Source organism: Varanus komodoensis, unplaced genomic scaffold, assembly GCF_004798865.1.
Source record: "Varanus komodoensis strain SLA01 unplaced genomic scaffold, ASM479886v1 scaffold56, whole genome shotgun sequence".
Lineage (NCBI taxonomy): Eukaryota > Metazoa > Chordata > Lepidosauria > Squamata > Varanidae > Varanus > Varanus komodoensis.
In genome coordinates, this window is record NW_025336169.1 from 3,358,579 (window position 1) to 3,500,991 (window position 142,413).

The 142,413-nt window shown below is 45.7% G+C and overlaps 2 protein-coding genes across 4 annotated transcripts; one reads left to right on the plus strand and one right to left on the minus strand.

The window, feature by feature from the left end:
* Positions 1–1,184: 1,184 nt before the first annotated feature.
* Positions 1,185–107,969, plus strand: CIT (citron rho-interacting serine/threonine kinase). 2 transcript variants are annotated; one of them, XM_044448860.1, is made up of 47 exons: positions 1,185–1,280; positions 2,119–2,260; positions 4,335–4,507; positions 6,085–6,186; positions 8,141–8,283; positions 9,949–10,042; positions 13,616–13,819; positions 15,476–15,629; positions 23,292–23,472; positions 38,947–39,049; positions 39,880–40,023; positions 40,867–40,986; positions 41,266–41,436; positions 42,157–42,210; positions 45,434–45,487; positions 47,724–47,864; positions 48,403–48,528; positions 55,578–55,673; positions 58,291–58,407; positions 61,302–61,411; positions 62,971–63,145; positions 65,002–65,199; positions 69,039–69,092; positions 77,137–77,334; positions 81,618–81,811; positions 83,351–83,486; positions 84,388–84,492; positions 87,499–87,639; positions 87,754–87,861; positions 89,339–89,501; positions 89,747–89,911; positions 93,524–93,661; positions 95,489–95,669; positions 95,869–95,960; positions 96,279–96,383; positions 97,410–97,579; positions 97,901–97,981; positions 98,173–98,308; positions 98,814–98,953; positions 100,752–100,844; positions 101,760–101,868; positions 103,049–103,177; positions 104,126–104,206; positions 105,385–105,463; positions 105,573–105,752; positions 107,240–107,543; positions 107,946–107,969. In XM_044448860.1, exons 1-47 carry the CDS (start codon positions 1,185–1,187, stop codon positions 107,967–107,969), a joined length of 6,204 nt encoding a protein of 2,067 aa, XP_044304795.1. The 2 variants fall into 2 exon arrangements, with proteins under 2 accessions (XP_044304795.1, XP_044304797.1); XM_044448862.1 differs by lacking the exon at positions 48,403–48,528.
* Positions 107,970–112,109: 4,140 nt separating this feature from the next.
* PRKAB1 (protein kinase AMP-activated non-catalytic subunit beta 1) lies at positions 112,110–122,987 on the minus strand. 2 transcript variants are annotated; one of them, XM_044448864.1, is made up of 8 exons: positions 122,913–122,987; positions 120,853–121,021; positions 119,593–119,759; positions 116,421–116,514; positions 115,632–115,746; positions 114,020–114,153; positions 113,473–113,541; positions 112,110–113,385 (listed from the first exon to the last, which is right to left on the minus strand). In XM_044448864.1, exons 2-8 carry the CDS (start codon positions 121,009–121,011, stop codon positions 113,308–113,310), a joined length of 816 nt encoding a protein of 271 aa, XP_044304799.1. In that variant the 5' UTR covers positions 121,012–121,021; positions 122,913–122,987; the 3' UTR covers positions 112,110–113,307. The 2 variants fall into 2 exon arrangements, with proteins under 2 accessions (XP_044304799.1, XP_044304800.1); XM_044448865.1 differs by having other exon boundaries at positions 120,853–121,024; positions 122,913–122,976.
* Positions 122,988–142,413: the final 19,426 nt, after the last annotated feature.

Consider the following 142,413-nt stretch of genomic DNA (forward strand, 5'->3'; position numbering starts at 1 on the left):
TGGAGAGCAATTGAACGGCAGTGGTGAGGATAACTGGAGAAGGCTATCTGAGCATGTGCAGAGTATCTCTTTCCCTTGCAACTGCAAGCTAATACTGTGTTCTGGGGTCTCACTTTTCTGTGCAATCACAGTTCAAAAATGCCATCAGGCTTTCTGGGCAGTGCTGAGGCTTCAGGGATACTACATGTGTCAGCTGTACTGTGGACTGCATGAGGAGAATCCCAGTGAAGGGGATTTACCTCACAAATGTATTTTTAAAAATATAGTAACACCTCTCCCATGATGGTGGTTTCAGGGCAGGGAGACTCTCCCTGATCTTGAGCTGGGGTGTGGGGGAGGTGGTTGGTGATGAGACATTTAGCTGCTTTCCAGGGCTCAGTGTGTAGCCTGGGCGATTCCAGGGAGAGAAATATTAAGGCCAGCCAAAACTGTGAAACCTGCAGCGCATTATTATTTCCTCCCTGTGGATTACTTCATAATGTGTATTGGCAGAGAGGAAGAGGTTCAGTTGGCTAATGGAGTTTCCTTGCTGCAGTGGGGTTTGGGCCAGTAGGTAGGTTGAATATTGTGGCTTGGTTTTCAAGACTCATGGAATTACTCACTTGGCATGTATGAGCAAGCTCCTGCACACATTTGAGCTCTTACTAATTTAATTGAGAAAGGGGGTGTAGTTCAGTGGTAAAAGACACGCTTTACATGCAGAACATCCCAAGTCAGTCATGTTCTCATATGACTGGGAAAACTTGCAGGGATCCCTGAAGAGCTGCTGGTGGTTAGTGTAAAAGATGCTGGGAGAGATGGCTTAATGGTCTGTATTTTGTAGAAGACTATTCCCTAGATTCCTGTGTCACTGCTTTGAATATTAAAAGGCCAAACAAATTCTATGCCTCTTCTGGAGCCGAGTGCTTTATGGCAGCCCTTTCCAAGAGAAACAGACTGGTAAAAAAATAATCTTCATAGCAACTTTCTTGGAATCTCTTGTCATATAAGTCATCATATTGCTTGAAAAAATATATACTTTGGTGTATACAGGTGTGCTTGTTTTTAAAAATGCAGTTGCATTTCAGAGAATTGTAGGCTTCAGAGACAAGACCAATGCTCCCATAACCTGTTCTTGGTATTAATTATTCCAGCAGTTCTTTAAACCACCCCTGGAGGTGCCTTTTGCTGATGAAGTTTTGAAGATGCTGAAGTTTAAGTACGGAGTGCAGAGCCCTGCCAAGTTAGGTGTGATGGAGTCTATTGCCAGCCGTGCCTCTCGACTTAACCTACTTTTTCAGGTGAAGTTTTTCAAATAACAGATTGTATAAAATACTAGTTTTGCAGTGTTATTTTCAGTTGACAAATAGGGCACTTGTTGCACTGAATGAATAGCATTTCTTTGGTTGAATATTTGTGGCTATCTGTACCTCCCTTACAACAAGGAAAGGGTCAGCAATTAGTGCCCCCTTGGATTATCAGGCCCACTGATTCATGTCATCAGCTGCTGGTCCACCCCTGCTGCCAATTTCAGAGGCAAAAGTGAGCTGTAAAGGGACAATTGCAGTGGCAATGGAGCTTGCAGGTCATCATTTTGAAGGGTGGGGGTATGGGACTTCGGCCCCCACTGCTCTTTTCCAAAATCATTTGATTGATTTTAAAGGATTGCTGTAGAGGCCCCAGTCTCAGCTAATGAAATGGCTGCAGTTCAAGGTGGCCGTGGAAGTATTTCTTTGAGGATTCCCTCTAAACCTTTGGTCCTTCAGATGTTGTTGGACTTCAGCTCCCCCAGCCAAGAAGAGGATCAGGGATCATGGGAGTTGTACTACATCTTCAGAGCTGCAAGTGTCTCGCCCCCTGCCCCCAGCTTCTTTGAACGGTTCTATGCATGCACAGTGGCCTGTTGTAAAGCAGAGCTGGGCAGAGGTAGATCTCTAGATGTTTTCAACTCTCAGTTCCCAGAATCCTCCGCCAGTATGGTCAATGCTCAAGAATGATGGAAACTGATGGCCAAAACATCTCAATCTACTTTCTGCCCACCCCTGCCGTAAACATGCTTCTAAAATATTGATGGCTAAGCATTGGATACACACGTTTTGCTTCAGTTCTTATCTCACTGGTGCTTGCCTTTGTTACCAGGGGAAACTACCCTCTGTGGCACAACAGCAGATGTCTCTGCTTTCCAGGGAAGGAATCTTGGACTCCCTAATGGTGCTTTTTGAAGAATGCAGCAACCCCGCTTTAATGAAAATCAAGCAAGTGGGCAGCTTTATGAAAAAGTGTATGTGTCATTGGTGTTCTTTTCGATTTTACAAATGCAAGAGCAGACTTATTCTATAAGGGTCTTATTCAGGCGTTACCTTGCAGCTGAGAAAAACCATGTAGTAACTGAAGGGGGTGGGTCTTGGGCTTGCATGCATATTATCCTTTGGTGGTGGTGTAAAACCCCTAGGGTCATGGGCCCCGGAACCTTTCGAGTGCTGCACCCCTGCCTTCTGCTGCCGCCATCTTTGCTACTGCTGTAATGGCAACTGAAAAGTAGACATTTCGCTTAGAAATGAGGCATGCAAGGAAAGTGCACCTTTCAGAAGTAGAACTGCACTCCTGGCAAGCTTCTGGAAACATCCAAACAAGATACATGCTGCCCTCACTGCTTCATTTTGTCACTGCTGCAACACATGGGGGACATTCTGGCCTGCAAAAAAGCCACAGGAGGCTTATGTTTGTCCATCCCCCCCCAGGGCAGAAGATGATAATATATGGAAGGTAGAAATGGGAACAAAAAACGGGCAAACTTATTTTTCTGTGCACAGAACACATTGTCTTCCTCCTTCCTCTGCCACACGGGCAATAAATGATGGAGAAAGGATACATGCATGAGTGTTGCCCCGTTCTTACTACACTAGCTTTTCTCCACTGAAAGGAAAGCTATTTGACTCCAAGTACAGTTTAGCTAGCAGATAACTTCAGAATGCTTTTATATGCTGATGTCTTCTATATATAGATGTATACTTGCAAGTGGGTCAGTTTGAGGTGCAGGATAAGAGCCTGGCAACCTGAAACTGCAAGCTTACTCAAAAGTAAGTCCCTCTTTGTTCATGGTGCTCACTCTAGGCAGGTGGGGATCTGAACTGGAGCTTGGTGGCTTCTTTCTGCAGAGACAGTCTTTCAGGCTGGATGTTGCCTGGGCATGCTGGGAGTTGCGGGATATGTTTTCTGTCTAAACAAACAGGAGGGCACCCTAATTATACTTTATGGATTGCCAGCTGTGCTCTGCATGGAGGCAGAGAAGTGCAGGGCGTAAGTGGGAGGACAGTAGCATTAACCAGCCCGTAACTGGTTCCCTACAGAACCCATCTTTGATCAGGGGACAGAAATTAGCTTCTGTATGCCGCATGTTCTCAGCTCCACCTGTGCAGGATGTAATTTGCCCCACTGCATTTATTTCATTTTCAGCTACAGGTAAGCAGGAAGACTGGTGGTTCCTATTCCCCTTGTCTTCCCTTCTTGTGATATCCCATTCTGTGAAGTCTTGATGTATTAAACCCACCTTCTCCAACCTCCTGTGCTGTACATGTTTTGGACCACAGCTGCCAGGATCCTTGAGCCTTGGCCATGCTGGCTGGGGCAGGTGGGAGTTGAAGTCTTCTAGAGAGTGCCAGATAGAGGAAGGTTGTACTACCTTATAAAGACAAAGTCCTCCTGTATATAGCCACAGAAGCTTTATATAGCCATAGCAGCTTACAGAGAAACACAAGCAAAAGGAAGGCGCTGATATTCTAAATTTAAAGTGCAGTGGGGGAGGAAAACGGGAGGTGAATGTGAATGAATGCTGTTGTACATGCTTAAGCTTTGCTTCATTGGGGAATAAAGATTCAGGCCGTTGAACCTTCCATTGGAGAAGTGAGATGGGAAGTGGAAGGTGATCCTATGGAAATGTTTGGGAGCAAATTCTAGACAAGAGGCAACCAGACTGATAGGGCACAGTCTGTCTTGGCTGTAGGAGGCCTTGACATGATTTAGGGCAGTGTCAAAGGAGTCTGATCATGGGTGGGTTGCCTCAGATCATGAAGGCAGATTTAGAAGGGAGGCAAGGCCTTGGAAGACTTTACTTGAAAGCAGAATGGCTTTGTGCTGGGTGCAGAAGAGGAAGGAAGCTCTGATCTGGACAGTGGGAAGAGATTTGGATCTATGAGAGAGCTATATGTTTGGTTTCAGAGGCTTGAACAGAAAATACAAGGTGGGAACAGGGCTATGGATGAGACTGACAAAGGTATGTATATAAAACTGTTGAAGTCAGTGATGTTTGTATTGCAGTCTTTCCCAGTGTAAGACACTTGCCTTGTCTTGTACAGATTCAGGTTCAATAGCAGAGTTCCAGGAACTTCAGCCCAGTGTGAAGGACTTTGAAGTCAAGAGCCTGGTGGGACGCGGTCACTTTGCAGAAGTGCAGGTCGTGAGAGAGAAGGCAACTGGCGACGTCTATGCCATGAAAGTGATGAGCAAGGCAGCTTTGCTGCAGGACCCTGTACGTTCCTCTTCTGATTTCAAAACCTCCAAAATGCTCCTAAGCTTTTGATAGTTGAGAGAAATCTTGGCTGGGGCCTGCACTCAGAGTAGCACATTTTGCCCACACTTTGTTCTTTCCAGGCTATCAGGAACTGGCATGTTTTGTCCCTCAGAAATACTACGTAGACTTCCTGATAGCTGAATAAAGGCTTGTGCACCAGCTCCTTGCACAGGGCAGTGCAGTCACACAGACAGTGTGTGGAGGGAATGAATCGTATTACTTCACAGCACTCACATGATGCCATCTCAAGTGGGAACCATCATAGCACAGTGGTCGAAGTGCTGGACTATGACCCAGATTCAGTTCCCAACTCAGATGTGAAGCCCAGAGGGTGGTCCTGGGCCACTTCCATCAGTCCAACATACGTTACACAGTTGGGTAGGAGGACGCATTGGGAGGGAGAGAATTTTGCATGGCATCCTGACCTTGGAGGAAGGGGTAGCATGGCTCAGATAAGTCTTCAGAGCAGTTAACATCATACATGTGAAGACATCCCTGTAATTAGGCTCTCTTATTGGAGATGGGGAAATGAAGTTGCTTTCAGGTGAAATTTCAGCTAGAGACTTCCTAGATCCTGCTGCTGGCATTAGCTCTGCTACGCCAGCCATGCTAAATTTCAAATGAACTGGGACCTACCATGTGAAAATGGCTGTTCTGGAGGAAGAATGTGTCTAGTGGGAACACTCGGAATACATTTGTGGTCAGGGAAGTGGCAGAAAATAGATGATATCCAATAAGCCTTCCCCCAAACTGTTGCCCTCCCTATGTATGGGACTACAAACTTCAGCATTCCTAACCATTGGCCATGCTTGCTGGGGCTTATGGGTGCTGAAGTCTAAAACATCTAGAGAACCCATGTTGGCTATTGAACTTCTTTCAGCCTGGGGGGCAAATTCCTTTTCAGAGAAACTCACCACCTGCTTTACAATGTCACCATTATAAAACACCAAAATAGCAAAAATGCCAGCATGTGTTCAGAGGCTCTTACTTCCAGGAAAGCCTTAGGAAACTTATTCCAGCCTTTTGGAATGGGAAAATAACTGCAAAAAACGGGATCCCAGACTGTATGAAAGATGCTTGAGATGGAACAGGTTGCTATTGAATGGGGAAACTACATTGAAAAGGGATTTTAAAAAAGGCATTCTTTATGTGCAGGATATTAACTATTTCTAAGAATTGCATTTTTAAAGCTCTGCAGTAAGGCAATGTAATGCAGCACTGCCCAGAGAGTCTGTCCTGGTTAGTGGGTAGCACAGAGACTATACAAGGAAGTGAGGAGCACTGGGATGTATGGTTTGGGGAGTGTCACTGGAGATGATGAGCACTGGAACTGCCATTGTGCAACTGTTCGCACATTTTGTAGGCATCTCTATGAGACCTAGCAACTTGCTTTTAAATGTTCTGAAGGCTGACATTTCCAGAAACTTAATACAATAATGTTCTGATTTTAGATGCAAGTAGCTGTTCTGCTAAATGACATTGCCCACCCACTTTTTTCTTCCCAGGATTTGATGATGATTAATACTTTCTTGTAGGTATCATTCTTTGAAGAAGAGAGGAATATATTATCCCAGAATACTAGCCCTTGGATTCCGCAGCTATATTATGCCTTTCAGGACAAAAAGAACCTCTATTTGGTGAGTTTTGTGTTTGGAGGCTCACTTCAAGTGAGCTGACGATAGCTTTCACCTTTACAATCTAGGCAAGTTGCTGACATTTGAAGACCTGGTTGTCAGAGTTTGATTATGCTTCATTCACTTCAAAGCAATTACAAAGGGAAATGAGATTAGATGTTACATTTTCCTGTTAGGTAAGGTACAAACCTTCTGCATAATAGGGAACACTTGAATCCATGAATGAAGAGCACTTGGCAGTTGATTTACATTTTCCATATAAGTGCATATTTAAATGCTTTAAAACATCCATTCTTCTATTTCTATTTTTTAAAGCATGATTTGAAATGCAATTTAAGTATACTCACTGCTGTGTGGATAATATGCCTTGGTTTTCTTCTGCTGTGGGATGCAGAGTGAGTTGTGCTCTTTGGCCCTTCTCTTCGGCTCCTCATTGTGCTTAGCAGCCGTGACTTGAACTTGAAAGTCCTGTGTTGAAATACATGCAGGGTGTTTAAGGTTGAGCATTACTGGCTACACATGGTCATGGGGAGAGGGAGTAGGGGACATCTGCCTTGGTCCCGACAAAGTGAACCCCTTTGTTGATCTCATTGCATGTATGGTGGGTAAGAGGGGGCAAGGGAAAGACTGAGCAGGTGATACAAAAGCTATTTAGGTGGCGCTTTGCACATAACGGATTTGACAGGTTGTTACCCCAAAGGACCTAAAATAGACACAGGGAAGCGGCAGAGGAAGAGGATGCAATGGTGGTAAGAGTACACAGGGATCAATCACGTGCTATATCAGTTGTACATCTTGGAGCTGAAAGTGGGGATTTCTTTGTTAGCACTTATATACCACCTTATGTGCTAAAAGGTCATCAAGGCAGTACGCAAGAATTTACCACAGTGAAGTCATAAAACAACAGAAAACAAGGACATTAAAATGGATGAAAACAGAAAAAACATCATGGTTTAGAAGTCTAAACTGAAAACCTACACCCTTTCTAAAAGCCCAGAGAAAGGGTATCCATTGTAGTAATTGATGGGGCCCATTTCATGGCTTGAAAATGATAGAGGACAAAGCTGTTTCACTGCCGAACAGGTGGGCCTCTGCAAGGAATGCAGCCCTCAAAGGGGCCTCTCCTACAGACTTCATAGTGAGACAGGTTCATAGTGAGACAAGCGGTCCCTGACACAGCCTGGTCTGAAGCTTTTAAGGCTCTAAATGTTTGAACAACACCTCAGATTGTGCCTGGAAAGAACCTGGCAAACTGCAGGCATTTCAGGAATAGGTATCAACTAGTTGCAGTAAGCAGTCTGCCTGCTTCTGATTCTAGACTCTTGCTAACCAGCCCCCAGGGGACTGGGTTTAGGGATTTGTTCCATGGGCTTTCTGGGCATGGTAAGACGGGATGACAGGCTCAGGTCTGTGTTTCTATGGGGATGAAGGACCCTTCATCTGTGGAGACGGGAAATGAAGGGGGGTTCTCAGGTGTAAATACACTGCTTGTCCCTTTTACTCTTACATGTTAAGTGTCACACAGGGAGAATAAAATAGCTGAGTAATACTTTTCTTTTTAGGCCTACTTGCAAAAGGATTCAAAAACCTACCTTTTATTAGTTAGGCTGTAAAAAGAGTACAGTGTCTAAATATTGCTGGATAGTAGCTAGCTTTTCTGGAATCCTGCTTTTAACGTGTGTAGTATCAAGAGAATCTCTTTTTCCATGCTTTCTTGTCACATTTGGTGATGACTTATCAATGAAAAAAATGACTGTTTTTTTAGGTTGTTAGATTTCTTGTTCAAGAAAGATGCAGGAAATATTATACCTTACTTGTGTACAAAGCTGGATATATTGTGCATATGCAAACTATTCTTTAAATACCCATGTGTTTGCTACTACTGTGTGTCTTGCCATAGTAAAGCTTTATAAAATTAAATTTCCTTTTATTGTGTATGATCTAATTACTTTGAAAGGTTATGGAATATGAGCCTGGAGGGGATCTTCTGTCATTCTTAAACAGATATGAGGATCAGCTGGATGAAAGCATAGTTCAGTTTTATCTGGCAGAGCTAGTTCTGGCTATTCACAGTGTCCATCAAATGGGCTACGTACATCGGTAAGTGGATTCCTCCATCTCACATCCACATGTTTAACTAAACTTGAGGAATAAGCACTGCTGTTGGAAATTACTGATGGTTTTGATGTAGCAGCATGTGGAGATAACATTTAGTGTAATTATAGAACTGCTGCAGGGCTTTGTTTCCATTCCAAAATCTACTTGAGGCTTGCTTAAAGGTTTGTGCCTGCCCAGTGTCGCAGCAAAGCCTACATGCTACTGATGTATCATCATCTTCACTTTTGACGCTCCCATGGCACTTCAGTAGTTTCTCAGTTCATGGAAGAGCTTTCTGTAGGTGGTCAGCCTTTGTCCCATGGGCAAATCATACCATCTGAGGTTCAACAGATGGTCATGTCACCTTTTCAGGACCTGGCCCTATTTCCTTGACACCCTCCGATACTTATCTGATTTTGCATGCATTTATTCCCATTCTCAAAGGCTGAAGTGCCTCCCCTAAGGCTGAGTTATTGACAGTAAGTGCTTGAGGTGAAAATATGCTGTTATATTTAGTATTTTGGCCCTGCTTTTGTACTTTGCTCGCACCCATCACTGTAATGTGACCCGTAAGAGCCTATCTGAAATTGACTTTGACCCTCAGGCTAAAAGAGATTCTCTATCCCTGCTGTACCTCGTATGATGTGCCAAAAGTTAGAATCATTCAGCTGTAGGCCACTCCCTTGTGATATTTTCTTATGTGGAGAAAGGGTTGGCACAGTCATAAAAGTTTGATTCCTTAATCATGATTAAGGGATTGAGACTGGGCCATGGCATTTTGTACACTAATGTCCTTACTGTGCAGTCATTAATGATTAGGTTTACATCAACACAAACTTCAACCATTGTTAATTGTAATTATGTTATCTTGTTCAAACTCTGATATTAAATTCTAGCAAATAGAAAATCATAGCTAATGTCTGTGCTGGTGGCTAGTAAACTAACAGGAGGATTCCCTGAACTGCTTAGCTCCATCTAACATACTGAGTTTTGTGAATGCATAACAGTGTTATATTTCAGCAGTTGGGGCTACTTTCTTTTGAATGGTGCTTAGCTTTCTGATGTCCAAATCCAAAGTATTAGCACATGACATCTCAGAATACTGAAATAAGTTTCTTCTAATTGTTCACATTGCAAAATTAATGTTTCTCACCTGAATAGCTGTGTTTTGCATTGTTCAGATCTATAATGCGACATCAGTACATTTCCTTGTTGTTAATTCCATTATATGGTGCCAGCAACCCACATTAATTATTCTCCTTTGGCAAGGATATCTCAGTAGCTTCATTGCCTGAGCTCCAGAGGAGGGATGAAGTGAGAGCAAGAGCTGTGATCACTACAGATGTCCCAATTTTGGGTGGGCGTAGCATTGCAATGGAAAACCTTGCCTGGAACATTCAGCTTGGAAGTGGCAGCGAAAGGTAGTTTCAGCTGATTTGCTTGAGCTACCGAAAAGTTTTTGCCCTAGAGAGCATGTGTGTTTTTCTACAGCATGCCTTTCAGATATACTAATATCTTTTGAGGAGACCTAATAGCTCTGGAGGTTGAGGATACATTCATTTTGATTTAATGTTTTTCTTATTTTATTTGTAACAGGTTACATGGTCAGAAATGTGGTTTGATAAAGAGGGTATTATTGATTATTGCTTGATTTTGCTTTATTTACAGAGATATTAAGCCAGAAAATATCCTCATTGATCGAACAGGACATATAAAGTTGGTGGACTTTGGGTCAGCTGCCAAAATGACAGGGGATAAAATGGTAACAAAAGTCTTTGGGTTGCCCATATGGAATGGAAAATATAAACATTTGCAATGCATGTTGGTGCCCATGCAAATTGTGTCTATTGTTATAAATAGGAAAAGAGTGTTGGTGAAATTTGGGGGTCTCATTCTACTTTTCCATAGGAGGTTACAATGTATTAAATTTCTGTGTTTACATATGCATTCTTGAATAATTATACGGTATAAATATATTCCAGAAAGAGGGCTTAGCTTGGTGTAGTGTTTCTCTCTGAAAAGGATCCATGTAATGGCCACACAGTCATAAGAGTATGAGAAGTCCTCATGTAAGTAGAGCTTACATGAAAGAAGCTTAATAAAACTGAGATGTTAAATTCTATTCACAGCAGTCAAATGTAACCCAAGAGTGTTTTGTCCAAGTGTTGAAATGGAGTTGGATTGGTAAATGTTCAGGAAGGTTTAATTTAATTTAATTTAATTTAATTTAATTTAAACATTTGTATCACGTCCTTTCTGACGAACGGCTCAGGATGGCTTACAATGATTTAAAAATATAATAGTACAATAGTACAATAATTAAAATGGTAGATATTAAATCAACATAAAACCAACACATCATAAAACTAAGAGAGAAGAAAGGAAGAAAATAGAAAATGCAACTGTGGAAAAAGATCTTAAAACTTCTAAAAGTCTAATTATTAAAATGCTGGCTGAATTTACCCGGCGCTGAAAAGAGTATAAAGTCAGTGCCAGGCAAACCTCTCTGGGGAGCACATTTCATAGTCGGCGCCACTGCAGAGAAGGCCCTCCTCTGGGTAGACACCCTCCATGCCTCCTTCAAAGAGGGTTCCCAGAGGATATAATAAACGTAATTAACTCGGTATGAAAGTAAAGCTTTTTGAGGCATAACAGTGAAGTATGTGCCTCCCATCAATCCGTGTGCTTTCTGAAGTTCAAAATGAGTGGATTCTTATGCAGCCTGAAGAACACCACCCATGTACATAAGGAAAGTATTCACATCCTTGGGGGAAGTGCAGAACTTGGAGGTGGGGGAGAAGAACCCCCAGTGCAGGGAAGTGAAGCTGAATGTGCTCATGGAATGCTTCCTGACTTGGGTGGCGCAGAGAAACCACGTGGAAGGTGGGACAGAGGACTGACTCGAGCACTGTGAGAGTGCTTGATGATCAGAACTGCAGATGGTTAAAAATGGTGCACAGCAAAAGTAGGGAGAAATAACCTTAATGGAGAAGGTGCATCAGGGAGTGCAAGAAGGAAGCATCTTCTTTCCTTTACTGAGCAATAGATTCTTTCTTTACTAGCTGTGGATGACTGCTAGACTCAGATTGCATCTGCCTCGCAGCTGCAACTAGGGGCACTAGATTGGAAACTGCAGTACTAAACCATGGTTTAGCACAATGTAAAGGAACTATGGAGAACATTATGCTGGCTCTGCTCCTTTCTTCCTTCTTGTTTTCCTCTACCTCATGGTTGTAAGGAGCTATACATAAGCTCTAGGTTCTGGGCAACCAGAGCACTGGGAACCATGGTTAACATTAACTATGGTTAGTCTGAAACCATGGTTTTGAAGTAAGCTTGTTCTTAAGCCGCCCCGAGGCTTAGGCAAATGGGGCAGCATATAAGTCTGCTAAATAAATAAACTAACCTCAGGCAATGTTAGCCACTGTTTGTCAGCTGAGAAGTAAGAGCTTCCAAAGTTTCCTTTGCAACTGCGTTACAGGAGCAGAGCCTCATGCTTTCTGCAATTCATTCATGTCATGTGAAATTGGGGACAGAATCCCAGGCCTGGGGGGGAAATGCAGCTCTCCTGGACTTGTAGTCCAGCACTCTGGGTTTACCCTGGTAGCTATATCCCATTCCCTTGACCCTACCCTCTCTCCCACAACATGTGCTAGCTTTGGTGATTTCCTCTCTCCGGGCCTTTTTTTCCTGTGCTGAATGGTTGAAATACTACTGCTAAAGGGCCATCACTGGCAGCAAGAGCTTTTACCTAAAACAGGCTGGTATACTGGGGCCTTTGGCACCACCCATTTTGCCTTCAGCCTTGTGCACCCCTGAAATGCAGCCCCAAGGGCTTGTCTAAAAGAGTTTTGCCATTGTGCACCCCTGCGTTAAACCATGGTTTTTAGTATGATAGTCCAATGCAGCCTATAGATTCATGGATTTTAGAAAGTATAGACAGTTGTTTGGCAGACATAACAATCTAATGACTCTCCAATACAAATTCTCTCTGGTATAAATTGAAAAAGTACAGGCGCTTCCATATGCATCATTAGTAGGAATTTTCACTGAAGTTGGTGTTCATTTTTAAAATTGTTATACTTATTTCTAAAGAGGGACATCCACCTTTCAGTAAAAAGAAACTGAAGCAGCTGATAGCATTGATAACTAGCTAGCTGGTGCCTGCCCTGGTCCTTGAGCTTAATAGCATGCTTGCTAATCTAGGAAGAAACTGAAATGGGTAATTAGATAGCTGAGGTCTCATGGATCGTGAATAATGGTGTTCTTGATTACAGTTAGAACTGTTTGTCTCTTGTGATAGTAACAAGTGCCTCTTGATTAAGCTAATGTAATTGATATGATTTGATATAGCAATGAGTATTGGTTAATTACTCATTAACTCTTTTGGTTTGAGTTGCATGTTCTGGCCCCAGGTATCTTTTAACAATGTGAAATTATAATCAAAATTATTATATCCCTTTGCCTGTCAGAGATTTTTTTCCCTGCTTAAACTAGCAACACTTACTGATAGGTACTTATTTCAGAGAACAGTAGGCATTTAAGAGGACAGTGGGTTTCAAGCTACGTTTCCAGGGTTGCTGGAGTTCTTTTGGAGGCTAACATTCTGTGATGGCAGAGGAGCGTCTATGAAAAGAAACACACACACTACTGATGTTTTTCTGCCCTCAAGAGAGCATTGACTCTGTTCTGGGTCATAGCTGCACTTCAGGTTGGTCACTGCAGAGAATTCTAGCTTATTAATGACTCCAATTTGGATTCTTCTGCAAGTGGGAGTGGCTAAGGTAACCACAAATTCCCCAGAATGGAAAAGCTTGGCATTGTTTTAGGAACTCAAACCATGGCTTTTCTCTCTTCTAGTGAGCTTGGATCAATAAGCTGCCCATATGAGACATTAGCTTTAAACTTAGAATGGGAAAGGGATGAAGGCTCACCTCTGCTACCCCGGCCTTTCTTTGTTGTCCTATCTAGTAGGAGAAGGGGGATGCCCCAAACTGGGGTATTTTATAGCTATGTAGCAGAGGATGGGGGAACACACACTGTTCTGGAGATACAAGAGTCAACTCCCTGCAATTGTCTACCATAAACTGAAGCTTGAGTGGCTCCAGTCCTTTCCTTCCTTTGTAGTTTTCCTTTGCTCTCACCTCAAGTTGTTCACATAAACTTTTGATTGACGTCCATACAAACAAATGTTTTCTTCAGTTGCTAGGGGAAAACCTTTCTGATTCTTTTTCCATAAGTAACTTGAGTAATGGTTGATTGCCAGAATACAGTAGCACTCACATAACCTGTAATAATTAGATTGTAATTTTCTAATTATATTCCTACTTTTCAGGTGAATGCTAAGCTTTCAGTTGGCACCCCTGATTATATGGCCCCAGAGGTGCTTATGGTTTTGAATGGTGATGGCAGGGCTTCCTATGGACCAGAATGTGACTGGTGGTCTCTAGGGGTGGTTGCCTATGAAATGATCTACGGAAAATCTCCATTTACTGAAGGAACTTCAACCAAAACCTTCAATAACATCATGAATTTTCAGGTATAAACAGGGCTTTTCTCCATACAGTTGAAGTCAGAGATCTTTTGGTTTGGGCAAATTCCAAGCGTGCATCTGCTGTGCAAAAGGCAAATCACGTATTTGGGATCATTAGGAAAAGTGCTGAGAAAAAAGCAGATTGCTGATATTATGTTTTTATATAAAGCAACTGTGCTTGGAATGCTGTGTCGTGTCTGGTCACCATACCTAAAACAGGATATTATAGAGGTGGGAAAGAAGCAGAATAGAGTAACCAAGATGATCAAGGGCTGGGGCAGCTTCCCAGTGAAGAAAGGTTACATTGGGGCTTATTAGCTTAAGAAAAAAAGGCAAATAAGGAGGAATGTGGCAGAGGAATATAAAATTCATGCAGGGTTTTACGAAAACAGGTTTTCTTGCTCATAATACCAGAGCTGAAGGTCATTCAGTGAAGTTGAATGATGAGAGATTCAGGAGATGGAAGGCCATTTTTGGCATAGAGGTGGGATGAGAATCTAATAAACAAACATGCAAGTACTACTTCAGTGTGTAACTGAATTTGTTAAAACAAAATGTAGTGATGGTTGCGGCCTGGGCAGCTTTAAATGGGGACTGGACAAATGGATGGATGAGATGGCTCTTTGTGGCTACTAGTCCTGATAGACATGTATTATTTCAGTGTCAAAGGCAGTGTGCTTGAGTGCTCTTGATTTCATGTCCTATTTGTGGGCTTCTCACTGGCATCTGGTTGGTCACTCTGGGAGCAAAAACCAGATGAGTCTTTGATCTGGTTCCTCTCAGCTTGTCTCATGTTCAAGAGTTTTACATGCAAGAGGTAGGATGTATTGCATGTGTTGCTAAGCTTTCCCTTGTCATTTATAGTTCCACCAGTGCCTCCAGCATTATTGACTGATGTATTATTAGCAACAGGAATTTTGAGACTTTGTGAAATTAGTACTGATTAGCCAATAGCCAAAGCTCATTCAATCATAATCTTGGAACTTTACCCAGAACTGTGTGTACTTGCATTATTAAAAATAAGTACATTCCATGCCACATACTTAAATTCTGCAGCAGCAAAAATAAGCTTTTATGATCTGGATTAGTTATGCACATTTTCATATGTCTTACTTTGCATAATTTAGACTGTTTCTGCTAGTCTTCGGGTGGGCACTAAAGCCCCATCCCAACGAACGGAAATCTTCCTTAGCAAGTTCTCCAGCATAATAAGTTTTTATCAGGTGCTGCCCAGCTGCCTTCCAACTTTTCTTTGTACAAGGACTAGAAACGTTTTCTAAAAATGAAATTGGAGATACTTAAAAAGCTGTATTCTAGAGCTACTGTTCTGTGGCCATCCTGCACTTTTGTTCACAGCTGGTTTGAAAAAACTAAAGCCCTGCGGTCAGGGACCAAGGAATTGTGCAGTTCATTTGATGCGTCCAAAGCAACTTTGTTGGTGTTTCTCAACAGCATCCTCTGTCTTCTTTTTTTGAAACTAAGGCATTTTTCAAAAGCAGTTTGCAATACAATGTCTGAGGATGCTCTTCGAAGAAATACAAATAGAAATGACCCACTAGGGCGTGCAACTCTTTGGCTTGGCTAAAACAGTTCTCTGTATCCTGGTCTTTAGCTTTTTCTTTCTTTACTGTTGAGAGACATTTATTTTGGATTCAACTGCAGAGGTTCCTGAAGTTCCCCAAGGATGTGAAAGTCAGCAATGAATTCCTTGATCTGATGCAGAGTTTACTTTGTGGGCAGAAAGAGAGACTAGATTACGAAGGCATCTGCTGTCATCCATTCTTTTCTACCATAGACTGGAATTGCATCTGTAACTGTGAGTAATGTGTTGCAGATGAAGTCTCAGCTCTTGACTAATGGGTAATTGTATTCTGAGTACATTATCTAAAGCAGGACTGGGGCTGAATTCAGTCTAGGGGCCAAATTTAATTTGGGAGAAGCTTTTGGGGAGCTGCATTTCAGAGGTAAATGTGGCCAAAAGCACAGGAGGTGAGACTCAAAATAGAACAAAATGCCAGCCTGTTTAGTTTAAAGCTCTTTCTATGAGTAATTAAACCTTAGGTGAGGTGTTTACATCTTCAGAAGGGGGCTGCACAAATTATGAGTGGTTGGGGAAAAGTGAGGGTGGGCCCAGGAAAAATGGGCAGGCCATCTGGAGAACCTTAGGCGGTCTGGCCGGTTTGAGACCCTTAAAGGATCAAATTTGCCTCTTGGGCCTGATCTGTAGGCGTTCGAAACAGTGATTCTGGTGAAGCTGAGCAGGTCTTGGTCTGATCATAGCCTGGATGACAGATCTCCTGGGCAACCTCATGCATGCTGCCTTGCATTCCATTTTGGTGGAAGGGCAAGATATAAATGAGATAAAAACAAGAAATAAAGACTAGCTGGCTTTCATGATCTCTCCCTTCATCCTTCCAAACAGGGATAAAGTGCAAAAAGACAGAATGAGCCAAAATCAGTTTGCCCTTGCAGTGGGGAGGAGGGAGATAAGCCGGGAGGACCAGTGGGGAGTGGGGTCAAGAGCCCACAGTAAACCTGATCATCTGTCAGGCATAGTGTGGGTTGTGAACAATTAACCCACCGTGGCTTACTGCCCAGGTAGGTTGGTGTGACATGTAAACACACTGACATTATGTGTGATTTTATTAAACCAGTTGGGCTTATTTTCTTATTTTCATGAGAAAAGTAGGATAGAACAATTCAAAAACAAACACCCACGCCAGTCATTTGTTACTTAAAAGAAAAAAAAAAGTTCTGTTTTTGTGAAGCTTCCTTGCCTCTTCATCTGGAGGAAGATCATGAGTCACCAGAGGTGACCGAATGGAGGCTGCTCAGATAGCAACCCGAATGTAGATTGTCATTTACTTATGTGTGATCATGTAGGCTTGGGGAGGCCAACCAGTGCCATAAGGCTGTTGAACCTTACAGTAATTTTCTGTAGTTAGCCAAAGCTCTAGCAATGGAGCAAAGTTTGTAGCTGTGTGAAGACAGGAGGCTGTAAAGCCAGAGAGAGTCTGTCGCACTTCCTAGGAGAGGGTTGTTAACCCAGCAGAAGTCCAAAGGAGACTGCAGAACAGTCCTTGCTTTCAGCTGGATCTTTTCCTTTTTCCTTAGTAGATCCTTTCTTTTGACCACAGGATGGTGAAAGAGCCTTCTGGAAGGCTGCAGTGGATCTGGGCTTCCTCTTGGATCTGCAGCCTTCTCTGTTTTTGAGGGTTTGGTGAGGCGGAAGTGAGGAGAACGAGAATTGGGGCAGAACTTGGGATGGCACTGGAGGGGTTATTGGGTGGCCCAGGCAAGGCTGGAGCTCCTAAGGCTGTGCTTGGACTTTCACTGATTTATCCCATTCCGCAGGTGTGTGTTGGGGGGAGGGTCTTCATGGAGTCCCAAGCCTTTTCTTCTGAAAAGGTTTTCCCAAGGTCTGAGTCAGATTTGAATGAGACAACCAACTGCTCCCAGTAGAAGCTTGCTCAATCTTAAGGTCAGCATCTGAGGTTTTCTGGTCCACCAGTATGAGCTCTGAGTTTGGAGCACCAGCTATAGGGCCTTATTTGTGTTGGTCCCTATGTTGAAATGTCCTCCCCTAGGGATTGCATATGGCTCCATCTTCGCAGGCTTTCAGTGGTATTTTAGAAACATACTTATTCCAAATAACACTTGATTAATTTTATTGTACTGTGTTTCAACTGATCTTTTATTGGCTATTCCTATCTTACTAACTTTCCTAGTTCAGTTATTTACCTTGTATATAGAAATAGATTGAAATCCCCCCCCCGTGCCAAGTAGACTGGACACCTATTTATGTAGCAACAGATGTAATATTACTCTAGTTTTTCTCTTTAGGCAGAGCTCACATTCATATGTAGCATGGACAGATCAGGCTCACCATTGTGTCCTTGGAGCTGGCTTGGCCGAAAAAGAAGACTGATCTGATCGGACTGTGAGCTGCAGATGGAGATTCCTCTGGCCTCAGCAGCCAGCAAGTGTGTTGTGACATCTGGAAGGTTCAGCAATGGGGACTGGTGTAAATGGGACTCAGATTAAGGCTTTTCAGAAGTATGTGTGTCCAGCCTGGTCTCTTGTACAGCGCATGAAGGAACCAGACTCAGATTGCGGGGACCACAAACATTTGTGATTCCTCAGTCAGCTATACAGCAGAGCAAGATCCAGGTAGCATTTAGACTAAAATGTCAACCCCAAGGCATGGGCAAGATGTGAGGACAGCCCACAGCTTTTGGTGGAGTGCATGTTCTGTAGGTGGTGGAAACAGTGCCAGGCTTGGTGGTCTGACTCAGTTGAAAGATAGTTTCGTATATTGATAGACCATATTTTTGAAGCTGAAATGTAATCCTGTTTAAATTATGCAGAGCAGGCTACAGAAATCCTTTCTGAGACCACTGGAGAAGAAATTGAACCGAGAATAATTAATCAGGGTGTTTTCAGAGCTCTCCTTTTTCTGAAAGGCTGAAAAAATGTAGACATAACTTTTTAGCTTGTAGAGGTAAATGTAGGTCCCTGACCTGCAATAGGGATGCAAAGTTGCAGGCGAGGCTTTTACTTTTATGTTTTCCCTCTTAAAAGGAATAGCGTCTGTTCATACTTCTAAGGAAGATAACTTGTTCCCAAAATAATTTTGAGTGGATTGATGTTCTAAGTAAGCTGTATTATGGCGATCATGAATATTCTTAACTCATCCCATTGTATTCTAATAATTTAGACAATTGTTAGAATGAGGGTGGTCTGGTTTGGTTGTGACAGGACTGCTGGATTGCCTAGGCTCTGGAAGAGTGTTCTGCTCTCCCTCCCTCCCTCCCTCTCTCTAGACACTACCATAGAAGGAAGAGTGTATAATATTGTTGTTTTCCTTCCTGTGGTTAGTTTCAAACTTTGCAGCAGAGCTGCAGGCATTTTCTCCAGTCTTTCCCACCTCTCATATAAGGAATGACAAGTTGTATCCTTGTGTCAGGACCGCTTTGTGTCCGCTGGCTCCTGGTTGTAGCTCTCCGGCTCGCTTCCTCCTTCCCATGTCCTTGTCACAGTAGCCACTGGAGGAGAACTTTCCAAGGTGTAGGGAAGAATTTCTCTAACTTCTCTCAGGCCTTGGAGGGGAAGGTCTGATATATCCTACTGTTGTATGCTGTATGACTTCTGAGAACTTCTCGAGGATCATAGAATTGCACTCTGAGTGCGCAGTCCTACGTTTGTTTAGGTGGAAAAAGTCCCACAGCTCCCCAAATTCCTTAACCAGCATGGCTGGCAGGGGCAGATGGGAAGTCATAAGATTTTTTCTCTCTCTCTAAACATTCAAAGGTTTATACACTTAATGTGATTTTAAACATTCCACACAAATTCAGAACTTTACCTGGAGGTTGTTTTTACTTGTATACATATTACTGTTTGAAGATATAAATTCTGAAGCATGTGCTTTAAATTTAAAGGAGGCAAAGCTGAAGATGCTGAAAATGTGTAATATACTAATTTTAGTGTGCCCGAGAGCTGTGCCTTATGTGCATGCATGCTTCCTAGTGATAGTCGCCAGAAAAAAAGATAACAACTTTGAAACTGTTCAGTGCGGCATTATGTACAGTCATTATGTTACTAATTAATTTTATGGATTTTAATTTTAAGCCATATTTTAATTGTAATCCTATTTTCATTTGGATTAGGAACAGAAATTTTTTCATGGGAAAAGTATAGGACTGAGAAGTCTTTTTTGTTGCAGACAGCTCAGGGGAAATCTTCTTTCCTTTCCATGTCAGAGCAGATGAGCTTCTCAGGTAGGCTTTGGTGTCCTAAGTGGAGGCAGCATGCTCAGCCCTGAAGGGCGCTTGTGCTAATGTGATGGACAATTTATAAAGGATAATTCTTGTTTCCCTGCCCTGATTAACTGACTTATTTCAAAGCTTATCTGTCTTGTCCATGGGATTCTGACAGATCTGTCCTGAGCATGGGTTGTTTGTTTGTTACATGCAATCAAGTGGCCTCCAACTTATGGAGGGTTGTAGAGGTTTCCCTTTCAAAGTAAAAAACCAGCAACAACAAAAGTTGACCATTCCTGCATAGGCCACTTATCTTACCCCCCCCCGCCCCCCCCAATCACCTTAAATAGCATTTGAAGATATGCATGTTGAATTCTTTCACTATGAATATCTGCTTTATATTTTAACATGCATATATACATATATGCATACATATATGCTTTATATGTATTGGGACTTATTCCACAGCCCAATCTCATGCAAAACTTTGTTCTTATGGCTGTGAATCTCTTAGATGCCATAATTTCTATTTTGTGAATAAAAATTGTTTTGTGAGAAGGGGCCATAAATGGTTCTGTTTCTTCAGAATTTTTTTCTGTTAAACATTTCAGTTCTCAGTACATGTATTCTGTTCAAATGAACATGCTCATAATAGGACTGCACTTTGTTTCTCCTTGTCTGTCTTAAAGTTCTTTTTCCCTTAGGCTTGTCCCAATTTACCCTTCCACCTGCTTTTACTCTGGTCCTGATCTGTATCTTGAACTTCAGACAAAAAGCTGGATGGATACCGCAAGCATGGTTGCTAGGTTTAAGAAACCAAGAAAGGTGGAACAGCTCTACAAGCCAAGTACCCTATTTTTAGTGGATAAAGCCACTGTGTGTGGGTCATAGACTTGTGGGTAGGAACTGTGCTGGAAACAGAAAGGCTGGCTTGAGGCCTGGAGTCTACAGGCATGGAAAGACTGCACTGTGTACCCCACAGTGACAAATGGTCTGAACTGGTTGGTCCTGGAAAGGTTTGAGAGATTAGTCAGTGGCAATGGCACCAGATTAGCCCCTGATTGTCTTAAGACAAACTTCTTTCTGCTCAGTGGTTGCATTGCATTTGGGTAAGTTTTTTGAGGCTGCATTTCAGTGATGAGTGGGGCCATGGCAAAATGGGCGGAGCCAAACATGCCAAAGCCAAGAAATTGCCAAACAAGCTTAGACCCTCTCTTTGAATCACCATGGTCACTTTCTGAATCAAGGTTGCACATGCTTCCGCTTGCATAAGTCGGCTAATTACACACCACTCTACTCTGCTTTGCCTGATTAGCAAAATAGTTTGGTCCAAGGTCTAGTATGTCTCCAGGGCACAGAGCACTTTACCCCTAAGGTTGGGGATATACGTTGCATCTTAAAAATGCCTTTGACTTCTAGGTAGTGTGGTGTTTTCTTGTCTTATAATGATGAGAATAGATGATTGTATGGGTTTGTGCCCACCCTCCTCCCCCATGAATTTAGCCCCCACTTCCTTTCCTAGCCATGGTGGGGTGTTACATCTGTGTTGGCCCTAATGACAGCCATGGGTTGCTTTTAAACTTGGGTTTAAGGCCTGTTTTTAAACCCTTTTAAAATACAACTTTGGGATATGTGAATCTGGCTAGTCCTGAAAACTGAGATACATGGACCCATAGATTAAGATGTCAAGCAGGAGATAATCTTCATTGGGTTTCTTGAGTTTCAAGACACACAAAGCTAGATTCATCACTTTATCCTTTATCCTAAACTCATTGAAAAGGAAGAGCTGTGCAAGCTACCAAGAACTATGCAAGCCACTGTCTCTGCTAGTGGGCACTTGGAAGTAACTGGAAGTTCAAAGGGAAATCTCTTTTTCATTAATTTTGAGTCCCTAAGTAGAAATTGAAAAATGTTTACAACATTTTGGCTTCCTTAATATATTTTTAATATTGCTGTGAAATTGTTATTTATCTTGGTATTATTTTTGAGGAATTAGTTTGTATTTGTTTTATGCTGTACACTTCCTTGAAATCTGATGGAAGGATGGTGTAGAAAAGCATAAAATTCTAGTTTTAACTTCTGAAACAATGAAAAATGTATATTTATATTCTGATATAGGTTTGTCCATTTGTTTTCAATCAAAACAGCACATAATATAAAACTGCTCATCCAGCAATTTACTCTTAATTCTATATGTGGGGAAAAAGAGGTCTTCAACTCTCAACATGCCCCAGCTAGCTATGTATAGCCAATTAGGGCATGCCGGGAGTTGGAGGCCTTCTTAATAGGATTGTGCCCCCCAGTTTGTATTAATCTCTGGGAATAGCAGCTTGCTTCTCTATCCCTTTCCTGAAAGTATTGTCAGCACTTTTTACATGAAAAGCTGCCAAAATATTTGTATTAGGGAAGCAGAGTGCTTATTAATTCTAGTCACTTAGGATCTTTCTAAAAGTGGCTGATCTGAGGATGGAAGGGTTAAAAACCTGGGCTGCAAAAGGCTCTGGCAGCCTAGAGGGAGCTCGCAAGCTCCAGCCGTGACTCATTCTGCTTCTGTCAGTCAGATAAGTATCAGCATCTGTCAGGGATACGGGGAGGCAGGCGCAAACTCTGGAGCATGCACAGAGTGAGGAGCAGGGAGCCTGCACTGCGGGGACTCAGTGCTGGTCCCCAGGGCTTTGCTTTCTGTCAACCCGCCTGCTACAGATCTATTTGAACTCCATGGTAACAGCATATATCCATCACCTTGTGACGGTGAGCAAGCAGTCTGAAAGGATCTTTGTTTCACCAAGCCTGCTCGTCCCCCATAAGGGAGAATGTTTTTGAGTTTGCATTGTGCAATGACTTCCAGTGGTTAAATTCATATTTAAACCCAATGAAGGTGCATCATTCTGATGAGGGAGGCTGTCCTCTACATCTAGAAAAGCAAAGCAGCTTGCTTGCTGTACATGGTTACGGAAAACTTGCCTCTGCAGTTTTCTGTTGCTTTTTCAAAATTGCAGGACTGAGGAGGCCAGTATGACCATGAGGGATCCAGGGCTGCCCACTGAGAGCTGAAGAGGAGCTGATTTCTGTTTGCTCTGTGATAAAAGTTGGTTGCCTGGAAGCTGGACTGCAGTGGTGTCCCATCAGGAATGTCTAGGCAGCCGGGGCCTGGGGTGGTGGGGCTCTTAATTCTCCAAGGGCTGCCGAGATGAAGCAGCCGCAGCCTTTAGCCGGATGAGATTAGTTTAGGCATGGGAGACCAGGGTCTGACATCCAGGTTAAGTGTGCTGCTGCTGTTCTCCACAGCCCCTTTGGGAGCCACAGAGCAGCTGGCGTAGTCCGCTCATTTAGGCAGCTTAGATGGATCTTTCCAGTCTCCAAACGAGCAGGAGCAAGGGTCTTATGACATAGGCAGGATTGCGGCTGGACCCCCCATACACACACTTCATTTGGCGGTGGGGTGGTGTTAGCTTGTGTTTGAGGGATCAAGGCTGGTGGGAAAGTGGCCAGAGATGCTCCCTGCCTGCAGCATGGTAGCCATGTTGGTAGCTGAAGGGTTAATCTCTTGTTGCTGTAATAGGTTGGAGAGCAGCGGCTCAGCCTGCTGTTGTTAGCAAGATTAAAGGCAGGCGCTGCAGTGCCATTGAAAATGCTGAACGAGAGGGACTTTGGCAGCCAACTGCAGCTAATTCTTTTCTATCCCTTCTGCTTTATGCTTCTTTTTCAAAAATAACCAGCTCCTCCCCCCTTCGTGCCTACCATCAAGTCCGATGATGACACCTCAAATTTTGATGAACCAGAGAAGAATTCACGATTTGTGCCCCCGGTGTGCCAGCTGAGCCCTGCAGGCTTCTCAGGAGAAAATTTGCAATTTGTGGGGTTTTCCTTCATCAAGGCATTGGGGAGCCTCCGATCTGAGTAAGTAGGAATTGCTGTCTGTAAAGGACGAATAAGAGAAAATACGTGCTTCGTATACTTGTGGGGTTGGGGGGGAGAGTCAGCATTTGACTGGTCTTCCGTCTGCTATCAGAAGATGATTCAGGGTTCTCTTTAGCTGTGATTCATGTTATTGGTTCCCCCTCCCCTCATATTAATATACAATGGGAAACATTCATTATGAGACATGTTAATAGAATCGGTCTTGGCCAAAATCTGTCTGCAGGAAAGCAAATGGTTCTGTGTGTGTGTGTGTGTGTGTGTGTGTGCGCGCGCGCATGTGGCTTTGCAGCAATTTAGGACAAAATCCAGGGAGCTTCAGGTGTTGAAGACGGGGGTGTGTTTTGCCGGTGTGAAATGGCCAAGGCTGAGGCATTGCTATAGGTCTGCAAGGTTGGTCCAGCGAGCCTCAGAAGTGTGGAGTTGCTTCATCTGGGAGCAAGACAGTGGTTCAGGTTAACCGCTGAGATTGTGAACAGTTTATTGGCAGAACTCATTGTCAAAAGAGGCATAGGACCTGCAGAATCGATGATGCAGATGTCCACAGCGATTGGCCGTCTTGGGGGAATATAGAAGGTCCTGTGTAGCAGCACTGAGGTGATGTAGCAAAGAGTTATCAGTTGTATAATGATACCTCCTCTGGTTTGGTGGGCCCCTGATTCTTTGCTGCTGCTGCTGCTCGGAGGATAAGCCAGAGCGTAGCATGTCCAATTTGAGAATGGTAATTGAAGTGCCGGTAGAGACGCTTTGCTTGCTTTGGGATCCCATACAGTGGTCTTTCTTTTTCTCCCCTTTTTCCTTGTTTCGGTTCATTGCCAGCATTGTCACAGGGCTGAAAGTATACCCAAATCAGGGATCTTTATTGCTGCTGTGGGCTTTGGTGGTATGTTTGCATGACGGCTTGCTTAGAAGAGGAGCCTGAAAACCACATTTGGTTCCTCTCCTGGCACCAGCGATGTTCCCAGTGCTGTGAGTCAGAGAGGAACCTTAAATAGGCCAGCAATTAGAAGGGAGCTTCTTGACTGCCTGTGGTGTCCTCCTACTCGCAGGTGTCGCTTCTTTGGCGGGGGTGGAAGACAAGGGACTACTGAAGGGAACTGGAAGGTGGTAGTGTTGCTTCTGCACCAAGTGGATCAGCCTCTCTTGACGAATTCTGCCTTCCCTTTTGGCACTGACACTCCCCAAAGCCATTGTGAAATCCAGAGTGCTGTACCAGCAAGAGCATTAAAAAATGGTGGCAAAATTGGGAAAGTTCCCTCTTTATAATGAGCACCCGGAATGCATTTGTCTCTGTTGCAGTGAGTTCTTACCTGTATGATGGGCTGGTAAGCAGGTAAATTCATGTAGACTGAGTCTGTCAGTGGCTATTTGCTGAAGCCTCCATGTTCAGATGCAGTATATCTTTGAATACCAGATGCTTGTGATGAAGAGGAGGGAAGAGTTGTTGCTTTCAAGTTTTTGGGCTTTTCTTTCAGGCAGGGCTTTTGTTGGTTTTTTACTATTGCTTTTTAAAAAGCAATTTTATTCAAGGGAGATTAATATATGAAATGTAAATTTAAAAGTACAGAATAAGGATCATTTGAAGTTATGGTTTAGCCATTGAAATGAAGGGAAGTAATGTGCTAAATATCTTTTCCCACCAGCAAACTTTAATGTGTTGTGTGTTCTAAAATCTCTGTTCAATTCTAGTAGAAATATTGAATGACTAACACCTTTTGTTTGAATGTTATCTCTGTAATGAAATTACTAGTTAACTTTAGGCAGGTCTCCCCACAGCCCTCTCTCAGACTGAGGCCCCCATCTGCAATATGCATTTAATAGCATTGACCTACACTGCAGGGTTGTTTTATGGATTGTAATAAGATAATGTATGGGAAATACTTTGAGCATTTGAGAAAACTATTTGAATGCTATTTTTAGCAATAAATTATATATAGGCAATCCCCTGCCCCGGTACTAGGAAGATAATGTTTGGGTTATGGGGTGGCATAGAAATGGAAATAAATACGTAAATAAATAAAAGTAATACTGTCCTGCCCAGAAAGTTAAGATATGATCTCAAGTAAGCTCTATAATTGGTTTTTGGCATTTTTGAGTCATGTCATTGGAACATTGGAAGTTGAGTGGTAGGTACAATGGCACTGTAACAGAACTCATGTTGTAATAGTGTGACAATAGCTGATGGAATTGTGTTTGTGTCAAATGGTTTTCTTATCTCTGATGTGTACAACATGGAGAAGACCATTCCTAGACGTATTACAAAAATTGTGGATGAGTTGGGGTGGAGCTAATTTGCTGTTGAATGATTGGGAGGCAGTTTTTGGTGACCTGCTCACAAGTTTCAGGATGACTTGGAAGTGACTCAGTTGGCATTTAGGCTTAGTAGTCATAAACTTTGCTTTCAACAGCAAATAACATCAAAGGTGAAAAATATAAGCATGTCCATATTCCAGTAGAGGAGGTATTATGTTAAATACATTTATTGTTGAAACCAATTAACTACCTCCTAATTGTAGTGCTGCATCTCCAGGTGATGCCATTAAAAAGTAATTAAAAGTAACTTAAAGATCAGGCAATTACGATTGTTTGGAGCAATCCCTCCAAACTCCATTTGTCTTTACTGAGTGAGTTTGCATGATCTGGTAACCCATCCTGTAAACAAGCTCTGTAGTATGGGTTGTTCATGAAAAAACCCAGTGTGCCTAACACAAAATAATGGATGGGAACTTGTTATGGGTTGTCCTTGCACTCCTTGCTCAGGCCTCCCACAATTGTGCCAGGGGATTCCTTGGCAGGACCCAACTTGTTGTTGTCTCTTCATCCGCTCACCATGGCTCTTAGCCTCTTCAAATTGTCCAAGAAGTAAACTGTAATATACTTTTTTTGGTCCAAATCTTCTGGGGGGTTTTGTATTTATTTTTATTTTTTGACAGGGGTAGTTGTGTGGGTGCACAACTCTGGCTATTCCTGATCTACAGAGTTTCTTCTCATGACTTGTCCAGGAGGCACAGTCCATTAACTAACAAAGCAAGGCTACAAACAGATTATTTTCTTGCTTTTCTTCCCATTTGACAGCTATCAAATGGTGAGCTGTCAAGTGAGAAGCAAAGCCACGAGGGGTTCTTTGCTAGTTAAAGGGGGTGCCATGCATAACATGTGTATATAGTTTGGGGACTTCTGTACTAAGACTCAAAGTGGAAAAGTGCAAGCTACTGCATTTACAGGAAAATGGAGCTTTGACAGCTGTCAAAATTCAGATTTCCTTTTAAAATGGACTGTTTGTGCTAATAAGTTTTTGTGTTTGCTTTTTGTCATCTTTGGGGGTTTTTTGTGGAGGGACGGTGCATATGCAGATTTCATGCCATGTATTTGCAATCCTAGGAATATATCTATACTACAAACATCAATTCATTTATACTCGCTTAAATGAAATGGCTTCCTCCAAAGAATCATGGTATTCGTAGCTTAGTGAGGGTGCTGAAAATTCTTCATTAGAATTCCTTGGTGGTCCTCATGGAACTATAGTTCTGAGGCCTTCCCAAGGGAGAGGGAAATGACTGTATTGTGTTCTGTGTGACACCAATAGTGTTGATATACCCCGAGCCATATTCAGGAAACAGATTTTGGTATGCTGGATGTATGTCGGATCTTTTTCAATCATCTGGCTCTTACAACTACCGAGATGAAATGAAAGCCATGACATTGTGAATAGAAATGGTTTATAAACTTGTCCTTCAAAATAATGAGAGAGGTGCTTACAAGATGGCCACACATCTGGAGGGAATTGTGTTAATTGCCCTTCTCATATTTTACTCTTGATCGTACTTTTGTTTTGTATCACTAATGATGACTGCTTGCTTTGGGTGGAAAATTAGAAGCTGAACTCCACAAATCTTTATAGATGTTTCCATCTATAAAAGTGTTTGGGTCATAATGTCTTCCTGCTTGCTAGTGAGCATTATTCTGCACCATTTTTAGAGATATTGCTATAGTGCTTTGTAAAGGATGGCGGATGTGGTCCAACACTTCCAGAAGTTGGGAAAGGCTGATACAGGTAAACAGCTGAATGCAACAGTGATATATTGGAGTTGCTAACATCTGGGTTTTTTTGAGATGGGTCAAGCTGCATGTGACACTAAATGTACAGGTAAGTTTTTATATCAGATATTTTTTTCTTAATCCACCATGTTTCCATTTTATGTGTTATATTTATATCTCACCTTTCTTCCTTCCAAGGAACTTTAGGTAGCTTACATAATTCTCATTCTCACAACAACAGGCCTGTGAGGTAGGTTGGGCTGACAGTCTGCAGCTAGCCCTAAGCCTCTTAGTCTGGTCCCTGGCTGAGTGAGGACTAGAATCCACATCTTTTGAGTCCCAGTCCCCCATTCAATCACTGCACCATGCTGACTCCCATTTTGAAAGGGTTGAGCATGTAGGGAGAAGAGAACTAACCATTCTCTCTCTAGTCATGATTTGAACAAATGGTCATCCCCCACACAACTGTGAATCTCTCACTGGCACCATTTAGAAATTTCCCTCCAAAGTTGCATGCCCATGTGGGCTGGATATGGGGATTTTCATTGGAATTGCAACTGGGGAGGGAAGGGTTAAATCTCATCTCTCCACACATTCCACACAATAGGGTCCCCCATGCCTGTTGCTAAAGTATGAAATACAGTCTGGTTTAGTTCTTGACAATATAAGGTGTATCCTCAGATGCCATTGATTAGGTACTGAAAATGACTAGTGATGCTGGTTCAGTGCAACCCTGAAACATAAACTGAGCATCTAGAAAAGCCATAGTATGCAGGGTAATTTTATATTAATAAACATTGGAAATTTAAGAACCGTGCTTATGCCTTGATCTAGTTTGATGTAAACAGAAGTGTGCTAGGTAAGCGTTCCAGCATCAAGTATGGTAAGAACTAACAGAAGTCAGTATATTGTAATAAAGAATGGCACTCACAGGATGTTCTTGTCACAAAGGACAGGAAAGGGAGGAGAAAGAACAGGGAACTCTGAAATGGGCTCCTGCCACTAATAACTTGTAGACTTTCTGTAATCTCAGACCTTGTTCTTGTTGAAGTGGTATGTCATGTGGACCCCAGGTGGAAGGGTCTCACATGACAGAAGATTTCTTTCTTCAAGATAAAATAATTCCCAGATCTTAAAAAGTGAATTGGCAGAAAGGCTTTCTCTGGTAAGTTAGTTTTCTGCATAGTGAGACTTTGGTATGGAGGAGCATTTATCGTGTGATTTCACATGCATGGTTCATGGAGGTACAGCTCAGACCCAGGTTACTAATAGGGCCGGCTCTATAATGTAGCAGGGTGAAGGAGCAACCTACTTCTGGCAGAGTCACGAGTTGGGCCAATAGGGAGAATAGCTAAAGTCAAGAACTGATGCCTGCTGCATGAAGATTTATAAAGTGTTGGCCCCAACTGGCAGGTGGGTATATAGATATGTGTGACTAGCTGTGCATTCATATGTCATAAACACCCCCCCCCCCATCTGGGCTTTGTTTCAGGCAGCAAAATATCATCGGTCAGAATTGCTAAGAACTAGACCCAGAATTGCTAAGAACTAGACCCAGAAAGCATTGGATCAGCCCTTCTCAACCTGGTTCTCTGCAGATGTGTTGGTTTACACCCCCAAATGGCTGCAGTTGATTTGAGTTGTAGTTATACCTGGTCAGCCTTCTGCTTGTGAGTCTGAACGGATCCATGGAGATTCTCCTTCCAGCCCTTGGATGCTTGGGGTCCCCTAGGTAAATCCTGGTCCCTTGCATGGAGGGTATCAGGCTTGGAGCAGGTGGCAGGGAAGAAGTTCCATTCCATTATCTCCTATCTGTGTTTGAAGATAATACAGGGGAGCAGGGGTGCTCCTTCTGGTGTGAGTTCCCTGGCACATGGAACGAAAAAGAGGAGCGCGACTACCAGTTCTAGCTTTCCTGCAAGTGTACTGCAGTAAAAGCCTAATTGGTTCTGAAATCTATAACAAAATAAAGGACAATGTGTTATTACATGGAAGATGTTTAAAGCAAAAAATAGGCTGACGTGAGGAATCTCTTCTTGCTGACTTTAGGCACTTGTATTGTACTGTACAGAAGAACTATTAAAGGTAAAAGGGATTCCATGGAGGAGGGGGCAGTATATAAGCTAGTACTGCCTCTAGTGGTATCCTCAATAAGTTGCTTTTCCATAAAGTGTTTGATTAGTTCTACATCTACCAAGTTTACTGGGACTTTATTTTTCCTAAGAGGCTTGTAGTTGATAATGTATTAAAGGGAAGGCCAAGTCTGAGCTGTGTGGTGGATAGTTTGGTAAGGGCTGTGCAGGGGGGTGGATTAACCAAGGTGATGGAAATACTGACTAAAGTCAAAATAGGCAGATTAAAGTCCACTGATCTTAAGTCTCATTAAGTCCCAGTATGTTTCCTTAACAAGCATGCAGAGTAACCAACTGCTATGGTGCTTAAAACATACTGGCTTATAACTAAACAGCATCTTTACATGGCATAGTAGAGGCCTTTGGTCATACAGCATGGCAGAAATATATCAGGCTAGAGCTTAAAGATACTCTTTGGCTTTTGGCATGTTAGGATATTTACCTAAACTACTTTTTAAGAGGCTAATATCATAACCATATGCATGCTAATTTGGAATTAAAGTCTATTGACTTGTAAAATGGTACCTATTGCTCAGCAAACATAGGATCAGGCTGCAAGTGGCTGCAACATTTTATTAGCGGAATCTGCTACTTACTGACCAAAAGAGCGTTTCCCAATCAGATGGAAGCAAATGTTCATGCTGTTGAGTTAATTGTCATAAATATTCATTATTTGAAAATGGAACTTACTGAGAGCATAGATCAAAGGGACATATCTTCCATAAAGGCTTTGTGGGTGATGGTGGTCATCTATGGAATGACAGCTTTTGAATCCTAATGCACATGATAACATGGGACTGGCTCCAAAGTTGAAGGACCTATTCAAGTGTGCCATTCTGGGGACCCCTTCTGCTTCTGACACCTGCCCATGGGATCCTTTTTAACATTTATTATTTAAAATATATATATTTTAAATAGCACATGGCAGCAAGTACATTCCCACAGCCCCATTAGGAGGAGCAGAAACCATCTTTGCCCTCCAGGTTCACCTTTTCTTCCCATCTTGCAAGGGTGTTTTGCAGGGGAAGAGGAGGAGGCGAGGAAGATCTCAGAATGGCTCACCACGCCCCAACCAAATACCCCTTTTCCTCCTTGTTGTGCTGAAGTTCCTGACCTCAGGAGGAAACTGGAGTGTTTTTCTATGTTGACTGGGATTGCGTGGCAGCTCGGATTGCGTGGCAGCTCTGATTGCCACTCCCTGCCACCCCTCGAGGTTGGTATGCCATTTGTGACCTTGGAGCTGGGAATCCAAACTACCCCGTGCCCCTCTGGATGCTTTCCAGGGACCATAGAATGGCTCCCTAACTTTATAGTATGCTTATAAAGGCAAGACTTTTTTTGAGTTTTGGTTAAATTAGTTGATTTTAAGACGTTCTTAGACTGTTGAACTGCTTATGTTCAGATAATTCAGTGGTGTAGTGATTGAAATAGTCATTACTAAACTCTTTAGCAGTTGGGTATGATTGACTTCTTCAACAAATTGCAGCTGACTTTGGATTGGAAAGTTTGTTGATGGTGGCATGCATTTTTAAAAATGTGGTGTAATTAGCTTTTTAAATTTAATTTTCTTTCACCCTCCTTTTCCAAGAGAGCTTATAACGTAAGCCATGGAACAAGTGAACAGAAAGCTCATAAAATACAGCAGCATAAAAAGTTTTAAAAAGGATGCAAGAACTAGCATAGAGGCAAAATAAAGTAGAGAGGTTTTTACCACATGTCTAGCAAAGGCGAGAGATGCACTTTGTCCAACTTCCTTGAGGAAGCATTCCACAGCTTTGTGGCACCCACACTGAAAAGGACCTGTCCTCATAACTATAGTAGCCAGAGAACGGGACCTCTGACTTGTTCTCCGGGCCCCAAGGTTCATATAGCCAATCAAAGAGTCAAAAGGAAAAATGCACTTACCAAAGACATGTAGAGAGGGATGCTAGTCATAGGAATTAATATGCTAATGCTGGAAGCTTTTGAGCCATAATTGGTGAGTTGGCATGTAGGACTTAATGAGAGAAGCAACAGAATACAGTAACCTGTGGATGTAAACTCTATAGAAAGGTCTTAGAAGGGGATCATGGTCAAAGAGGGCATAATGTCAAATGAAAGAGTAGACTCCTCTAAAGAAGCACTTCGGGTACCAAGCTTCCAGATTAATTTTACAGACATGCTATCATCGCCATAACCAGAACACTCAGAGTGATCTTGAGATGGAATATAAAATCAGGGGAGCATCCAAAGGAAAAATGTTGTAGTGATTAATTTTAATTCTTCCCTCACAGACTGCATAAATGCACATTCCCATTTCAACAAAGTAGTAAAATCTCCAGTTACACTAAATAACTGTGACTTGAAGCACTTGGCCATGGTGCTGACCAGAGGGGTGACAATCCTGGACTTAATTCTAAATGTTGCCTAAGATTTGGTGCGCAATATGAGTATTGTTGATCTGACTGTAAATGGTAACTGCAGTGCTGTCAAATTTGATGTATATTTGCAAGGAAATCTAAAACATTTGACTTACAAAGAGGAAATGCCCCAATAATGAGAGAACTGATAAAAAAAATAAAGTCAAGAGGGTCAACTTTCTCATTTGAGGTTGCTCAGATCCAGAATAGGAGCTCATTCAGAATGCTTGCCACAGGGCAGGAAAGATAATGATAAGTCCTGCATGGTCATGAGAAAGGCTAACAAGCAGTGACAAGAAAACTGTTAGAGAAAAGTCTTGTGGAGCCTCAAGGAAAGTTTGAGGATGCAGAATGCCCCTACCATTTTTGCAGCCATTTTCCAGATGGAAAATGTGTTCCCCAATGACTAGTTGGTAAGTGCATCCCTGCATCTGGGAAAATACCTTTTACTAGTATTTTGTGATTTTGCAGTCTCCCATAGCAGTAAATATTTGCTACCCAGGGCATTTATTTACATGGCTGGCTTCTCTCCTGCTCCAGGGATCTACAACCAGTTTCTTAAGTGCCTAGTTAAATGGGCTTGTTCTTCTGTGAACAGCCATTCTCTCTCTTTCTCTCTCTAATTTCTTCTTTATTATGGTATTTATTTATTTATTTAGAATATTTATATGCCGTCCTGTTGCGAAAGCCTCAGGATGGCTTACATAAATGAAATAACATAAAATATAACATGAATAAATTACCAACCCACACTGGCTGCTGTTAAAAACATATAGGAGACAATATTAAAACTTATTAAAATATTACTGAAATAAAAAGGTCTTAACCTGGTGCCAAAAAACAAATAATGACGGCGCCAGGCAGACCTCTCTGGGGAGCGCATTCCATAGGCGGGGCGCCACCGCAGAGAGAGCCCTCCTCTGGGTACTTTGTCTCCTACTATCTTTCACGGAGGGTTCCCGGAGAAGGACCTCTGCTGCCGATCTCGGGGCAGGAGGGCAAATATGGAAGAAGGTGTTGCTTTAGGTATCCAGGTCCCAAGCTGTTAAGGGCTTTATAGGTAATAACCAGCACCTTGAATTGAGCCCGGACTTCGATAGGAAGCCAGTGAAGCTGACAGAGGACTGGGGTTATATGAGAATAATCGCCACAGCATAGGCTCGATAATGAGCTCATAGGCGTGCTCAGTCAGATTCATCTCGTGATTTTCTCCACCTACGCTCTAGACATCTCCCAACCCGCTTCATTGCCCGTAATTCAGATGTATACCATGGGGATGGATGGGCTCTGCCGGGCAGGAGAGGATGCTTAGGAGCAATCGTGTCAATAACTCTGGCCATTTCCCCATTCCACAGTTCAACCAGAGCATCAACAGGAGCGCCAGCTTTATCAACTGGAAAATCCCCCAGACCCTTCAGGAATCCATCCGGATCCATCCGACTCTGAGGGCGGACCAACACAATAGGGTCTGTGCCCTTACAGAGGGAAAGGCCAACTCGAGCTCAAACCTCACGAGGAAGTGATCTGACCATGACAAGGGAGTCAGACACAAATTCCTCACCCTCAGATCACCCTCTTCCTGCCCAGTCAAGAAAACCAGGTCCAGTGTGCGTCCACGTTCATGGGTTGGGCCTATGACATGTTGAGACAGCCCCACGGCCGTCAGGGAGGCCATGAAGTCCTGAGCCGCCCCGGTCAGAATAGTCTCGGCATGGAGATTGAAGTCTCCCAGGACAACATCCTGGGGGTCTTCAACACCAGGTCCAAGACGATCTCTGTCAGCTCAGGCAGGGAGTCTGATTGGTAGAAGGGTGCACGGTACACCAGCAGACTCCCCGGTCTGTCTTGGTCACCCAACGCCAGGTATAAGCACTCTAGACCTGCTCTCGAGAGAACAGGAAGCCCTGCAAGGGAAATAGAAGCTCAATAAATTAAAGCAACCCCCCTCCCCTCCCCTCCGGACGTGACTGGTGCTGGACTAGATACCCAGGTGGGCACAGTTGAATGCAAGCCAGGTCGGCCCCCTCATCCACAATTAAGTCGTGGATGAGGGATGTTTTGTCACGGACTGACCTGGCATTAAGCAGCAGCCCCGTCGGGCCCGAGGGGTGGTTGATAAGCTTACCCAGAACCTTCTGGTTGCGAGAATAACCAGAAGGGGGAACAGGTGTCAAACATCTGTCCCTCCTTCTTCTATGCTGACATGTTAAACCCCCAACGCCATATCGACCGTTGCCCAACACCACCCCAATGGTGGTGCCCACACGCTCCCCCAGCAACCCCATAGTAGCAGCCAAATGTGAAGCCATTAAAATCAATCCAATAAAATACAGTTAAAACCCTCCAACCCACCCAATTACAAAACACACACACAAACACACGCACAGAGTACCTGGCCAGGCCAGCCCCCGCACGGCCCTGAACGGCTCCGAACGGCGGCGATGCCCTTGGGCTGCCGGCCTGAGGCCGCCTCGGCCGTGCCCAGCGAGTTAATCCCGCGGCCCCTCTCTGCGTCCCGCCCCCAGTCCAGCACAGGGCCACCAACCCCGGGGGGGGGGGGAGGGGCAAGGGCAGGGCCCGCGGAGAACTCGCCGGCAAGAGGCCAGCAGCGTCCTGGTCCCGGTCCTGCGGTGGCCGCTGTCTGTCCGTTGGGGCAGCGGCGGTGTCAGCGTCAGCGGGTGGGTCGGCATCTGCGGCGGCGAGCGGTCTGGCGCCGGCTCCGACTCGCCCGTGCCTGGCGAGTTAATCCCGCCGCCCCTCGCTGCGCCCTGCCCCCAATCCGGCGCAGCTGCCACCCACACCGGAGGGGGAGGGGGAGGGGCAAGGGCAGGGCCCACCCTTGGTATGCATTTAAAGATAGGAGAAAGTGCGAACATGCTTTATTAATCGAGCTCTTGCCACGCAAGTTTTTTCAGTGGCCAGTTCCAGTTTTGCAGGCAGGGGCAGGGGGAAGAGTCAAATGTTTTTACATGACAGTTTCAGAGAGGGCTGAGAAGATTTTCATATTACTAGACGAGGATCTATCTAGGCAATCAGTCATGTGTATAGAAGTTAATGTGTCAGACTGGAATTGAGAAGGCCCGGGTTGAGAACCCCCTCTGTTTGAGTTCTGAAATGTCCAATGATATTGAAGCCATGGAAATGACAGGATGGTTTAGATTGTGATTTTAATGGGGCTTTTATTGTACAGAATTGATGCTGTGCTTTACTTTCTTCTATTGTAAGACCATTCTGAGACTATTTGGTAGAGGATGTTATAGGAAGGTTCTAAATAAATAAACAAATGGACATTTGAATGGAAAGTTGGAAAAGAAGCAATACTTCTAAGCGCTCTTCAGATCTAAAGTCATTTTAGGAACATCACATGTATTGCACATAGTTGGCTTTGCTCATAAAATTATCATTAAAATTAAATGTAAATGTTAACTCAATGAATTTGTAATTAGTCTGAATAAACTACAACTTTCAAATGGCCCATAGGAAGCCTTAGCAACAACAAAGCTGGTGGAGGAGGCAGTATTCCAGCTGAGCTATTCAAAATCCTAAAAGACAATGCAGTTAAAGTGCTACACTCGATATGCCAGCAAATTTGGAAAATTCAGCAGTAGCCACAGGATTGGAAAAGGTCAGTTTACATTCCAATCCCAAAGAAGGACAATGCCAAAGAATGTTCAAACTACCGCACCATTGCACTCATTTCACATGCTAGCAAAGTGATGCTCAAAATCCTTCAAGCTATGCTGCAGCAGTATTTGGGCCAAGAACTACCAGAGGTACAGGCAGGGTTTCAAAGAAGCAGAAGAACTAGAGATCAAATTGCCAATATATGCTGGATCATAGAGAAAGCTAGGGAGTTCCAGAAAAACATCTACTACTGCTTCATTGACTATGCTAAAGCCTTTGTGTAGATCATAACAAATTGAGGCAATTTCTTAAAGAGATGCGAGTACCAGACCATCTTATTTGTCTCTTGAGAAACCTCTATGTGGGACAAGAAGCAACAGTGAGAACTGGACATGGAACTACTGATTGGTGCAAAATTGGGAAAGGAGTATGGCAAGGCTGTATATTATGCAGAGCACATCATGCAAAAGGATGGGCTAGATGAATCACAAGTTGGAATTAAGATTGCTGGGAGAAATATCAACAACCTCAGATATGCAGACAATACCACTCTAATGGCAGAAACTGAATAGGAATGAAAGAGCCTCTTCACGTGGGTGAAAGAGGAGAGCTCAAAAGTTGGCTTGAAACATAACATTAAGAAAACTAAGATCATGGCATCCGGTCCTCTCACTTCCTGGCAAATAGATGGGGAAGAAATGAAGGTAGTGACAGATTTTATTTCCCTGGGCTCCAAGATCACTGCAGACGGTGACTGCAGCCATGAAATTAAAAGACGCTTGCTCCTTGGGAGGAAAGCTATGGCAAATCTAGACAGCATACTAAAAAGTAGAGACATCACCCAGCCAACAAAAGTGCGTATAGTCAAGGCTATGGTTTTCCCAGTTGCAATGTATGGCTGTGAAAGTTGGACCATAAGGAAGGCTGAGTGCCGAAGAATTGAGGCCTTTGAATTGTGGTGCTGGAGAAGACTTCTGTGAGTCCCTTGGATTGCAAAGAAATTGAATCAGACAATCTTAAAGGAAATCAACACTGACTGTTCTTTAGAAGGTCAGATACTGAAGATGCAACTCAAATACTTTGGACCTCTGGAGAAGACCACTGGAGAAGACCCTGATGCTGGGAATGATTGAAGGTGAAAGGAGAAGGGGACAGCAGAGGTTGAGGTGGCTAGATGGTGTCTCTGGGGTGGTCAGTGTGGGCTTGGGTGGACTCCGAGGGATGGTGGAGGACAGGAGAGCCTGCAGGAATGTTGCCCATGGGATTGTGAAGGGTCAGACATGACTTAGCGACCAAACAAACCAACAAAAAACCTAGACCTTTACATTTTAATTTATTAGACATAATTTTATGAACAAATCAAGTCATACTTCAACAAGTAGTCTCTGAAAATAGCTGGAATCATCTTAGAAGCAGGAAGAGCTGGAGGCAGAGAAAGACTGATGCACAGCATTGGTACTTGTTAATGAGGAGTTGATTGTGGCGCTATTTAACAAAATCTAATCTGGGGAAAAAAGCCAGTGAGAGCTTATTAAGCCAGGGAAAACTATCTTAGCTATTAGGAGCTGGTAGCCGAGCATATTAATTTATGAAACTCTATGCAATCTTGACCTTTAACTTGAAGAGAGATATTTTGTTCCTTTGTAAATAATTTCTCTTAATTAACAGACATTGCAATTTTGTTAAGGTTGTCAGTAGTGATGGTGCCAGCCTCATTTCCATGCCGTAGGAAACAAGCTGTTGAGTGTCTTTAGCTTCAGAGGTAGCAATTAAAAGATTTTAGAGCTGAAGCTGCATTCCCTAATGATGATGTCTAATTAGAACATTATAAAAACCTAAGTACCATTGACATAGCCCTAAAAGTTTTCAGAAAGAAAAAGCCCCACCATAGTTGGGGTAGTCTGCCTGTTGTTCTAGCACGTGTGGTGGCAGTGGAAGGTTAGCCTACGGGACTGATTCTCTCTTTTAGATCTACATTGTTGACATCTACAGCATGTAATCAGAAAAAGTGCATAAAACATGGAGCCTGGCAGCGCACACTACCAACTGCCAGGAACATACACATTCTTCTCATTCTGTGATATGGTGACTCTAGCCACAAGCTGGATAACTGACTATAACTGGGAATGTGACTTGGAGGATCATAATTTTACTAAAGGAATGGAAGAAATAACTATGCTTGTAATCTTGTGAAGAAAAATAATATTCATGGGTTCAGAAGAATCACATTTTACCTATCTATTTTTATACAGTTGAAAGAGTCACTATCTTGGTCTGGATAAACTGTGGTTCATTACACTGAAAAAAAAATGCTTGTGTGCTGCTTTTTCATCTCTTTTTTCATGGCACCTGACAGAGGAAACTGTGTTTAGGGGAAGGTGGACAGTATGTAGACCTGGGTCTACTAGTAGCTCTTACGATCATTTGTAGAAGAACAGCAAGGATTTCTTCCTTCCCACTGTATTCTGCTTTAATGGAAAAAAGTACAAGGTAACTTGGAGAGGATTAATATAGGAAAGGACTGTGTGCTCTATTTAGTTTTAGTATTCAGATCACATATCTAAGGCCAGAATTCTTTTAGGGTATAATCTTTGCTCCAGGATCTGAGTGGTGGATCTTGTGATTCTGATGAAAACCAAGATAAATCTCAGACGATTGAAGTTTGTTCATCCCTGATTTAAAGCTCTTTGATCAAGCTGGGTGCACAAGAGGGAGGGGCATAGTGGGATAATAGCTTGTTCCTGGTCTGATAAATCATGGCTTTACCATACTAGGTTCCCAATGTCAGAACTAGGGTAGTTTCTTTCCTACAGAAGCCATTGAACAAATCTGTGGATAATTCTTTTCCCCATCTAGCACCTTAACACTTGGCTCTCCTAATGCATTACTAAATTATGTGCCAGACAGTAGAAGGGCTTTAGGTTAGATTGGCCTGAGTGGAAGATTGTGCTTATTGCTTGAAAAGACCACATGGAACTCTTCCCAGCAATATTTTCCATGTACTTTCTGCCACTTCCTTTGTCAGGCTTTTGACTGCAGTCATTACAAGGACTCTCATGTCCAGCGATGTACAAATAATACAGCAATATGTCTCAAAAAGCAATCTTTGCATTGCCGTTAAGCATCACATAGAGTGCTTTTGGCTATTGTAACTGTAACATTCTTTCATTTATTTTGAGGTTGTCTTATTTAACTTGAGGTAAACCCTGGTGTTCCTCAGGCTCAGATGCAGAAGTAATTTTGGTCTCTCTCTCTCTGTAAAGGTCTGTATTGGGGTTGGATTCTCCAGCCAAGCTGAACTCCATGGAAAAGAAACTTCTCCTTAAGAGTAAAGAGTTGCAAGACACCCAGGATAAGTGCCACAAGGTATTTATTCACATGACCAGCCTCCCTTCCTGCTCCAGGGACACGCCGTCCATGTATGCCCAAGGACCTGCTGGATGCTGCTGACGGGTTCAAAGCTTCGGTGGAGCGGTTTCTTCATCAGTTAGAGAGACATGGGCCTTGTCTTACGCTAGATCTGTTACTTTTAAGAAGAGGAAGCTCTGGATTCTACCTAGACGTTTCTTGGGTCCGGTGCTGGTGGTGGTGTCCAGCAGGTGGCATTTCTTCATCAGCTGCTCTGGTTCTAAATTGAGCACTACAAAGTCTCTTTTTCGTTCTTCACTTTTGGCTTATATAACTTTTGCCACTTGGTCAATTTACATTGAACATTTTCTAACTGTTGCTACAAGCCAACTTGCTGGAATACATTTAAACATCTCTCTTGCTTTCAAGGGTCATAAAGTGTGCAATTATTTCTCTTTCCATTCTTTGTTGGACTTGACCCCAGGTCCCTCAGGAGGACATGGGGGGAGCCCTTCTCTGGTCCAAGATGGATTTGGGATAAAGCTAAGTGACCCATCTCTGGAAAAAAAAATCAGGTGAAAAAATGATTGTGGCTTCTTTGCTAACTGGGGTTCGAAGAGTGACTGCATGTGACCAAACGGCTTGAATGAATGGGGTGACTTAGAATTACTGCCTTTCCCTGAAGGAACTGTGAATTCCCAGGAGCAGAAACCATGGTATATGAATTTAAACAGTATTCTAGCCTGTTCTCTTTTCTGGAGACAGAGCTTCTTCTCAAGTCATGCATTGACCCTTTCAGTTCATTGTGCTGTGGAATACACTTTTAAACCTTTCCGTGTTTATTGCAGATGGAGCAGGAAATGACGCGCTTGCACCGCAGAGTATCGGAGGTGGAGGCTGTACTTAGCCAAAAGGAGGTGGAACTGAAAGCCTCCGAGACACAGCGATCCCTCCTTGAACAGGACCTGGCTACCTACATCACAGAATGCAGTGTGAGCCTCTACCTGTTCCCCTGAAGTCACCCATTTTTGTTGGTCTGGAAAAGCTTTCTGTTCTTTGGTTGTATTGGCAGGGCATATGGCAGATGGTGTATAAGAAGGATAGCTGTCTCTTTAAATAGGGTGGTTAATTGCAAAGCACTCTAAGTCTGTTACATGGTTATAATTGATCAATTAGCTGGAGAGTTGATGCTATGACAGAGCAGACAAAATAAAATTCTACTTGCGTCTTGCAGCAGCAAATCACAGAGAGTTTTGTTGTTCTGGTAAAGCTTTTTGGATTCTTCTTGACTTAACCCAAACTAAGATAGTCATTATTTGTGGGTAGTTCTTTGGCAGTGTACAAGAGTTTGTGTACAAGATCTTAAACTGATTCTATTCCAAGCATAGGTTTAACAGATATGAAACTCTTCATGCTTCAGCTGTTGGTTTACATAGCACAGGGCTGACAACCTTCACTTTGGCTGTGACTTTCCAAGGTTTTGGGTCTGGTCTTGGTCTAACTGGAGATGGTAGGGATTGAACCTGGAACCCTGTATTCATGTGCTGCCATAAATCATGGGCTATGGTCCACCCTCATTCAGTCTTCAGTATGGTAGTGCTGCTGCAGATGCTCTCAGTCAAGCAAGTCTTTAAATTGTAGTCCACAGTTTTTTAAAATCATTGCACATTTCACTGAAGTGGAAGTGGAAGATATTGTTGAAGACTTAAAGTTGAACAGAAGCTGAGATGCAAACCTCCAGTTGGCTGCCTCCTTTGGTTTTGTCTGTAACCAGTTATTCCCTTGGTACAACTTCATGCAAACTGGTGCATGTATTAAACCTTGCACATTTACAGAGCTTAAAGCGAAGTCTGGAGCAGGCTCGGATGGAAGTGTCTCAGGAGGATGACAAAGCACTGCAGCTCCTTCATGATATCAGAGAACAGAGCCGGAAGTTGCAGGAGATCAAGGAACAGGTATGTACAGCGCTCCAAGAAAGAAGGTTGATGGTAGATCAGTTAAGCTTATGCTAGTTAGCCCTTGCACTAGGAATAGAACTAGGATGCTAGTTGAGTACAAAAACTTCACCACAGTTTTTTTTAACTTTTTCTAAATGAAAGGGGAAATAGAGCAATCTGGTTTTGGGAAAAATGGTATTTTGTTCTGTGCCTGTGAATGCTTTCCCCACTGTGTTTTTCCTTGCAAATTTTCCTTTGTGTTCTGTCAAGTATGCAGTACCCCATTTCCTTCCACAGGAGTATCAAGCCCAGGTAGAAGAGATGAGGTTGATGATGAATCAGTTAGAAGAGGATCTTATTTCAGCGCGTAGGCGGAGTGATCTTTATGAATCTGAATTGAGAGAGTCCCGACTAGCTGCTGAAGAGTTCAAACGTAAAGCCACAGAATGTCATAACAGGCTTCAGAAGGTAGTTAAGGTCAGGGTCCTTGAATTTTCTGTTTCAGAATCCATTTTGGCAACTGATGCATTCTCTCCCACCCCTGCTGCATGCCCATCTTGCAGAGGATGTACAGACAATGTGCTTGTTTTCTTTTTATGAACCCTCACTCTAGAATAAAAAAAGCCTTAACTTTGTTAGACTGAAGTAGAAAGTACTTTGTGCAGTGGCATTGCTTATCTATGAAAGGAGCTGAATAGTTTGGAAATCTGACATCTAGGAAAGAATCTCATAGCTGGTAATACTTTGCATTTCCCTTTGTCACCTGACAGGTTTCTTTGCCTGTCCATGGGGAAGGAAGACAAACTTATTTTTTCTAGTACTGTGCAAACTAAATAGAACAGATGCTTCAATGCTAAATATTTTTGTTCTTTTTGATAGGGATTAGTTTATTTTGACCACTCTTGTCAATTGCATATCTTCTTTAAGTAAGCACAACTAAATAAAAGCTCAGCTAACAAAAGATTCATTGGCAGTTTGGAACTGTGGGCATTTTATTGTGAAGCTATTAATTTATTGTGAGCATTATTAAAGAATGCTATTTCATGATCTACTGGAAACTGTACCTTTTAATGTTCATTAGATCACCCCAAAACCCCAGCAAAATAGATTGAGGAATTGCTTCGATTCCAAGAACTTTACCTGAATTCTGTTGCTGAGTTGTATTTTTTTTAAAACTTTACATTAAAGGTTAAAGATCAAGGGAAAACAGAAATAGGAGAGCTGTACTCCAAACTGGAGAAGGTAAGGTTTCTTTGTGAATTTGCATCTGATAAAACCCCAGCATGCATACAGTGGACATAAATTAGTGGCTCTATAACTTTTTCTTAAAGTAGATTTTAGACAGGTGACACTAACTGGGCCTAAAAGTCATGAGATGTGGGTGTCAGAATAAAATATATATTTTAAGAAGCTGGCATTTTCTGGTGGTGCCGGTGGTTCTTCTGCATCAGGCTGAGCTGATGTGAAGTTCTAGAATGTCCATAAACTTTCTGTCTTCTTGAGAGTAGTTGCCAGTCAAGGACTAGTCATGACGTTTCAACTATTGTGAGTTGATGTGTATGTTCAACAGAGGAAGTCATTTAGCAACAGGAATAATGGTGTGGGTAAATCTCCTAAATGAGAAGACCTTCGGTGGTAGGGAACCTAGAGGTAGGGTGGCCGAAGAAAACTCTTGGAATTGGTATTGACAAGGAGGCAGAGAGGTAGGAGCAACTGACTGAGTTGCCATGGATGCTGGCTCAGAGGTAGGATAGTTAAGTGGAAGGAGCAGTCGATTAAAAAGCAGAGGCCTGAGAAAACTGCAAGTGTTGGAGGCGTGTGGAGTGGCCAAGGAGCTCTCTTGAGTCGAATGTCTGACAGAAGGTGCAGACAGAAGCAAGCGTGTTGTGGCTGGGGAGATGAAGGCTTGCTAGGCCCTCATATTGACAATCAGTTGTAGAGTTCAGAATGCGTCTTTCCCACCACTATGCCACTGCACTTGGGGCCTGTGTGAAACCATGCCCCCAAGTCTCCCTTTATCTGTACATTTCTTATGTGCTGGAGTGCTTTTGGGACCCTTGGCTGGTTCATTCCAGGCATTGTCCCTTTGTGGAAAGTATGAGAAATTCAAATGAAGTCGAGAGGCAGGTTGTTAAGCTGTCTTTAAGATGGGATGGGGGATCTTTTGGTTCGGGAATTGCATTTCAATTTGGGAAGGGTCTGCTTGGTAGTAGATCAGTTCCGTGCAATGTATGTAAGAGCTGCCTAAAACACCTTTGACCATCAATTGGTTATTTTGGCATCATAAGCTCAGGAGCCTCGGTCGGAAACTGCTTTGTGTTTGAAGTGTTAAACATGAGGGGTTGCCACCTTTTCTTGTTTCATCTGGTCTTTAAGATGAGATGGGGGACAGGATATCCCTGTGTGCCTTTTTAAAAGCTGTGCCGAGAGCAGGAGTGTCAGAACTGCAGCCTTCCGCAGCAGGGTGATGGAAAAAGCTGCACCTGTTAGATTTCCAATCAGATGCTAAAGGCACAGAGGTCCTGCCAGAGGGGGAAATAAAAGTGTTTCGAGGGACAAGTGAACAGAAACAGCAGGATCATTGGTCTAGAGTATGTGCTTTGCCTGCAGAAGATCCCAGGTTTAATCCTCAGCATTGTCAGGTAGGGCTGGGAAAACTCTGGCCTGGAACCCTGGAAAGCCACTGCCAGTCCATGACCTGCTTTCCTGAACACAACAAGCCACAGACCGAATCTTTGGATGAATCATGGGTTGTTGTGTTCTGTGAATCCAGCTATGCTAATAAAGCCTGGTTTGTTAGATTAAAACTATTGGGAGTTCACAGCCTAGCAGCAAACAATGCCTTTTCATGGATTGTTTGTAGTTAACCATAATTTGCTAGTGTGGCTGGGTTCACATAGAGAGCCTCAGCTACTGGGCAGCATAAGGATGAAGATGATAAGCAGCCCATGATTCAACAGCAGCCAATGGTTCAATAACAACCCATACTCAACCCATACCCATTTGCAACCTATACTCTGGCTTGTTATGTGTGAATCCAGCCAGTGGTGAAAGTAGTGGGATAGATGGGCTGATGATCTGACTTGGTATAAGGCAGCTTCCAAGATGTCTAAACTGTGTAGGAAAGCAAGAAATGAGCTTGCATTTCTAGGTGTGCCTTGTACCTTTTCTGTTTCAGTGATTTCTACAGGGAATAATGGGAGAAGTTCCTTTCAGCAGGAACAACGCTGTCTGCTGGGATGTTCATACCACACGTCCCATGTGCTTAATCAATGATGAGGAATGGCAGGAAGGTGCCTGCTGGCCATGCTTCTGCATCCCCAGCACCAGCATCACCTCTGCCTCCTGGAGACCCTTGTGGGAGAAGCTTCTTAGGTGGACCCAGGATCTCTAAGCATGTACTTCCTCTTTCCTCATTGATGCCAAAATCCATTGCCATGCAACCAGCAGCCGCATTGGCATGGGAGTGTTCCCATGAGTACATTTGTGCTACCTCTCTCATTGAACATGTGAAGGGGCTTATATTAATTCATTCAATTTCTTTGCTGCCCAATAGCAGAAGGTCTTATCCACCTTGAACTTGCAGGACTGTGAGGAAGCTGAGCTGCTTTAATGTTCTAATAGGATGGATCGGGTGCCACATTCTCTGTCTTTCATGCCTGCGCTTTTCAGGTGCTATAAAAGGCCAAGACACAGGTAGGGTGGAGGAGCAAAGGACTGGAGGAATAGAAGAAACCAGGTCAGATGCAGTTGCAGGGAGCTGGAAGAGTCAGCACTCTAGAGAAAAAGTAGGGTAAGATCAAAAGAAAGGTGGAGATGGTGTGGCTGAGAATGGGTAGTGGAGAGAAGGGAGCACAGCCAGGAGTTGCTGAGATGAGGAATGCAGGAACACACATGCCAGTTTTAGACCACCAGTGAAACCCCCGTTTTAGTCCTTATAGCAGTAGAACGATTCTATCCAAAGACGGCTTATTGGCACTAGAGTGATGAATACTCTGCACTCCCGAATGTTTCTCACCAAGCCTCTCCTAGGAGGTTCAGGCATCCATAGTCCTTTTACCTTGGAACTAGAAACCTAGTCCATCCCAGCATTCTTTTTGGCTCAGCCAGAATCAGATTGGATCCCCCTTTTTTAACCACATTTGCTTAGAGCAGTCTTCCCCAACTTTGTGCTCTCAGGTGATTTAGACTACAAGTCCCATCAGACCTAGCCTGCTTGGCCAATCCCCTATGGTAACTGGAATTGCAGCCTAGAAATCTGGAGGGCACTAGGTTGGGGAAGGTTGTTTTGCTTAAGTGACACTGCCAGGTAGCAGGTATGAAAGAGTGGGGGGATGCATCATCACTGGATTGGAAGGGAAATGAAAGGGACCCAGTTACTGAGAAACAAGGTTAAAGGTGGCGTTACGAATTCCTTTCACTTCCAAGATGTGCGTGTATGCATTGTCTTTTCTTCTTCTCATAGGTCAATGCAGAGCAACAGGTCAAAATCCAGGAACTCCAAGAAAAGCTGACAAAGGTAAGGTTTGATTCTGGGAATATCAGAGAATCAGTGGCTTTGTTTTCTTCATGTTAAAAGTTGGGGAGGGTCTTTTTGCCTACGCAGTTTATACATCTCCTTTTTAGAGTTCCCTGTGAGTATTAACACAGGGGAAGGCGGAATTGTGTGTCGTGTTCCAAAACAGAATTAGTCATTGCACTGGGGATAGGAAAAGGAGAAGACTGGTGGGGTGGGTGGGGGTGGGGGAGACATGCTGGAAGCTGAAATCGTGATGATCTCAGTGCAGTCTCCTCTTCACAACATGTCATCCCAAGGTTATTTTTAAAATTGAACTAGAGCCAGCATTGAAATATTTGGTAAAAATTTAAGTTGAGAAGGCCAATTCAGAAATGTTGTACCAGATGTGAGCTTTTTTAGCACTTGAGCGCTATGTTACAAAAATATAATGAACTCTGAGGTAGTGACAGATTGTGACTGCTTAATTTGGATCTAGTTTTCAAGAATGGGATACATGCCCAATCATAACTTGTGGACTATGTTGCATTTATTCTGGAACTGTATATCCCAGGTGTGAACCCTTTTAAACCAGCCCTCAGGAAATCTTGAGCTGTGCTTAACCATGAAGAGACACTGGCTTTGAACTTCAATAGCCTTGTAGACAGGCCTGTTAATAGTACAAAAGCTGCTGAGACTTAGGCGAAGGAAATGCGGCCATTTGGGTTTAGTAGTAAAGCTGATTGGCCCAAGGCAGTCCATCAGTGTCTGTGCTTGGCCTATTTCAAAGGACTGTGAGGGCTGCAATGGAGAATTCAGTGTATGCTTCCTAAAATTCTACAGGAGGGGAAGAAGGGGGAACAGTAAAATGATCTGTTTTTGCAAGGAGGCTGAAATCATGTTGATTAAACAAAGTAAGTAGGATTCTGAAAGAACCTCGTGCTTCTCAAGTTACCTACTCCTTTGGAAACATAAAATTGCACCTTGCTAATTTGGTACTAAAACTTTATCATGAAACTTATATCTTGGTAGCTCTGTGTAACTTGGAGTTTGCTTAATTTTGGGGTAAGTGTGGGATATTTTGTGTTCTCAACTGCATAGAGATGGAAAGATGCAGTGGTAGATTTATGTGCTCTTTCATACATACTTTTCCCAATTCTGCAAAGAGATGGTCTTAGATATATTACTTCAGATTTAATTGCATTCCTGATAGCCCTTTGTTTGCTGCAGGCATGCTGAGCAGAACATTAGTAAGGGTGTGTGGCAGAATTAAAATACATGAGTTTATTAATGAATCTTGCAAGAGGAGGAGCAAGGCGGCAATGACACCTGTCACATTAAATAACAAAGTAGATGTGAAGGATCTAGTTGCTTCGTGTCCACTCTGAAAGTTGTAATATTGCTGTAAGACGGGCATCTCCTGCTCCCCATAGAAAGGCCAGTATGAGGCATCGGGTTCACCATGGCAGTCAATGGCGCCTCCTGATCAACTGCCCCCACTTCCTATTCTTGTTATTCCTGGCACTCGTTGTGGCTGCTGGCATGTATGTCCCAGGCAGACCAGAGCAATGGCAGTTCAATAAACAGCCATAAACATGGCGGACAAGTGCCCCAAATTTCAGCAAGTATGACCATTGAGTCCTAATGGTGCGGCACGTCAAAGGATACTCCAGTTTTCCCTGCGGTTAAGCTGAAACTCCCTCTAAGGTTTTCTTTAAAGCTGTTCACCTAAGTGTGTTCATTTCTAGAGCAGGGAGCCCCAACTTTGGTGTGTCAGTGGGTACATTTAAAATGTTGTGGAGTGTCACGGGCGCTGCCAAAAAGCGGCTGTCACAGGGGCTCACCTATTCTTACAATTGTTGTCATAGTGAGCATGGCCTCATTTCCAAAAAGGCACCCTTAAAGGAAAGTAACATGTTCAAGAACCAGAGCACAAGGCTGAGATGCGTTTGACCTCCAAAGCTCAAAATCACTTTTCTCAACCTTTGCTTTGCCTTACATCAGCCTCCTAGCATAACAGAAACTCTTAGAGATGAAATACAAATAAGGAGAGCAGACAGTCTGCTGGGTGCCATGTTGGGGACTCCACTTTCAGAATGCTGAATATTTTAGCTGACTTTAATTTCTGGACATTCGTCTGAATTACTGTAAGCTGGCATGTGCTCACTTAGAAGCTGTCTGCACTGTTGTTATTGAAACATGTTTTATGCATGTATAAGATGGCAAACTTTGATGCTGAGTATTAATCTGCCTTTTTAAGGCTATGAAAGCCAGTTCAGAGGCCACTGAACTCCTTCAGAACATACGCCAAGCAAAAGAGAGAGCAGAGAAGGAGTTGGAGAAACTGCAGAACCGGGAAGACTCAAATGAAGGCATGAAAAAGAAATTGCTTGAAGCTGAGGTTAGCAAAAGCATAACTTTGAAAACCACTGTACAGGCTGAGCTCCGACCTAATAAACCTGATTGCTGGTGTGACATTATGGCTTGTTAGTTGACTGGTTGGTCTAAACATCGGTTGCCTGGTTTTGGATAAAATGGGAGACTTGAAGTTTAAACTGCAATGGGAATGAAAGCTTCAGGGTTAGGGTTATACCTGAATTTGTATGCTCTCTAGAATGTGAAGGGAAAGAGGGAGTGCATGCAAGCATGAGGCTTGTGGTTGCTTCTGCTTATAACAATAAGCCATTGTCTGAATTGGCTGTATTACATGAAATGCGGGAATTGCTTTTCAGGGGCAGTGACATGGCTTGCTTATTGTTTTTGTTTATACTTTCTCCTTTAATGGTATTTTATTGGCTTAGTCTTTTCAATTAGAGGTCAACTGGGTTATCTTGTTTTGGGATGAGATGCTGAAATGTTTGTACTATGACCGCTGCTGCTTCCTATGAAAGCAGCCACACATATATAGTCTCACTTCTGCTTTCCTGAATCTTGAACAGGAAAGGCGCCATTCTCTGGAGAACCAGGTGAAGAGGCTTGAGACAGTGGAACGTAGAGAGAACCGACTGAAAGAAGATATCCAGACTAAATCTCAACAAATCCAGCAGATGGCAGATAAAATTCTGGTGGGCAGCGATAAAAAATGGTAGACTTTGAGCTTGGAGTGGGATGGTGCTCGCAAGCTCCGACTTAAAATTCAGTGGGATGTGTTAAATACCAAAAAAAAAAAAAAAAGTGTGTTTTGAATGTATTTCAAATGATAAATATCTCCAGTTGGAGGCAGGTGAAACCTGCTGGAAGAATTAAATGTAGATAACCGGGTGCTTGGACTTGGGGGCTGAACATTTCGTGCTAGAATCTTTATGTGCAGGTGTAGCATGACTCAGCTGTTGCAGAAGAGAGCTTAGCCTAGCCTTCCCCTTTTCAGTGTTACGTGTTGGCAAATGGTGTGTTCATGAAAGGCTACGGAAGTTGCAGCATTCCCACCTTGATATTCTTGCAGGATTCATTTGCAGCTGCTGCCCAGGATGGCCCAGACGTGATTCTCTCCTCAGAGGCTGATGCATATCAGCATCTGTGTTGTGCTGTTGGGCCTCGCATGAGGATGACAAATCTCATGCACTGGTTGGCAGTAAGAATCCCAAACTCTGCATGTCTCAAACGGGCCTAGAATAGGTGCTCTGGGGCGCAGGCCAGTGTGTGTAAGGCACAGACGAGCAGCCACCTTGCAGAGCCACGCTGGTTTCTTTGGCAGCACAAAAGAGGCTGGTGTGGCTTTTCACAGAGCCCAAATGCCTTGGAGGACTTTCCTCAGAGTGAAGCACAGGGATGGAGGTGAACCCGGAGATCACTGGGGGTTTGAAAAAGGAGTCCTTGGAGTCACCTTGCGGATGGCAGCTGCTTGCCAGCGGTCAGGGTGGGACTCCCCAGCTATGGCTGAGGTTTCCACTCTCCCTTCCTCAGTGGTGAGGCCTCACATCTCAGGCAGGGGGGCATCTGGTCCCAGTCCTTTCAGTAGATGCTCTTAAGAATACTTGTTCTGGTGGAGACTGCTGCTTCTTTCTATTAATTGATTTTTTTTAACTACCCAATTGCTGAATGCTCGGGGCAGTTCATGACAATTCATTAAACACAGTTCTCAGATATAATAAAATTAGCATGACAAAAGCATAATTTTTAAATTACAAAAGCACAATCAAACAGTTAAAATTAATGTTAGTACTATAGCACCTGTTAAAAATAGCTGACATAAATGCCCCATTGCATGATCAAACGTGCTTAAGTCCCTTTAAGTGCCTGGCCAAAGAAGACAGTCTTAACTTGGTACCAAAAAGATGATCATGTTGGTGTCAGGGAGGTTTGTGGGCAGATTATTCCATAATTGGGGAGCTATCCTTGAGAAGGCCCTCGCTGTTGTTGCTGCCCCCCAAGCTTCTCTTGGAGGTGGTACTCAAAGGAAGGCCCCAAATGTTGACAGTAGCATCCAGGGACCCTCAGGCTGGGAGCTGGTATACCTTTATCTGGGGTGTACTATTTTTTAGACTATCTTAATAGACTGTTTCTGCATACAAAGGAGCCAGTGTGGTGATGTGGGACTGGGGAGACTAAAGTCTGCAATCTGTCATAGGTGAGTTTGGAACAGCTACTGATTCTCCACCTATGGTTGTTAATGGGGATAAAAGGGAGAGAAGGACAATCATGTGCACTCCCTTTGTCTCACTGAAGGAAAAGCAGGATATAAATATAACAGAGTAAAATTAATAAAAAATAACACATAGAAAACAAGCGAGTGGAAAGCAGTGTGGAGAGTGGGAGCATCTCTCACTCATTGCAGGCTGTTCCAATAGGAAGGTGTGGTGGAAAGACTTGGAAGTTTCAAGGTTGCTTAGTAAAGTTTCTCAGGCTGAGTACAAGAATGGGCCTGCTTTGGAAGGACAGAAGAGGAAAAGGGGAGCCGGTGTGAAATCCAGTCCTTGACCCAGTAAAGAAGCAATGGGAGCCAGGAGCTTCCCAGTTAGAGGGACTTTGTGGTTCCCCCCACCATTGTGCCCTCAAACAGCAAGAGCCATCCTGAGGGAGGGCTGAAGGGTGAGGGATGAAGGGGGAATCTAGTTTAGTCTGAGTCTAGTTTGAACTCAGGTCGTCACATGTGCAGATGCTTCTCTCTCCATTTTGGTAGGAGGTTATTAGACTTCATACTGTTCTGTAATCCACTGAGTTTCAATAAAATAACTGCACTTCAGTGGATTGTCTTGAGGTTTGAACTCGGAAGGAAGGAGGGAAGGGACTGGCTCAGGACAAGTAGCATGTGAGGGAGAAGGCCTGGAGCCTTTGTTCTTGGCATCTAGCTTTTTAATGCCCAATTTCCTTTTAAGCCAAGTCTGACAAATGTAGGTAAGATAAGACCTGGAATATAAGAACAACCTCTGGTCATTGATCAGTTCCTCTTTTGGAGCTATCCAGCCGAGTGTCTATCGCCACTAATAGCTGTGGCACATCCCGTAATGTAACCATGCACCATATGAAGACATCCTTCCTTTTGTCTCTCCTGAATCTTTTATCCTTCAGCTTCACTGGATGACCCCACTGGATTCTAGTATTATGCAAGGAGAAAAATGTCCACCTATTTATTTTCTCCACACCATGCATAATTACATAAACCTCTAGCATGTTTTTCCTTCCATGCAAATCTGATTGTAGATTCTGTTCTGCCTTCTGTCCATCCTTGGATTATAGTGCTTGTATACCAAAGCTAGCTATACCAGCTTTAGATGTGGCAGCATAAAGGGGACTAGTTCAGCTTAGTAATCATGACAATAAAATCTCTGGTCTTCTGCCTTCCACCTGCTGACGTGCCTGAATTACAGTTTGAGGTGTGGTAGGAACACTTTCTGCAACATGATTCAAGTGCTGCTGCTACTTTACATGACGTGCAAGAGAGGTTAAAAGCTAGTGCATGTTATATAAGAGGGAATAAAATTCCAGTTGCTCTAACAGAAACTGTGCAAATTAAATGGAGTATGTTTGTAAACTCCTTTCAGTTTGTGTGTTTCAGTTGTGTGACATTAAAAACTGCAGAGCCCAGCTTTAGAACCCTTGGCAACCTTGCCTGTGTTCCAAGATATCTGCTACATCTTCTGTGTAAGGGAAGAGCAAAATTAGTCATTGTGACATTTTCTTCTCCAAAAATGGTTAGAAATCCATTCTCTTACAGAAGAGAAGGTGCTTTGCATAGAGGAGTTGCTGGATTTTTGACTTGTAAAAATTGGTTTTTGTTCATCGGGGAGTTGGGCAAGTGTAGTTGCATGATCAAGCAGAGTACATTTCAGCAATTCAGAGTTCCTTTATTTTATATCAGTTCTATTCTCCTAAAAATGTCTGTGGAAAGTCTAATTATCTTGTTTCATTTCTGTACCTCCCAATAACTGAAGCTCTCTGGGTACTTCACAACTATTCAGAGTATTGTTATTTTGGAAAAAAGTAGTTGCAGTCCAAATAATGAGTCTAAAAAGAAAGACTGTATAATTCCAACAAATGGCTGAACTTGTGTTAAGCTTAAGCTTTTCTAGAGGGGTTGACATTTACTGCTTGCATTAGTAGGATGGGGTTAGAGGTTTCTTCTTCGCCTATGAGATTTGGTGACATTCCAGGTTGGAGAGCTTAGAAGAGAAATCAGTTCTGTTGAGCCTGGTTGAACATAGGAAGAGCTCTGTTGGATCAGGCCCAGGGTCCTTCCAGTCCAGCGTTCTGTTCTCACATTGCCCCAGCTGCTGCCCACAAGACCCTACAAGCAGCACCCCGCCCAAGTTCTCCAGCATGTGGTGAAGCTAAAAGCCAAAAGCCACATCACTTACTTTGCCGTTCTATAGAACAAATGAAAATGATAAAAAATAGGTGGGTTTGAGGGGACACTCTGGAGAAGTCAAGCGAACAGCTTTCTAGCGTTTGCTTATTCATACTGGACAGACTCTTCTGTTGGGAACTAATTACACCCATGGCTGATACCTACTGCAAAATATGCATGATGTCACTTTTCATGTAGGAAATTGTAAGCATTTAAAGTGATCCTCAAAGAATGAGACATTGGTGTTGTTAGGAAGGGTACAAGTGACAAATGAAAGGCCCATCTTGCCTAATGAGCCGCTGAATCAACCAGATGAATCAGCCTCAGCTCTGCCTCATAGCGGAGGGAATTATCCACACACTGTTTAGTTGGTACTGACAATGTTCCCACTGCCTGGTGCAGGAGATGAGCCTTGGCAGTTGCTGAGGACAACAGTCAAGGAAGCTAAATTCCATTACAAAGCTGTTATGTTTCTGGAACAAGCTGTGGATTTGGGGAGCTATCCAGATTGGCAAAAGAAACGTTCCAAATTCTGTGAGGCTGCTCACAGTTTGGAAAGAATAAAAACAGAAAGGGAGATCCCCTTTCACACAGTTTGGCTCTGTCCTATATTTTGCCTTCCTCAACTAGGGTCCCTCCAGATGTTTTAAACTACAGTTAAGATTCCTGGCTGGTAGCTGTGCTGGCTGGTGCTGATGAGACTTAAAGCCTGCAATATCTGGACGGCTCCAGGTTGGAGAAGATGAACTGGATCAGGACAGGATATTGCTCTTCCCTGACCTCAAGTTCTGGGACCTAGGTGTCAAAAAACCTGGTGTGACCAATAAGATTGTAATACCCATGCCTTCAAGTGCTTCACCTAGGATATAACATTCAGCTGTATTTTCATTGTCTTCTATTAAGGCAGCGATGAACTGCATCTTTCTTGCCTAACTGAGTGGTTGCTATTAACTTATTGGGAAAAGGAAAACATCACCCTTTGAAGTTGGTCCGCATGGGATCCCCCCCACCCCCACACGCATCCTCTTTTAGGCTGGCCAGGTTTCCACTGATAAACCTGTGTCCGAATGCATAGTACTTATTGTTAATAGCATAAAAAATAAGGTTGCTTGTGTTTGCTAGCTTCTCAGCTGGGAGAGCTGATGCGTATGAAGCTTATGGTCAGGTATCTGATGGTGCCATTGGCACTCACTGGGGAGCATAACACCTGAGGATACTAAGCAAGAGATCTGGGACTCTAGAATCCTGGAGGAGGCCAGCTAATAGCAAAGGTTAATTTAGGAAGTTGCTTCATACCAGATCAGCTAATTGGTTCATCCTATTATTTCTTTTCTACCCCACCTTTTAAATAAAAGAAGTCACTCCAGGTGGCCTTCTTAGCCTAGTATTGTTGACACTGATGGACAGTTTTCCAGGGTTTCAAGCAAGATTTTTTTTCTAGCCCTACCTGGAGTTGTCAATTGGTTGAACTTGGAATCTGCCCCAGGCAAAGCGGGTGTTCTGCCACTGAGCCACAGTGCTTTCCTTTTGGTTGCCTGCACCATGACCTAGGAGCACTGGATGCATCCATATGAACTGGCGGCTATTCCCATCTAATGCTTCTTGACCTCTCGTCTGTGCAGCTTGTGAACTGACCCTCTTACAAAATGATACCTAACTTGATTTCAGTCAGACACATTTTTAGATCCGTAGAAATGTAAGAAAGTGATCAGCATTCAAAAAAAATCTCCTAGCTACTCCATTCTGTGTAGCACGTTATGCCGTTGGTATTTCCATGCCTACCCCCCATCTCTTGGGACAGATGAGAGGTTTGAAGTGGAAAGAAAAGAAAGGGAGGAGATTGTAGTTCAGTGCTGAAGGTCTTGGGTTCAGTCGCCGGCTTACAGTTTAAAAATTCTTTGCCTGAGGCCTGGGGAGCTGTTGGCAGAGTAGGCAACATTGGACTAGCTAGATAATTTGTTATGGTATAAGGCAAACCCCTGTGTTCCTTGGTGACTGGAAAAATAACCAGTTGCCTTTCTCTGAAAGAAGGTGAGATTCTTGAACTGGGGTCTACTGTTTGGAAAAGATTAGAGCTAGACAAGAGAGAGAATACTTAAGAATACATTTTGTCTGGGCTTTTGGGAAGTGTAGGTGGATCCTGTCAGTGGCTATGGTAACAGAGGCAGGGGCAGTCGAGTAGGAGCTGCTGGAGGAAAAAGTGTTCCAGTGATTTAACTCTGCCCTGGAGTCTATTGATGTGAAGCTTATCCTTCCAGACTCGCTAGAAAGATCCTTGATGTCTCAGCTGCTTTGGACTTGGGAAAATGGGTTATAAACCTTTTAATCACGAAGTAGCATGTTTTAATAATATTTTCAGTTGACATTGTGTTCTAGGCATTGCAGTAACTGGCCAAACTGGTAACACATGGGTTTCTGTGAAAGCTTTCCCTTGCAATAGTTAGAGTCTCTCTCTCTCTCTCTCTCTCTCTCTCTCTCTCTCTCTCTCTCTCTCTCTCTCTCTCTCACACACACACACACACACACACACACACACACACACACGGGGGCGGGGGGGGGCTCTGGTCACTGAAAGGATGGGGTGCTGTAATCACTGCAGCATGGGTTACTGCAGCCTTTACTAGTTAGGCTCAAGGATCTTGCTTGGATGAGAGACATCCTCACAGTTGGCAACTGGATTCTGTATGCTTCTGAGCGTTTATTGCCTCTTGATGGCTTTTCCCATCAAGGGCCAGGAAGAACTGCAGTGCCCTTTATCTTCATGCTGTTCCAACAGCACCCTTCCTTCTGGTGTAGGAGCAGCAAACCTCTTTTACCCCGGTGGCCAAAGTCCATTTCAGAGAAGCTCTTTGGAGCTACATTCCTGGGGTGCACGAGACCAGAAATATAAAAATCAGCAGCATATTTTAAGCATCAGGTTACTATTTCTGATAATTAAGCCTTACAAGAGGCATTGCAACCTAGAAAGGCAGTGGGATGCGGGGACAACAGTAGGAAACCTCTAAATGGGATGGCCAGCAGGAGAACCAGGCCCTGCTATCTGCACATCTGCTCTACCTCTCTGGGATCTTTCTCCATTCAGCTTCATTGGATGGCTCTGAGTTCAAGTATTATGAAGTGTGGTAGCAGGGAACTAGCCACATTGTGCAGAATGAATAGACTCCTGTCGTGTCCTCCCCAGCTCACTTTCCTTTAAACTAAGCAAGTGCCAGGCATTGTAACCTTTGCAGGGGTTGTTCTGTATGGTATCAAGGAACGCAGCACGCCTGCCTGTGTGTCCTCACTGCACCTTTTCTTCCCGCTTTGATTTGTTTTAATCTCTGCTTCTAGGAACTAGAGGAGAAGCATCGGGAGGCACAGCTTGCGGCGCAGCACCTGGAGTTACATCTGAAGCAGAAGGAGCAGATGTATGAAGAAAGGATCAAAGTAAAGAGACCTTTTGTCTTCAGGCACACCTGAAAGATGTGTGGTGCTCTGGATGAAATCCCGAGCAGTTCTGCATTTTTTGTTTTTCCCATTATGGCGAGGAATTCTTTCCCTGAGTGTTTGGAGAAGATAAACATGTCTCCTTGACACCTGCCATCATGCTGGTGCCTTGAGATAGGAGATGGTTGCCTTTCAAGACAGGACTGGGAGAAGCCAGTTTTGACTCGAACCATTCAATTGTAACTGCATCCATTTCTCAGTAAAAACCTGCTACGGTGTATCTTTTGCCATGATCTAGCTGGGTGCAATTGATGCTTCCTTCTAGCCCAGCCTAATATCCTAGGTGCCAGTAGTAGATTTATACTGCTGTTCCACAAAATGATTGTGTATAAAATTTATAAAATGCCTTCTGGTCTCAATGTTGAACAGCGTAGTTAAAAAACAGACAGGTTCTGCCCCACAGCTCTTCAGTCTAAAAGGATGTGAAACTGAAGGAGGGGGAATGAAGGAGAAAATTACCTAAGTGTCAGAGCAGGGGCAGCTAGCAGTTAATCAAAGGGCACATTGGCATTACCTTAATGAAAGTATATGACACATCTCAATGAAATTATAGTCATCCTCTCAGATTTACTTCAGGCCAAGTAAGCAGTTTGTAGTTCTTTCAACCCATTTCTGTATCTCTTCATTACGATTTGAGAAAGACTGCTGTGAATTGTTCCAGTTTGCACATCGCTATACCAATTGTTACAGTTTTTTAGAATCTGGTTTATTGTGAACATGGCAGCATGCTGGTCTACTCCAGTTAAGGTTCTTTGCCACAAAATGAGTGCAGCAAGGAAATGAGAGTTGGAACTAGCTTGCTGTGGGTAGATGGGCAGGGTTTTGGGTTGGACTTCATGGGAAGCAACTCCGACATGGACTGTCCCTGGATTATGTAGCCTCTCTCGCTTGCAGCAGCAGTGATCAAACAGAAAGCAGCACCATGGAGTCATGTTTACTGTAGCCAGATTTTTTTAAAAAAAACTCTAGCTTATTGTGATATGCATCTAGGGCTAATAATTTGGCAAGTGAAGGAACTCTTGGAACACTGAACATGCTTTTACTAAACCTGACTGAGGTGGTTTAAAGGTGAACTTGAGACATGTGGTGTAAAGATTGAATAGATTTGTGGATGTTTGCCTGACAGGTTTGAAAATAAGGAGCTGAGTTTTGTAGGGATCTGTTTAATTGATTTCAGTTGTAGTAGAAGATTGAACAATTAGATTGCAGCTTGCATAATCTTTCATTAGTGGACAACGGATTTCCCTTCAGATTTTTTAAAAACCTTTTCATATTGTAAAATACCACCAATGTGGTATGGCAGTTGGGAAAGTTAGGTTATTGTATATCTTACTTTTTCACTGGTGGAGGAACCACAATGCAATCTGACAGATACAAATCTGTTGCTGATGCATGCAGACATGCTAGTACGAATTAATTCACTACGTTAGCTGAGGAGAGGTGATAGAAAAGGAATTTTGTATCTTACACTGTGCCATCCATTAATAGTTTCCTTACATTGAGCTGGGTGTATTGTGTTGCTTTGCCACCAGTGGTTAAAGGCCTCTGGATATGTACTCAAAGGAGAAATGCATTACAATAGGAGTCTGTTTACCAGGTCTAATACTGCACTCTCTGCTGGTGTTGGATCATTGGCTTTTTCATAGAGGTGGCCCTACTGTTAGGAGAGCTGAGATAGCTGCTTTGTGCAGCAGATTTAGGGAAATATTAAAGCTGGCTGTGGACGTAATTGTTCACGTGAGGCTTGGGCTGCAGTATTTGTCCTCCAGTAGACAAACAGGCCTGCTGCTCTGCCACGCTTAGTGGATCCCAGTAGTGCCCCAAGGTGATGTTCATTCCCCTCCTGAATGAACGCACTGCCTTATGCTGCATGCGTCCCTTGGCCTGTCTGGTCAGGTTCTGTCTTCCTTGAGTGGCTTTCATGGCTTGAGACAATTCTCTTTGCCAGCCCTGCCTCTTGATTTCCTGTAACTGAAGGTGGGGAAGTTTGTACTCTGGGCCTTTTGCATGCATGACGAGCAGTCTGGCATGATGCTCCTGCCTTCCCTGTGTGAGAGGAAGGGGAAGGGAATTGGTTCAGTAGTGGAGCATATGCTTTGCAGAGAGACCCCGGCGTTATTTGCTTTTCGGCGCCAGGTCAAGACCTTTTTATTTACCTGGTATTTTAAAGTTTAAATATTTTAATTACGTTTTTATCATCAGTCGTGGGTTATTAAGATGTATTTAATAATGGGTGATTTATTGTAAGCCACCCAGAGACATACAGTAATGGACGGGTTAGAAATACCCCTAATAAATAAATATGCTGCTGCAGGGTGGGCGACTTACGGCCCTTCAAATGTTTTTGGCTTACCGTAGTGAAAGGTCAGTGAAGATGGGAATTATAGGTCAAAAAATTTTGAGAGCCACAGATAGTCTGCACTTGATGCCTGCAGAATGGTGAGTGAATGCTCATACTCGATGCTCCTGTGAAGTTTCATTCAGCTCCCGGCACCAAAGGGTTTTAGCCTGGCTTAGGAGAAGTCCCGCTGACTAACCCTTTTTTCTTTCCTTTGAGGTTCTGGACAACCAAATGAAAAAAGATCTTGCGGACAAAGAGGCACTTGAGAGTCTTTTGAGAAAACATGAGGAAGAAGCCCGGGAAAAATGCAAGATTCTTGCTGAACAGAAAGCAGTACGTGAAGCATTGTGGAGATATTGTAATGTTTGGGTGGGATAGCCAGGCTAGCATCCTACTGTGCAGTGATGCAAAGAAGTGGTGTGTATCAGTGTGGCAAATATGTCTTGTTAGGCAGTTTATGGGTCAGCATCCCATGATATGCGGATCAAAAGTGTGGGCTTGTCCTTCCTGTATTGCTGCTTCACTGAAGCCTTTTGTCGTTGCTATCCCAGCATCCCCAGCAAACATCATAAACTACCTCCTAGATCCAGGTGTCATCTAGTACAGTGTCCTTTTGCACAGCTAGCCATCCAGAGGTTTCCAATAAACTCTGGAGCAGGACACAAAACTACAAAGCCTCTTGTGTGGGATTGTCTGTCTGTCTGTCTGTCTGTCTGTCTGTCTGTCTTTCCTTATTTATTACATTTCTATGTCACCCAATAGCTGAAATCCAATGCTTGTCCTAGGCATCTAATATGCAGTCGCTTACCCATAGATTAAATTTAATTATCTTTTCCAGTATGTATGCCATTCTGTATATATCTAATCTCTCTTTTAACAAGCATTTAAACTAGTAGGAAGTACCACATCTTAAGCTGGCTGTGTTCTATGAATAAGGTTTTTTTAAAAAAAACTTCTGTATTGTCTGTTACTTGAAGGTCTCTGGGAGGTTTACAAGATGTCGATTACATGTATAAAATACATGTAAAACATAATATATAATCAAAGTAGCAGCCAGCATTGGAGCTAGCAGCCATTGCGAAACCTAAGAATGCACTAGCTCCCTTTTTAGGCTACAAAGGCAAAAAAGCCAGGGAAAGAAAAGTGTCCCAGCGAGTTGCAAGAGGCCACAGTGTAGGCGGCAGGCAAGCCTTTCTGGGGAAGGCATTCCACGGCTGGAGGCCCCCACTTGGACCAGCCTTTCCTTAGTGGCCCCCACTTCACCCGATCCATCCGAAGCAGGTGAAGACAGGCCTTTGTGGATGAGCTTAGAGTCTGAGCAGGCAAATATGGGGCATCTGATGCTTCAGTCAACCTGGCCCCAAACTGTTCAGGGCTTCACAACACGATGGTTTGAATTTGGCCTGGAAATGGACTGGCAAGCAGCCCAGGGAATAGATGACTAGCATAACATAGTCCAGCCCCTGTAAACAATCTTGCTGCTCTGTTTTGGATCAGCTGAAGTTTCCAGAGTATTTTCAAAGGCAGCCACATATATAATATGTTGGAATAAGTGTATTATTTTTGTCTGTCCTAAAACTACTGTTATTCAATCCCACTTGGTGAGTGCTCAAGCTCTAACCATATAAGAGAGGCAGGAGGATGGTTTGTGGCACGCCAGATGTGTTGACTTACAGCTCCCATGATCCTTTATCAGTGATTGTGCTGGTGATGGCCAATGGGACTTGTAAGGCAAAACATCTGGAGGGCCACAGGTTGCCCACTTCTATCCCAGAAAGATCTAATTTAGCATATTCGGCTGACCTGTATGGTGAACTACGCTTTAAAAAGCCCTATCCTGTGTTAATTTTTTGTCCCATCATACAAGAAATATTTGACTTGTACTAGTTGAAGAAAACATTTAAACCATTTAATGTCATTTCAGAATTTTTATTGGAATACTTGTACAAATTAAAAAGAATGGCATATACTTGATGATGACTTTGTACGAAATCGCCACTTGTTTCTCCAAGCCCTACTCGCCCCTTATACACTGTGCAGTATGGTAGGCTGCGATGGTATTCCCTACTGAATTGTCATCTTGACATGTTTGACAGTAGGTCATGTTTAGATGTGAGTGACCACTTGAGGGATATTTATTTATATCCAACATAATTGCAAATCCCTTCTGTTATCTAGCATTCATTTTGCATCAGCTTGTCTGCCAGAGATACTGTGCCAATTTGTCATGGAAGTCCTGAGTGCTGTATTCTGCCCTATGCTGTGAACACCCTCCATTCACAGTAGAATTCTAGATGATCTCTGTGCTTTCCCATCACCTTCCCTTGCAAATTGTGCTAAAAAGCATAATTACTTGAAACTGCTTGTACAATGCAAAGGAAGATCATTTGTCATAGCAAGCACTACTACTAATGTTTGTATTACATGACAAGCTATGGAGGGTTGTCTGGTCTTGTGAACATGGACCACTTCCATCAGGGTGACTTGTTTATCAGGCTTGTTCCATAGCTTGCTGTAGGAGTTGTTCAACCTGTGATACAATTATCAGTGCATTTGTCACAAAATGCTGGGTAGCCCTGTCAAAAATCCCCATCTTGGAAAGGAAGTGTGAGCACACCAAGAACACTCAGATTCATCTAAAAAAAAAAACCCCTGGAGGTTCTTGTTATAAAGACGGTGATCTTTCACAAGTAAAAATCATTCCCAGCTTTCCTTTCCCTTTGCAACCTTCCTTTTGATAGCTGTCAGGAAAAAGCAAGATAAAAATAAACCTCTCTACAGCCTCTTGAGCTCAAAACTTTTTGAAAGGGGAGGTGGCAAACCAGTGGTAGCCCCTTCAATGTGCCTCTTGGGCAGTTTGGAGGACCTGTCAAGTTGGAGATCATGTAAGGTGATCTCTGGAAAGAAAAAGGGGGAAAGCTACTGTGAACAAAAAAGGATTCATGATTGTGGTGAGGGGAGAAGACAAGTGGCTTTAGCTGCTGAGTTCATTGAGATACATGTTGGAGGACTAAGGGAGGACAACTCAGTGAGCTCAAACCTTTGTTGAATGCCCTGTGGGTTGTTCAGTAGACAACCAACTCAGTGTTGATTATTCATAGGCTGGGCTAGCATGGCATGTGAAGCAACCCATTCTCTCAGGAATCCTTGCTAAGTATTCTAAGAAAAGCAAAGCAAGCCTGATCATAGTCAGAAAGCCATATTGATAGAAAATATCTATTTTTCAGATGCTGAATGCTATGGATTCAAAGATTAGATCTCTGGAACAGAGAATAGTGGAACTGTCTGAAGCTAATAAGCTTGCCGCAAATAGCAGTGTATTTACGCAGAGGAACATGTAAGTATAAGAACTGCTATTAAGCTGTCTTTTGGTTTACAGCATTCTGTAGAAGTTTAGAATGTGTGTTACTCATAATAAAACAACTCCCTTTTTGAGCATTTCATGAAATCTATGTGTTTTAGCTTCAAGTAGAGAAACCATAGCTCTTTCTTGATGTTACAGGCTTCAAAATAGTCCTGAGGCTTTTAGTTACATAGAAGGAGAGAAGAAAACAAAGATGAGGCTACTATTGCCATGTGGGACCCATGCCTGTGTAATAGTTTCTCATTACTTAGTCAAGTTTATGGGTGCATTCCCACAGCCAGTTTTCATTGTGGTTGAAGAGTATGCTGCTCTTGGTTTATTCAAGATTAGCAATTAATGAGTGTAACCCAGAGAGCTTTGGTGTTTGGGTGGTATATAAATGTAATAAATAAAATTTCTTGAGAGCCAGTGTGGTGTAGTGGTTAAGAGTGTTGGTCTCCTAGCTCTTGTTGCTACTCAGCTGTGGAGCCCACTGGGTGACTTTGGGCTAGTCCGAGACTCTCAGCCCAACCTACCGCACAGGTTGTTATTGTGGGGGTAAGATTGAGAGCAGGAGAAGGAGAATATGTAAGCTGCTTTGAGTTTGCTGTAAGAAAAGAGTAGGATATAAATCTATTTAATAATAAAAGAGAAGAAATAGTGATGAGTGTGTTTCTTCTTATCTTGGGTTTGTTGACCAGTTGTTAGCAAACCCTGGTTTAAGGGTACTGCCTACTTAAGCCATAGGGAAGAGGTACCATGTGCCCCCAGGGGCCAAATTAGCTTTGAAGAAACTTTTCCCATGGTGCGCAGGATCACTGGCAAATGGAGCAGAGCCAAAGGCTGAGGTGATGGGCCAAACATATAAAAAATGCCAGCATGCTGTAGCTTAAAGCTGTTACTGCTAGTACCTGTGCCTTTAGAGAGGGTAGAACTGCAGAGAAAAAGCTGAGAAAACTTAGTGATTGGACAGAAGTGGGGAGGGGAACAAGTTTGAAGATCTGGGGAACTGTGATGGGCTGGATTTGGCCCCAGGGCCTGAGGTTCCCCACTCCAGTCTTAAGCTGCCGTTATACTCGTATATGCACTCTCAGCATCCTGCTATCGGGCCTTCTGAAAGTCATGCTTTGCAATCCCCAGTTCTTGCTGAGGAGAGGCAAAAAGAAGTATGTTCATCCTTAAGAGCAGTGAGAAGAGGGCAAGCTCTGTTCTTTAGGACAGAACAAGAAGAGGCACGACATGTTCTGGTAGCGCTATGTAGCCCCTTCTCCAGATGCCTGGTTGTGGAACCAGCCAATTTTCTCCAGGCAGATGATCTGATTTTTCTGCCAGTCAAGAGGACTCAGCTGGCTGGCAGCGCTGTTCTCTTTCAGCAGCCCAATGACTAATGTGCTCTTTCTTAATTTTTATACAAGCTTTCTGATGAGCATTGAGGGGATGGGTGCACCGCATTTCATGCCTGCGTGGCTTCTGGTACAGGGAGGACGGTTCATTTTGTTTCCAAAGGAAAGAGCAGGGCTTCAGGCTGGTATGCATCTTCCCCCACTTTTTAGGAAAGCCCAAGAAGAAATGATTTCTGAGCTCAGACAGCAGAAGTTTTATCTGGAAACACAAGCTGGGAAGCTGGAAGCCCACAACAATAAGCTGGAGGAACAGCTGGACAAAATCAGCCATCAGGACCACACTGACAAGACACGTCTGTTGGAGTTGGAAACCAGATTGCGAGAGGTAAAAATGGGCCTTAATGCTTGTCCTGTAAGGCTGAGGCTGAAGTTAGTATGTACTAGATACTTAATTAGCAGCAGCATTGCTCAGAGATTCTCTAGCATTTGTTGTGCTGCCTTCCAAGTGTGTGAAAGTCCTTAAAGGGGATATGTACAAGTTTAGTAGGAAACTACCCCTGTCATGGGGAAAAACTGCGAGAGGTGGGCGGCTTGAATTGATGCAGTCAGAACACCTTGGATGGTGTTCATTTTTTGCTGCTGTGCTTTTGGCCAAAGTGTTGCATTAATATGGAGGAGTGATTAGCTTGTAAACAGAATTCAGAGAATAACCGAATATACCAAGTATGCCTTTTTCTATATCAAGGTTAAAATCCAACATAAGTGCTTTTTTTGAGTAGACCCATTGAAATGAACGGGGCAAAATTAATCATGACTGTTTTAAATTCCATTCTCTGAAGGAGACAATATTATGTGCTGATAGGGGACAAGTGGAAACTGATGTTCATCTGCATTTGGACAGAGCGCAATATTTGGAGGGGTGGTTCCTCCTGGGGCAATGGCCTGCAAGGAAGTGGAGGCCAGTGAAAGGATGAGCGTATGTGTAATGGAAGCAGAAGCAGAAGCATGCATTTAGGTGTATTTGAGCAGTCCGTGCCAACCCAGCAATGTGGTCTTGCACTGTGGTAGAATTTCAGAAGGACACTCTGCTGAATGCTGAACCGTGAGCAGCAAAAGTGTTAAAGCAAGGATGGGCAACTTGAGGCCTGCCAGATGCCTTGGTCTGCGGCTGCCCTGAGCCTTAGCCAACATAGCCCATGCTGAGGGGTGCTGGAAGCTGATGGCCAAAGCACTCGGAGGACCTCAAGCTGCCCACCCCTGCTTGAAAGACTGACAGGTTTATTATGGGTTATGCTTTGGAAGGCCTGGACTCCTCATCGGATTCTTGAAGTATGATTCTCATTTGGCGGTACACATGAATGTACTGGACAAAAAGCTGTTCAAAGTGGATTCAAACAGCAGTGGTTGTATTCAGGTTTCCATGGTCTATTGAGGCAGGAAAATCCCCATCTCCCCTAGGCTTCCTGCTTCTCCTGTAGTATGACCATGAGGAAGAGTGTGGAACTCTTGCATCCATATTTGATTAACCACAGCTTGTTGTCTGGGATCATCCAAACCTGACAAGCTGTTATTAATCTTAACTATGGTTTGGAATAGACTTATTTCAAACCAAGATGTATGAAGCTGGCTAGTTTCAACAAACTATATTTAATCTTAATCACAGCTTAGGGTTCAGAAAATGTATTAAAATGCAGTTAATAAAAATTGAAGCAAAAGCTTCTGTTCTCACAGTCACACTAGCAGAGCTGAGGGAGTCTAGGAACTTTGTGGGAGGCTAGGCTTGCCCTGTCATGATAAACCATGTTTTACTATATTGTCTGATCACAGGCACTCAACAGCAAGAAGTAAAGCATGTGTCAGCTGAATTGGAGCTCACCTGTATGCAAAACAAGTATAGCAACCATTCACAAAAGTGTAGGCTTCTAATAAAACAATCATTTTAGCACTGTGAAGGGATTAAAAACCTGTAATGGGAAGCAATCACCTGTGCTCAGACCAAAGCAAACAACATCATTTTATTTCAGCTAGTTCCAACTGGAGTATTCCTCTGGCAATTCTGTTTGAGAATGGCAACTTGCAGGCCTGAAGCAACATATCCAGGGAGACGGATATATCCTCTTCCTGCTCCTACAGTTCTTATTTTGGGTAAAAACTGGAAGATGTATCCTACATAAATAACAGAAGCCTTAAGCGTGCACTCAGTCAGTTCATAGGTACCAATAATCTATTTAAACTCTTCAGGTTAGCCTTGAACATGAAGAACAAAAATTGGAATTGAAGCGGCAGCTCACAGAATTACAGCTCACCCTCCAGGAGAGGGAATCTCAGATTTCAGGGTTGCAGGCTGCCCGGGCAGCCCTGGAAAGTCAGCTCCGGGAGGCCAAAACAGAGCTAGAAGAGACTACAGCTGAGGCAGAGGAGGAAATCCAGGCTCTGACGGTAAGCTTGAGAATTCTGTGCTGGTATACAGAGCTTGCAGCATGCACTGCACTGGGTCAGTTTGGAAACTGCCGTATGGAAGTGTCTCTTGGGTTGACGATTACGATCTGCAGTTGGCTTTGCTTGACTGTGCCTGCTTTGCTTGATCGTGTCTTTGGTGTAAACGTCCATTGAAAATGTGCTTCTATGAAACTTAGGTTTTTGTGATACGGGTAGCAGGCCACAGTAGATGTGATAACTTTTCTTTGTCTGGATTTTCAAGCAGTAAAAATATGCCTGAGTAGGGGAACTTTCGAGCAGAAAGCAGCCACTACTTCAGGTGGTACATTCAGAAAGCTTGAAACTGGAAGGCAATCCACTTGCCAGACTTCCTCCAAGTCACATTTTCACATGCAGAAAAGGACTCCTGACTGTAGTTCAAAAATGTAGACGGTCACATGGCTTCCACAAAAACTGACTCATTTGGTGTCTTCAGAGTGCTCCTTTTGGTCACCAATTGTCTACTTTCTACCTGTTTTTCTGGAAAAGGTGCACAAGTAAGTCCATCTTGAGCAGAGATGTAACTCATGTCAGTTTTTGTTTGGAAACAATCCAGCCCAAAAGACTTCCACAGGCATGTCTTTTTTACAGGAAAAAGTTCTGTTGGTGAATGATTTTTTGAAAGAGGTGACTCAGCATGAAAAAGTGCTTTGTTCTAAAGCAGAAGTGAGCACTGTACAGGCCATGGTCTCTGCAGGGCCCTTGTGGGTCCATGGTAAAGAAGGAACATTTTTTAAAAGAGTGCCATCAAGAGCAGTCATTTGAATGTTCCACACCTTGGGGTGCCATTTATTTATTTTAAAATTCATTTATGTTTATTTGGGAGGGAATGTGGACCAAGGGAGAGGATCCAGAAGATAAAAATGGAACATAGGATCTCCCAGAATTTTCCACTCCTGTTCTAATGGGTCCAGCAAAAGAAGCATAATTCCTTTGTGACTTCAGGAACTGGAATGAGATCAGTTCCAAAATGAAAAGGACGGGAGACATGAGTGTTCAAACTCCTTATAGCAAGAGGTGTCTGCTGCTGTCAGTTCAGTAGGCTTCCTGCCTGTTTCCATGTTTTGATTTCATGTTTTGATTTCAGAATATAAGCTGGTATTAAGCTCAATCTGTTGTCTTAACTTAGATTCTCAAATGCCATATGCCCTAGTGCCTTTTGTGATTTCTTTGGGATTACACTGACAAATTTATCTCTGGCGCTAAAATATCCTGGTTAATTGCAGAGGCGAGAGGACATGATCCATCAGTCTCAGACCAGCTTGTAACCTATTGGTTCCCTGAAAGAGAAGTATCTCTGACCATCTCCATATTGATTACTTTTGAAAGAACCCAACACAGGACTTTCCAGATAAAGCACACTATAGAGGTCAATGGGGGGGTTTTTTGTGAAATGTCACCAACATTCTGTCCATATGCCCAGTGGTTGGATTTGTCTATCAAAGAGATTGGCTGCAGGTAACTAACTTTTAGTTTTTCAGAACCATAATCCTGAGATGCAGGTTCCTGTGACACAGAAGTACTATGATTTGTATGGGCGGGGAGTGTTCTTTTTAATGCCATACTTTTAAACTTCTGTGCTGCCTGATTTAATTTTAAAATCTTAGTAAAATGTTGCCTTTAAACTTGTTCCCTAACAAAGCTCCCAGTTTTATATCTTGTGTGTGGTGAGTAACTCCTTCTTTAAGGTATTGATTCTTTCTGTGTCTCTGAACTGAAACTAAATGCATATTATATACTACTGATATACTTTACAAATATCATTTTTGCAAAGATATGTTCTGAGAAGTTCAATTTCCACTTCAAGCTTTGCCAAACTTGTGGGTGGTAGAAATGGTTTATTCTTGCTTTGGTTGCCAGCTGTCCCTTACTGTAACCATAATTTTCAGTGGTAGTTGTATCCTGATAGGGTGGAAGTGGGCGTGTGTCTCAGTGGAAGCTAATGAAAGGAACAATGTTTGCCTTTCATTAGGGGATTTTCCGCAGTCGCAGTTCCTTGGGGACTGAAGCATTTGGCAGAAGACTTGTTCATGTTGTGCTTGCGTTACTGGTATCCTGGAGAAGAGAAGCCTATTGTGTTTCATGTTCTAAGGTGGTGCACGAGCTGAGCGCTACCCCACTGTGCAAGAATGCAGTGTACAACTAATGGATGTTATGGTCTATCCCCTGGGCAGCCAACCAGAGGCATGGGTGCCATAAGCATGGCAGGACTTTGGCATTCTGCACTGAAGTGTGAAGGTTCATGGGTCTAGTGTGAGTTTCACAGAAGCACTTGCATTGCTGCACTCGGCAATGGGATTGTTTAAGATCCCAACATTAACTAGAACACGTACTTGTTTTGTCTTCTCCATTTATTGTGCCTGAGACTCAGGACAATCCCTGCCAGCCAAAGCAGAGAACATTGGTTTCGTTGGATGAAACCACTTCAGCCGAGTCTGAGGTATAATGCTTCACATGAAGTCAGCAATGCTGTGAGAGAGAGGCTTCTAGGTCTCCTTAGAAAATGCCCATAAATTAGGTCTGAATGTCTGCCATTCTCTCTCATGCTGTGCTTACTTTCTGGCTTAGTGGAAATGAGGCAAAATTATCCCCAGGCAAGGGTGGGTAGGAGCTGCCCATGTGCAGAGTGTGCTCCAGAGTGGGGTCATCTCCTGTGTTCAGCTTCTGACATATGTGCTGCAACGGTTGGTCACTGCTTCTCTGCCTGATCCTCGTCTCAATCTCTGTTTGCTCACAACAACAGTGGTCTTTCAGATATGTGGAGACTTTGGTACACCTGACCTCTAAGTTATTGGGACAGGGGTGTGCTTTATGAGAATGTTTTATGTGGTGCTAATACAGTACGTATAAGATCGGTACTACTTTGAAGAGCTGCTGTCAAGATTTAGCTGCTCCTAAGACTTGAGATAGCAGGGTTCTTGATTGAACTTCTTTCAATTGATTGTTGGAAGAAGCAATTCATTTTCTAGTCCATCATCTCCAGTGTTGGCTTTTCCTTTGGGAGTGCTAAGCAGATGGCTTGACTAAAGATGCAGTGTCCAACAAGCAGTAAATGATCCATGAGACTTTCTGCTGCAACCTAAGACTAATGGGAGAGGTCCTAGCTGCGGGAAGATGCTCTTTGTCTTTGTCATGCTTTGCTCGTAGAGCAAGTGAAACGGTGCATGCCTATTGTTGCAATTGCCTTAACATTGAAATGCTTCATGTCTTTGAATGTGTTAGACTTCCCTTATCCAAAGAAATCATTATTTGGGGTTGTTTTGCTCTGTTCTTTGCTCCTTGGGGAAGGGTCAGACTGCTAGGAAAGCTTGTGGCGGAAGTGCTTTGGGAAGCTTGCCTGATAGCTCACTGTAGGCTTTTCTATCTAATTGTTTTTGTTTGTGAAAGATATAATACATGTGCCAGATTTTATTTATTTTTTAAAGGTCACATGAAGCATTAGTTCAGATGTGAAAATAAATACGTAAAGCAAACAATTTGAAGATCCTTCAAAGAGAATATAAATGGCAACTACTTTCTGGAGGTCACGTAAAAGGACGTGTTGTGTTTGTGTATTTTGCCATGAAGCAGTGCATACAATGGTGCGTTTAGTTCCAGTAGCTAAGAACTTGGAAGCATGAGGATACCTTAAAGACAACGCAACATCTGGTTCTTTGGTCCGGATAGTGCTCACAGGCTGCAGCATCTGCCTTCTAAACTTTGCTTGCTGGTGGATTGTTCTGCAGTTCATTTAGAAACAGCTGTTGGATTCTAAATCTAATGTATGAAAAAATTGATGATCAACTTCTTACCTCCTTTAGGCACATAGAGATGAAATCCAGCGTAAATTTGAAGCCCTTCGTAATAGCTGCACAGTGAGTATTAAATACAGATCATTGAATTATTTTGAAATTAAGGATGAGGAAGGAAACAATTTTTTTTTAATTTTGCTCCTTGAAGACAAGGGTTTGTGACACAGGCGTTTGCCTTCAATGAGTTAACAGGACAAGGACTGATTGGATTGCTTCTTTAGATCTCAGGTAAATCTCAGCTTAGAGGTTTTAACCTGACTTTAAAATTCATAGTGTTTCTCAAGTTTTTGAAGAAGTCAATCTGAAAATCTCATTGCAGTGCAGCTAATAAGAATGGTGGAGCAGCTGCAACAAATGATGTATATAAAATATTTTCCCCTTCCAGGTGGAGGGAAATAGCTTTCTAGGGTAGAAAGGCAATAGATGGCATCTTTCCAGATTCAAATGTCCCTAATATGTCAACTGATAACAAAAGCTTTGCAGGCTACTGTAGCATCAGCCTTTCATCCTTACGTAGGAGAAAGCACACACACAGCATTGTTTGAAGTGCAGCACAACTGTGCATTTGCTGCAAATGCATAGTTTGGGAAACTGCTTCATAGGTGGGTTTTCCTTTACAGAGTTTCCCTTTGTATGAAAAATGTAGTAAAAGAAGCAGTCCTAAAGTTTCCCAAGAGATCACGCATGCAAACCCGTATTTCTAATTCCTTTTCCCCACCATCAGCATTTTAGTGAGCCTTTTAAGTTCTTCTTAATGTCGTTCAAGATTCTACTTTCCACGTGCATGCTTATACACAAAAACACACGCAGGACAGGTGGTTTGCCCAATGAGGGGAGCATATTAGTATGTAAAATAAATGCTTTGTCCAAATTCATATTTTTCTACTCTTCTGGCTTTTGAAGATGGAAAGCATTTGAGTACAGAAAAATGGCTTTGGGCTGAGCACCCTTTATGACAGAGATGATATTATTATTATGCCAACAGTAATAATAATACTTTAAAGCCTCCCTGTAGTCTCATGATGGGATAGTACCAAACAGCTTTCAGAAGAGGAATTGATTACAGAAACTTTTCCTCTTTTTTCAGCTTGCTGCTTCATGCCCTGGGCTTTATCCCAGAGATGAGTGCATGCCAAAGACGGAAAGATCTCATTTGAGTCATCATTTAGCATGGCAGAAAGAAGTGTTACAAAGCTTTTGGCTCCAAAAATCTCTTTGCTAGCTTGTGTGTAAATCATTAATGGTTCTTGAAGTTCACAAGAGCTTGGTAAATGCTGATTTACACATGCACGGCTTGATGACTACAATATTGGGTTTGATTTCCATGTATGGAAGGGAGCCATCACAGATAAAATGGTCATTTTGACATCTCACCTCAAATGCAATGCTTTTCAATTCACCCATTCAACTACCTGTTGTCTACTGTGCGTTTCAGGTGTAGAGAAATCAGGCAGTCTGCATGCATGTATGAAACAGCTCACCAACTGGCTTTATTTTCTGTTAAATGGGGAAGCCTCGCACGGTGAGGTTCTCTGTGATGTCAAGGAGTTTGATAGGAGAGCTGACGTGAGCCAAAGGATGATTGGAAACGACATAGTTTTTTTGTGGATCTGGACCTGATCCACAGGAGCCAGAGGAGTTAGGCAAAGAATGGGGAAGCTGAAGCAACTGGTCCAGAATTGCTGCGTCGACTCCTGAGGGAGAGCGCAGAGGCCTGATTTGCAGGGAACAATTATGTGTTAAATCACTATAGTTAGTTGGGAACTCTTGCCTGTTCTCCTCTTCTTCTTTGCATCTGCTTTCATAAACAACCCAGGAATGCCTTGTTCTTGGGTTATTTGAAGTAACATGTGAACCCAGATCTCTGTTGTTGAAGGACAAACAACTTAAGTTTTAAACCCTGTGCTGTGTTGTTTGGTTAAAACATATGGGCGTTTGATCTTCAGCAGATGGGGCTTCACTGGATTTTTTTCTGAGAGCAGTTACAACACAGAAGTGATAAATATGCGAGACACACTCCATAGCTCTACACGGTGGGAGAGGTCACAAACAGGGCTAGAAAGCTTTGGAGCCAAAGCTGTGCTACTGTTTTTCCCCTTCCCTCGTTTTATGGAAGGGTGTGCAACCTGAGTCCCACTGTCTATTCTCAAAAACCCTCTGTTCCCACCTCTGGCAAGGATGATTTGCCCTCTCAGCAGACCCTTGCGAAGGGAAATGAAGGGAGGGAAAGAGGTGTCAGAAAGAAAGAGAAGAAAAAGAGTAGAAAGGAGCGTGAATGATCTATTTCTTTGTAATTGAGCTTTTTTCTTGCCTTCCCACTTCTGCACATCTGCAGCTACTCTGAAAAGGGAACTCTGTTCCTTGGCCAAAAAATCCTAGGAGAGGAAATAAGGAAACAAAAAGGAAAGGCTGCTGGAAGAAATTGGGCATTTTCCTTAATGTATGTGATTCTCTAGCAAGCTGTGCACCACAGAACAGCTGCTAGTGGAGGCATTGTTTCTGTGATTTCTCAAGAAGCCACCCTTCTGTGTTTGTCCCAAGATCTCCAAGTTGTTTGAGAAGGCATCTTGTGGTTTCTGTTGAGCCACTAGGTCATGACTTTCATGGGACAGGAAAGAAGGCTCACCTTCTTCTCAAGGTGCTGGAGTGGCCATTCCCCTTGGGAAGATCTTCTCCTACCCCGCAGCTCCCCCAACTCCACCTATGCTTTTTGATCCTGCTTCTTCTATGGTGCTGCAGTATGTGGTTCATTTTCCGCACATGTTGCTTCTTGTGGGACCCTGGCAGGAAGCAAGCTTCTCTCTTGGCGCATGCTCGATCAGCACAGAACTCCACTGCCTGGGATTGCTTCAGCAGACATGCATGTTTATTTGGCAAATGGAATTCAGAACTTCACACACACACCCCTCCCTCCCTTTAATGAAGGAGGTTTATGGGTCACAGGGGCATCTTGAGCTGAGCTGTTTTTCACAGTGTGCAGGGTTTTTATTTATTTGAACCCAGAACCAAGTATGTAACCCTGCTAAGCAGCTTGGTATTTTGTCCATGAATGACCTGCTGCGTTAGTTCGGTAACAGGATGGAAGCATATGTGTGATGCTTGAGAATGCAAATATGGAAAGCTAAGCGTTCTCATCCACCTGGCTCAAATTCTCGTTTCTTCAAGTCTGTCTTTGCTTTTGAAACATGATCATTTCAACTATGCAAGCAGTTGCTTGTCTGGGTTCAGAGCAGTTAAAAGAAAAGTGTGTGTGTGTGTGTGTGTGTGTGTGTGTGTTTCCCTCGGAAGTTTAAACATCACCTTTTCATTAGATCATCACTGTTTTATTTGCTATGCCTAAACCTTTGGTGTATTGATACTGGGGACTTTGTTTTCAGTCCCTGCTGCGATGTTTCTTGACAGAGGAGGTAGCACCATGCAGTTATTTCCCTAACTGAAAAATGATGATAACATTCCAAAAGTGTTTGGTGCTGATTAAGGATGTATGAATCATGCAACCATATTGTACTGTGTGTATATATAGTGACCATAATGCATTAAGACTTCTCAGCTATGCATTTATCACATCTGCAAGAATCTGTCTGCCGTGTGATGCCTGTTACCCAGATACTGGGGGCATGAAGGTGTTTCCTCCCTGAGTTACAAAGAAATAACCCTTTTCACAGTGTGTTCGGGGCCCAGGCACTGGTCTGTTGGTCCACTTCTGCTTTGCATGGTTTGTCTTGTGGGAAAAGCAGGGTCAATATTCCAAGCAAAGCTATTGCCTTTTTGTTCCACTCTTCAGTCTAGTGCATTTCAGTTGTATTACAGCCTCTTAGACCTTTCACACCTTTTTGCTAGAGATGGGAGAAAGGCATAAATAAGGCAGCATCTCAGCTGGGGAACTGTAAACAACTTAGCCTTGCCTTTCAAATATACGTTCAGGGTTCACATGCTTTGGATGGCTGGTAGAGTTGCTGTGAAGTAAAATTAAAGACTGTCTCGATGGGGATATTGCTCTATTTTGCAGTTTCCATGGAAAAATCTGTGCATGTTCTGATGCTGCTTTATAAGGCTTCCTTGTACATTGATGTGGCCTTCTACTTGCCCACAAAATACACTGGTTCACTGCCCACATTTATCATCGTTTTTGCCTTAAGAAAGAGCAGAATTTCTGTGCGTCTTTCTTGCCTAGGTAATTTTAACTTGTCACAGGTAAGCAGTTATTAGCAAGGCTGTGATGTATAAGTATTGTAAATATATCATGTTCACATAGACTGGGTTATGGAAGATGATGGAGTTAGCAACCTACCTTTTTGTAATGCTGTGCAAGGACTGACCTCTCCAAGCCTACAGCCTTACTCTGTAATGTTTAAATTATCTGTAAAATGAACCATCTGCTTCCCCACCCAGGCCAGTAGACAGTGAAGGTTTGGGCAGAATCTCAGAGTGCGACAGCATCTTTGCTTTGCTGTTCATATGTCTGAAGATACTGCTTTTCCAAATTGCTCCAAATAGGATTGCATTTTGAGAGAGGACTCAACTGAAGTGTAATTTCCCATAAAGTGGGTGCTGTGATTTACCCCCTAAAGATCTAAGGAGTCATTGGCCAAGACCCAGAGAAGTACTGAACGCATGCCCAAGGAGTTGATATTCCATTGTTGGGGAGCAGACCCATTTACAGTCAGTGTTTTGAACTGCTCTACCTGCTCTCTTTAATTCCAGAACTGGTGCTGTGTTGGTTTTGGGTGATTGTTGTTCATGATGTATACATCCAAAGCTCTCTTGGATGTGCCAAAATAGTCATAGTTCTTTGGTTCATGAACTGTCATGTTTAAAACAATAAATAACCTTGGAATATTGCCTTAGAAAGAATTGATAACATACTGTTATTAAGCTTGTTTCCTTCAGTTTGGGAGCAAATAATACAGTAATGTAGCTACGGTACCAGAAACTGTCTTCCCACATTTCTTGGACTTTCTGTGCAGTTGTCATAGATCGTTCTTATTTTAAAACTATATAAATGCCCTTTTTGCAAGCGTTCAAGGAGATGTATGGATAAAAGTGATAAAAAGCTAAAGAGCTTAAATCTCAAATCCATAAAACAACACCAATGAAATAGGTAGGAAAGGAAGCCGCACAGCTACTCAACATACTAAGCAGTCCAAACGTGGAGTGAACTGGCAATTGTATATGGAACCTTCAAAACTTAGAGGGGAAGACATTCCCTTAATATTAACTATGCAGAACCGTTGATTACACGAAAGAGTGGAAGGCTCGATATAGTGTCTTGCTGTTTTGGTTTTTGCCTTTAATGAGAACTGAATTATGAGGATAAACTCACTTCAGATCTTCTGCTCCCTCCTTGAATGCGTTAAGCAAAGTTGGAAACTACCGTGTTCTTTCCATTCTGTAACTAGACCTTGCTTTGTTTGGTTAGTGAGACAATAATTCTTGTAACGGACTGTTTTTCTGCTTCGTTGTTCACCATATTCCAGGCTTCATTCCAGGCATCTTCTGTCTGCATGTCTTCTCTTACATTACAATTGCTTGACAATGGGTAGTTTCCTGCCGAGAGGAAATATGCACATGGACAACTGTGTTTAATAATCTGTCATTAATCATCTTGCCTGCAGAGGGTTGGAGGGCATGTTGGTGGGCCTGGATTTCTTACCAAAACTTCTGCTGTGCTCCATCAGGGCAAAGGACTGTTTATTAGTTGTCCCCAGCCGGGACCAGCCAGAGGCCCTGGGGGCGTTCATAAGCAAGCCTGAAGGGTGATGGTCCATCGCTGCTTTTGTCCCTGGCATCTGCTAATCAGACATGTACTGCCTCTGAATATGAGCAGTTCCATGTTATTTTTCATGATTTAATAGCTCTGTCAATGGTTATCTACATGTTCTAGTCGCCATGACAATATCCTTTGGCAATGAGATCCATAACTAATTATGCATTTGTATGAGAAAATACTTCTTTTTGTGTGCCCTTTGGTCTACTGCCTACTTTGCTAGAGAAAATGAGCTCTAGTGTGTCAAGAACAATTTTTTAAAGCATATTATGTTTATTTTTTAAATCCTTTTTAGCACGTATGAGAGAGAGCTTTCTGTACCAAGCACTTATACATAATGCTTAGCCCAAGCTATTTAGAAATTGAATAAAATCTGAGTTCCTGTCTTTTCCACTCTCACTTATGCTAATATATATTTATTTTTGGCTTGCAATTTTAGAACTGTTATACAACTCTCCAAACAAGTCAGTTCTAGCATAAATCTGCAACATCTAGGATGTTTCAGTCAACTGTTAGATTAACCTGTGCTCCACAGCAAATAAAAAGAAATACAGGTTGACATGGACCCTTGAAAGTAGCAATTAGCAAGCATTCTTCAGTTTGTTTTCAGAGTTAGGCAATTGGCGTCTCTCCAGTTTTGTGGCCCACACTTCCTGTCACTCCAGCCAATCACTGAGGGACAAGGGAGTTGTGGGCAAAACATCTAGAGGACAATTAGTGCCCATAATTGATAGATCAAAAACTGGTCTCTGGGGCGTTGTGACATCCCAGTTGAGATACCTCTGACACTCAGAGCCTTTGTCCCCGAGGAAGACCTTTAGTCAAAATACATCGGGCTGCTCTCATATAATAAATGGCCACTTTCCAGCATCAGCTTGTGGCATGCTTCTTTATTTGTAGTTCTTATATCCTCCCCCTTTTTTCTCAGCGACTTCCGCTAACTGCCCACTGGAGATACAGTTAGGTTTTTAAATATTTTATGTGGAATGAGAACATTTTTCCTCCAGCTCCTGAACTGTAGCTTCTTCGTTCCACAAGCACACCATTACAGTGGTGTGTTAAGCTGCATGTTAGAAAAATAGCTGTACCTTTCCGAACAGGGGCTCAGGTTTGTGGTAACATGGGACCTGCATTTTTTGTACTATCTAGGTCAGTCTTCCCCAGCCCGGTGGCCTCCGGAGGCATTTGGACTGCAACTGCCAGAATTCCCATCTAGCAGGGCCATTGACCGGGAATTCTGAGTGTTGCGGTCCAAATGTGTCTGGAAGGCACATGGCTGGGGAAGGCTGATCTAGGTTGTTTTTATCACTTACATTCTTTCACATTCTTAAACGAACACATAGAAAACGTTGCTGGTGGTACTGTTACAACCACCAGGGCAAGATCAGTGTGGTAGATTAGGTTTTAAAATGTATTCTTGCACTTACAGCAGGTGTCCAATAGTGTATATGGTGAGATTGTGTTACTAGACATTAGAAGTGAATTGTGAAGTTATGGTGGATTTCTACTTTTTTTAAAGTCACATATTTTTGTTTGACTGCACCCACATCCCTGGGTCTTCTGCCAAGTTTTCATCCAACAAGTGCAGTGGAGTTCAGAGTACTCCTTCAGGGTGAGATGTAGCAACAGCAGTGCTTTAAAGAATGGACGACACCTGTTTTCATAAAAGCATCACTGCCTAGCTCTTTTCAGCCATTTAATGCTTATACTGGCTTTCCCCCTATAATCTGTTTTGCTTGCAAACATTTCACATTGCTGTCCATATCTCTGCTGATGATAGAATCCAGTCTTTCCTAAATCAAAACATGTTTTTTCCTGCCAACTCACTGTTCTTTCTTCATTTTAAAAAAATACTCAAAGAATGGCATTTCAGATAATGCACCACTTTTCTAAGAGCTCTTAGGTAGACATGAAAATCCTGTCTTGAAAGCTACTGTGCCCTTTCCACAGATAGAGTAAGATTTAGAGAGAGAAATGAGTTTGCTTATGCCATTTATCACAGGGCGGCAGATCTGGCGAAGGGACCATTAAACTGCTGTCTCCTGGTTCATTGCTGTTCCTGCAGTGGTGTGTTGTAAAGCCCATGTCACAGCATGCAAAAAACATTGCAGTGCATTTCCCACCTGAAGATTTAATTAAGTTTAGCTCTTTTGAAGAAGCCAGCTCTTGAAGCTAAGCACCAAATTAGCTCCGACTGTATGAGTTAGGTAAGTGGCCATCCAATAAGGCTACATGATGAATTTCACAGTAACCCATTTGTTAGGTTTCTGGCTCAGGCTTTCAGAAGTTGTGAATGGTAACCGCTTATCTTAGATTCTCTGGCTTATTATTTTTATTTAGGTGATTACAGACTTGGAAGAACAGCTGAACCAGTTGAGTGAGGACAATGCTGAGCTGAACAATCAGAACTTCTTTCTGTCCAAGCAGTTAGATGAGGCATCAGGAGCAGGCGACGAGGTGGTCCAGTTGCGAAGCGAGGTTGACCATCTTCGTCGTGAGATCACGGAGCGAGAGATGCAGCTCACCAGTCAGAAACAGGTGAGTGTTTAGAGGTGACATTTTAAAGACCAGCTTTTGAGGACTTCTAACCAAATGTGTGGGGAGGGGGTAGACTGAGTATCTGTAAATACTCCTTCACTGAAGAATGAAAGAGCTTGATGAAGGACACTCTGACTGCTTGTCTTCTCTTCCTAGTTAGGGCACACAGTGCAGATCAGAGTGGGTCCCACCTGGACCACAGAAACCGAAAAATCTAAGAATGGCTTGCTTAGATTGGCCAAATATAGGGTCAGGCAGTGGAACAGACAGAATCCACTTAGACTACAGCCTATTGATATAGTTTCTCACCACACAAGGAAAAGCAATCAAGGGCAGCGTTTGGGTCCTTCCTTGCAATGCAATGGTAAGCACTTTCCTAGCCATCTCATCCTGCTTGACCTTTTCTGATGGTATTTTGTACTTTTTAAAAAACAGGTTGACTTGCAGAGTAGCTTATCCCTTTGACCGACCATTTTCTGAGTCTGTGCAAAGTTGTTAAGCAAACAGAAAGAAAACATGTTGAATGCTTTTTCAGCACACGGTATATTAAAAACTATCAGAAGCTACAGTAGCTTGTAAACCCTCCCCATTCATGCTGCCTGATTTACCTAATTATTTTTGCTGGGTACAGCTTGCTCCGATGATCAGACCCAATGGGAGGAGGTGACTGGAGTGGCCAACAAACCACCCAGAACCCATGACTTATTCTTTGATTAGTGGGTGATTTGCTAAGTCACCAGCCAACAACCAACATTTGCCAGGTTCAGATATAATTACAAGCTGTAACAGGCAAGGGGTAAGGTAGGTAAATCAGGCAGCACTTACTGACATGTACAGGGATGGTTAAAAGACCACTATGTTAAACTGCTCATCTTTTGTCAGAGGCCAGTCTTCTGCCTCCTTTCTCCTAAGCAGATAGACAAGAGGCTTCTAGCCACAGTCCTTATTATATGTTAAAGTGGACCAGCCAAGCTGGCTTGGTGATACAAAAGGAGTGTTGCAGAGATGAAAAGACAGCCATCAAATCAGGAAGTCGCCTAATTGGGGAATACTGCTCTTTCCAGGAAGCTGATTCCCAATGAAATCCCCCTCCCCAGTTCCCAAACAGAGTTGATTCCGCTTTCAGGGGGGTTCCTGCTGCTTGTGGGCCAGAGGGTGGGAACACCGGACACTGCTCAATTGACCAGCTCTCTTGATCTGATGATGGAGAATGGGACCGCTTATGTTGTGTCCCTCCCCCCTCTGACCTTGCTTGTTCAGCAGCGTCTACTTAGCAAACAGCCTAGTCAGGCTGATTCATTATGCGCCGCTCCACTCAGTTGCCTCTCCTGCCTTGGCCAGTTGTGGTCCAAAGGCAATGGTGGGAACATGCTCTCTAGGCCTGCGGATCAGTATCCATGTAGCCCAGCATTCTGCTTTCAGCAGTGCCATTGGCTGGGTGGTCAGCCATGTTCTTGATGAAGAGCATTCCTTGCAATTTCTCTCCAGCAGCTGGTATCCAAGGTAGCACTCCCTCTTTGCAGGTGCATTCATTTATGAATCTGTCCAGATCTTTTCTGCTTTTAAATCCACAAATTTTAGTGACTCTCAATGTTTAATTATAGGCTTTATAAAGAAAAAATACTTCTTCCATCAGCTCTGAATCTATTGTTAGTCCATATCATTGTGCAAAGCAGACTTTGAAAGAGAGAATAATGAGATCCATTTCTTTGGCCACTTGCGCCCACCCATTTGTAATTTTACAAATCTCAGCCATGTATTCCTCACATTTCACATTTCAATGCAAACTTGAAACCTTTCCATGTAAAGGTTATGGATTATTTTAGTTGCCTTCGTTCTGTACATTTTTCAGCAAAACTGATGTGAAACAAAAGTGATACTGAAGAGCTGTGATTTCATTTGCAACCATTTTTTTAAAACCTGAAGGCATCCATGGGGGTGCGGAGTTTTTGGCAACTGATTCAGAAGCACAGGGGGAATAGGGAGTATGAAACCTCCTCCCAACACCATTGTCTCAGTCTAAATCTTCCATGTCCTTTCAAAGGCTGTTATTAGACCACCAAGTATATTTTCATGCCTGTTTCTTTTCTGCCCCAGGTAATAATTCAGGAAGAGGGTTGTTTGAGAGATGGGAACATTATTGAGGAAAACACTCCCCTATATCATAATCAGAACCTTGTGCATCCGTGTGTGTGCATGCATGCATGTTCATTCGGGAATCCAGTTTGGATCCAGTGTTTCAGCGGCAAGCCTCGTTGGCCTCAGTTTGGTCCCATGTGGACAGAGTCTGGCCTAGGACTCATGCAGCACTCTGACAGCCACAGATTGCGGAGGAGGAGTCTGCGACTGGGAAATAAACTTGCCACAAATGGACTTCATGTTGAGGGGCTCCCAGTAAACTTTAAAGGAATAGCTGAGTTTGCAGAGGCAAGTTTGGAAAGCATTGCCTTATGCCACATGGGTTGATACTTGTGATTGTAAGTAGAAGTACTCTGTTCTTTTACTAGATTTCTGTGGCATGTTTTAATTAAAAATAGATGGCTTTCACAAATGTCATAAATATCAGTCAAAACAAACAGCAGCCCACAAACTGTTGAATGGAGTGTTGAAGTACTACATTAAACATTGAACAAAGAAACCTCCCCAGAGAGTGGAAGCCTGGCAAAAGAAGAAAGGTCTTGGCCTGGTGCCTAAAATGTATTAGCATAAGCTCCAGAGAAGCCTCCATGAGGATGGAATTCCACAATCAAGCACCATAATCAGGAAGGGCCTCCTCCCTAGCTGCCCCCCACTTGGCTTCAGACTGAATGGTCACCCGGAGGAGAGCCTCCAAAGAAGTGTATATGCAGGATCCCATCGGTCTAATACTTCTTCAAGAGAGAATGGTCCCCAGACGAGCTGCATGCTGGGCTGTTGCACTCTGCATCCTTTCATCTGCTGTGCCTGGGCTGCATCAGAGGACAGGGTTGAGAGAGGAAGAGACAGTTTAAAACAGGAGAAGTCTTAAGGTGGCCAGGACCTAATCCCAGTCTGTAAGCACCTGCTTTTGGAGTTGTGCCCAGAAACAGGCAGGAAGCCAGTGAAGCTCTTGAGGTCTCTGTGCCTTTCGAATTGGTTTCGAATTAGCTGCAGTTTCCAGGCAGTCTTCAAAGGAAGCTCCATGTGCAATGTGTTGCGGCAGCCTTGCTTGCAGGCTATCAGCATAGCTGGCCACGGCCAAACCGTCAGTCATTAGGAAGAGGTGTGGCTCATGCAAGATATTCCATGCCACAGAAGCCACTTGGGAGTCCGGTTACAAAGCTGGATCAACAAGCACCCCAATCTGCAAACCCACTCCTATCGTGTGAGTACAGCCTCATTTGAAACAAGCCACACAACAGCTCCCTGTCTAGACGGATGAAACATTTGCCAGCACTATCTCCATCCTCATGGCACTGAGCTTCAGTTTGTTGCCCTTACCCTGTGTGTTACTGACTACAGGCAGTGACAACACTGCCACTTCCTCACTGGAATCCGATGTATGGGAAAGAATGAGCTGATTGTGATCTGCATAATGGTGATATCTAATTCCAGAGTTCTGGATAAGGTCACTTAGTTTTATGGAGAAGGTTAAAAGCATAAGGAACAAGACAGAACCCTGTAAGATACAGAATTGCTAGAGGGCCAAGCAGTCCTATCACCCCCAACACCACCTCCTGGAATTGATCACAGCCACTGTATTCCCGACTCCCAAGCAAAAGAGCATATCCAGAAGGTTGATGGGTGCTAGAAAAACTTGAAGGATAATATTCCCCCTGTCCTCATCCCACAGGGCACAGACTTCTCTTCTTTGGCACAGGTCACAGCTGGCATAAGGTGGCGTTCTTCTGAGTCAGGGTGCAGCTACATCAGTCACTGCAGTGTTGACCAGCTAATTCAGGAATGGGCAGCTTGTGGTTGTCCAAAGGCTTTGGCCTACAACTCCCATCAGCCCTAGCCAGCAGTGAAGGGTTGTGAGAACTGTAGGCCAGAACCTCTGGAGGGCCTAATCTTGGAAGTGTTTTGCATGCTTAATGACGCCCCTTTTTATGTACCATATAGGTCTCTGCAGGCTCTGATAGCCCCAGTCCTTCCTCCCCCCTTGTTTTAGCTGCCTATGTGCCCAGGACTAGAGTGGGTATCACCAGCTGTGCTGGCTCTTGTATTACGCTTGGAGAATCTCAGTTACAAAGAAGTTTTCTTTTAGCACAGTACAATGGTGTTGAAGTGGAAACTGGAAAAATGATTAAAGGGTTTGTTTTTAGACAATGGAGGCCTTAAAGACAACCTGCACAATGCTGGAAGAGCAAGTGATGGACCTGGAGGCTTTGAATGATGAACTTCTAGAGAAGGAGCGTCAGTGGGAGGCGTGGAGAAATGTCTTAGGAGATGAGAAGACCCAGTTCGAATGCCGGGTTCGAGAACTACAGAGAATGTTAGATACGGAGAAACAAAGCAGGTATCAAAGTTATTTCTGTGTGCCTTGTGAGTGCGTACTATGACAAAGGTCTGTCCCAGAACAAGTGGGGACATCTGAGGGGTGCTTAATTTCAGGAACTGGGACGACGGTTTCAGTGCTTCCCTTCCTCTTCGTTAGATGGCCAGAACAATTGAGTTTCTGTCCTGACCAGCAGGGTTCAAAAGCTTCCTTTCTGTCTGGGAGGGGTTAAATAATGCTACTGCACCTGGCTTTGTTTCTGGATGCTCAGGTGGCATCTGCAGCCCACATGTCCTTTCAGCATTGTGACTGGTGCACTAGCCACATCTCTCTTTGGGAAAGTAGCCTCTTGCTCTCATCACTCATGCCTTAGCAAGGTGCGGTGTGAAGCTCCTTTCAGGTGAAAACCCAAACGACCAGATCCACACTGGTTTTTGGTCTGTTTGTGGGGCAGTTCAGACTGCTGGTTAAACCTGCAAAGCCCAAAGCAGTCTGGGGCCAGGATAACTGTAGATCCACCCCATATGGTACAATGCATAGAAACTGAGGCCTGGGGGATGAATCTGATCCTTCCCCTGATCTCCTTTTGTGCAGTTTCTCTCAGTTGAAAAGGTTTCCTAAGGCTTAGTTCCTGGCAGTAAGAGCTTTAGGCTAAGATATACTAGCATTTTTCAGATTTTTCTCTTGGTCCAGCCCAGCCACCATTGGAATGCAGCCCCAAGAACTTCTCCAAAATGTATTTAGGCCTTTGAAACAAGAGAGTTTTAACACCTCTGGTATAATGGTTAATGGAGGCCATACGCCAGCCTTCAGAGGTTGCGATGTGCAGGCCTCAGAATTTTTTCCCCAGAGAGGAGCACATGTGCCCTCACCTTTTTGACATAAAGCAAAATGATTTTCATTTAGGCAAGCTTTCGGGCAAGGCAAGAGGATGAAACTTCTACTGTTTTACATTGCCCCTGCATTTAGAGCTTATTTAGAGTGTTGCCCCTGCTTTGTGGTGTCTCTGCGGCTTCTGGCCACCGTGTCTTTTTGCTCCAGAGACCTTTCAGGAGTTCAGACATGGCAGCGCAGCTTCCTTCTGGGCGTGTGTGCATGTGTGTGAGGAGGGAATATTGGCTGCTAGCAGCAGGGAGGCCCACGAGGTGTTGATAACATATGCTATCCCTTCTTTCACAGCCCACAAGCTGGGGGAAGAGAAGGCTTTCAATCTATCCTCAGTTATAATAGAGATTGTGCTGCAGGATCCTGTTTGTTCTTATGTAGATGGATGACAGAACCTTTGATTATTTGCCAGCGGTCGTCTTCTGGAGTGCCATATGGTGCTAGGCTTTGATTCCAGATTCTCTCTGTGGCAACTTGGATCTCGGACAGCACAGAAGGTGTGGACGAGATGTCAGTGGTGTGGAGAGCATCGTAGAATGAAGGCATTTCTTGAAGCAGGAACTTTGGAAGTCTGAGACAGCTCCTTCCTATTGGTCCATCTGATATCTTGGCATCCTTGTAAGAAAGATCCCAGGAAAAGAATGTGAGCGTGTAAATTCATTGTTTTTAATGCAGGGTGCGAGCAGATCAGCGCATCACAGAATCACGCCAGGTGGTAGAGCTTGCAGTTAAAGAACATAAAGCAGAGATCTTGGCTCTCCAGCAGGCATTAAAAGACCAAAAACTGAAAGCCGAGAGTCTTTCTGACAAGGTTGGTAGCTACACTTGTCGATATGTACAAACACATTACTCAGTGCATACACAGTAGCTTATTATTATTTTCATTTCTATACTGTCCCACAGCTGGTGCTTTCTGGGCTGCTTTCAGTTTTCATTGTGTGGATGAAAGGAGAGGCAAAAGGAATGGGAAGTGTTGGTGCAGATGGGGTTTTATGTGCGTAGGCTTTGCTTCAGCTGGAGGAAAAAACTAATAAGCTGGGGACTTTCTAGAAAAGGCAGAAGAGAGCTTTTGAAAGCAGTGAGAAAAGGAACCACCGAAGTGCTTCTTGGAGGGAGTCTCAGGCACAGACTGTGGGTCAGCCAGGGATGAAAAGTGGAGTCATTTAAGAGAACAGGTGACAGACGACTGACTACCTGTTGAGGGATAAAGCCCATTGGGCCTGGTCGAGGGGTTGCAGGTCTGGGCCCTTCACATTTCCTTTTAATGACACCTCTTTACAGTGAAGTCAGTTCTGTTGCAGTGTGAAGCAACAGAAAGAGCTGCACCTGCCATCCTCATTTTACTTTGGTTGTCTGTGGTATGCTTGACTTTGCAATAAACAGTTGAAAAAGAAACCAGGAACAGGGCTTGTCTGCTGCGACTGCATAGCCACCTGGCAAGGGGAGTTAAGGGGAAGCAGGAAGGGAACCTGCTTCTTTTTCCAAAATCTTTCTAGTGCACTGCCAGGCACACCGGGCAGTTGCGGCCACTTGCACGTTGCTGCAGCTGCTCAACCCACCTGGCACCAATCTTTCTAAAAAGTTTTTGGAAAAGTAAATGGAAAACAAGGAGGCCAGATAATTTTCACGAGGTAAGGAAGGGAAGGCTGGACTCCAAAAAGTGGCCCAGTGACCTGTCCCTTTTTTCCTGGGTATTTGCTGTAACTCTCTAGCTCAGTGATTTGGAGAAGAAGCACGCCATGCTGGAGATGAATGCTCGTAGCCTGCAGCAGAAACTCGAGACGGAACGCGAGCTCAAGCAGAGGCTGCTGGAAGAGGTAATGCCTGACCCACCGCGCGTCGTTGTAGAGAGCAACGATGAAATAGCTGAACGACGCACAGTGTGCGTTCACACTACATACTTAACTGGTGGCTTAATAGTAATTCCACCTTCTCAGGGCAGTGTGGAAATTGAACTGCAGTGATTTGGGGGTGAGGTGGGGGATTGGACATCTCTGAACAGAAAATTCTCCACGTACTCCCCAAACGTTGGTTCCTAGGATTCTTGGGAGAAGTCACCATAGTTAAAGCGGTACCATACCATTGTAAGCATGTAGTGTGCAGGTCCGCCCAGGGTTGCCTTGTGAGGTCAGTTTGAACCTGAATTTAACCACAAAGCACTACCACTTTCTGTTAAAGGAGGCCTCTGCTGGCAAGATGCCTGAAAAAATACTGCTGTGAATTGATGCCAGTGGATGATGCTTTGCTGCTAAGGCATAACCACTTCAGCCTTTCTTTGTTTCATTCTTGGTCAAAGGACTTTGTCAAAAAGGGAATTCTGTGTAAAACAGGTCACAGTTAAGAAGATTCTCTTAGCAAGAACATGTTATGGGCAGTAGTGTAAATGTGCAAGAAATGCCTAATTTGTTTGGATGAATTCTTGGTAGAATTTTAAAGTTTTGGACACTTTTCTTTTACCATTATTAATATTACTATTATTAAAGGGGGCATTTAATGTCTTGAAATAGTGGGAAATGAGCGAGGGCGCACGGGGGTGTACCTTCTTCCAGTGGTGATTAAGAATATGGCGTCATAGCAACCTGTCTAATCAGACCCACTGTTACCAACAGAAGGCCCACTTTAGGGCACCTCTGGCCCTAAGGCTTTAGCTGAAATCACCCAGCCACTTTTAAAATGTCTCTTTGGAGTGTGATGAGGACTTATATAAACATTCTCCTAGAAGTTAGCTTTCAGGAAGAACTAAGAAGCAACTGCCACACCTCTCTTTCTCTCCTTTTAGGGAAAGGGACTTGTACATAATCCTGCAGGCTTGCTTCTTTGTTTTTTAATGGCTCACACTTTATTTTGTTTCTATACAATACCAGAGAGTCATGCAGTCAGTTGCATATTTCTCTGTTCTGGGCACAAGGGAGGTATCCAGAGCAAGAACCAACTGATAGGGCATGCAGACTGGGGCAGTAGAAAGAGTTAACTGTTTGAACAAATCCCTCATCATGGACTTGGAGGAATTCTTTAGGGAAAGATTATAGTTTCTGGTACTTGGTTTAGAAAAGAAGATGAATAGTGGAGGGATATGATAGAGATTTTACAAAGCAATGTATGGTGCGGAAAAAATGCATAGAAAGATTTCCCCCTCTCAAATGCTAGGATCCTGTGAAGAATCTACTGCCCCTCGCAGCTTGGAACGTTAGGCTAAACTCTCCTGCTGGTTTCTTTCCAGGGTTGCTTGCTGGGAGGCTTAGGGCTGGGTGTGTGATTTAAGAAGGGACTGCAGCTCTCCCTTCTCTGTGTGCTGGACCCTCAGCAAGACTTGCCTCTCACCTTGCTTACACTCAGAGAACAAGCAGAGGCATCGCTGTAGTATGTGCATTAAGTGTCATGGGTGCTTCATCCCTCAAAACTGAATCGAAAGGAAGCCCTGCATGTGGTACGTAGTCAGATTAGTCTAGGTGGCCACAAGCCCCTCCAGTCCCAGGGACAATATGTTGCTGGATGCCAGTTGCGGGGGGTGGGGGGGTTGGCAGAGACAGAAGCTGTTGCCCTTAAGGTCTGGACTGTGAGCTTCCCAGGGCATCTAGTTGGCCTCTGTGAGAAATTATGATGTTGCACAAGCAGATCTTTGGTTTGATCCAGGAAGGCTTTTCCTACGCCAGGTTCTTAGGAAATTCATGCTCTTTTTTGAAATGTCTGCTTGTAGTGAACTGTAACACAACTGTGAAAGAGGTGTCTTCGGTAACCTTCTAGATCAGGGGTCGGCAATCTTTAACACTTAAAGAGCCATTTGGATCCGTTTCCCACACAAAAGAAAACACTGGGAGCCACAAAACCCTTTTGACATCTAAAATGAAGATAACACTGCATACATCATTTTTTACCTTAATGCTATGTATACTTTCATTATGATTTAGCTGCAGCTCTTGTTCAGTCACTAAAAACTGTTATTTTTAATCTTACATTATAAACTAGTAGGACTCCTTTCATATATTTTGAGTAGGAGAACAGCTTCCTGCAGAGTCAAAATCAGTGCTAAAGGGCTGCATGCATTAAACAGTAAAAGCAAATGAATCTACCCACTTATCATTAAACGTTTGGTTTTCTTCAGAAACTTTTCTTCGATTTATCCATGGTTGGCCTACTGGGGGAAGTTGCAGATATGGGTGTGTTTAGTGACTGATTAGCAGATAAACAGTCAAGTGCTGTGAATTGTGACAGGTCCCAAGCAGCTTTTATCATTCAGAGGAAGGAGATTACATTTGGACAAAGAGAATCTTTTCAGCAGCCTTTCGTATAACATGAGAGCCTGCAGGAAGCTTGTTCCACTCTTTCCTCCAATGTCACAATTTACTTAACCTACTAGCGCAATGCTCCTGAGTGGATGCCTCATCATCTTCTGTTGGTATTTTGTATCTCGGAGCCTTGGTCACAGATCGGCAGCTGTGACGTGTATTTTGGGCGATGGAGCCGCAGCAGAGGGATTCAAGAGCCACATGCGGCTCCGGAGCCACGGGTTGCCGACCCCTGCTCTAGGTGATATGCTCTGCAGAGAACAATTTCTCCTGGGAGGAATGTTCAAAGATACAGTTTCCCTCCCTGCTGTCCGATGCAGCACAAGTCCATGTTTCTGCTCCCTTGCTCTTCATAATGCACAGAACAGCTCTGAGGTCAAGTCCTGTGGAAGCAAAGAGCCAAACCCCAGCCTGCAACATCAAGAGGGCATTGCAGTGGAGGCAGAACTTTTGACAGTGTAAGAGAAAATGGCTGGGCACTTTAAAACGGCTTTTAGCAACTTTAAGCACCTCTGGATTTTGCCTTCTTGTCAACAGCAAGCAAAGCTGCAGCAGCAAATGGATTTGCAGAAAAATCACATTTTTCGGCTGACTCAAGGCCTACAGGAGGCTTTGGATAGGGCCGATCTTTTGAAGAATGAGCGAAGTGACCTGGAGTACCAGCTAGAAAATATCCAGGTGAGGTGAATGCTCCCGGGGTGCCTGGGAGTCCTGCTCTGAAATCCATTCCAGTTGCACTGGAATGGGGCTGGTGTTTGAATGAGTGCCAACTGTTCTTCTCCTTTTTCAAAGGTTCTGTATTCCCATGAAAAGGTGAAAATGGAGGGCACAATTTCACAACAAACCAAGCTTATTGACTTTCTGCAAGCAAAGATGGACCAGCCAGCCAAAAAGAAAAAGGTGAGCTGAATAAGTAAAGATTAACGAGTAGGTATTAGATAGTTACAGACTGTGTAAAAATCTTAAGTCTGAGATTCAAAGGATATTTGCATGTTAATTCCATGTTCCCTCAAATCCCACTGGGGATGCACCTAAAGTAACTCTTTGGATCTTGGTCTAAATGATTAGATGTGGTATATGAAATTAAGCCATAATGAATGACAAACATGCCCTGACATAAGAAAACATTGTAAAGACAGCAAAAGGTGTTTAACTGGACCTCTGACCTCATAGCATTCCTTCCCTGAGCTAAGCAATCTGGAACACTTGGGAAGTGCAGGGTTTTCCTGCTTTTATGTGGAAATGTGTGAAAGAGACATACGGAAGTGCTTTTACAAGTAAGCGCAGAAGTGGTTCCAGTTAGCTGGATCCTTCTGCTTATGGCCACAGCCTTGTTACTGAGATGATACAGTGGCAGAGGCACAGAATCCGTGCCTGGTGAGATTATCATCACATTACATTTATATCCTGGCTTCTTTTCCTCCTGTGAGGAACCCAAGGTGCTCCATCTTCTCCTCACAACAACAGCCCTCTGAGGCAGGTTAGGCTGAGTCACTGACTGGCCCAGAGTCACCCAGGGAGCTTCATGGCCAAGTGGGGACTAGAACCCAGATCTCCCGAGTCCCAGTCCTGCATTCTCACCACTGCACCGTGCTGCCTCTCACTTGACTTTCCTCAACATGCTCTTCCCCAGATGGCAGCAGCTTAGCTCGGGAGGCACAGGCCCGGCCACAAGGCCCACAGCCGTCTCCTCCAACGCCGTGCTGCTGTCTCCCAGCAGGTGCTGCCCAGGGCACTGGCCTCACCCCACCTCATGGTATTGCTAGCCCTGTCTCTAGATACCGTTGAAGTGCAGCTCCTATTATCCTGTACCAGTGTCTGCACTGGGTAGGGCAAATGGACACTGTAGTCCAACAGCAGCTGGAGGCCTGCACTTTCCTCTCCACCACATGGGGAGAGCTGTTGCCAGGAAGACAAGGCTGGGCCAAGTTGGACACAACGGAGTGATTTTTGTCTTGATAGCCCACCATTCTCCTCTTGCAAGAAATCAAGGCTCCTGACATAGTCCTCCCTTTCTCCATTCTGTTCTCACAACAACCCTGTCAGTGGCCGCCCCAGCAGCACCACCCATCACCTGACCAAGTGAGGACTAGAAACTTGGAGTCCCCTGTCCCTGTCCAATACCCCCACCATTGTGCCATGCTGGCTCCTCAGTGGATGAGTGAGAAATGCAAATAACTGCCAGGATGAGATTCTTGAAAACTGTTCGGGGCAGCAGGGGAAACTTTCTGGTTTCTTTCCTCTGCCCAATTCCTTCCTTACCTAGAAGAGGAATCCCATCAGACCCTCTGGTCTGCAGTTAGTGAGGCTTCCCTTCCCCAAGTTTAAACCATCACTTACTAGAAGTTAGGAGCTGTCTGTGTGTTTCTGTTGCTAGGGCCTGTTTAGTCGACGGAAAGAGGACCCTTCTTTACCCACACAGGTTCCTCTGCAATACAATGAGCTGAAGGTGGCACTGGAGAAGGAGAAGGCCCGCTCTGCTGAGCTGGAGGAGGCCCTTCAGAAGACTCGCATCGAGCTCAGATCAGCTCGAGAGGAAGGTAGGGGGACACTGAACAGTAGCATCTGCAGAGGAGGGTTGTTTTTTAGTCCAAACGTGTCTCTCCTCTCTTGTGTCTTCTGTAGCAGTGAAATGTTTTTTCTCTCCCCTGCCCCTTTGTTGCTTGCTGTTGAGGATCTGCTCTAGCCACACCCTTGCTGCAGGCCGCAGCTCTTAAGGTTGCGTAGAACCACGGCTGCTCCTCATGCTGGGAGGAGTTGACTAACTGTTTGTGTGTATCTGTAGCTGCCCATAGGAAAATTACAGACCACCCTCACCCATCCACTCCTGCCACGGCCAGGCAGCAGATCATCATGTCTGCCATAGTCCGGTCACCTGAGCACCAGCCCACGCCCATCAGCCTGCTTGCTCCTCCCTCAAGCCGCAGAAAGGAGTCCTCCACGCCAGAGGGTAAGGCTTCGAGGGGCAAGGTTGGTTTGTGGAGAATGCCGTACCGAGGCAAGACCCCATCCTCGAATCATCCCATGATCCGCTTTCATGCAGGCCCACTCGGACCACGCATGTCACATGTGTCGCAAACCCAAGGTGGCTGGGAGATTTGCAGAAACCGTGAACAAACTTAGCAGTTGTGGAGTAACAGGGGAGGTCCTCTTTTGGATCAGTGCTTTTCTTCTTATTCGTAAATGATTTGGAACTGGGATGAGCAATAAAGCAGCCAAGTTTTCTGAGGACTCACAGCTATATAGGGTAGTGAAAGCCCAAAGTGATTCTGAGAAGCAAATTGGGTCAAGTGTAAAGGAATGTGTGATGGGGCAAAAGTGCCCAGCTTTGATGGTAAGCTGATGAGATTTGAGCTTGCTTAGAAGTGATGAAGGACGGGGTCTTGGCGGACAGCGCAGTGAAAAGGTCAACCCAGTGCACAGCTGCTATGAAAAAAGAAAAGTCCATGTTAGGCACAATGAGGAAGAGGATTGAAAATACAACTGCTAGCACCATACCACCCTTATGCAAGGTTATGGTGCAGCCACACTTAAAATATGAGGTGCCATTCTTGTGACTACACTCAAAAAAGGGATATTGTACAGCAGGAAACAGTGCAGAGAAGGACAGCTAAAATGATTAAGAAGCAACTTATCTATGAAGAAATGTTACAACAGAAAAATGGTGAATAAAGGGAGGCATGATAGAGATACACAGAATTATGCATAGTGTAGAGAAAGTGAAGAGAGGCATTTTTCTCTCTCTCCCATAAAGCCATGTATTTGCTTGTTTGTTTTTATACTGCCCAACAGCTGGGGTTCTCTGGGCAGTTTATAATAGCACTCCAGGGTGAATATGAGTGGTTGTTGTTGAACAGTGGATATCATGTTGTCAGAGTCCAGCTGTGCTAACAAATCATAGTTTATTAACCATGACCAACCCACAATTCACAACCCAGGTACAAAACATGGATTCTCTTCATGAGTTGTTTGTGGTTAACAAGCCATGGTTTGTTGGGGCAGCTGGGTTCAGACAACATGGTAATCCAAGTCTCATCTATCTATCTATCTATCTATCTTTCTTTCTTCCTTTCTTTCTACCTACCTACCTACCTACCTACCTACCTACCTATCTCTACTTCTATGCCACCCCGTAACCCAAGGATTCTCTGGGCAGCTCACAAATGCTGAAACCAATGATCCAATGATAACCCCTATTCAACCCTTTGAGAGTGAGTTATTAGCTAAGATGGGGAAGAGGCAAGAGAGGTTTGATTCTATTATTACACTTATAGCCTGTCTTTTTCCTTTTACAAGAAATCTATGGCAGCTTCCTCCTTGATCTTGTCCTCACAGCAGCCTTGTGAGGTAGTTCAGGCTGAGAGCCTGACTGGGCCAAAGTCACCCAGGGAGCCTCATGACCTCCTGTCAGCTTGGGACGAGTCCCAGTCTCACAGTCAAGCCACCACTCCCACTGGCTTTTTGTAAAACCTTTGAACAAAGTGAGCACGTGCCTTTCTGTGTTCACTTCCTTGTCCTGCAGAGGCAGCCTGTGCATCGCTTTCCACTCTCTGCTCTTGCTTCCCCTCCCTTCCTTTCCTTCCAAACATTAGGACACACTTCTTGTTACTTCCATAGTTTATTTTTCCTCTGGAAGTATGTTTGGATAAGAGACTTTCTACCCTTGGCTAAGGAGGATCATCTCTCAGTTTCTTGATTGGATTTTATTTCCCACGTGTTTCATTTCTTCCTAGCCCTTTCCTCCCAAAGGGACAAAGAGCACTCTCTTGATTTATTCTGATGTAAAGCTCAAATCCACAGGAAACTCCTCTTGTTGCCTTGATCAGACAGCTCCCTCTTCAAGCTGTCTTCTCTCAAATGTGGGAAGCGACTTTTGGGAACCCTCCTTCTCTTTAGGGAACCAGTGGTTGCCTTACCTTGTTTCTCTGAGCCACTCACTGTGGCCTTCCGGTAGCAGAGCCCTTCTGCATCCTGTTCCCAACCAGATGCGCCAGTGGGATGCCCACAAGCAGGGCTGAAGGGCAACAGCTCTCCACCTGCTGCTTCAGAGGTCTGCTGCCTGTGATCCTAGAGTTGGCATCGCCGTCTAGAGACAGGGCGGGCAACTTGCAGTCTTCCAGATGCTTTCACCGACATCTCTGATCGGCCCTCACCGTGGCCTACACCGGTTAGGGCAGTTGGGACTTGTAGGCCCAGACACCTAGAGAATCACTGATTGCCCATCGTTGCAGGTCCAAGATGTGTCTAGCTTACCTAAAGCCCTCTGTGCCACCTAAAAAAATACATGTCAGACAAGCTGCTTGTACACCCGTGTCAGCTTTCCAGTGCGTTCAACTTTCCTGTCTTCCCCTTTCCTTTCTATGGCTTGTCTGCTGCTAGTGTAGGTCTGTGCTTGTTTCTGTCCATGTGATGCCGTCATGTGATCTAGAGCAGTTGTTCCGTCTGCCAAGATCTGGGAAGCCACTAATTTTCCATCCCCACTCAGCTATTTTATGCTGTTTGAAAAGGTTCTGCCTTAGACTGGGCCCCCTGTCTGCAACGTAGGGCTAATGCTGGCTTACCTTACACAGGATTATAAGGATTGCTGAGATAATTTTGTGAACCTTCAAAGCCCTATATAAATGCTAATCATTATCATTATTACTTCATCTGCGAACTTTAAATTGCTAATCAGCTGGCCTGTGATTATAACTCTGGTGCGCCCCAACACTGAATGCTTCCTGCATATTAACTTGACTGCCAGACAGTGATAAACAGCCGTGGTGCTTCTGTCCTGCTGTGAATTCTGCATAAAACCTGCTCGTTTAACAATGATTTCTACAATGTTTTTCTTTTGCAGAGCTGACATCTCTCTTTCAAATTACGTTAGAAATGGTTTTGAATATTTCAATATCAGTATTGAAAGTTAGTTTGTACTTAAGCATGGCTGGCCGGTTTAAGCTAAAGTGATGTCGCTGCTCACCGGCGCATTCTGCCACAACACCCTTATGCGAGCTTGCAGAATCAAGAAAGCGAGCCCCCAGCGGACTGCAAGTGTCCCAGGTTCCATTTCCAGCGCCTGCACTTCAGAGACATAGAGAGCAGGCTGATAGGAAAGACTTTCTCTTCCTGAGAGGGTGGAGAGCTGTTCTTAGTCTGAATGGCCAACACTAGCCTAGATGGGCCAAGAGTCTTACCGCATAGAAGGCAGCTTCCTGGGGCCCTTAATATGCCTTACTGTGAATGTTTTCCTGTTGGATTTCCCAGTAATCAAAGATGTCAGTACTGCAGAGCAGTGCAGTTAGGTAGTGTTAGACTGTGGGCAGTGTGGTCTTGGGGAGTCCTGTTTGTCCCACTTTGCAGAGCCCTGGGCCTCTGTCCCGAAGCCTTGCTCTCCAAATCACACTGGCAATGAACTACTGTAGGTACCAATATGTTGAAAGAGCGCTGAGCAGTTACATCGTCATGCCTGCAGTCTTTCGACCAGCTTACCAACTGAACATGCCTATGAAGAATAAAGCACCGACGTTTTTCCATGCCATTTTTAAAATAATAATGCTTTGCTGCTCACTCTTTTTCCCAGAGTTTAATCGGCGTCTGAAAGAACGGATGCATCACAATATTCCTCACCGGTTCAATGTGGGGCTGAACATGAGGGCAACAAAATGTGCGGTTTGCTTGGATACTGTGCACTTTGGACGTCAGGCCTCTAAATGTCTTGGTAAGAATCTTGTGCTCGAATAGAAGAGCAAGAGGGGTTGAACTGGAGGAATAGTAATGTCCAAGTGCTTTCTCTATTGATCAACCCAGCAGATGCTTTTAATGCGTTTGTTTTTATGTTAACTTTTATCTGAAATTGCTTTCTGTCTGGATCATCATCTTGGCTGGATTTTGGCAGAAAGATGGAATACGAAGTGAGTGAGGGGAATCAGCACAAGCCAGCCTTGGCTGCCGGGTCTCAGACCCTTCCGTTCCCTTCGTGGAACATCTGTGTGCCTCCTTCCCCTCGCTCTGTGCCTCCAACAAGCAGCTGTCTGTCCCAACACTGAACTGAAGCTCCCTGAATGTCTGGGTGGCATTTGCATTCATCCACGGAGCCCCCAGTGGTCTAAGAAAGGTGCTGTCTGGAAGCCTTCCCTCATTCTGCTATGCTCTGACGAAGGAAGCAGAGGGAGAGAAGGCAGGCCATCCCATTGGCTTTTCTGGGGCAACAGTGGCTCAGCTTTTGGAGATGGAGATGGGCTGTTTGTCATGTGTGTGCAGGAATGACCTGCCTTTAGCTCTTTTCGCCCACCTGTTACCTGGCAGTAGTCATTCCATCACCCTACCTGTATCGTTTCCAATCCTGCTGGTCATTACAGGAACCATAACTTAAAGAGCTGGCACCTGTCTTTGTTCCTTTCCTCTTCTCTTCCCACCTGTTTTTCCTTTTATGACATGCCTTCTAAAATTTGAGCTTGAGGGCAAACTTGCTTGTTTGTTAGTGATTGTGAGCCCCTCTGGGAGCCCTTTCAGCTGAAGAGTGGAGTAAAAATACATAAAGATAAATAACGTCTTTCGCCAACTTGACCTTATCTGGGGCTTACCATTTTTGTTTTTAATAACTTTAGGCCAGTTAGAATCTTTATCAGCATCCCATAACAGCACAACAGTTGACCCAGTGCTTGTTGAAGGCTGCTTTCAATCAAGTGAAGCTGGCATATCTCAATAGCTACAGATTGCTTCACAGACTGCAGCCTATGTGGATTTCACAATTAATGTTGTTACCTTTATCAAGCAGAGTAAATGGCCTGCACCTCTATTTCTTCTGAAATCTGTATATTCTCTGTTAATTCAATTACCTCAGTCATTTTCCTGCAGCTAAAACCAACACACACACATGCGTGCATACCTATTACCAGCAGATGTCAGAACTTCAGGTCTGCGCTATTCCGCCTACACTGCAAAAACAGAAGGGTGCCGTACAAAAAGAGGCTACAAAAAGCAGCTTCTTCTGGCATCTGGGGTCCCCGGACTTGCCTATCATGTCATTCCTTGTGGGAAGAATAAAGGCACAGACAGAATAAGGGCACAGTTATAGGCTTCAGATGTTGTTAAGTAAATCTTGGTGAGCTTTATTCTGAGGACTTCGTCTTGTGGTACTTCCGAGTCACTCTGTTGCCACAAAAACAATAGTCTTGTGTTTCTTTAAAGATGAGCACACTTATTTCAGCAGGAACTTTTCTATACATTGTCCATTTATGCATCTGATGAGCTAGACTGTGCCTGTGAAAGTGTCTGCCGCAATGAACTGGCTTGTCCTTGCGGTGCTACGAGACTTTCTGTGCATCTCAGGGCATAAAACCGCTAGCCATTTCTTACTGGTTCACCTATCCTGTGATAACCCCAGCATTTCTCAAATCAGCTTTTCAAGTTGTGCAGTCTGTCCTGGATTGCCAGCTACTGCTTTATTCTGCTTCTTAAAAATGTATATGTGTGGTCTGTTTTGCGTTATGATTGTTTCGGTCTTGTATTATTGTTTCTATATGGACTCTTTCCACACCCCCAGAATGCCAGATGATGTGTCATCCAAAGTGCTCGACCTGTTTGCCAGCTACTTGTGGCTTGCCAACTGAGTATGCCACCCATTTCTCTGAAGCCTTCTGCCGGGACAAACTGAACTCTCCAGGTCTTCAACTGAAAGAGCCTAGCAGCACTTTACGGCTGGAAGGATGGATGAAGGTGCCAAGGTACAAACGTGAGTCTCTGCGCTAAAAGGCCAGCCCAGAGCCGGTCGCTGCAGGAAGAGCTGCTCCACACACTTCGACTGAGCCCGCTGAGGCCGGTATTCTTGTAGCTAACAAAGTCCCATGGGATTGGCTGACCCCATTCCCCCGGAACTTTTGGCAGAAACTCTAATACAGTGTTGTCCTTTTTCTGTGTTTTCAGAAATAATAAGCGTGGGCAGCAGGGCTGGGACAGGAAGTATATAGTTTTGGAAGGAACCAAAGTGCTTGTTTATGACACAGAAGCAAGAGAAGGTAACCACCTCTATCTAACTAGCTTTCCTGTCCTCCCTGGCATGACCCGTCCTCAGAGCATTACTTTGTCTGAACCAAATGTCGAACTTAGTGCAAACAGGAAATGGTTCAATATTTGAGAGACTTTGCTCTCCAGAGTTCTTCTGTCCAGAGAGCCCTTTCTGCCCCTGGCTGCCAAGGAGGCACCAGCCCACTTTGCATACAGTGAGGGGCCTGTGGTGTGCAGTGTTTCTCCCCCTGCCTGCCTCCCCCTCGCCCTGCCTTCTTCCTCACTTAGTTTGCACTTCATGTTCGCATCTCGTTTTATCTTTGCCAAAGCTGGACAAAGACCTGTGGAGGAGTTTGAGCTGTGTCTTCCAGACGGAGATGTTACTGTCCACGGAGCTGTGGGAGCAACAGAGCTTTTAAATACAGCTAAGACAGGTGAGGTAAACTGCACCTCATCAAGTGCCTTCATGGTTACCATTCTCTCTCGTGCTAGGATCAAAACATCATGGGCTATTTCTAGAAGAAGACTGATAGGGTTCTAGGGGAAGGCTACAAAAACATACAAGGGAGAGAGATCCCTCTAAGTGGCCGCCCCTTGCCTGAATTCAGTCAGACAACCTCCACAGTTACAAGTACCGGGTACTGCCTTCTGGAGGGATGCAATATTTGGCCATTCCTTTTCTACCCAGGGAATCCAGGATGTTGGTTCACTGCAGGTCCAAATGCTGTTTAAGTGCCAATCAAATTGATTTAGTCTTATCCTAATTACAAGGATGATTTAGTGCCATCTTTTGGACACAGAGCTTTATACAGAGAAAGATAAGCTGTTGCCCACAGGAGTCTAAATTTCAACAGTGGGAGGGACGTTAAGGTGAGAGGAGATTAAAGAAAGAGGGAGACAAATGTTACAGGGAAAACACCATTACACATCAGTGACTTTTATTTTCATTGGGGATGGGGGCTAAGGGGGCAAAATAAAGGCATTAGGAATAACATGTGAGTTTGAGAAACACAATCCTTCTGTACAGCACTAGCAGCAAAGGTAGCCATTGATTCAAGGGAACTTCTCCTCCTCTTTTGGCTGCTTCTTTGGGATCAGAGGAATCTCTAGCCTAGCATTTGAAAATAGCATCTTCTCCTCTTCAATCAAGAGCCTATTTATAAAGCTCTTTGGATCTGAATTCATTTTCTTCCGACGCCTGCACCTCCTGTGTGCTAATTCTGGAGATGTTTTGCCATTGTGGGACTCTGAGGTGCCAGCTGAGCGGAGGCAGGGGAGGCTCCTCAACAGAGCGCTTTGCTTTTTTGTAACTGAGGGCTCTGTGCACAACTCAGTGTTCAAAATTAAAGGCTCCTGTTCCGATAGTGCTCTCCCTAGAAGGAGAAATGGTCCAGCAGAAGAGCACAGTCCTTCTCATAATCCAGTTTGTGTGTTTTCTGTTTTATCTGGTAACAACTTAGATGTGCCATATATCTTAAAGCTGGAGTCTCATCCCCATACCACGTGTTGGCCTGGCCGGACCCTCTATTTGTTAGCATCCACGTTTCCTGATAAGCAGCGTTGGGTCAGCGCACTGGAGTCTGTAGTAGCTGGAGGAAGAGTTTCCAGGGAAAAGGCTGAGGCTGACGCTGTAAGTATATTTAGAGTCCAGCCTTATGCATGCTTAGAGGGGGAAAATGTCCTACACCTTTGGCAGGACTTTGTAGTCTAAACATGCATGGGATTGCATCTTCAGCTCCTTCGATTGCACCTCTGTAGGGAAGGGGAAAGGTGCTGGGCTTCTTTTGGTTTGCCCAGTCCTTCTGCATGCCACTCCCTGGCTAATTAAGGCAAGCAGATTGGGATGCTGAAGAAACACTCCCTGTTGGAATTAAGAAAATAAGCTTATATCACACCTCCCCAATGTGCTGTGTTAATCTTCCTTTTCTCTCTTTCGCTCTCTCACACACAGAAGCTTCTGGGAAATTCTCTCCTGAAGCTAGAGGGGGAAGACCGTTTGGACATCAACTGCACACTGCCCTTCAGCGACCAGGTAACGGCCACTTGCCTCCTGTCGATCTGCCAGACTTTGAGCAACTAGGTGCATTTCTTAATGTGGGTTTGTTTTGAATCCAGAGGACGTGTTCTTTGTCAGTTGGCTGATCTTCTGCGTGTCTATCTTGAGCATCCCTACAAGCACTTCTTTTTCCTTTTGACCAATGGATTTGAAAATCCCTGTTGCAGGTAGTACTGGTGGGTGCTGAAGAAGGTCTTTACGCCCTGAATGTGCTGAAGAACTCTTTAACGCACGTCCCTGGGATTGGTGCTGTTTTCCAAGTGCACCTGATCAAGGACCTGGAAAAACTGCTCATGATAGCAGGTAGCTTTCAGAAAAATCTTTATCATGCTTTACAGAAGTTTCTTAAATTGATTTGTGAGTGACTGTCTCCTCAGCACTTCCTTACATTGGGAAAACTTATTCAGCCACTCCTGATTTCTGGAGCTTCATCAGGTATTGTCTACATTGTCAAACTGCCCTTGGCAGTTAACTAGTCAAACTCCCTCATTTTCCCATGAACAGAACATGCTCCAGGACTGTAGAAAGTGCTTCTTTCAACCAGATCAAAATGATGCAGTGTACTTTGTTACAGAGGGATAGGTTTTCACCGGAGCTCGGGCAGAGATTTTTATCTCCTCTGACTTTATAGCAAGGGGGAGCCATGTGTGCCCCCCTAGACGTTTTGCATTACAGCTCCCATTAGCCCTAGCCAGCAGGGCCAATAGCCAGAGATGCTGGGAGTTGTAGGCCAAAGCATCTGAAGGGCCACAGGGGTCCACCCTTGCTGTAGGAGAGCTTCGAACTATTTCTGATATTGCTTCCCCAGGTGAGGAGCGGGCACTGTGTCTCGTTGACGTGAAGAAAGTTAAGCAGTCGCTAGCCCAGTCCCACCTACCAGCTCAGCCGGATGTCTCGCCAAATGTTTTCGAGGCCGTGAAAGGGTGCCATCTTTTTGCTGCTGGAAAGGTAGAACCTCCCAGCTTTGTCTCTTGGTGGAACTGTCCCTGGAATGCTTGTGACGATCGACGAAGAGGTTCCTAAGCAGCATCCATCATTTGTATTCTTCCCTTCCTGTTAAGTTCCAGGGGTGTGTGCAGCCTTGAACAAATACAATGCAGCGACCACATAGGTCATCAGAGTAAAGAACCAGCAGAGGGAGGGAGCCTTTGGTTGCATCCTTCCAGTGTAGGTGGAGTGGGGAAGCAAGGCTTGGAAGGAGCATGAGGAATGTAGAAAATAATCCCTGCCTTATCCTAGTTTAGGCTCTGGGCCTGCTTCCCGAGCACTCTTGAGATGGACTGGTAGCAATTCTCCTGGTCTGGATTTTTTCCTACCTTTTCCTAGAGAAGCCAGACCCTCCCCGTGTAAGTGCGCCTTGCCGTTTGTGCCAGCCCCCTGACTGCCCCAGGTGCATGGGGCTGCCTTGCAGGACATCTGTGTGAGTCCAACTCTTATCGCAGATGCCCTCTCAACCCTCCACCTTTTCCATGAGGCCCTTTGGCGCAGCCTCCTCATTCTAACGCTTTCCTGCAACACCGTCTCGGCTGAGAATGTACGGCGGCAATGGCTGCCTCTCACCCCACCTTCTAGCCCTGTTCTGCGGTTCCCTCCCTTTTCTTTCTTGTCTCCCCTCTTATTGAATTTTAGATGATATGTTCCTTGCAGCAGGGAGTTGGCTTCTTGCGCCCTGTAACGAGCCATTCAAATTTTAAGTAAGACTAGCAACAAAAATAACGGGAATTCTGTGGAGATACGCCTGGAATGTGTCTCATACCCTCTCTTGAGATTTGAGCCTGTGAAAGCCAAGCATTTGCCTGGCATCTTGGCACTGCCCGACTTCCCTGTTCATCCCACCATGCAAAAATGCTGGCAATCGACTCTTAGGGGATGGCACACATTATGCTAACCCTCACACCTCAATTGCAAGCCCCTTTCTGCTTGCCATGGCCTCCCCCCCACCCCCTTTTGAGGGCGGGGAGAGGTTGCACTCTTTTTCGCAGCTGGGGACAGCTTCTTCAGAGTGTCCAGTTGGCACGTTAGAAGGGCTGTCAGCAGTTAACAATCCTTTCAAAGAACGAGCAAGCAAATTGTGTCCGCAGTGTGTGCAAAAATGGTTTTAGCTTCACTTGCACAACTGCAGAACTGTGCACCTTTGCAGTTGTACAAAAGGAACCATTTTTTTAAAAAAGTGAAAATATTTGTGCACATGTTTTGGGGCAAAAAGTATTATTCTGAAAATGGTGGCTAACCACTGATGGCCACTTCAATGTGCCCCTTGGCTGCCAAAACAGAAATTGTGAAAACCGGCTATCCAAGAGGAGGCTGTGAGGTGAGAGCTGCTGTGAGTGAAAAAGCCCTTGCAGTTGTGGCAGAGGAAACCTCGCTAGCAACATGTGCCTCCAGATACCCCTTGGGCCCTCGTGGGACATGTGGCAGTGGCGATGGTCTGGGCAAGCTGGGCAAGGACAGAGGGGCTTTCGCTGCTGCATCCAAGAAGGAAGGTCCCTTGCGGCTTCATTCTGCCCACAGGTGGAATGACTGCCTGGGTCTGGCCATCATGCGCGAAACAACCAGGTGGGCAGGGCAGAAAATGGTCTGCTGTGTCGTGCAATGGTCTTGGGTCATGTTCTCAGTAAAGCCAGCAGCAAAGTGCTGTGCGATGGGGAGCAAAGAATAAAGGTTGTACGCTGTGCCTCCTCTGCGCCAAGTATTCCCCATTGGTTTAACAAAGCCAGATTCACTGTTTGTTCTCCCTTGTATGCAGATTGAGAACGGGCTGTGCATCTGCGCGGCGATGCCCACCAAAGTGGTCATTTTGCGCTATAACGAGGGCCTCGGCAAGTTCTGCATCAGGAAGGTAAAGTTCACAGTCGTTTTCTGCCAGGGTGAGTCTGCCATGAGTGGGTGAGCCTGCCAGGGTGAGCAGGTTTTCTGCCAGGGTGAGCCTCTCAAGGGGGGGACCATCTGCCACTCTTCCGTTGGAAGGGGCCTCCCAGGCCATTTAGTCTGACTCCCGGTTCCAGCCGGCTCTGCTCTTATAATCCCCAGCTCAACCCCACCCTGTCCCTGTCCAGCTTTTGTCCTTGCACCGGCTTGACTGTGATTGTCCAGTGTCTGCACTGAAACTCTCCATGTATGAAAGAGTCTTGTCCGAATGTGTCTGCATCACGCATGGCTGGCTGATACCAGAAGAACGCAATAGTGACCCTATTGCATGAGAGTTAGCAGAAGGCAGATCTCTGGATGTTTGGGACCAGTTCCCAGGAGTCCTTGTCAGTATGGCCATGGTCAGGCATGCTGGGAGGTGAAGTCCAAACCAGTTGAGGGGTCTTCGTTCTGCTCATGCCTGTGCTTGCTCAATCAAGCCATGTAGCAGAGGTTTAGGGCCGTCTTTTTTGGTTTCCCATCAGCAGATCTCGCAGTGCGCTTCTGCAAGCATTTCTCAGAGGTTCTTCAGTTCAGAGAGCAGTAACGGCAGCGATGCTTCCCCGGCAGTCAGATAGCCACTTGTGCATGGCAAAGCTCTGCATTCCTTCCCATCCCTGTTCCAGTCCCTGACCATCTCTACCCTGCTGCATGCTTGTTGAAAGGAGATCAAACAGGGCTTGAACCAAGTTGGCAGCCGCATTTTCAAGTCTGGAAGCCCCGGCTCCATGTCGCTTTATGCCACAGCAGCTATGGGGGCGCTTGGGGGCGCATGCCCCCTCCCAGGCTATGGAATAGTGGAGATTCTGGCTAAGCAGCTCTTGTGCTTCTGGTTTTGCTCTTTCAGGAGACTGAAACCTCAGAGCCCTGCAGCTGCATTCATTTCACCAATTACAGCATCATCATCGGAACAAATAAGTTTTATGAAATTGAAATGAAGCAGTATACCCTTGAAGGTCAGAATCGCATCCTGAGCCTACTTCTAAGGCATGGTGTTCAGGTCCTCATACTTGGGGGGTGTGAGGAGGGGAGGGGAGGGGAGGGGAGGGGATCACTCTCACACCCCGCCTGCCTGGGCCAGCTGAAGCAAGACTGAGCCTGGGGGTGGGAGGCTGGAGGCAGTGGCACTGGAGCATTGTCCGAAGTCCAGCAGGCAGATGCTTTCCTCTCCATCCTGGCAATATTTTCCAGGACAAGCTTTGAGTGCAAATTTCTCAGCTCTGGCCAAAGATCTGTGTAAGCTGATCCACCTCTGACAGGCTGTTGCAAAACATCTGCATTTGGTCGAGGCTGATTGGACTGCTTGACCCACTGCTGGCGTGAGTGGGGAAACCCCATTCTTTCATCGAGGCAAGACCTGGCTGTTGGAGGGCAGCCAGGAGGTGCCCGGGCAAGGGGGCTTTGTTGGAGACAGCTGTCTCTCTGAAGGCAGGGGGGCCGTGAAAATTGGCTGGCTTGTTTAAAGGCTTTCTAGACCAGGGGTGACTAGACTTGCTTAATGGAAGAGCCACATATGGTAAATGTCGGATATTTGAGAGCTGTGCGTGGTGTGTGGGTACCCATGGGTGGAAGTGGCAAGCAACAAAATAAGCTCAAAAGAGTCACATGTGGCTCGCAAGCCTCGGTTTGGCCACAACATAAAGCACCATAACAGTAACCTATCCCAACCTAACAATAACTTATCCATAGTAATAATAATAATTCAAAAATAATAATCTGTAGAAAGAATAAAACAATAGTACACAACACAATAGACACTAATCCACAGCAACCAATCAGTCACCGTCTGAATAAAAACCAATACAAAATCATTGCCAACTATTCAACAATTAAAATAATGGGAAAATAAAAACGGTTTGACCTTGTGCTGAAAAGTATACAGTGTCAGCACCAGGCGTACCTCCCTGGGGAGTTGGTTCCATAGACGGAGCGCCGTTTTGTTCCCATGAAGGTGCCTGGAGGGGGTCCAAGAACGCCAGTGTGGGATCAGTCCCTCATGTCCAGCTCTGTGTACATGCACCCCACCACGTGGGAGGCTGCCTGTGTGAAGAGGGAAGAGCGCCGGGCAGTGGCATGCTTGTCCTGAGAGAAGAGCACACCTGGTCTCACGTTCTCTCCACCCATCTTTTCTTCTAGAATTCCTGGACAAGAACGACCATTCCTTAGCTTCTGCCTTGTTTGCATCGTCCACTAACAGCTTTCCAGTCAACATCATCCAGGTGAATCCTGCTGGGCAGAGGGAGGAATATCTCCTTTGCTTTCATGGTAAGTTGGGTACAGCCCCAAACCTGCTGTGCTGACTAGGGAAGATGGGCGTCGCGATCCAGCGCAACGGGAGGGAGCATCTGGGGAAGCATCTTGCTCTTGAAGGCTCCATTTCTTTGTGGAACAGGAGCAGCTTGGGGGCCGAAAGAGCCAGGGTTCCACAGTGTCTTTCAGGAAACCCCCTCCCCATTTCCCTTTGTGCCTTGTGTCTGAGTGGTGCTCTTGCCACAGCCCCCGCTTGTGGGCCTCTGCTTCTGATCTGTTTTGTAGGCGGCTCTTGCTCTGCTTACGAGGCTTGTTGTGGTGCTGCCAATGCTCATGCGCTGTCTGGCATGTGATGTATTGGCAGGCAAGGGATACCTGCTCCAAGCATGCTGTGGCTCTTGAGGTCCTGCGTTGTTTCACTCAAGCACTGCCACTTCTCCACTGGTCCCAGGAGCAGCGTGTGGGGTTTCTAGGGCAGGTGTAGGCAACACACTGCCGGCAGGCAGCGGCATGCCCGCAGGAACCTGCCTGGATCCCCGCTGGGACACTCTAGTCCCCCAGTATTTTATTTCAAAGTACTTGCCTTCCTGGCAACTGGATCTCTCAAAAAGGACAGCTGCTGCTCCCCTGGATCCCCTGGGATGCCTCTGGGCAGGCAGCTCTGGCTTGTCCTTTGACCATCCAGGCCCACCCGTTTTGTTGCTGTTTCTGAACGTCCCAGATGGACCCACAGGCTCTTTCCCTGTCGTGGGGAAAGAATCACACCGACAGTGCCCAGGCCTACTTCGCTTTGATGATGAAACTTTGGTTTTGGCCGCTGCCGTAAACCTTTCAGAAAGAGATGGCCACTTCTTGAAGGATAACCCGCCTCTGCTCCCCTGCCAGACTCCTGTCGCACTTTCTCTTGAGAGTAACAGCATAGTGGTTGAGGTTTTGGTTTTTTGCTTGTTTCTTTGCCTGCAGAGTTTGGCGTCTTCGTAGACTCTTACGGGAGACGCAGCCGCTCCGATGACTTGAAATGGAGCCGTCTGCCTTTAGCATTTGGTAAGTGCCATGTGAGATCTTTCCTGATCTATTGCTTTTGCCCACATCCTGTTTGCCCACACTGGAATGTAGAAACTACTTTTTGGAACAGGTGACATTTAAGAAAAACTGTATCAAGAGGGAGACACAAAGAGAATTGGAATCCTTGGAGACACGAACACAAAAATTGTGGATCATCTTAGCAGAGGAACCAGCCCCTATGGGCCCCATGCCAAGTGGCTGTTTAAGAGAAGAGAGGCATGTGGAGGGTCCATTTCAGCCTCCCCTCCCCAGAGTGTTCCTTGTAAAACTGGACCCTGGCTAAGACAATACCCCCTTCAATTGGGGTTGAGTTTCACAAAATAATGGATGTCATTGTCACCTTTCATGAGCTGTGGGAGTAGAAAGAGTGGGGAAAAGCCCGAGTGCCACAAAAAGAAACCACCCCTCGACCTGGGAAGGCTGCTTTAGATCGGCTCCTCCAAAGCGCAAGAGGGTCTCGCCCCAGCACACCAGCCTGAACTAGTAACAGAAAAGTAGCGCTCATCCCTCTAGTTCTTCAGTTGATGCCCTTCCCTTCAAGGGAGCTCTGGCTCAGGCAGGACATGCAGCTTGTGAGTGGAATATCTTTGTCCTTCTGCTGAGCAATTTCCTCATGGCTGGGTCATCACACACATGGGAATTTGTGTAGACATCCAAATTGGCAAATACAGACTGCTCTCTGGAAACGAGGAGGATAATGGGATATTTCTTGCAGTAAAGTCCTGGGTTTGGCACCATCGAAAGAGCATTCTTCTGAGCACAGCCTTTGGCATGGAACCATACTGTACTCATGGTGGCAGGTGGCTGGGTGGGAGAGTCGGAGCTGGACCTCAGGGAATTTCCTGCTGCCTTGCCCACCTTCTTTCCTGAAAGTTCAAGTCTTTCTACTTGATTACTGGTTGCGCTTGGTCCTCCTGTCTGGAAGGGCAGGGAGTCCTGTCCCGGAGGAGTCGGTCTCAAGCTTGGGTTCCTCCCCTGCTTCAAGGGAAGGGTTTCTTTCCAGGGAAGCATAATGCCCTCTGGAAGCCAGCAAGAAAACGAGGCAGAGTTCTCCTCCTCTTTTCCTGCTCTGTATCCAGAGCAGCATCCTCGTCCCCTTGCATCCTGGCTGCCAGGGCTCTGCTAACACTGCCTCCTTGTCCCTGGCGCTGTTGCAGCTTACAGGGAGCCGTACCTGTTTGTGACCCACTTCAACTCGCTCGAGGTGATTGAGATTCAAGCACGTGCCTCTCTCGGGTGAGTGAGTGCCTGCGCAGCGCTTGCCTGCCTTAACCGCGGAGGCCGGACGGCCCCCGCTGCAGCGGAAGGGCCAGTGTCCAACCCAAAGACATGTTTCCCCCCTCAGCACTCCAGCTCGCGCTCACCTGGATATCCCCAGCCCCCGCTACCTGGGGCCGGCAATTTCATCAGGAGCCATTTACCTGGCCTCTTCCTACCAGGACAAACTGAGAGTCATTTGCTGCAAGGGGAACTTGGTGAAAGAATCCAACAATGAACACCACCGGGGATCCTCAACCACACGCAGGTAGGAAGGGCGGTGCTCCATTCCAGCTGGGCGCTGGGTGCTTTGCAGTGGGAGGCAAGGAGGCCTCCCTCACAGGGCTGTTGTTGTGAGAAGAGTGAGGGAGGAGAAGAGTGATGTAATGCCTCTTTGAGTTCCTTAAATGAAGAAGGGGGGGATATAAATGAAATACACACATGAATAAAGGCAGGCCTCTGTCCCAAGGGCTCTACAATTTGGCAACAGATAGCGAATGAGTTGGGGGAAGGCATGAGAAATGGCCCAGTAACCAGGAAAGCCATGCGCCATTGCAGCTTTGTGTATTCAGGTTGTGATCTCAGAGGTGGCTGTTGCCTGGGGAGGCTAAAACTGTAATGGGAAACCGGGTGGGTGAAGGCTGAGCGAAGCTTTGCGAACAAGGCAAGGAATCTGTGTTGGGTGTGGGAGGGGTGGGTGAACCATAGTAGAGAGTCCTGTGGTCTGGTTGATGGGAGGCTGTATTTTTTACCTGTGTGTTTGCTTCCAAAGAAGATCTGTGGTGCGCCTGAGACTGAGGAGCGATAAGGGGAAGGGCATCAGTAGTCAAGGCGAGGGATGATCCAAGCTTTGCTAAAGTAGCTGAGCAAATGGAAAGGATGCTTGTGGTGTTGTGTGGGTGTGACCATTGGGAACAAGGGAGAGTGAGGAAGGAAGGAAGGAAGGGTGAAACCAAGGCGCTTGGGCACTCGGCAGGGTGGGCAGTGGGGAGCTGGGGCAAAGAGCTGCTGCTGAGCAGGGCTTAAGAGGAGAGCCGAGCAGTCCCAGTGTGGATGTATCTGAGTGATGGGGCAGCAAAGCAGAGCTGCTGTTCAGGCAGGGGAGAAGTGGTGGGCAGATGGAGCTGGATGTGCTCCGCATGAAAGGAATAGTGGAGGGTGGGGGAATTAATGAGCTCGCCCAGCATGTAGTGGAACGCAGCGACGTGTGCATGGAGAGTGCTGCAGAGTGAACGGAAAGGCAGGGGAGGGCTTCCAGGGAAGCGCCGAAGGCGGGAGGCCGCATCCACTGGGTGCCCACCGAGTGCCCGGGAGCCGTCACAGAAATCCGGTGGGTGGGGGAAGGTGTCAAGCAGAAAAGCCCAGTCAGGATCGCCTGCGTTCAAGGGAGCCGACAAGCCAAAGGACTTTTGGATCTGCACAAGTTGTTGAAGGGAGGGCTGTTCAAGGAAGTGCAGGGCAAAGCGTGGCGGTTGGGTTACACACGAGTTGAGGAGCCAGAAAGGTTGAGGCACTGGCGGTGGCACTCGCATGCTGGCTGGGGATCTTGTGAGTGGGAGCCCAACAATTCTGGCCGGTCCAGGGTGGAGGAGGCTGCCCTGGAGCAACTTCTTCGGAGGAACCCTGACTGGACTCTGCATGACTTTGTAGAGCCGGGGAGGGCAGGGTGGGGGGAAGCAGCACTGCTGTACATAAACATGTAACTTTAAGGTTTTTGTCACTCAGCTGTCCGCGTCCATTGTTTTTGAATGACAGCAGCCCAAACAAGAGAGGTCCCCCAACATATAACGAGCACATAACCAAGCGGGTCGCCTCAAGCCCCGGACCTCCGGAAGGTCCGAGCCACCCTCGAGAGCCAAGCACACCCCATCGCTATCGAGAGGGACGGACGGAGCTCCGCAGGGACAAGTCTCCTGGGCGCCCGCTAGAGAGGGAGAAATCTCCTGGCAGGGTCCTGAGCACCCGTAGGGAACGGTCGCCCGGGAGGCTGTTTGAGGAGAGCAGCAGGGGACGGATGCAGGCGGGGGGCGCGAGGACTCCCCTCTCCCAAGTCAACAAGGTAAGCCGTGAATTCTGGGGCGGGCACGCAGGGACCATCCTGCACCAGCGGCAGGGAAGAGAAGGCGGCTCTGGCACACCCTCAGCTGCTGTGTGAAGCCACGTCAGCCAGCAAATTTTAAAGCAGGTGTGGTGGGGGGGATGCTTGTCTACCTGCCAGAAACATCTCTTGTGCGAGGAGCATGTCCAGAGAGCTTTGTGGGCCAGGTTGCAGGGGCGCATTTTGTACCTCCCCGGAAAGGTGAAAAGCCGGAAATGGTCGTCCTCTGCTCCCCCTGGAATGCCTGTTCAGAGGAGCAGGTCGCGGGCCTCCGTCCAGCACCACTGGAGATGGGGCTGCTTTCTGGCCCCTGGGCTTGCAGGCCCTCTCCTGAAGGTCGCATCCTTTTTCTGTCCCTGACAGGTCTGGGACCAATCTTCAGTATAAGCTACACAAGCCTACCCTTGACCTTGAACTGCAGGGAGAACCAAGGAAATGTACTGAGGAGGCGTGCACACGTCTCCCTTAGCCGCCCAGCCACCCCACCAATAGCACTGGGCCCGAAAAGGTTCTGGCAACGGGATCCGATCCACCAGGACTCAAGTTGCTTGCAAGGATTGTTTTTGCATCTCGGTTTATTTTCTTACAGCTTCCTGCAGTTGGGTTTTTCTCCTCTCCCCCTCTTGGGTACTTTGTACTAGCATTGCTCTTTCAAAGCAGTTCATGAACTTTTTATACGTCGCTTTTAGCCTTTTATGAGCCCCATCAATGAAGTCAGATGGGATAGGGCGCTCACCCAAATCTGAAAGATGTGGCTATCAGCATTTGGGGAAAGATGCTGGAATTCCGGAAAGGCCTCGTCACCAGCAAAGGCTGTGGTGATTCTGTCTCACTACCCAGAACCATCAGCTTCTGCTGCGGAGCTTTAGAGAAACCCTGATCAATTTAGTCTCACCTGCTTCCAAAATCGTCCGGAATTTCATATTCCAAAAAAAATATGGCTGTATGTGCAGCTCTGTGGTCAGCCGGGTTGTGGGGAAGGGAACGTCCTGTTTTAGCCACCCCCAAGCACCCCCGGATCACATGGAATGTGGTCACAACCCCTTGCTCTCCCTCTGCATTAGAGCGGTGTGGAGGCCTCGCCCTCGCCCTCCTACCTGGGTTTTCTGCATGGCAGCTCCCTGCATGCTTACTGCACCACCATCATCCTGGTTGCGGTCTCCTTTTCAGTTGCTTTGCTCGATATTGTATCTTGTACCTCCCGTGTTAACGAAACTAAAGCCTTTCTAGATTATGCTGCAACAATAACCATCATTGTTTACTGGGGAAACTGGCACTGAAGGAGAACGAGCTATGAGTCTCAATTCCACGACAACAGAACTTGACGAGGTATGACAATGTCACCATCCTCAGCCGGCATTAGACAGGATCCTGTTGCCAACTTGTCACTGCTGGACAACGGCCAAGCAGAGGAGATGCCTCCTTGCCCCAGTGGTAAAAGCGGCACTCAGCCAGTCTAAAGACGGTAGCATTACGGAAGAGTAAGAGCAGGAAAACCTTACCCATGCCAAAAACAACAGCAGCAAAGAAAAACGCCATGGTGTGGTCTGCAACCTTTGCACACCCCTCCTGGCAGTAGAGGAGACAGACACGTAAAATGGCTGTGGCAAATTCCCCTTCCATCACTGTTTGCCTCCAACTGCAAGCCTTCTATTGCTTCTCATTCTCGGGTGTTGCTGAGCACTGAGGGAAACTTACTTCCAAGCTAAGCTCTGGCCATTCAGTTCGCTTTAGCTCAAATTTTTCTCTCTCCAAGCTGGCAAGAGTAAAGCCACCCTTCTCTCCTGCTTGCCCCTTTTGCCAGCTGGTGCTGCCCTACTGGAGAGGTGCCTAAATCTCTTTTGCTTCATCAGTGCCCTTCTGGAGGGTTTTGTGGATAACAGGGTCTGGTCTGTTGCATATCGGGCTATTTTATATCAGATGGTTTGTCAGGAAACATGCTGAGATTTCTGCCTCTGGTCTGGGTGTCTGGAAAGGTATTTAAGGTCTTTGCATCTCATGGAAAAGTCCCTCATGACCTGAAAACTCGGCTTGTCGAGTCCTAAGAGTGTATATCTTGTGTCTTGTTTGTGAAATGCTTCCTGCTATAGAATAGCTCAAAGGACTGTACATATTTACAAGAAACTTTATATTCGTAAAAAAAAAGGAAATCAAATCAGTTTCTACTTTTTTATTGTAAAGTGTGCATTTTTTTTTCAACCACTAGCCCTGTTTTACCGGTGGCTGTGGAAAGGTGTCTTCAGCCACCACTGAGGGGCCTCAGCCTCATCCCCCAGGACCCCATGAATAAATATTGTAACCTTAAACTTGCCAGCAGAAGCTTGTTAGCATCAATGAGGTCGTAGGCATTATAACAGAATAGAATTTGTCTTCATCACCTTTTTATTATTGCAGACAAGGGAAAGAAATGACAGGAATAATTCACACTCCAGCTGAGAAGTGTTGAACCTGCTGTTGAACAATAACCAAATAAAAGCGAATTCACTCTACTGACTGGCTTGGTGCAGTGACCTTTCCTTCCTACAGGAGCGGCAACATGGAGGTGGCGGAAGTGGACCTTTCCCATCATGGCCCCAATGCCGCCGTAAGTCACCGCTGCCTTGAAAGAAAGGGCCTTCAATTTATGATGTGCCAATTCTCACTTCTTGTCTTCCATCTTGGAGGCCTGTCGTCAGGCAAAAAAAGGTGGGATAGAAGTATTTTAAATAGAAGCTAAATTGCTCTGTAAGGGCTCAACTGCCGCAGTTCTGCCCAGGAGACAGAGATGAGTTCCCCATTAATTTAGGATGAAGTTTGTCTGGCCTTCTGAAATCACAGCACTGGTAACTGCTAAATTTCCAGCTGTCGTAATCAGCCTGGCAGTCCATCACCCCCCCATAATTAAGCCATCTGTCTGTCTTAAATGTTGAAAAAGTCGGTAGACAGAGAGGCAGGAGCAGAAGGACTTGGGCAGCAGTGGCCCAGAATAACAGTAGAGTTCAGCTAATTTCTTCCTGCCTGGTGCTGTAACCCCCTCAAGGCTCCAATTTTGTAAAATCCAACTGTGAATCGAAACCAGTAACCCTAAGCAAGAGAATGCAAGCTCAGACTGCTATGTAAATACGTCTATTTTTACATCGAGCCCGTTTATACAGGGTCTGATGTATTCTTCGACAGGGCGAGCGTGCCTGTTACAACCTAGGAGCTCGCAGGAGCTGACCATGCATCTACTCTTCCCCTGGCCTGCTGGGAGCAGGTTACCAGTAAGCAGCCCCCTGCCTTTTTGGTCCACATCTTCCTCATAGTGATGCTCTGCGTTCACAACCAAACTGCTTTGACTTCTGTTGTGCCTAATCTTGAATGTATAAATGAACTGCAAGCTTGTTTACAAATGTTCCTTTATTTTTCTTTGACTGTGCACAAAATATACTTATTTAAGACTCATTGTTTCAGTCCTGTCCATGGTAAGAGTTATAAGCAAGCCATGATTCTTGGGAACTTGCAAAATAAGCATTGGTCTTTCCTCCCCTAGCCTTGGTACACCCTCATTCTAACCATTCTCACAACCTGTAGGCGCATTGCCACCCACTGTGAAAATGGAGGAGGGAGGCTGGAGTAAGTAGGGCTGCCTGTACTGTGCATACCCCCTTTGCATTCCTTAAATCATACGTGGGCACAACAGTGGTGGTGCGCAATATTCTGCTTTTGAGAAAAGGCCTGCTGTGCTCTCAGCATACCTTAGAAGCCACCAAGGCCAAGCTGCAAGGGTGGGCAGATGCACTAGAGCAGCGACAAAGCCAGACCTCAGCACAGGCACTGGGGCCACGTTTCCCTCAAGCTATGGCGTTCTTGCTGTCACACTGAAGGTGAATCCTGCTTTTTTCCTCCTGGGGGGAATGCAGGTGATGTTCCACTCCAGCCACCAACACCAGCTGAAGAGAGAGGTTAGGCTGAGATTTACTAGCAGGCCTGAAGCCACCCTTTGAGTGAGTGGAGACAAGCAGCAGGTCTCCTAGGTCCACAGGCCACCGCGCCACATTGGATATGCTCTAACCTCACCTGCACATGTGAATGTAGACTTTGTATCCCAGCATGTACTATTTTGCTCTTTGAATGACAGTTGGCATCATATTGAGCCTATTCATCAGCTCAAGATTTAGTCGAACTCTTTGGCTCAAAGCTGCCACATGGCCAGCTGGAGGGAGAGCATCCAGCACCAATACAGGAGGGGCCGTTCCACCCATCATGCCTCCTTGCAGCTTGGCTGACCCACTGGCGTGGCTTGAGCCACGTATGATTTTCTACGAATTGTTATGCCCTACTAAGCTATGAGCCCCATGCTGGCCTGTAGTGATCTCATTGGGCTGTGCAGCCTTGTCACTGGGGAGCCAGCGCTGTGGAGGCTGCAGCTGGGAAGCACCGTGCCTGTGTGCCACGGCAGCAAGCACTGAACACACAGCAGTGCAGCCTGGGCAGTATGCAGTGCAGCTGCGGTCCCGGGGCTCATAGAGCAGCTTTTGGGAAGAGGAGGTACAAAGGAACACACGCTTTTCAGTCTTTATATTGAGCAATTTATTTAAAAAATGTATTTCTGAAGAGGACCAATAACAGTAGAGTAAATACAGGTCCGAGTGGACATCATATACTGGTCCCCAAAACACTCCAGAGTAAATAGTGATAGCCCCTGGGAGCTACTCAAGACTAAAAGAGCTACCTCAAGGCTTCTGCAGATTGCTAAGAAGCCAGCTACAAACCCACAGAGGGAAGGCACGGGCCAGCAGGCTTGGGAGTGTGTGTCCCCAGGGTCTTGAGACACTCATTGGCACAAAAGGGAAGGCGGCAGCAACAGTGGCTTTGTGGCCAGGATGGTCCCTTGGTCCGCTGTCGCAAGGAGAGGATGTGGCTATTTCGGAAGAGAAGCATCTGGCCCCGGGCATGACGCTCACCCATTCAGGGAAGGGCTGGCTCTCAGTTTCTGCCATTATGGAAACAAACTAGCTAGTCCCAAGATGCTCCTGCATCCCTGCTGTTTGGCCCCAAAGCTCTACAGCCATGCCTAATTTTTCAAACCACTTTAATTTTATGCTACGGGTCAGCAGGACTTGCCACCCTAATCCTGCAAGTCCAGTGACACTAAACTGCAAGATCAACAGGCGCAGCCCTTTCTACTGAAAACAAGACACGAGTTATTTTTGCCAGCGATTTGAACCCAGACAAATACCTGGATTGCAAAGGCAACTGTAGAGCTGGTGCTGAAGCAGAGAAGACGGAAGAGCAACCACATCTTCATTCACTACCCAAAGAACAGGAAAAGGCAGGGCTCCCTCGTGCCTGCTGGCACATGAAAAAGCACTGCTAGACCGGGAGCGTAACAATGGAGGGTGTGCCGTCACCAGTAGCTGTGGCCTGCCGTTTCCACAGGACTTAATTCAGGGATTTAAAAAGAACACCCACACCCAGCTAAATGCACGCTGCAGTTCAACAGTCCAGGTTTTGGCAGGCAGGCACTGCACGGTAATCCTCAGTTCGTGTTTCATGGAGAAATGGGGAATATACCTGCTTGCTGGTCTAAAAACAATTCACAGCGGAGAGGACAGAGGGCGCAAGGAAGCCGTTCGACTACCGGGAACTCTTTTTCAAACAAGCAACCCAGTCTGGTTGGACAGCCAAGCTGCTACAGATAGCGAGGGCACACGCCAGGTTGCTTCCCGCTGCCGCTGCCCTGGTGCTGGTGCTGAGCCATGCTTCATATGGGCTTATACAGCAAGGTCGTCACGTATTTCTTCTTGTAACGGTGGGTGGCGCTGAGCACCATCACCCCGTCCTAGGGAAGAGGGGATACAGATCAGCACACTGGCCCACCCACAGAAAAGTGACCAGCCAGGTGTGTGTGTGTGGGGGGCACTCTTACCTTGATGGAGAGCGCATAGAGGTGATTGAGCATGACGTGATTTGGCTCGGGAAGCAGAGCTGGATCACACTGGGAGGAGGAGGAGGAGAGTTGTTAAGCCACTATTTAGGACTCATCATTCAAGGCCCACAAGCTATGAGGTTCACAGGGAGAGGATTCCGTGTGCCTGTCAAGCACGGGCACCATCCCGTTCCTTTGCATTGCTTGCTTTTCCAGGACCAATCTCTCGACTTCTGCCAGAGCTCCCCTCTGCTGCCCAAACCACAAAGGGTTTGTTTGCCTTTGCTTCCAAGAGCCTTTCCAGACCAATCCACATACTCAGTTTCAGTGATGGGGTCTTCTCACAGGACTCCACTGCCTCCACTTGCAAGTGAAGAACCCCGCCACCTCAGAGAGAGAAGGCACATATGTACCCTGCTGAAACATGGTGCCCCCCCCACCTGAAAATCAAAGAGGCACAATTCTTGTGGGAAGTGAATATGCCAATTTAGCCAGCTAGTTTTGATTGGATCTGGCCTAACCCTAAGGAATGTAGTCCTTTACTCACCGAAATCCCAGTGTCTTTGTTTAGGATAACCTGCAGTAGATGGGGAGGAAGGATAGGGGGAGACTTGAACCGTTCTTCGGGTTTACAGTTGTAGGGTTCCTGGTGGTAGGGCCCAGGGGGTGAACTTGACAGTTCTGCCAAGGGATTGGGGTGTAGGGGGAGAGAAAGACACCATGGTTAACTACAACCTAACTGAAAGAGCCATTTTCCATTTCAAACAATAGCTTGATTCTCAAAAGGGGCTGACTTGGAGATCCTTAAGGAAGGCAACGAGTAGACAGGCAGAACCTACGTAAAGCAAAGAACAATCAGAGTTCCTGTGAGGTCTCAGGTTCTGAGTTCTCCAGCATGGGGGACCAGAAATGAACGAAAAGTCTGGCAATGATTCCAGGAGTTTTAAAACTTTCACAAGAGAAGCCCCACGATCACCCAGGTAAGACCGTCACTTTGATTTCTGCTTCTCGGGGTTCTGGGTGGGGCGGGGTGCTAGCTTAAGTGTTGGACTGGGGAGCTGGGAGATCTGGGGTTTAGTTTCCACTCAGGTATGAAGCCCACTGGGTGGGCAGCCACACTCGTGGCCTAATCTGTTTAAGAGGGTGGCTGTTGTGAGGACAAAACGGTGTGGGAGAGGACTACATGAGCTACCTGGGGCTCTTTGCATGAGGAAAAATGGATGTAAACATAGCAAAATGATGCTAATGGAAGCACTCGTGGGAGCTCTGTGTTGGCAAGGCAGAATCAGAACAGCCTTTGGCAGCCATGCCCAGCACTGGGTGGCAACGTAGCTTTCAAATCCATGCTCTAGTCACGGTCACTCCTGTCCATTCCTGTCATTCAGGACCTGTAGGATGGGGAAGTGTGTGGGATCCAGCAGTGGGATTAAAGCCTTTTCCCTGTGAGCCAGTCAAACAATCAGAACCAAAAAGCTTCTTTCTGCCCTTGGCAAATTTTTAAAACACAAGAGAATTTGGAGCAGAACTGAAAACCAAGCAGGCTAGCAGTCGGCACACGTCAGCTTTGCAACTGCCTGCTCAGCTGGAAGCATAGCCAGGTGCAGATGCAGGGGCCTTCCCCATCACTTCCGCCATCTGCCCAAGACAGGAAATGCCCTCGAGTTATTCTTCCCCAGAAGCGGGAGAAGTGAGCCTTCTCTAGAGAACGGGGGAGGGTTCCTCAGGTCAGAGAGACTGCAAATAGGTTCTCCTGGGCTCACAGGGCGCCAAGCAACCAGAGCAGCTAGTGGGCAGTGGGCACAGCACAATTTGCTTGCTCCCAATCATGCCAGATACACAGACCCTGCTTGCTAGCACAGAAGAGTACCCAAAAACCCCCAAAAACATTTTCTGCATTTCGCAGGAAAAAAAATCCCATGCCTTTTGGTCAAGTATCAGAAATATAGCAAGTATGGAAGAAAAACACCCTGCAAGTCAACTTTGTGTGTAGACCACTGCCAGGGAATGAGCAGTAGTCAGTGATGTCACTTTGTGAAGAGGTGGCGCTAATCACTGCAGCCCAGAGCCAGAGGGCAGGGCACCCGCACCCATGGGGCTGAGTGAAGGGAGGGGACCAACTTTTCCCTCTGCTGCCGTCTCGGAGCACTGCAGACACTTACCAGACACATCAGAGCACTTCTGGGAGTCCACCATTAGCGCATCAAACACTTCAAAGTCTGTTTTCTTCACCTGAATAACATTGTTGACGGTCCCCAGCTGGCTGGTGACGACAGGCTAACAAAAAGCAAAAGCACTTAGAGAACGGAGTAGGAGCTCACACACTTATCATCACCCTAAATATTTATCCTTTTTTTTAAAAGGATAAATATTCTTGAACTCATCCATCTGCTTGCATGCAGCAAAGGGTCCAAAATACAACAAGAAGAAGTGGGGCAGACTACTCCAAAATTTTATTAAAATGGAAGATCTTGCATTAATGTACTTTATAAAATGTGTTTGTAGAACAATTATATTATGTACTTGTTGTGAGCCGCCCCGAGGCTTTGTTGTGATGGGGGCGGCATAAAAATGTTTTAAATAAATAAATAAATGGGGGTCACTGGACCCATCTCCTATCAGCCTCACGCAGCACAGTCAGTGCTGGAAGCCCATGGCTGCCCCACCCCGTGCTCAGAGGAACCTGCACACCCTCGGTCCAGCGCCTTTCAGCACACCAGGTGGGTCACAGATTCAGCTGCCAGCATCAAGTATAGAGAAATCAAGTTCAGCGTGGGTCCGTACGTATGAAGCAGCGCAAATTTACCGATTTATTCACTTACCTGCAAAGTGTGCCTGAGGGGGGCAGGTAAAAACCCTCCAAGGCTCATGGCACTCACAAGGCAGCTGACAATATCACAGAGCACGCGTGCAAATGTGCAGCTCAACATGCTGCAGCTGATGAGCATTACCTCGGAAGGATCGTGCGTCCACTGGCCATCCACATAGAATTTGTACTGGTGTTCACCTTCGGGGAGGTCCAGAATGGCTACAAAATTTTTGTGGCTGTGAAAGAGGGACACACAAGTAATCTGTTACTCTAAAAAGAAGGTTCTGTACAACAGGGAGCGGGGGCAGAATGTAGACTGGAAATGACTGGGAGATACGGTGAACTGAAGGAGATCGACAAGGGTTTCTGACATGCAATTGCTGGCAGTAGCAGCAGCAAAATGATTTGCCCTTAGCCTAAATGACACTGCAGAAATAGGAAAGTCTGGGGCAGTCGGAAATTGGTCAAGGACTGGGAGCTCTATTCTGTTTTGATTCTCCAAACCAACCTCTGGGCTCAGAATTCCTTAATGTTAAGGGTTCAGGGCATGCCTTTTGCACCTGCCCCCACCAAGTGGGTTTCTGGTTTCTAGTTAAAGCACCATGTAGATGCCACAAGCCTGAAGCTTGCCTGGGCCCAGACTACAGAACTTCAAGGAAAATTGCCACGCCAGTTCTGCAAAGATAACTTTGCCTTTCTAACGCCAAGCCATCCCACTCCCCACCCCACCCCATCTCAATATACAGCAAGAGTTGTCCTCAGGCACGCCCTGCAACCAAGCCTCAAATGAAACAGCACAGCCTGTTCTGGGCTGGCAAGAGCCCCACTGCTGGGGACTGGGAATACACTGCACGGTCCTCTTGCACCGCCCCACTGTTCCTGGCAAACAGCTCCCAAAAACGAGCATTTGCTTCAGAGCCAGGACGTGATACGCTTGTGGGACGATGCTCAATCCCACGGCAGGGCTGAAGCGGCTCTTTCGATTCTGATCAAAGGCTGCCAAGCTCACAGAACGTGTGTTCCTTGGAGCCCCTTTTACTGGCACCAGCAGAATCCTTGAAATGCACTTAGGCAACCCAAAGCTGTTGGCTTTCCTACTTCTTAGGTAGGCAAGTTCACTTTGAACTGGAAGAGCAGCCAGCAAGACATTCACCCACCCTCGATCTAAGCCTGCCATGGGAGGGAGACCAGCTCCTTCCTGGGAAGGAACCCAACTCTGGTGACGAGTCTGCCCTGCTGCGGGAACGCAAAGCCCCCCCGCAGCAATGCCAGAGCATCAAGTCTACGGAGGACCACATTCTGTGACTTTACAAGATTTCCCAAATATGCCAGTTTCTGGTCACTTTCCAGCTGAATTAGCCCCCAGAAGGGCTACAAAAACGAGCAGCATAAGGCTGTGCCTGCACCTCATGTTTCTCTCACTCTCCTCACTTCCAGGGTGCCCAGACTGCAGATCCCAAGAAGCCCCCAAGACTCCTCAGCCCCAGGCCCGAGGAATGCCTGCTGGAGGCTTGGGAGCGAAAGGTGGCAGGAGCTGTCCTGGAAGCCAAGTGGGCTCCTTCCTTCTGGTGGGTGGAGGGAGGAAGAGAGGATGTCACCTGGCAGAGAAGGTACCAGCCCCTAAAAGGCCAGCCCAGTGCCTCGCTGAGTCTGCAAGCGCAATGCAGAGGTGGCGCATGAAGCCCAGAATGGTTCCGGCTGGCTCAAAAGCACAAAAAGCCAGCAAGAGAGGGAAAAGGAGATCCACAGAGGCACGGGCATGATTTCATCGCTGCAATGCCTGGCGCATGGGAGCTGCTTACTGCACTGAGATCCCCGCACCCCATACACACAGAAACAATGGTGTCAGGCTCCTCAACAGAGGCGGTTTGTTGATCCTGCTGCCAGGGATCAAGGGCTGAGCCTCCTGTGACGACCAGGCATGGCTCAGAGATCACCAAAAGCCCCAACTTTCCCGTATGTGAACGAGCCACTGTGAGCCTTGGGCTCCATGCAGTCAGAAAGGGCCGGAAGCATGCGCTCCCCTTTTCAAACAGAGCACGGTGTGGTGTGCTGTGCTGTGCTGTCTCACTTGGGTGACATTCCCCACAGGGAGCCCTGCCGATTACCAGAGGTGGGACCTCCTCCAAGTGAAAGGCTACTCAAGTCTGGAACCCCCCAAAACAGAGATTTACGCTAAGCCCAGATTTCTGTTTCTCACTAATTAGCGCAGGGCCAAGGAACCTTGTTCTGTCCAAATTCCAGCACAGGAAAGCAGTGGGCAGGGCAGGGCAGGGCACAAAGGTGATCTGAAAAGCACAGCACATCTGATGCACGTCTCTCCAGAAGCCAGTCCTGCTGCACTCAGCTGAGTGCACCACGGAGCCGAAAGCCACAAACTGCCACCAAAAGTAACTGTTTCAGGCAGACGCCTGAACGCCAGCAGGAATACCAAGCCACAACATTCAGAGTTGCACTTTCAAATATCCACAACCCCCTTGACACAGAAATCGTGCAAAAGGACAAATTCAAAAATCTAGAAAAAGCAACATATAAAACTCACGTGTACTTTGATGATAGTTTAAATCCACCCCACAAAATAGCCATAAATTATTGTCCTTGCTGAAGATCAGACCCAAGCATTTAGCCATGGCCAGGCAACAAGAAGCCCCCCTTGTTCTCTTGGCTGCCCACCTCTCCCTCCCCCACAGTCCTGACAGCTGCTGTGGCCTAATCAGCACTTCAAAGACCCCAAATCCTCCTTAATCCTCAGCTGTTGGCTCACTGAAGCCACTTTGCAAATGAGTGAAGTCAGAATGTGTGGGAAAAGCGCAAGAGAGGTTCCAGCAGCTGTCAAGAAACAAATAAAAATAAGACCAAAGGCAAGGGGGTGCACTTTTGGTGGCCTTCCCAGTCCAGGTGCCCTCCACATGCACTGGACTACGACTCCTTCCATGCTGGGAGTTGAAGATCGACAGGCACAACTGGAGGGCACCAGGTTGGAGAAGGGTGACTCACTATTGGACAATTTCTCAGAAAATTAGCATGGCTGGCAGGAATTACATCCTAGCTAAAGCTGTGCATTTGACGCTAATGTTTGCAGGCAGGGTGTTTTCTGGTGCATACCCTGTGGGAGAGGGCAAGAAGCTGTGCCATTAAACCTTTGGAAAGCGGCCAAAGCCCCTCGGCATCTTCAGTGGAAAGCATTGCAGGTAGCAAGTGATTCTACAGAAACGGTTTACATGGTTTTTTAAAGCGTACGTTAACCAGTATATTGCATGCTTTTATTACTTGGCGCATGCAAGCATCCCAGAGCCGGGTGCCGAGGGGCTTACCTCCGGGTGAGCGGGATCTTGCTCCAGTTGTTAAACGAGCCTGACAAGAAGACCTCTTTGCCTCCTCCGGTCCAGCGAAAGACAGTTGGCCGCGCTTGAGTGGGAGCTTTATCATTCACCTCCACATCATGCTGCCAAGCCAGAAACTCCTCTTTCTCCATGGGAGCCTAGAAACACCAGCCTGTCCTCAATATCATGATCCTTACAAAACAAGTGGGGGAACAGGACATAACAACATGAGGAAGCACCTGGGACCCTGTTGTGTACTCCACCACACACAGCAGCTTTCCTCCACCTGGGATCCGCCAGATGTTGTAGACTACAGCTCCCATAAGCCCCAGCCAGCCTGGCTAACAATCAGATTATGGAAGCTGTATTTTATTTTAGAAAGTATCCGCAGGGTACTGAGCTGGGAAAGACTGGCTTAAAGAGGTGAGGGTGGTGGGCGTCCCAGTCGTGGAACTCTCCCAAGGGAGGTCAGATTGGCTCCTTCACCAACAGCCTTCAGACAAACTAAAACCGATTGTTGCTTTCCTGAACCTTTGTTGATTAATGCTGCGCCTCTGTGAGGACAAGATACATAGCAATTTCAATCCCCCTGCTCTGGCTACCCCACAGCTACTTTTCCTTGCTGGAATTCTACATGCTCCAAATCTTTCCTCTCTCCTTCAGCTTCTGGAAAGTGGGCTGACCAGAACAAAAGAACTGGGATCGGGGGCGGCAGATGGTGCATTGTGGTTTAACATACGGAGGAAAGAGGGAAGCAGGGTGAACTTAATATAAAAGTGCTCATCAAATCCACTGGCGTTTTCAGCTCCATATGTGTGTAGCTTACAACACACCTGTGAAATCAAAAGTATTTATGAAATAGGTTTCTGTTGGCACAGAAAACTGAGAGTTCAAGGTGACTGTCTTTCTTGTTGGGTTTCAGACCCCACCTCTGCCTTGTACTCAGCCTTTCCAGCAGGTTTCTTGTCCTTTCTGACTATCTGTATCTCCCATAGCAACCACTTTGGGGTGGAATCCACAACCCCAAAAAGGTTGTCCATCCCTTTTCCAAGAGATCCCAAGTCCAATAATAACCCATATAAGAAACCTCTGATGTACTAATTTCCAGATACCATTTAAAAGCAGCAAACAAAGTGGCTCCTGGTGCTTCCCGGAGGTTCTGTGACCCTCAGGTGGAGTCGGCCACATACCTTTCAATATGGAAGTATAAATGGAACAGCCTGGCCAGCCTATATCAAAACTCACATGTACCTTTATTTCTTCAGAATGGAATAAGTCGGCATCTTCGGGGCTGTCCATCAGGATCTTTGGCCTGTCTCCATCTTTTCCTCCCCCAGAGCTGTCTCTTCGAGGAGTCTTATGGCCTCCCTGCCGTTCCGCCCCAGCACGTTCACTGCTCGTGTTCCCCATTGCCACTCAGCTTCAGAAAAGGAAGGCCACCACAAATTACCACAATTAATTCTGTGCCACACGATCAGGTACCGCTGCTCTGATAAGCATTCAGGAAGAAAAGGAAGAACATTGCAAGCGGGGAAGCTGCTGGTGAGCTTTGAGATCACAGGGTGGCTGTGAGGACAAAATGTGGCGTAAAAAAATATCTACGGTCACTACTCTGAGGTCTTCTGGAGATGGGTGGGAGGAAAATGTTTTGTTTTCTAAACTGAAAGACTCCAGATGCATTAGCTTTTCACCGCAAGGAAAGTGCCCTATAAGCTATAGCAAAGCTGCTAAGAGAATGAAGCAATGGGAGGTCACTCATTCAGTAATGTGAGAGCACCTCAGATAGGAGCTCGCTTCAGTAGCTAAAGCAAAGGTGAGGGGCCCCTTTCAACTGGACTGCCAGTTCCAGTTTTGGCATTTTCAGGGGCTGAAGCCGAAGGTGGCAGGACCAAAAATATGCCAGCCACCTGCAGCTTAAAGCTCTTATCCAAAGGGCTAAGCCTTAGAAGTGGCATTAGGACTTTTTAGAATGGGGGGGAGGGGAGAACTGGTCAAAAGCCAAGGAAATGCCAAAGAATTTGTGCACACTGGAACAAAGGAGGCACATCCATCTTGGGGACTACAGAAGGCCAGATTTATCTAGACAAACCACCATTTCTCAGCCTCATCTGCAATATGGGGACAAAACAGTCTGCTTCACAGGTTCCACACACCTTGGTAGCTCTCCAAAATCTGTGGTCACCACCAGTGCGCCAATGTAGTGTAGTGGTTAAGAACGTGGACTCAGGCAATCTTGGTTCTAGTCCCCACTCAGCCATGGAGCCAGCTGGGTGACTTTGGGCCAGTCACAACCTCTCAGCCCAGCCTACCTCACAGGGTTCTTGTGGGGATAAGATTGAGCAGGAGGAGAAAATGATGTAAGCCACTGAGAATTTTTAAAACTGAAAAAGTGGGATATAAATTAAATAAGTAAATAATGCTTCATCCAACCAGCCCACAGAAATTCTGGCTACAATAGGGGTTGGATCCAGGATCTGATTTCCCTAGAAGGAAAGTTTTCACTTGCTGAAAGGTCCTTCTGTCCAGTTTTCTGGAGTTTTTCCCCTCCTGTCATAGCTCTCCCCACTCAGTATCTTTTCTCATGGGATGGAGGAGATGCCAGAAGAAAGAGCAGGCAAGGAAGTTTACTTCCAAATCAGCCAACCAGTGCGGTGCTGTGGTTGGAGTGCTTGACTTGAACTCAGGAGATCTGGGTTCTAGTCCCCACTGGGTCACGCAGCTCATTGGGTGACTTGACCAGTCAACTCAGCTCTTAAATTAACCTACTCCACAGGGATGTTGTTGCCAGAGTAACACAGAAAGGAGGAGGATGACATTAACTACTTTGATTTCCTTGCAAGAGGAGAAAAGGCGGGATAAATATGTACTAAAATAAATGAAATGCAGGCTCGCCTCGCAGGGTCTGCGTCCCTAAGTCAAAACGCGAAGAACGGCAAGCGAGCGACGCCCGGCGCCGAAAAGGACCTCTCGGTCACCTCTAACGTCGTGCACGAAGCCGGGCTGAGGCTTGGCGGGTGAACTTGGGCCGCTCACCCTCGCTCAGTTTAAGCTGCTTACCTCGTAGGGCTGTTGTGAGAATAAGAAAGGGGGAAACGAGGAACCTCACTTTGGGCTCCTCCTCGAGGAAAGGGGCGAGAAAAATGCGGTATAACCACACGCGCGAGCGGAGATGGCACGGGAACTGCACTCTGCACACGCCCAGAAGTCCCGCATTAAAATATCCGGAGTCTCAATGTCCTCCGAATGCATTTGCTTAGAATTTATTTATCTTAAGGATTCCGAAGCTCGAACCACCCGCAATCCCAGCTCACCGGCTCCGTTCCTCTCTCTTCGAAGCTTCCTCAGCAACGACCGTTTCTTCCGCCTGCCCTCTAACCACCCCTCAAGGCACTTCCGGTTCCGGTCGGGCACAGGAGTAGCGGATTGTTGCTTAGTACGCATGCGTGCCCCACGGGAATGTGGGCGGAGCCGAACCAGAAAGGCACCTGTGAGCTGGCCGGATTTAAAGGGGCCGCACCTCCACTCTTCCTCCGCTCTCAATTTTCTTCGCTCTTCAGTCTTGTAATGAGAGTTGCAACTGTTCGCCCCCCACCCTTATGTAACCCTTTCCGCCCTGGTGTCCTAAATAATCCTACGTATGCGCAGGGGAAACTGGTGCTTCTGAAACAGTGGGGCTGCTTATGCATTGCAGCTTTTACCCTGCGTTTTATAGGAGCGATGCATGGCCTTCCATGGTGGCGAACTTACTTGGAAGGTGGGATAGCTTATGTGAGACCCCTCTGATCTCAACCAGGAGAGAAAGAAACTTTGTATATGCTTAAAGAGTCTCCTTGGATGCAGGTGGCGCAGTGGTTTAAACCCCTGTGCTACTGGGCTGGTTGATGGAAAGGTCGCCAGTTCGAATGTGCACAATGGGGTGAGTTCCTGTTGCTCCGTCCCAGCTCCTGCCAACCTTGCAGTTTGAAAGCATGCAAATGCAAGTAGATAAAAAGGTACCATTTCGGTGGGCAGGTAACAGTGTTCCGTGCACGGACCTCTGCAGCCAAACCACCAGTTCTGTGTAATCAGGTAAAAGTTCAACAGGAGAAGCTCCACTCTCTGAGGAGAGACGATGTCACGTCTGCCAAAGTGATGGCTTAGACTCATTGGCTTAGTTTTGATCCTGGGGCTTAGGTACCACCTCCAGCCCTCTTGGGGTCCCAGTCCTGCCCCGTGGGATGCCCCAGATGGCCACAGCCCTTCCCCTGGCCTGACCCCTTTTCCTGGTTTGGTGCTTTCCCCATTCCCAAAGGTTGAACTGCCTTCCTAAGGCAGCCAGAGCTTTAAGCCACCATAGGCAGATATGTCTGGCCCCGCCCCCTTTGCCTTCAGCCCCACCCAGCCCTGGACTGCGGCTCCCAGGATCCCCCTGGCCCTCAGGCTGAAAAGGGCCTGCAGGGTTGTTTTGTGACTGCCTTTAATCCTTGAGCAACAGGGGCTAGCAACCGAGTCGAATGACCACAACCAAGGAAACGCCGCCTGCAAAACTGTTTTCCCAGGAGAGAAGCCTCTGCTGTGTTTTTGAATTCCACTGAAGTTTAGAGAAATAGGCCATGGGTCCTGAAACTACGGCCCGCCATGGTCATTCACCTGGCCCGCCCCAGAGCTTTTGGACTTGTGTGGAGAAAACGATCTCCGGGCGAGCCCGAAAGCTCTGAGCCAGCGCAGGCCTTCCCCAAAACTGAGCGGAGAGCCGGTGCACGTGCCAAATGGTAACAGCTCCCTTCAACTGCATGTGCAACGACTCTTGCCCCATTGCACGCATGCGCCGGATCCCCCCCTCCCATTGCACGCATGCGTTGGCTCTGAATGCAGAGCTGGAATACTGAGCGGGAAACAGAAGAGAGGAGGGCGGGAGAGAGAGAGAGAGACGAAGATACTACACTAGGATTGAAGGCAAGAAAAATACAACTTTTGGAATCTATTTTCATTAGGTGAGCCTTGTCCCCGGCCGTGGGCCCAACTGCGGCTGCCTCGCCGAGCCCAGGGGCAGACAGGCTGAGGCGGAGCAGGACCGTGCGGCCTTCTCTGGGCAAGCCGCCGCCGTTGAGCGGCTGCCATGCTTCCGCCCGTGGCGGGGAGAGGGGGACGCACCCCGCTTGGCCAGCCACGGCCCCATCCCTCGCCTCCCCTCACCTCAGCAGCCCTTACCTGTCTCCTCGTGGCGTCCCGCCCCCACTCCCTCGGAAGCGGGGCGGCGGCGAGGACTATAATTTCCCTCATGCCCAACCAGTATGGCCAATGGACGTTGTAGTCCAACTCATCTGGGCAGTACCAATTTTGGCAAGGTTGCACTAAAATATAGTGGTCGTTAGCTCTGCATCCAAATACAGCCACTGTGTATCGTGGGAATTGTTCTGGACTGACTTGCTGCAAATACTGAGAGTGGCATTAGCAGTATTTATCCTTAGTATGTTTGCTTCATTCTTTGTAAATGCCAGTTGCAGTCATCAGCTGCATTATGCTAAATACTATATTTAGTGCCTTGGTTGTGTTGCAGCTACGTCCCTTGAACATGGACGTGCTCTTCCCCACCTCGTCTTGGGCTTCTGCTGCAGCCCAAGGGAGTGGAGCAAACATTTTTTAATTGTTTAATTATTTTTAAAAATTTTAATCAATTTTTAAATTAATTTTAATTTTAATTATTTTTAAATGTGCAGTGTGCATAGGAATTTGTTCATATTTTTTTCAAACTATAGTCCGTCCCCGCAACAGTCAGAGGGACAGTGAACGGGCCAACCCTTTTAAAAAGTCTGAGGACCCCTGCAATAGCGGTCCGATAGAACCGCCATGAAGGCTGCGCGGCGCTGCAAGCCGACACCACGGGAAGCGAGAGGGGGCTTCTTGGTGCAAGCCGTTTGTCCCCTTCGGCTGGCTCGGTCGGACGGCTTCCCAAGCGTGCGGATGATATTTCACACCCTTCAGATGCCTCGCCTGCAAGCAGTCTGGGAGCACCTACGCAGGGCAGGGAAAAGCGGTGGCAGCACCTTTCCGGCGGAGGTTCTTACCTCCGTGAAGGCATTTGGCACCGAGCCCCACAAGATATAATTAGAGGCTCCCAAGTGGCTGCCGTCAGACAGAAGCGGCAAGAGACGGGCCGCACGGTCTGTGCTTGGAGAGGGTTTGGCTGCTGGGCCATTTGAGGGGGTAAAGGGAATGGGGGGCGCAGGAGAGCACCTGGAAGCAAGTGTGGGCTGCCCCTGCCCGCTGTTGAAGTAGGACGTGTGTGGCAGAAGGGCAACTGAAAATATTTACTGTTTTGCAACACAGACTGCTAGACGCGGGGAGATGCAGGCGCCTGTGCTAGCCTCCCCAGAAACTGGTGCCTGCAGGTGCATTGGACTACAACTCCCAGCAGCCATAGACAGCCTGGAAATGATAGGACCTGAAAGTGATAGGACCTAAAATTGGAGAAAGCTGCTGGCTTAGGCTGCAATTCTATGCATTTCGGGAGAGATAAAACCCTATGGCTTGCAAGCTCAGAGTTGCAGGGTTTCTGTCTGTCTAAAGGGCTCAGGTGCTTATTGTCTTAGCCAGGATGTTACCCCATATCTCTTAGATGGCCTAAACAGAGGATAGGAACCCTCTGACCTCTCTATGCTCATTTCTCACTTACCCTGTTGCATGTTTACATAAGGACTAGAAACATGTCGTGGGGGTTGTTCTGGCTTTTTTACAGCACAACCTGGCATTCTTAGCAGGCTAAATTTTGCACCCAGTGCCAAAGTACATAGTGTACACTGCAGTGGACGGAAGCAGTGATTTGGTACCCAGTGATTCTGTCCCCGTGTATTTGGGGATACTCCAACCTCATTTATCTGGTGTTCCATTCAGGTGGGTCAATAGATGTTATATGGAAACTTGCCTTACAAAAGCCAGACCACCGTTGCATGTTCTGGCCACAGAGCTCCATCCCGCTCTTGCGTCCTTTGCAAGTTTAGACCAAATATGATGCCCACCACTTTTAGCAAAATGCAGGCTCCATGCTGGGATTTGTAGGTTGTTTTTCTGTCTAAATGTGTATGGGGGGTGTCCTCTAAGGGAGAAGCCAGGGGCTGGACTTCTGCCACTGAGCTGTGTCCCCTTCCCAGGCAGATGGCTGTCTTGGTCCGATGCACCACCAGTTCAAGCTCCAGATGCAAAACAAAAGCAACCAAACCCAAAACCATGTGTGCTGGCTGCCACTTGCACAATTTATGCTAGTTACGGAATTTGTTTGCTTTTGATTTGTTTCAAGATTTTAAGCACAGGGTATACAATAGGCACAAGATATCTTGCTTCTGAAACCTGATCTCTCCATTCAGAAATGCCAGCTTTGTGGAGGGAATTTGGTATGTGAACAATTTCAGATGAGACGTATCACCTCCTACCCAAACACTTGTTGACAAAATTGGAGATGCTGAGGACTCAAATGGGGATCTTCTGTGTTCCAAGAGGGAACGGAGAACAAACCAGGAGCAGGGAAGCAAACCTGGAAAAGGTACCAGAGGGGGAGGAGGCAGCACACACCGTGTCCAGTGGATGCCTGTGGCAGGCAGTTATTCTACTGAAACCTGGCCATCGGGAAAAATTTGAATTGTTGAGGGAGTATTAAGAACTGGCCAAGAAAGGCAAGGTGTTATCACAGTGCAGAGCACACAAACACAGATTAAGATGCCAGCATGCAACTAAAACTTCAGGCCATGATGGTCACTTCCTCCCTGCCATCCTGCCCCCTCCTTTGCCCCATCAGTCACCTTAGAACCTCTTTGCTGGGGAGGCAAAAGTGGGTGGGTGTCTGTGAAAGAACAGCCATTTGGAGGAAGTGAAAATGCGGGGGGAAAGCGCTGAGACAGCCTTCGGCACCCTGGTACCCCTCCAGATAGGTTGGGTGGCAGTTCCCATCATTCCCGGTTGCAGTGTATCACATCTGGTGAGCACCGAGTTGGCAAAGGCTGAGTAGAGGAATCCTGGGGCGCAGGGACCACTTTATCTGCCAGGTCTGCCTTTTCGCTTGAGGAACAGTTAACAAACCCAAGATTGCAAAATGCCACGAATCTCCAGCATTCTCCCTTCCCAAAGGAAATCCATCTCAGATAACGCCACCCGGGGAATGTACAATGGACACTGGCTTTCCTCTGATTGTTCCCTGAGAAAATGGAAGCATGCCTGCACTGTACCTCCTCAGGCTAGCGGGGAGGCAAGCACCACCTGTCTGGATGCTTTCCAGCATCAAAGGCTCACTCTGTGTGGAATTCCGGCAGAGGCAGGAGAGCCCTAGCTGGGCTGCAGTTCAACTAGGCTTGTACTGCAAAGGGGTTCTCCCCACTCCGTAGGGAATCTGTCTGAAATGGGGGTGGGGTTTGGGAAGACGGCAAGGGAGCCCGTGTGGTGTAGTGGTTAAGCGCACAGGGCCGGGACTCAGGCGATCCGGGTTCGAGTCTCCGCTCGGCCATGGGGCCATCTGGGTGACTCTGAGCTGGTCACAGACTCTCAGCCCAGCCTACCTCACAGGATTGTTGTGGGGATAAGGTTGAGAGCAGCGGGAAGAGTATGAGGCAAGCTGCTTGGAGTTCTTTGTAAGAAAAAAGGCAGGATGTAAATCTAGTAAATTAATAAATAGATGCATACATGCACAGCCTGTGTGGAACCAGTAATGAACCCAAAGAGGCCAAGATCATTCCGTGCCCATCTGGCAGCCGAAAAACACCTGCGAGCAGACAAACTTCAAAGAACCTGCATGAACGTGGAAGAGTTTCATGCTCTCCCCCTAAAGCAGTACCCTGCAGATGCATTGATTACAACCTCCATTGTTCCTGGAAATTAGTGGAGCTGTGGTTCCGTGCACCTGCAGGTTGGCTGCATGAGGCCAGAAGAAGGACTCTGCCGGACCGGGACCTTGCTCTGCCATGCTCAGCATGTGCTTCCAATGGCTCTTCATCCTTCTTCTGAAGAAAGCGATCTAAGCTGATGGCCGCCACTGCCACCCATGTGGCCATTAATTCCTCCAGGTGTGGTACGTAAAACAGTTAAAGCAGTACTTAAAGCAGTTTAGGACTGCTGCACGGACACCTTGCCCGTGGTCCATTCCCCCGCCTTTGTAAAAACCAGCCTCTCAAAATCTGAAGATGCCCTGCCTGGTTTGGCCCTTAGAGCAACTGCAGCGCTGCAGAGGGGCGGAAAGGACTTCTCCTGTCGCTTTGTCTTAATGAGGATAGTTTGCAGCTTTGCCCCTGGAGAAAGTGCCCGCAGCCCATGGCCAAATGTCCACTGGGCCCTTGTTTCTTATATTTAGCAGCCCCCTCACTCGAGTTACATATCAAGATTACACGCACACGGCTGTTTTGTAGAAGCCAGCTGTCGCAGAGGACTGAGCGCCGGCGCTGAGGACAGCGATTTCCATGCCCATCTGTCTCTGCCTGTAAAATGCTTAAGGAAGAGGAAGAGGTGAACTTGGCTCCGAGACACAAAGAACAGCCCGGGAGTGCTTGGGATGGTAGGAGGAAGGAGGTGTTTTTTATGGGCAGAGCTGGAGGGAGAAGAGAGAATTTTCAGCAGACAGCGGAAGCCAGAAGCAAAGATAGGGTCTGGTCCCACTCATGGGTATTTGCTCCTGAGGAGGTCTTAAACCAAAAATAGGAAAAGGCTGCTGATTCGATTTAAAGTATCAGTCTGTTTACTGGATGTCTGGCCAGTGTTGCTTCCAAGGGGCACGGGCTGCTCATGTGGTTCTCTTACCCCTCCCCATTTTATCTTCACAACAACCCTGTAAGGTAGGTTAGGCAGAGCGATAGTGACTGGCCCAGGGTCAGCCTGTGGTGTCATGGCCGGGTGGGGAGTCGAAGCCGGGTCTGCCCCGTCACAGTCCAGCCCTCTGAAATCAGTGCAAAATGTTCATGACGGCCAAAAGGGCAATTCTAATGTGTCTGCTTAGTTATTTCGCTGGGGTTTACTCCCTCTAAACATGAGGAGGATCACGACCTGAGTGAACTGAAGTCCAGACCCTGCAAAAAAATCAAAATGCAGCAACACAATGTGATGGCCTGGAGGGTGGAGTGGTGGGACTGTTTGGCTGGGACTGGGGAGATCCAGGCGCTGGTCCCTGCTCAGCCATGAAGCCAGTCGCAGACTCCCAGCCTCACCTACCTTTTAGGATTGTTGTGAGGATAAAATGGGGGGGGGGAGGTTGCGAGCCCACCTTCACTTCCTTGCAGGAAAAGGGCATGCTATCAATATATTAAAATAATAAATGTTGCAAGGCACCTTGTGAGTCCTTTGAGAAGAAAGAGGGTTTAAACACACAGATAAGTAAGAGGGAAAACTCTCAGAGGAGCTGGGGTCAATCTGCAGCAGCATCAATAGAGGAGTTGTTCATCACCTTAAAGACTCCTTATTAATGCCAGAAAGTGCCATCCATGGCGATTCTGCACCAGGCTAAATAGAACCTCCACCTTTAGGGGAAGTGTACCCTTGTGGAGAAGCCAGGAACAGATGATAACAGGCTAGGACTGTCTTGTCTTTGAATCCCCCAAAGCTATTTATTCTTTTGATTGTTTTATTGGTTACCTGCACACCCCACCTTTTCCTTCGAGGACCCCAAGGTGGCTTTCATGGCTTTTCCATCCTCTTCTCAATTTAGCCTTACTACTGAAAGTGCTCACCTCTTGCTCTCTCAACCCCAGATCCTCTTCTGTGAAATGGGAATGAATCCGTCTTGTTGGGTAAGCAAGGCTGAGCCCAGGCCCCCGGACAAAGGGCTTTGAAACTCCACCTTTCCCAGTGTGAATGGTGATGGAAATCTTTGCAGGACCTTTTGGCTCCGTGCTCCCAAAGCGGGCACAGAAAAGGAGAACTCCAGCCATGCCTGTTTGCTTGGAGAAGCTGAAGGGTTCTTTGTAGCCTTAGCCCTGTTGACTGAGGATGCTAGGAGCTGTAGTCCAAGACATCTGAAAGGCACTGGGTTGGGAAAGGCTGCCCTATGTGTTTGCTTGGAGGAAAGCCAGTGATGGCAAAGCCATAGACCAGTTTCAGATAACATGTTAAGGGAGGGTGGTCATTGAACCATGGCTTATTTTTGCAACATGGGTTGTCCGAACCTGACCAAGCTCACAAGCCATGCTGAAGAAGCCACAGTTCATAACCCAGTGACAAACCTTCGGGTTCCTTCATGGGTTGTTCCTTCATGGTGAAGAAGGCATGGCTTGATAGTGTGGCTGGGTTCAGAGAACACAATGATGTGTGGGTCAACAACAACCTACACTTCAACAGTCCTTGAGCGTAGGTTATCATCTTGACTGAACCCAGACATTACAGCTCTGCTGAATAATGCCATCAGGCTGGACAAGATTTGACAAACCATCTGCCTTCACCAACTTGGTGCCATCCAGATGAGTTGGACTATTAACTCCCAGCATCTCCCAGATAGCTATGGAGTCTCATGGAAGTCAGCAGGATTCGCTTCTGCCTAGGATAGGCCTAGGATCAGGCGTTGGTTGCTCCCCCCCCCCCCCATCTTGAAGTTTCTCCTGTGGAGAAGGTGATCTCAAGATCCTTTTGTTTGCCCCTTTCTACCATGTCCAGCACTTCATTTAGTGAAATGCCCCCAAGCACTGATGATTCAAACAATGAAATATACAAACAAATACAAGTTTATTGTGTGAGAGCTTTGTCTTTCTTGTTTTCTTTTCAAGCATGCCTTTAATTTTTTCTAAATCCACAATTAGACATAACGCTGCTGTTACAACCCTCCAATCCTCAGTGAGAGGTTATTGTGATCATGCAAACCCCTAAAAATACTTTGTTTGGAGGGGTAGGGTTGTAAACATGTTCATATTTTCCCCACATACATACAAGCTTCCTGGTTTCCCTATTGATCATTCCACCCATCCTGTCCAGGATGAAATGTTCCAGGAGTTGGTGCTGGGAGGGAGACAGAACAATAAATCACCATTTAATAGTCTATAGTCAATTCTATATTAAAGTTTCCCAATGAACCTTCAATTCCCAAAGTTCAGCCTCCCCAAAGGTAAACCCTACCAACTTTTCAACAGCAGCAGTTCTTCAGGCCAGAGTGCCAAACCCCCCTCAACCTAAATTCCATTTCAAGGAAGCTGAAGGGGACTGGCTCAGTGGTGAGCGAGGCCCTAGACCACAGGGGATGGGGCCAAAATATCAAAATAGACCAGGATATGGTTGCTTAAAGCTCATACTGCCCAAAATGAAGCCCTAGAAGAGACATCTCCACAGTTTCTAATGGGGAAGAAAACCACCAAAAAGCCAGGATTCCAAAGGAGTAGTGGCTGGGGAAAGTGGACAGACCCATACATGGGACCCTGGAAGGCTGGATTGGGCCCTCAAGAAGGCTGGCTTCAATCCTTGGGCTTCAGGTTCTACAAGCCCTCCTTAGCAGGTCATGCTTTTAATTTCCAAACTGCGAAAAGCTCTTAGCTGTTGACTTCTGCAAGCCAGCTTGTCCTTAAGGACATGGGAACGGGCCGAGTTGTCCCCCTTTTCCCCATTAGTTGGCCACTCTACCTCTGCCCTAGCTCTATGGACAGGTCTTTGTCCCCTGGACAACAAATGCAGCCAAGCAGTTCCCAATGGGACATTGTCAAGGCACAATCAAGCACACGGATGCATTTCGGGTTCTGTAAAAAGAGTCTGGAAAGCATTCCTGCAAGGATAAAATAAAAAAGGGGGAGGAGCCTTTTTGGGCATGAGGAGAGAGAAGGAAATATCCTTACAGTGGGACTGGAGGGAAGTCAGTGGAGGGAGGAGAGAAAAGCACATTCACTCATTGGAAGGCAAGAGAGACCTTTGGAGCAGCCGCTCTCCCCATTCTGCTGGAGGAGGAGCGACCCGAGGTGAAAGCAGGCAGCAGAGGGGGCGGGGCTGCAGCAGGTGGAAGCTGCCCAGGTGTGTCTCCGTTGGTGCCCCCTCCCCCGTGTCCTGCGAGATCCTGACAGCTTCGCTGGACTGCTTGAACTCAGAAGTCACCGGGCTGCCAGCCGCGTTGTCCAGCGCCTTCTGGCTCAGCTTTTGCGTCCCATGACAGTCCAGAGAGCTCAGCCCACCAGGGCGTTTCGCTAGCTTGGGAGAAGTTCCACACAGGAGGGGCTGCGACACCTTCAGTACAGGGAGTGCGTGATGGGCAGAAACAGGACAACTCAGACAGACATTAGCATGGAGCCATGGGGTTCTGGTCCATGGAGAAGAGGAGAGAAAGTGACACCATCCAACAGCATACCTTAAGAACATCCCCTTTCTTATTTTCTTCTTTTTTGCGGGGGGGAGGGGGTTGCTCACAGGGCACCAGCAACAATCAGCAGTCTGTAGATCAGTGCCTTGCTTTGTACAAGACTCCTGGGATTTAATCAAACAGTCTGGACTGAAAGATCCATTCTTCCTTCCTTTCTTTTTTTCTTTACCAGAGACTCCCCAGGCCTTTCCTAGAGGTTTGAAGATGGCAACCCTTTGTATCCAGGTCTTGAATGTCAAATGGCGTGCTGCGTTAGCATTAAAATAATATATTTTTCAAAGAGAGGTGAGGGAAGGCAGAAAGAGAGAGAGAAAGAGAGAAGGTTTGATTGCATGTTTAAATTATTCATCTTCGAGACCTAATGGACACACCATTTGATGGTTCTTGTTCCCATTAAACAACAACCCACTACATTAGTGGCTCAATGCACTTTTGAAGCAAAAGCATTAAGTTTCCATCGGCAGCTGCCAACTCCCTGCCAGGTAATGGTAAATTATGCATCACTGCAATCTAAAAAAATCAATGCATTCCTGATTGTCAGGAAATGGATTGTTGACGGCTAATGGCTTTCTTTCTCTTTCTTTTATGTTTTCATAAATTCTTCCCTCTTTAACATGGAAGCAACAATCAGGCAGACTGTGGGCCCTTACTGGAGACATTGTCAAAGAACAACACTGAAAGGGTGTCAACTGACCAGAAAAAGAGTGCTCCTGTGCTTTTAACAGGTCAATCTGCAGGAAACAGCTTGACTTTACACTATGGGTTGTGTTCCAAAACATCTGGCGGACATCAGTCGGACATCTGAAGTTGTCAAACCTAGCTCCCCTTTTTAAAAAACCTGGTAGGAAGTCTTGCGACTCACTGATCACCAGGGGTGCAAATTATACTTGGTGAAACCGTTTCAGCTCACCCAGTTTTGTTCCCCGATTCTACTCGATTTCTGTGCTGTCCAGCACCAAAGCTCTCTGGGTGGTTTCAGCAATACAATGAAATTCAGGGGCTGTGGGTGCATCAAGTCCTCCCTTGGTCAGTTGACAGAGGTTGGCCTATCAAAGGTGCCAAAGTATGCAAAAGCCCAGAGTTGTTGTGGCTTATCAGCGCAGAGGGCTTAGTCACAGCGGGGTCCTTGAGGTTCGAGGGGGCATCCACGTGTGTTCTGGTGCCCCTCAGCTTTGCAACGGCCTGTGCTGTTTCTCCCGTCTTGGCCACGTGCAGAACTAGTCCTGAGAGACTGTAAAGGACTCTTTTTCGAGTAGACTTTCTAAGGCACAAGCAGCTTCTTTGCTGGCTGGAAAATATACCGATAGACAGTGTTTATCTACTGTTTCCATCCCCCAAATCAAGTTTTACCTCTTGAAAAATGGAGCTTTGGATTCTGACATCTCAGCTGAGCTGAGGTGTCCAAGAGCCATTAGACTGTGCATGGGAATCGGGGCTAATTCTTCGTTGTTCCTGAGACGCTAGCAGGGGTGGGGAAGTACCTGCTCCAGGATTTGCAGGTGGGGACAGGGCTGGCCCAGCCATTAGACAGCTGAGTGGCAGAGCTGCGAGCGCTTTCGGTCCCAACTGAAGGGGGGGCTGGGCTGATGCCGGCCCCTCCCAGCTGCCAGTCCAGGCATTCTTTGAACATGGATTGGGAAGAGGAGCGCTTCGCCCTTGCCTCCCTCTCTGGCCCTGACCAGAGCTGCGTGACTCTCAGGCCTCACAGGCGCTTTGGTCCCAGCGTCAAGGGCAGCATGTTCTTCTTACCAGATGTTCAGGCAACATGGGATGGTGGCCTTCATTGCTTTTGCTCCCCTGGGTCAGCCCCTACAACGGTTCCATGGATGTTCAAGCCATTTAGAAGAGGCCACTTTTTAGTGGACTCCTAAGGCCTCACCTTAGCACCAGCTTGAAGTGCCGATGTTAGCAAGGAAGCAAACTGATCTCCATCATGGAATAACCCCTCCCTATAGGTTTCTCCCCAACAAATTGACATCAAGAGCACAAGAGCAAGGCAAAGCCATTGTTTTCTGGGCAGCTGGCAACCCCACATCATTGTAGGCAATTGCCCACATCACCAGAAGCTGCGCATCTCTGCCAAGAGTTGCATCCTGCAAAATAAAAAATAAAAAAAATAAAAATTGAGCATCAGTTGCCTAAAGTAGCACCCTTCACTTACCTTTCCTCCTTCCACTACACCTCCCCTACCTGAACATGGGCCTGGGGAGCAAGTGACAGCCACGACTTAAGTGATCATGCTGGAAAGTTGCACCCCGAAGAGTCCACACGTTCCCAACGTTGTGCAAAGGTCACCCGTAGAAATAAGTGTAAAATGGTGTATTTCTACAGCTGTGCAATTTGCACGCTATTCTTTTTTTGGAGAGGGAAGTTCAAGTTCAAGAACTTCACTAATGGATCTGGAGTCAGTTGACCGATCAAAGAAATCTTAGTTGACGGCTCTCGAGCTTTGGTCAACTGACCAAAGTTGATTGCATACATTATGATATGGTAAAGGCAGGATTAAATCAAAATATGCCTTTATTTCACAGCAAGAATTGCTTTAGGAGTGGTATCCCCGTGCCGAGGTGGGCATCTTGGGGTTCTCTAGAAGTTTTGGCCCACAGCTCCTGTCAGCTCTCTCCAACGGAGCTCATGTTGAGGCAGCATGGGAGTTGTAGTCTAAAATAACTGGAAGCCACAAGTTGCTCACTGCTGGCCTGTAAGAGCATCAGAAGAGCCTGCGGGATCAGAGCAAAGGCCTGCCTGGACCAACACGTCGTTTTCCACCATGGCCAGGCAGATGTCTCTGGGAAGCCAAGACACCAGATGTTATTCACCTTTTATTTATTCATGAAATAATCCACAAGTTGTGACCTTTCCTCATAGGGGAGCTGTTGTAGCCCCATACTCATCGCAGAGATGAGAGAATGCCTAAGACCGTAGCTGCTGACTGCAGCCAAGGCATTCGAGGAAAACTGAGACTTGGAAGAACAGCAAGGAACTGGAAAAGATCACCCAGTGGAAGGACGTGTCGTTGGAGACCAAGGCCCAGATCACCACACCGATTGCTTTCCTGGTCACTAAGTCTCAGTGGGAAAGCTGGGGAGTGGAGGAAGCAGACAGGAAGAAAACGGATGCATCTGAAACACGGTGCTGGGGAGGAGCTTTGCCAATATCCTGGTCTGACTGAAACACAAACACGTGGGTCCTACATCAAATCAAGCCAGAACTTTCCTGGAAGCAAAAAGGACAAAATGAAGCTGACGTGCTTCGGGCACATCATGAGAAGATAAGGCTCACTGGGGAAGATAATCATGCCTGGGAAAATGGAAGGCTGCAGAAGAAGACCAAGGCCATCTGTGAGATGTTTGGTTCATAATGGGACTCACAGCCTTGGGTTTCCAAGCTCTCGACAAGACTGCCGAGGACAGGCCAAGTCTCAGGGCATCCATCCATAGGGTTGCCGTCAGTTGCAGATAACTTGATGTCTCAGAACAGCACCCACAGATCTACCCTTTGAGTAATCTAACCTTCACAGTCCTATTAAGAAGGGAAAACACCACTTTGGAGAGATCTAGGGAGGGAAACAAGCACGTGTGCATTGGTTTGCATGCAGTAATGCATTTCTTTGTTGTTAAATTTAGTTTCCCGTCCAGATCTCTCTAAAATGGTGTTTTTTGTTCTTATTAGGATTGTGAAGGTCAGATTAATGCTGAGGAAAAGGCAGCTAAGCCAGAGCTGCACGATCAGAAATGATTTCATTTCACTAGTTGCAGGATGGTACCATTTTAAGACTCATGATGGGAACAAAAAGTTGCTCTTTCCACCTGAAAGCACCTGCAGGACCAGAGAAGGTGAAGGAAAGGCAGGCTTTGCTGGGAAGTATCTTGCCCTGTTCTCGCAGAGTGGCCTTCCCTTTATGCACTGGCACATCATGTTCTGGCAGCTGATGGAAGATGAAGGGCCCTCGTGGAAAATTGGCTGCGGCCCGAAACGTTTTGTCTCCGGCATCCACCTTCAGACAGACCTGTCTGCCAGGGTGCAGCCCGAAGCCAGTTCTGGGCTGAGCTGGCTCAATCCATAGGAAAGTTGTGAGGAGAGGGTATTTTGGAGAGAATATGACTGCCTAGACGTGTTTTGGGGTGAGGATAGCCCACCTGCACCCTTTCTTCGGTATTGCTGAAGTACGTGCAATGCATACCTGTGCAAAGAGGTGATGGATTACCCACAAACCATCACTTCTAGATTATGCGGGCCAGTGAGCAGAATTGTGAAGCCGCTGAACTCTGTGGAATGCCAAATCTTGCTGCGCCGTTGCTGCACAGGCATTGCACAACACTTTCCGGAACTTTTTGCAACACGTCGTACTGAAGGGGGAATGAAGCTACCAAGGGGCTGCTACTCCTCAGAAATCAGATTTATGGGTCCCTGTTTGGTCCAAAAAGGGTTATCTGTCAAATACCTGTACAGGTAGATTCAGTAGGAAACCTGAGGAGAAGACATTTTGGATGCTTGGATGATGGCAGCCTTTACAAAAGACACCAGTGCTCTGCAAGGGTCCCCAATCCAGCTTTGTGTAGCCAACTGCTGGCAAGAAGAGTGGAGAAATGTGTAGCGTGTGTCCATCCGTTCATTTTTGTAGTGTAGACGTGTTACCAGAAGAAGAGGTGAAATCGCTATGTTACAAAGGACCGGAGAAGTTCGAGATTCCATAATGTTTGCAGATGCAAACAACAATGTAAACAAAGAGAAGTCGAAGTAAAAACAAGGACTAGCATTTGAAATTTAATTTTTAAAATAGAAATACACTTCATCTCACCCGAGTGGAGAAGACTGTGACCAACATCAGCTGCAGCTCAGTTTTCTCTCCAAATCTTGCTAATGGAAAATTATTGCATTTTTTTTTAGCTGTTTAAACAGTAATGAAACTATCTATCTGTCCCTTGACCTTTAATGCAAGGTCATCATAAATGGATTTTCCATGCCCCTGTGACAGCAAAAAGACTAATAGGAGAACACTAGAAGGACAAATGGCCATCTCCAGCAACACTGTGGATGGAGGACTTAATTAAACTTTCAGATGTTGAATGAGTGGTCTTTAGGTATAATTTACAAATCAATACATATGTGGATATTTGGGCTGCCTTTGTTGAAGTGTATGCATAATTATTTTTACAGCACTAGTATGTTTTTCTATATACAAATACATAGGGATACACAACATATTTGCAAGGTAAGCTGTGTGAGGCGAGGCTGAGGGAGTTGGGTCTTTTCAGCCTCGAGAGGAGGAGACTCAGAGGAGACCTGTTAACGACATGCAGGTACGTGAGGGGGTGCCACGCAGAGGTGGGTCATGACCATTTTCCCCCTGTGGTGGAGGGCAGGACACATTCCAATGGAACAAAGCTGAGGGAACCAAGTTGCCAGGAAGCACTTTCTGACAGTCAGGACCCCGAGGGTCTGGAATGGGCTTCCACAGGAGGTGGCTGAGGCCCCATTGGTGCGGGTGCTCAAGGATAGGCTGGACATGCACATGGCGGGCATGTCGTGAGCGGAGCTGGTTGGAGCCGGGGGTCAGACTAGATGGCCTAGGAGGCCCCTTAGAAACAGACCCACTCTGTTTCTAAGTTTCTATATATGCAATTAGTGGTGTGGATCTTTTGAAATAATATCTTAAAACCCCAGCCTTCTTGTAGGCCTTTTCTTCTATCTATCCCTGCACAGAAAGCTTTGAGTCCTAAAGCATTATTGCTTTAACTGAGCAACTAAACCAATTAAAAGTTAATTATTTTAGATTGTTCCATTTCATGGGAACTCTGGCTTGGAAAAGGAAAGAAACCCAGCTTCGAAAGGCTGATCAACAAAAAGAGGTCAAGAGTTTCTGCGTGCCTTCGAGTGTTTTGGAATGTCTTTGGAGAAGTGTCCAGTTCCCTCACTCCGCTCCTCATCTGTGTTTGGGACAGCTGGAAATTCAATCGCTAGTAGGATAAGCTGCTGATGTCAGCACACCGGCGAAGGTTGCCAGGCATCCAGGAAGGGACTGGAGAGCACAGGAATTGCTGTGGCGACTGGTCAAGGTGGCAAAAAGAGTCATCCAAGATAGGAGCAGGGCTTAAAGTGGCTTCCTGTCCATTGGATAAATTTTGCTTGCATGATTTCAGTCCTAATAAATGCTGGAAATTAGCCGATATTGAATTGCTCATATAAATTTTGTCCTTGAAGGATGTAGAGGAGCAGCAGATGTCTAATGCTTTTAAATTACATCACTTGCAGTGGCAAAGAGACACGCACTCCAAGCTTGACTGGATAAACATTCATCACCTACCTTTTGATGGGTTGAAGATCTCACTGTTCCTGCTACATTTGAATGTCAACCTAATATGGATGTTTATTTAGATAGGCAAAGAGATTATGGTAATTCAGAAAGGAAGCACTATGTTCTTTTCCTTTTTCTTTTTTATAACATAAATAATTTTATAATTCTTTTAAATCAATTTTTAAATGTGAGTTTCACCAAAACAAACAAAACCAGATAAAAGAACACACACTTCTGACAGAAAGTAAAATGAATTGCTTATATACTGGATATGAAGACTATGCCTATAAGTACATATATGATGTTACAAGTATCAGGTTATACATACACTTTGGAAAAGGTGGACCAAATATCCATCTATTTATCCCTCTGCAGGTGGTGTCTAAATATCACCTGTTCAAATTTTGAAAGGATCACTAGCTCCTCAATCCATTGTTTTACGGGAGGTGGAGACTTTTCAGTCCTGAAACGTTTTATTTATTATATTTATATCTTGCCTTTCTTCCTGCAAGGAATCCAAGATGGTTTACATAATCCTCTTTGTTTTATCCTTACAACACCCTGTGAGCTTTGTGTGGTTGAGAGTGGGTGACACCCAGTGAACTCCGTGGCAGAGCAGGGACTAGAAACTGGATCTCCCAAGCCCCAGTCCAACGTGCTAACTGTTCGTTCTCTCTCTCTCTCTCTCTCTCTCTCTCTCTCTCTCTCTCTCTCTCTCTCTCTCTCATGTTTATATTCTGCCTTTTTCCTTCCAAGAAACCCAAGGGGACTTACATCATTCTCTTCTTGCTGCTCTCAGTCTTATCCTAACTACAACAACCCTGCGAGGTAGGCTGGACTGAGAGGCTATGATGGCTCAAAGTCACCCAGTGGGCTCCATGGCTGAATGGGAAGAGAAACCAGATCACGCGAGTCCCGGCCCTGCACTCTCAACCACTACACTGCACTGGCTAAAAGTATCGATAATGCACTGATGTTCTTGTGATAAGTTCTATAGAGGAGGAGTAAAGAATTCAAAAGAATGGGTGCATCAGTAAAAATGAAAGACCATGCTATGTTTTTCTGTACTATGACCCACCCCCTGCAAAGAGGCCATTGGGCATCGCTGAGGCCTGCGTGCAAGTGAGCCATTAGCTGTCTCCAGGTCTCCAGCCGTTAGTCAGCTGAGACAGGCCCACTTTGAAAGACATTACGGTATCCATTAAACCCGAAACAGAAAGGTTTTGCTGAATAAGATGTAACCTAAGATCCATAAACCCTTTTGGCACAGAGGTGAAAACATGCTCCATTGATTAGGCAAAGCGGGGCAATTTAATTCTCCATTCCATTTAAGACTCGGTATATCATACTTAAGTCACACATAATAAGTGTTTATAAAAAATGGATTGTAGGCCAATATTACTGTGTGGCCTCAATCAATGCTTCCAATAGCAAAGCAGGGGCCTGGGGGCTCTGAAGCTGTAAGAGCAACAGGGCCAAACGGATCTTCTTACAAGCGCTGTAATTGCAAGTATTCTGATTCAGCCAAAGAGGTAAAGCACATTTGGCCTGCAGAGCCAAAACACACAGAAACGCAGCATCTTCACCCACGTATTGATCCAACGAAAGATATCCACCTGCCTGTCCAAGTCTGCTGCAGGCACTGAAGCATTTTAAAATCTGGATTTCCCCATAAAGGCAATTTAGCAAGGGAAAATGGATGGAATTGGAACTGATGTGATATAACACATCACAACCTCTCCAGTGGCCCTGATTGTCGGAGGCACTCTCTCCGTAATTTTTTGACATCCAGAGGCAAAATGCAATGCGGAGATCAATAAATTTCTTCCTTCCAAGTCCCAGTTGGAGTGTCCACATCTTCTCCCATTTTATTTATGTATTTACTTACATAATTGCATTGATGTATTTACTTACTTCATCAAACTGGACTCCAGAGCAGTTTGCAATAATACAAACTTGCTTTTAAGTGGCACTTTCTGGGGCCGTGCCGAGAAAGATTATCTGCCCTGCCCTGCTGAAAACTTCCCTGTTGCCTCCAGATCCCTCCCCCCACCCTCTTTTTCAGAGAAGAGACCCTCATAGTCCACCAGTCCTGTCTCAGTCATGTAACTCTAACCATGCAATGGAAAGTGTTCTGGCCCCAGGCTCCATTTCCCTCCCTCGCGTGGAGTTGCGGAGCAAAGGGTGCAAAGCAGAGGGCCAAATTCCGTAAATGGAAGCGCTTGACGGGGAGGGGGTGAAGCTAAAGACAAGAAGGGCAGGCCCCAAATGCAGCCTTCAAGGGCCTTGTGGCTTGAAGCCTTTGCCGCAGATGAGGGAGCCTTAGGAGGGATTCGACGTGCTGGAAAACTTCACAGCAGCAGGGAAACCACCTGGTGGCTGCGGGAAGGGGAAAGGCCTGAGGAAACGTCTGCCGTTTTCTGTGTGCAGAAATGGGCTTGACTGCCAGGGGTATATTATGTCACTGTGGGCCGCTTAGGCCTGCGCAGCAAGGTGTTGCAGGCTGGCCCACCAGGGCCAGATCCCCAAATCTTTCATTTGGGGCCCTGAATTGCTGGGAGGCCATCTGTCCCACCACCCTCTTGTCCAGGGGCACTTGCTGAAATAAAGGAACAGGTACCTGAGGATCTGTGGGGCATCTGATCCCACTGGATGAGTTGCCTTTTGACCCACATGGGCTTCATGGCCCTGCTGCCCTCCTTGAGCCTTTCGGCCTTTTTTTTCTGAAATCATTTGTGTAGAGGTTGCGTGTGGATTGTTGTTGAACTGTGGGTTGTTGTGCTGTCTGAACCCAGCCGAGATAACAAACCATGGTGGACAACCCAAGAACAAACCATGGGTTCTCTGCATGGGTTGTTCATGGTTAGCAAGGCAGGGCATGCTAGCACAGCTTGGTTGAGGGAACACAGTAACCCAGAGTTCAAGCACAACCCAGTCAACTCATCCTCACCTTTGAGTATAGGTCATTGATTGCCCAAACCTGCGCAGTACGAGGCGGTACAAGGACAGCTTCCTACCCTGCTCATGAAATCGCCAACTGGAAATGAGCAAGTAGTACTTACGGTAGTGAAATGGACCGCGCAAAGGATCCCAATCATCACGAGGCCGATCAGAATAGCTGCGATGGCCACCAAGAGGGCGATGTGGCCCAGTCTCTTTGAACCTTCTATGTCTCCTTGTGTGTAACTGTTCAGTGCCTGCCAAAGAGATGTAAAGTGATCGTAACATCATTCCATAA

Excerpts from the sequence above, each read along its gene's own strand:
- CIT (XM_044448860.1), top strand. The coding sequence starts at position 1,185 with ATGCTGAAGTTTAAGTACGGAGTGCAGAGCCCTGCCAAGTTAGGTGTG. Across the intron at positions 13,820-15,475 it reads ATAACATCATGAATTTTCAG|AGGTTCCTGAAGTTCCCCAA; the intron begins GTATAAACAGGG and ends ATTCAACTGCAG. Across the intron at positions 47,865-48,402 it reads AGAAATTGCTTGAAGCTGAG|GAAAGGCGCCATTCTCTGGA; the intron begins GTTAGCAAAAGC and ends AATCTTGAACAG.
- PRKAB1 (XM_044448864.1), bottom strand. The coding sequence starts at position 121,011 with ATGGGGAACACGAGCAGTGAACGTGCTGGGGCGGAACGGCAGGGAGGC. Across the intron at positions 119,760-120,852 it reads TCCATTCTGAAGAAATAAAG|GCTCCCATGGAGAAAGAGGA; the intron begins GTACATGTGAGT and ends TGGTGTTTCTAG. Across the intron at positions 113,542-114,019 it reads ACAAAGACACTGGGATTTCG|TGTGATCCAGCTCTGCTTCC; the intron begins GTGAGTAAAGGA and ends TCCTCCTCCCAG.